The sequence below is a fragment of the Chanodichthys erythropterus genome, chromosome 7 (genome assembly GCF_024489055.1).
Source record: "Chanodichthys erythropterus isolate Z2021 chromosome 7, ASM2448905v1, whole genome shotgun sequence".
Classification (NCBI taxonomy): Eukaryota; Metazoa; Chordata; class Actinopteri; order Cypriniformes; family Xenocyprididae; genus Chanodichthys; species Chanodichthys erythropterus.
In genome coordinates, this window is record NC_090227.1 from 39,954,209 (window position 1) to 40,087,258 (window position 133,050).

At 36.3% G+C, this 133,050-nt stretch overlaps 2 protein-coding genes across 5 annotated transcripts; one reads left to right on the forward strand and one right to left on the reverse strand.

Annotated features, from left to right (window-relative positions):
• The first annotated feature begins 12,264 nt into the window (after positions 1-12,264).
• Positions 12,265-39,231, forward strand: alx4b (ALX homeobox 4b). Of its 2 annotated transcripts, none has more exons than XM_067389423.1 (4): positions 12,265-12,831; positions 23,014-23,327; positions 31,485-31,613; positions 34,111-39,231. In XM_067389423.1, exons 1-4 carry the CDS (start codon positions 12,501-12,503, stop codon positions 34,426-34,428), a joined length of 1,092 nt encoding a protein of 363 aa, XP_067245524.1. In that variant the 5' UTR covers positions 12,265-12,500; the 3' UTR covers positions 34,429-39,231. The 2 variants fall into 2 exon arrangements, with proteins under 2 accessions (XP_067245524.1, XP_067245526.1); XM_067389425.1 differs by having other exon boundaries at positions 31,485-31,547.
• Positions 39,232-49,322: 10,091 nt separating this feature from the next.
• tspan18b (tetraspanin 18b) lies at positions 49,323-108,387 on the reverse strand. 3 transcript variants are annotated; one of them, XM_067389426.1, is made up of 9 exons: positions 108,009-108,387; positions 77,521-77,602; positions 60,671-60,766; positions 53,381-53,575; positions 52,805-52,879; positions 52,616-52,714; positions 52,332-52,508; positions 49,909-49,992; positions 49,323-49,514 (listed from the first exon to the last, which is right to left on the reverse strand). In XM_067389426.1, the coding sequence occupies exons 2-9, from the start codon at positions 77,521-77,523 to the stop codon at positions 49,467-49,469; spliced, it is 777 nt and encodes a 258-aa protein (XP_067245527.1). In that variant the 5' UTR covers positions 77,524-77,602; positions 108,009-108,387; the 3' UTR covers positions 49,323-49,466. The 3 variants fall into 3 exon arrangements, with proteins under 3 accessions (XP_067245527.1, XP_067245529.1, XP_067245528.1); XM_067389428.1 differs by lacking the exon at positions 108,009-108,387 and adding an exon at positions 103,613-103,665; XM_067389427.1 differs by lacking the exon at positions 108,009-108,387 and adding an exon at positions 95,750-95,890.
• Between the last annotated feature and the right edge of the window lie 24,663 nt (positions 108,388-133,050).

A 133,050-nucleotide genomic window follows, 5' to 3' on the forward strand; every position in this document is an offset into this window, starting at 1 on the left:
TAGTGGTAGACATAGATATATCCCCTGAGGCAACTTTCCTCTGCGACAGCAAGCCCCGCTCTCTTTTATATCTCTTCACTGTTGTAAGCTGTAAACCATGATCAAACTTATATTGTTTTCTTTGACAATAACACAATATAGTCTTCATTAATGACCATTAAACCTTCATCAAGATATCCACACATCCACAGAATACTCTTTGCATGAAACTACTGTATGAGAAATTATTAGTTGAGATGCTGATGCAGCTCTACTGTGGAACATAAATCTTCTTCCATTCCATCAATGGCTTTTACACATGTTTCTGAAGTTGTAAGTTATTCCGAAATGCTTCCCATATGTAAGTGTTTCTGGATTGGACTGACCCAACAACTGGAACTTCTTCTGTAAGGCTCTGTCTGATGGTGAAGATTAAAGGTTTTAAAGGCCCACATGAACATTTGAGCCACAGAATTCCTGTTGGACTTAACCTAAGAATTTGAATCTTGGGTGCATCATCTAAAAGGTTTGCATTTAGTGTGATGGCAGATGATCAAAAAAAAAAAAAAAGAAAGAAAGAAAGAAAGAAAGAAAAAAAAAATGAAGAAGAACACTTGGTCTGGAGTCCAGCTGTCTAAAGATTGAAGGCTCTATCAGATCTCAGCTGCTGACTGAAGATACAATACATCTATGGGATAATAATAAAACTAAAGACTAAAATAGTTCTAATCTGATGAGGAACATGAACTTAAAAGTATATCTGGTCTCTACATGTGAATGTGATGTGGATTTCAGTCAGATTCTGGAGATAGACCTAATATATAACATATAAAGCATGAATGTTCTTTTGAAATTTCAAAACTGAGATCAGATCTACATCTAAAGTATAAGATAGCATAGATTGCACTGGTACTCTCTTTAAAAACCCGAAATCTGGAAATCTAGAACATCCACATGTGCATCTGCAGTTCATTATGATCTGACTGTGCTTTGTTCAAAGGTGCTGTCATATCGTCTTTTGAAACTCCATATTGATGTGCCCATTGTGTTCCGTAGATTTGTTATTTGCAGCAATTATTTTTGGCTGGCAACCTCTCGGGTATCATTTATTTACATGTGGATTAGGAAAGAATTTTTTTTTACGTGACTATGAAACGATTTGACAGAGCCTATAATGACAGGGTAAATGTTCTGCGAGAAAACTGGCTCAGGTCAATATGTTTAGAAAAATATGATAAACAGACGGGTGATAAAACATCACTAAACCAAACCCCTTCCAAAACAGGGAAGATATGTTTTTCATTATCTAGGGAATTTTCTACGATCTATTATTTATTCCATCTGCATCTTTCCCTCCAACTTTCTGACTCCACTTTATCTCCATAGCTCATTTCTGTGTGATACCAGAATCTGCATGGATTGTGTTCTTCTGTGCTGTCTTCTAAGCTGCAGAATAAGTAATTGTTTACAGATACATTACAGCTTTCACCCCCTCATCTATGATGATTTACAGTTAACAGACTAGCCCATGATATAAATCTAAACTAAAAGTTGAGAAGTATGTGTCATTTTCAGTGGTGGCTCCGTATTGCTGTGGAAGAGTGAGAAGTGCTCCATTTTGCATTATTGCACACAACTATTTTTAAAAACTATTTATTTGATGCTTCAAAGGTTAAGCATTTCATTTTTTGAAGAAAAAAATGGTAATACTTTACAATAAGATCTCATATGTTAACATTACTTAAAGGCACAATATTTTTGCCGTTAGAGGTCGCTTATTCAAAACAAAGGCATAGCTTGATGATGCATTGATTTCGTGGAATCATGGGAGGTGTTGTCTTCACATCTACAGCCGGTGGAAAAGAATCCAACAGGAATCGGGCAGAAATCATGTTCATGGATGAGATTATTAACATTATTTTAGTATGAAGCAGAGCAGGGCGAGCAGAAACGAGGCCGCTGGAGCGATTGCTAATGAGAGACGAGCGTGACACACGACTCAAGAGCAGCGGAAATTTTTTTATGCCACAGTCGCCACTTCTGCTTCTTCTGGTCAAGCTTATGTGGGGTAACGCAGCACTGTTTATCATATTAGATCAATTTTTGCATTAAAAAGTTGTTATAGTGCTACTCTGCGTTCGCTCGGCGGCTGCTATGAGACTCTTGTTGCACACTGCAGTAAGCTAGATTGATATTAGGCATGGTAAAACATGGTACTCGTGGTAAATAAAAAAAACATAGCGTCTTTGGTGTTTCCATGGTTCTACAAAACCAAGGGTAATGTGGGTATGATGCCATTGATATGTGACGCACAGACACAGTCCATGTCCTGGTAAAACTGCTTATTTCTCTGGATTGAAACATTCTTGGAAACATTTGGGATAATGTAAGTACACAAGTAGACAAAATAAATAACATTGTTCTAGTGGATTTTGGATATTTTAAAAATATATTGTGCCTTTAATGGAATAACATGAACTAACGAGCATTTTTTTTACAGTATTTACTAACCTTTAATGTTAGTTCACAATGCATTAACTAATGTTAAGAGATACAACTTTTTAAAAATATAGTAAATGTAAATCTTGATTAAGTATTGTTGATTGTTAGTTCATGTTAACTAATGTAGTTAACCAGTGTCAACCTTATTGTAAAAAGTGTTACCAAGAAATTAGTAATAAATGTAAACAAAAAGCATCTAACTTATTTGTTTTCTACTACAACACACTGCAAAGATAAGGCTATCTTTAATATATACAGTGGGTACAGAAATTATTCAGACCCCCTTATATTATTCACTCTTTGTTATATTGCAGCCATTTACTAAAATCATTTAAGTTCATGTTTTTTCCTCATTAATGTACACACAGCACCCCATATTGACAGAAAAACAAAGAATTGTTGACATTTTTGCAGATTTATTAAAAAAGAAAAACTGAAATATCACATGGTCCTAAGTATTCAGACCCTTTGCTCAGTATTTAGTAGAAGCACCCTTTTATTCTAATACAGCCATGAGTCTTTTTGGGAAAGATGCAACAAGTTGGGGATCCTCTGCCATTCCTCCTTGCAGATCCTCTCCAGTTCTGTCAGGTTGGATGGTAAACGTCAGAATACTTTCCGTACCCACTGTATATATATAGTAATCATTTTAGATTAAGAAGACTATATTAAAAACTTAAAACGTAAAACTTAAATTAAGTGTGTGTGAAATCGTATTGTTTGCTTTGACTCTGAAAATCCTATTCTAACATGATAGATTCAATGTCTGTCATTCCTTCAAATAAAAGCAGAGATGGATTTAGATCTGTTAGTATTCATAATACAAGTTCCTGGAACAGCCAAAGAGATCTACGGGTTTGAAGCCTGATTTGAAATTGTTCATATTGCTCCACACAATACAAACCCATATAGCTTTGTTAGAAAAGAAGGGATGTTGTACATGTACAGAATATTTTAGAAAAATGAACTGCTATATATCCTTGGTCTTATGGGTTCATGGTAACAACAAGTTCTGCTATATCCCATAATCCTTCTCTCCTAGTTGTGCCACACTTTTGTCTTTTGTAAAAAGGACAGAACCTTCTTTAGACTCTACAGTAAAAGTCTGTAGCTCGTATAATTACATATGATAATTACATTATTGAACTTCTCCCATATACAATAAGCCAGTCACTGTCCTGTACAGTCAAGGCCTGTATGTATCAGACTTAGCAGAGCAGCTGGGAATCAAGACTAAAGTTAGTTCTTATCATCTAAACTGAACTCTAGGCATTTGAGAGCAAAAGCCGTGACTGAAAAACGTTTTCGCTCCATGTGATATCAATTGAAATATTAGCTGTAATTCAATAAGCTGTCAGTGGGCAGGGCGCGTGAGCCTTAGGCGTAAAGTGAAAAAGTGAATGTGAGGGTCTTTTGTCTGCAACACTTAGGTTTAACCAGTAGCCTACCAAAAAACCTGACTTATGTGGCTATACGAGTCATAGACCAAAATGTTTCTTTGTTTTAATAATTATATAATTGTTTGGGCTTTGTTGTTCATTTTAACCTCTAATATTATAGTTATATACCAAATGGGAGGGTTCCTGGTATAGTTTAGATGGGAGATATTTTTTTTCTTAATAAAAGGAAACTCTTTAATCGGTATCGGCAGATATAACTGGCTATAGGTATTAACTGAGAATCTGTGCATCATTAAAATAAACACATAATTCTTACAAACCAATAATATTCTAATGGTTCATTTAATATATATATATATATATATATATATATATATATATATATATATATATATATATATTTATATGTATATATATATATACACACACACACACACAATAAAATCAATATTAATATCAGCATTAATGTAAAAATGTAAAAGTAAAAAAAAAAAAAGTAAAAGTGTCTTAATATAAAAAATAATTCATTGAAAAGTGTATATATAATATAAAAGTATATATATATATATATATATATATATATATATATATATATATATATATATATATATATATATATATATATATAAAAACCTAATGTATAAATAAATTGGACATCATGTGCGGATTAATAGCGAGAGATGGGTGGACCCTATGTGTCACCCTCACTGTCTTACCCTCTTCATCCTCGAATAGTCGAATAGAGACATGGCACTAGTTTAACAAGTGTCCTTTCCATGTTAAGACAGGGAGTATGACTTTCATTAGAGTATGAAAGAGCCTCAGTCTTGTCTCTGTCAGGACATTCCAGATAATTACTGGCTGAGAAGGTCTTCTGTTCCTACTTCAGTATGACCTCAGACCCAGCGGTCAGGGCTGCTGAACCACCTGTAGAAGTGCTGTGAGAAACACAGTGCTTAAAATGATATTATATCAAAAATATGCTTAGAGACAAACCACGCCGAGAAGAACAAACCGGAAAAACTGCACTGGTGTTTTGATATTTGAAATATGATGTTCTTGTAAAACTGTTAGGAACATTTTATATATTAAAGGTGCCCTAGAATTAAAAATTTAATTTACCTCGGCATAGTTGAATAACAAGAGTTCAGTACATGGAAAAGACATACATTGAGTTTCAAACTCCATTGTTTCCTCCTTCTTATATAAATCTAATTTGTTTAAAAGACCTCTGAAGAACAGGCGAATCTCAACATAACACCGACTGTTACGTAAGAGTCGGGATCATTAATATGTATGACCCCAATATTTGCATATGCCAGCCCATGTTCAAGGCATTAGACAAGGGCAGCCAGTATTAACGTCTGGATCTGTGCACAGCTGAATCATCAGACTAGGTAAGCAAGCAATAACAGCAGTGAAAAATGGCAGATGGAGCAATAATAACTGACATGATCCATGATATCATGATATTTTTAGTGATATTTGTAAATTGTCTTTCTAAATGTTTCGTCAGCATGTTGCTAATGTACTGTTAAATGTGGTTAAAGTTACTGTATTCACGGAGAAAAGACTGTCTCTATTTTCATTTTTAAATACTTGCAGTCTGTATAATTCATAAACACAACTTCATTCTTTATAAATCTCTCCAACAGTGCGTAATGTTAGCTTTAGCCACGGAGCACTATCAAACTCATTCAGAATCAAATGTAAACATCCAAATAAATACTATACTCACATGATCTGATCCAGGCATGCAGTATGCATGACGAACATCTTGTAAAGATCCATTTGAGGGTTATATTAGCTGTTTGAACTTTGTAAATACACTGTATTATAGTCGAGAGCTCGGGGCAGGGAGTGCGAAATTTAAAGGGGCCGCAGCCTGAATCGGCGCATAGTTAATGATGCCCTAAAATTGAAAAAATTGATTAAAAAAAATCTATGGGGTATTTTGAGCTGAAACTTCACAGACACATTCAGAGGACACCTTAGACTTATATTACATATTTTGAAAAGACGTTCTACGGCACCTTTAAGTCTACAAAACCATATGGTGTCCCATTTGTAAATTTTAGGCTTCAGAAGGGTGCTCGCGAGGGCCCCCTTTGTGCCCTCGATGCGCACTTTTGCTGAGCCCACACTGGTGCAAACTCTATAGCAGATATCTTCCTGACAGTCAAAGCGGCGTTATGTCACAAAAGTGCGGACTCGTAGGAAGACCACGAGTGTTTAGGGTGCCATTTGGCACAGGGCCATTGGCATCTGACAAATTGATCCACTTTGTCTCGCAGCACAAAGCACTGTATGACAAACAAAGTACAGAAAAACATATATATTGGAGGTCTTCTTTTTAATATGTGGCTTTAGTATAGCTAGAAAAGCATCAAACTGAGCCACTGACATCCTGAAGTAAACTTTGAATCGCTTGGAATAATCCCGCAGTCTCTCTCCTTTTTCTCTACGCAATCTTTTTAACAAGAGAGAAGACAACAAAATCCTCACTGCTTGAAGACTCTTGAAAAGAGAATTTTTTTCGCAACCAATTAATTAATACGTATTGGACTCAGTGTGTAAGGTTTCTGTGCGTGATGAATTTTTGGGATGACGAATATGAAAAAACACATGCGAAAATTTCAGACTCGATGTGCAAAGATAGTCAATGGTTTTATATTGTAATGTTGTTTCTCATTACATAACATTTAATGTTATGTTTCATACATTTATTTTTTTGACCTTATTCAAATAACTGCAGCAGTAAAATGATTCGTAGGACTGTTTTTGATAAAGGTGGATTTAAAAATCACTTTTAGGAAGCAGAAAATTGAGGTTGACCTCTTCACTTGTTGCTGGGGAGGAATATCAGGCAACCCTCTGTCAAACCTAAATTCCATAGTCAATCTTAGTTTGTTTTCAAAATGTTCCACTTTTTACCCAGCTGAAACCTATCCACACCTCATGTAAATAGATATTCCATTGAGGAATCTCTTGAAACAGACTAAGGCCAATCTAAAGAGAGCAATCAGGGGCTCTCTTGAAACACATCATGATGTCATCACTCCTGAAGATAAAGTTAACTAACCAATTCTTGCTGACAGACCCAATCAGCACTGTGTTTGATTCCATATTTCTTGTCTGTGTCTTTGTAATTGAGATCTCCATCATTCTGTGATCTCTAGAGCCAAAGAAAACCACAAAGTGCAGGCAGTGTTATTACATATACTTTTTTGTTTGGCTGTTTTGGTTAGTTTGTGTTATGGTGCCCATCCATCCATCCATTTCATGGCATCAACACATCTCAAAAAAGTTGGGACAAGGCCATGTTTACCACTGTGTGGCATCCCCTCTTCTTTTTATAACAGTCTGCACACGTCTGGGGAATGAGGAGACAAGTTGCTCAACTGTCTTAGGTTTTCTTTGTTGCATCTTCCTCTTTATGATGCACCAAATGTTTTCTATGGGTGAAAGATCTGGACTGCAGGCTGGCCATTTCACTACCCGGATCCTTCTTCTACGCAGCCATGATGTTGTAATTAATGCAGTATGTGGTCTGGCATTGTCATGTTGGAAAATGCAAGGTCTTCCCTGAAAGAGACGATGTCTGGATGGGAGCATATGTTGTTCTAGAACTTGGATATACCTTTCAGCATTGATGATGCCTTTCCAGATGTGTAAGCTGCCCATGCCACACGCACTCATGCAACCCCATACCATCAGAGATGCAGGCTTCTGAACTGAGCGCTGATAACAACTTGGGTTGTCCTTGACCTCTTTACTCCGGATGACATGGCGTCCCAGTTTTCCAAAAAGAACTTCAAATTTTGATTCGTCTGACCACAGAACAGTTTTCCACTTTGCCACAGTCCATTTTAAATGAGCCTTGGCCCAGAGAAAACGCCTGCGCTTCTGGATCATGTTTAGATATGGCTTCTTTTTTGACCTATAGAGTTTTAGTCAGCAACGGTGAATGGCACGGTGGATTGTGTTCACCGACAATGTTTTCTGAAAGTATTCCTGAGCCCATGTTGTGATTTCCATTACAGTAGTATTCCTGTATGTGATGCAGTGCCGTCTAAGGGCCCGAAGATCACAGGAATCCAGTATGGTTTTCCGGCATTGACCCTTACACACAGAGATTGTTCCAGATTCTCTGAATCTTTGGATGATATTATGCACTGTAGATGATGATAACTTCAAACTCTTTGCAATTTTTCTCTGAGAAACTCCTTTCTGATATTGCTCCAGTATTTTTCACCGCAGCATTGGAGGAATTGGTGATCCTCTGCCCATCTTGATTTCTGAGGGCCACTCTGAGAGGCTCTTTTTATACCCAATCATGTTGCGAATTGACCTAATAAGTTGCAAATTGGTCCTCCAGCTGTTCCTTATATGTACATTTAACTTTTCCGGCCTCTTATTGCTACCTGTCCCAACTTTTTTGGAATGAGCAGCTCTCATGAAATCCAAAATGAGCCAATATTTGGCATGACATTTCCAAATGTCTCACTTTCAGCATTTGATATGTTATCTATATTCTATTGTGAATAAAATATAAGTTTATGAGATTTGTAAATTATTGCATTCCTTTTTTATTCACAATTTGTACAGTGTCCCAACTGTTTTTGGAATTGGGTTTGTAGATTCTATTTTTTATTTTGGCGTTCTATTATAAATAGCTATGTTCTACACTGTTCTGTACAGTAGCGAGCAGATATATAATAGGCAAAAACCTTTCAAAGCAAAGAAACCGACTCTATAATACATTCAAGGGTTTGCGGTGGAATGTTTAGATGGAGCGTCAGCATTCAGAAAGTGGAAGAATAGTACCCATTTTTGTCTCTTTTGGTGCTCTTATTCAATTAGAGATCAGTAGAACTACTAGTTCTAGAGCTTAATTGAATCAGCTCATCAGATGACAGAGTTCCTGCCCATCTCATGTGAATTCAATTACAGATCTCAATGAGACTCCCTCTCAGACACCTCCATACTCCTGGACAACATCAGAATGACAAGGATGTATTTTGTAATGTGGCCATTTGTTTACAGCATTATTATAATTCATGTGGATCACTTTAGTGCTATTTTGTACATATGCAAAAATATTCACAGAGAAGTCTTTTAACTTTAACTCTTTTAACTTAAATTTTGACAATTTAATTGCAATACATCTTGTGTGTTGAAGAGCTGAGTAACTGAAATAAGTATAGAAGAGATTGTTCATATCCCTCCTTCCAGAAAAGTGATAGAGGAATAGTGAGAAATTTGGATGGGGTGCAATCTTTGATATTAGCGCAAAATTTAGGTGTTTTTCCCCCCTGTTGCTTTCACAAATTCTTAACATTTCTGTAATTATTGGTTTAGGTTGGCCAGGCTTCTAGGGATGCAGGTCCAAATCTGATCTGGTCTTTTTACATTCCCCCCTGTCACTTCTTGAACTAGACAGGAAGGTCAAAGATGTAATTAGATACACAAAACAAATTTTTGCTGATGGATACTTGGTCATCAAACTGTGACCACTAGGCTAACTTTGGCTTCTCTCCTTGCAAATCATTTTCTAAATGGGGGAGATTTAATGAAATAATCTTTTTTGTTGTGTATTTTATGGTAAACCCAATTCAAAAAGATCTCACTCTTATAATTTTACTATTATAAATGGTCTTGGGACTTGTTTTGCATTTCAGAAACTATCATGAGAGTTGAGTTTGCCAAGAAATTACTCGTCGTTCATATCCCTCCTTCCAAAAAGGAGAGACCACACATATAGCTTCCTTTTTTCTAAAATATGCCACACTTGTCACATATAGCCTATCACTATTATATGTGGCATCAAATATACTGCATTGTATTTTATTGCCAGTGGATATTGTACTATCCATGTGAGAAAATGAAATTGGTAGCTATATGTTTTGCAGAAAAAAACACAGCTCTGTATCGTTTAACTGATGGATGCCGTTATTCAGCTGTAACTGTCAAATATGCATACACTATTGTGTCAGATATTTGGATTCTTGTGATATATATGATTAAAACATATTGATTAAAACATACAAAAACTTGAATAAAAACATGCAAAAAAAAAAAAAATACGGCTGTGACCTCAAGTGGTAGTTATGGATGACAGTGTTTTCACCCATTTGTAATTGGTTAAGCTGATTGTGTCTGAATAGCCGCCAGTAGCCCAGTGAAGATCACAACAGTAATTCAACTGAAGTAGTCAAGTCATCTTTATTTATAGCCCTTTCCACAATATAGATTCAAAGCACAAAACAATAATAAACAGGAACATACTGATCAATGATGCAAATAGTGTCATTATTCAGCTCAAGTCAGTTCACTGTTGATTCAGTTCAATACTGTGTAATGTTCATCAGTTATTAAATTAGTTAAATTCATCTTTAAGCAGCAGCTCTAGTGTCATTATTTAGCTTGAGTCAGTTCAGTGTTGATTCAATTTAGATCAATGACAGTGTTCATATTGCATAAATAGTAAACTTGCATAATTACAAAACATTGGATGTTTTGGTTACACTTTATTGTAAGGTGTCTTTTATGCATTTAAAACATTGAACCACTGTAGTCACATGAACTGTTTTAAATATGTCTTTAGTATCTTTCTGGACACTAAGACTGTAAATTAACTTGCTGGCAATGCAGACCTCACTGAGCCATCAGATTTCATCACAAATATCTTAATTTGTGTTCCGAAGATGAGCGAAGTTCTAACGGGTGTAGAACGACATGAGGGTGAGTAATTAATGACAGAATTTTCATTTTTGGGTGAACCCTTTAAGTACTGAGTAATATTAAGTAACTATGTACTATCGGTTTAGGGTTTGGTTTGGTTTGGTTTATGGTAAGTTGCATGTAATTATGCATAATTTTATTTATAGCCTAGTTATTACTATAATAACTACATGTAACATATGTAACAATGACACTAAAATAACCTAAGTGTTACCTATTGTTTTTTTTTTCTAAATAAGACTTTTTACTTTGGTTTTTATAGGCCTAATAATCTGTTTTCATAGATTATCATTGATTAAACACTATTTACACACTAACATTGTTCAACATCCTTTAATAGAATATTGAACCATTTTGACTGAATAATGATGTTGTTTCCACAAATATTTTCATTTAAAATAGTATGTTTGTGTATGTAAGCCAGGGGCATTTCTTCCAAGGAGACAAGGGAGGCAGTGTATCCTCAAAAAAAAGGTAAATAAATAAATAAAAACTGGATGAGAAAATAATTTGATATTACTAAAATATAGCAACGCAAATATTACAAGATGTGACATAAAAAGTCACTCGTTTTTATAAAGTAACACTGTCCAACAGCGACACCCGCAGGTGAAGTTACAGCAGGAGGCTTGCCTCCTCTGAGCCCATTGACTTATAACAGACCCCCTAAAGCACGCGGTGGGTTTAGTCAACCCGATCTCATGGCAATTCGTACATATTTTATGAGTTGCCATATTTGTATGAATTCCTAAAAATGACCTACCCTTAACCCCGCCCCTAAACCATCCCGTCTCTGGGGTTTAGACAAATTGTACGAATTAGCCACCTTGTAAAATACGTATGAATTGTTTGTGTGATAACGCTGGTTTAGTGGGGGGTAATTGAGAATGAAGGGGGGAAAGTCATGTGAGAGGAGGCAATGCCTCCATCGCACTATTGCATTGGTTTGTGTGATGATTCCTGACTCTTGTTTTCGTTTCACGTTAGCCTGAATAAAGACAATGATGGTGGTAATGGGAAGACTAATTAAAAAGTAGCAACTAAGATATCACTGATTTATGTCATATCAAAATCAAACTTGAAATAGCCAGAAACATGATTACTGTGGGAGTTTTTAGTGAGCAATCGCTTGAGGAAATTATCTTCGTGTCTGTGAACAAGCTTGACTGCAAATAAAAAGCAAATCTGAACATTACTTCACACATAATATATATTGTTTAAATTGTTACTGCCTTTAGTTATTGTAAAAATGCATAAAAACACTATCTTTATGAGATGTATGCTTGGTTTAAAGAGCATTACATAGTGTAAAAATACAAAATAGAGTTGTATTTGGTTTCTCTTTGGTCTGTAATGTTTATTTAACAAGGAAAATTAAGTGTAACATGGACATATTTAAATTTGATATATATAAAATTCGGCATTTGCTCCTCATTTTAAAGCATCACTGATATAGGCCTATGACGTTCGCTTGCTCCATTTGTCCGCTATCCTGTCAGTTTGGTCTTTAATTACATTAATGTCATGCGTTGTGTTTCTCACGTGTTAGTTTGAGGGAAAGGCTCCTGTGCTCCGCGATCTGACCTCTTATCATGACAGGACCACGGACTCTAGTGGACACCAGGACATCATCCTCCGTTCATGCATCTCTCTTTCTCCACTTAACCGTAAAGACGCTTTAGCATTTGCTTTTGCCTAGTCTCTGGAAAACATCTGAATCATTTTAACCAACTCCAGCTGTCGCCCTGGTGTGGGTGTGTGAGAAAGTGCATGGCCGCCTGTGAATGAGAGGAGACTCGAGCAAGGGTGACGTTTAGATTTACCCAAAAAAAAAAAAAAAAGTTAGGATATTTTTGCGTCAGTTTTTTTGTCGGTATGAACGCAGATACGTGCGTCTCATACTGCGATATGACCTCCATGGATTCATATTATTCCCCATCATCAGGGCAAGGAAGAGTCCAGCAGGCCAATCCTTACAGGACGTTCCAGCCGAGCGACGCCAAATACAGTCCCACTTTTCTGCCCGCAAAAGGTCAACCTTACGGGGACAAGCCGAGGAGTCCATTCCACCAGGAGTGTCCGTCACTGGATGATAGCTCACCCGAGAGCGCGTACAGCAAGTACCATCTCTTTATGCAGAGACCCACATGCAAAACTCCCTCTGAAGACAGCAAACTGGAGGACGGCGGGCTCATCTCGTGCTATGGTGAGTGGCATCACGCGTTTGTGTGTTCATTTCTCAGGAGCCTGCATGTCCAGAAAATGTCCACCTTATGTTTAGGATGTCAGTGTATTTTGATAGCTAATTGGTCCGTATCACATATTCAGGTTGAGGCCTTTAATAAGTAGCTTTATAACACTATAATTAACGCATTTCTCACATTGATATTAAAATTAAAGCCACTTTTTACGTGCTTTAAATTTGTAAGTCAAATCAGTCAACGCGAGTTTTTCAGTTACGGACAAATAAAGTTAAGTTGAAACTTTGAATGACTAATATTTTGCAATTGCTTTAGTTATTTAGTTAGAATGTCTGTCAGATAAAATTTTAAAAATCATAGCCTAAACTAAAACTAGCCTATCTGCAAAAATATAAAACGTAAAACTATAGGCCTATTTTTCATATAACCTTTTTTTTTTTTTTTTTTTTTCTGTAAATAGGCTAATATATAGTTGTAAATAGGCTAATAATAATAATAAATATATATAAATAATAATCCACATGATTATTATCTTTGCGCTTATTAAATCGAATAAAAGTTTGTTTTCTTTTTAAATCGGGCTCATAATTGTGTGTTGTGTTTTAGGATTGAAGAAATATATTTTCTGTTTAATGCACTGCAAACGAGGAAGTGTAAATTAACTAAATAAATGTTAAACATAATTAGGCTTGTTTCATTTATTCATTCACGTATAATAGGCTTATTTTGCCTTATAGTATCAACAGAGTGATTTACCGGATCATTACAGCTCGTTCAAGCACTTTCTCAAGGCTGTACCCCATCCATATCCACACACATTCTCGCCTGTTATTTGTCAAATCTAACATTTTTATGTTTACCACACGGACGTTGCCTAAAATTTAAAATGTGTTACTCTTAAAAATAAATATAAAATAAACAATTCCTCTGGTGGTCTCATAAACAATCAAAGCAGAAGGCATGAACAGACCAACAGATGTTGCGATATGAACACAATGAATAAAAAGATTATCGATCTTCTGACTTAAAAACAGTGGCATGAAAATCCATCTTTGTGGTTGTAAATCACGCATGGGCTATTTACGATGTGTTGATCGCGGGCCAGTGAAAATAGACACCGACTGTATCTTCAGTGTGGTTTACATTCATTCACTTAATTCTTTGCTTCAGTTAACCTACTTCATATTTAGATATTTTTTACTATTTAGTATGAACTGTCTGTTTATGAGGACAAAGTTGTGCCAAAATATATATATTAACGGGCTGTTTTGACGCGATTTAATACATAAAAACATAAATAAACATAGTGAAAAGCTGTACCCGTTGACCAATGTTACTTATTTTTGGTTACATTTTAAAAATGCTTTTAAAAGAATTACACTCTATCGAAAATAGTCTTAACATCCAAAGCAAGTCATTGGGAAATTAGCATGCATCCAAATTATTATTAGAAATGCATCTATACTTTAAAAAAATCAATTTAAAGTATTCAAGAGCTCTTTTTACATATATAAAATGTTTATTGTCTTCTGTAATAATAATCAAGAGACAAGAATATACATGGGACAGGCTAAAACACAACTATCAGATCTTTTCTGCGTGTTTTAATGAACGGATTTATTAAAAATAAAGATTTTACATTTGTTTGTAATTAATGCTATCAATCAGGTGATATTTGTAAATGAAAAATATTTTGTAAAGAGATCATTGTGGTCCAACTGGACATATAATACATATTTTCAGAAAATAGTTTGTCAAATAGTCAGCAGGTATGAAGATATGAGATATTAATCACTAAGGATCCCTTTCATGGACGTATTATGATGCACAGGCACAGACAGTGCTGTACTTATAGAGCGTTTTTCCTGTCTGCGGTTTGAAGAGAATGAACACTGTGTGATTCCCACTCCGTTCTCGCAGTGTATTTGTGGTCTGTGTAGATGTCAAGGGTAGATCTAGCCTCAAGGACAGCCTGATTGACCAGTTGGACAATATTTGGAAGCCAAAAATTGCTTTTCATTCACTATTTAACACAGAGAGAAGGGAAGATGTATGTGCTCTGACTCAAGTTAACACTTTTTCAAGTGTGGGTTGTAAACTTGTCATGCGATTAGATCCAAAAATATAACAGGGTGGTTAGCGCTTTCCAGCCAATCAGAATGCTGTAAAACTGCAGAGTCAGTAACAACATAGTTCGTCACCGGTTTGAACTGTTAAAAACAACTTTTTTTAGAACATTTTTAATTGAACCTTGCACTTGACTTGAGTTTCTAGTTATTTAAATTCACCAGTCTAATTGCATTCACATACTATTTCCAAAAAATGGGAATACCAGGGTTAATCCTCAACTAATGCTGTAATCTGACAGTGCATTTAGAATCAATTTAAATTTGGATTGGAAATGTTAATGAATGAAACCTCTCCAAAAAACCTGAGTAATTCATGACTTGCAGCAGAAGGGAGTATAGGGCATTATTCAGAGGCAGATGTGTGGTACAGACTCCCAGAGATATCATTCATGCTTATATGCTCGGCACGATCAGTACTACTGGGAGGCCTAAAATGACAACTCCTGACTGGCTTGCATAACCTTTCTTTACAAAATGACATGTGCAAATAAACCAGCATTCAACAATTGATGGGATATTAAGTCGGCTATTAAGTATTTCCGTAGAGCTTGAATGTTTTACACATATGATTAATTCTGCACATTGTTTCCTGGTTTGGTAGTTAAAAGATAAGTTCACTTCAGAATTAAAATTTCCTGATAATTTCCTCACCCCCATGTCATCCAAGATGTTTGTCTTTCTTTCTTCAGTCGAAAAGAAATTAAGGTTTTTGAGGAAAACATTCCAGGATTTTTCTCCATACAGTGGACTTCAACAGCTACCAACGTGTTGAAGGTGCAAATGTCAGTTTCAGTGCAGCTTCAAAGAGCTCTAAAAAAAAAAATAATAATAAGATATACAGTGGGTACGGAAAGTATTCAGACCCCCTTAAATTTTTCACTCTTTGTTATATTGCAGCCATTTGCTAAAATCATTTAAGTTCATTTTTTTCCTCATTAATGTACACACAGCACCCCATATTGACAGAAAAACACAGAATTGTTGACATTTTTGCAGATTTATTAAAAAAGAAAAACTGAAATATCACGTGGTCCTAAGTATTCAGACCCTTTGCTCAGTATTTAGTAGAAGCACCCTTTTATTCTAATACAGCCATGAGTCTTTTTGGGAAAGATGTCATGTTGTTTTTCACATGTTTTTTGTTTTTTTTTGGATTTGGGGATCCTCTGCCATTCCTCCTTGCAGATCCTCTCCAGTTCTGTCAGGTTGGATGGTGAACGTTGGTGGACAGCCATTTTTAGGTCTCTCCAGAGATGCTCAATTGGGTTTAAGTCAGGGCTCTGGCTGGTCACGGAATTGTTGTGAAGCCACTCCTTCATTATTTTAGCTGTGTGCTTAGGGTCATTGTCTTGTTGGAAGGTAAACCTTCGGCCCAGTCTGAGGTCCTGAGCACTCTGGAGAAGGTATTCGTCCAGGATATCCCTGTACTTGGCCGCATTCATCTTTCCCTCGATTGCAACCAGTCGTCCTGTCCCTGCAGCTGAAAAACACCCCCACAGCATGATGCTGCCACCACCATGCTTCACTGTTGGGACTGTATTGGACAGGTGATGAGCAGTGCCTGGTTTTCTCCACACATACCGCTTAGAATTAAGGCCAAAAAGTTCTATCTTGGTCTCATCAGACCAGAGAATCTTATTTCTCACCATCTTGGCAAACTCCATGCGGGCTTTCATGTGTCTTGCACTGAGGAGAGGCTTCCGTTGGGCCACTCTGCCATAAAGCCCTGACTGGTGGAGGGCTGCAGTGATGGTTGACTTTCTACAACTTTCTCCCATCTCCCGACTGCATCTCTGGAGCTCAGCCACAGTGATCTTTGGGTTCTTCTTTACCTCTCTCACCAAGGCTCTTCTCCCCCGATAGCTCAGTTTGTCCGGACAGCCAGCTCTAGGAAGGGTTCTGGTCATCCCAAACGTCTTCCATTTAAGGATTATGGAGGCCACTGTGCTCTTAGGAACCTTGTGCAGCAGAAATTTTTTTGTAACCTTGGCCAGATCTGTGCCTTACCACAATTCTGTCTCTGAACTCTTCAGGCAGTTCCTTTGACCTCATGATTCTCATTTGCTCTGACATGCACTGTGAGCTGTAATGTCTTAGATATGTGGTTTTATAAATTTTTTTTATTTATTTTATTTTTTTTCCAACTGAAGAAATAAAGACATAAACATCTTGGATGACATGGGGATGAGCAAATTGTCAGGAAATTTTAATTCTGAAGTGACCTAATCCTTTAATATTCAGCCATTTGAATGCACTGACACTATTAGATGAGAATTGAACTGATCTGGATGATGAAATGTTTTCTCCAGAGCTGCTTTATAGATGAATTGAACTCATTCCATAATTGATGATTTTTACTCAGTTATTGAACCAAACTGAATCAACACTGAACTGATTTCAACTGAATTATGACTGTTTACTATTGTCTTTTTAGAGCTGATTTACAGCAGAATTGAATTCTGTTTGCATCATTGAATCATTATTTTCCTGTTTATAAGCTTTTTTGAAACAGTCCATATTGTATAAAGTGCTAGATAAATAAAATCACTTGACTTGACTATCCCTAAGCTAACATGAATTTATTTTTTTTAACTGGTGTTTCCCTTACAAGTTGAGATACATTTTGTGTATTTGGCGATAAAAGGACAACAGCTTTTACTCATAAGACACAAGTCATTTATCATATAAGATAAAAAAAAATAAAAAATCAACATGTACAAAAAACTAATATATTAATTTTTTTTTTAATACCATGGCCTAGCCTCTGTACAAGTTGATGTACAAATTCAGCCAATGTGTAAAATACTCTACTCTTCAATGCATGCAATGAAGAGAATATTTACATCCTCTTCATGAGCTATTTTAAATTATAGTGAGCATATGGGAGTGAAATCTTGGAGACAGAAAACTGGCTCAGTCCTGCAGTATATGGAAGTCATGTGTGAGGTCATTTATCAGGAGCTCAGATTTAACGGAAACACTGTCCTGGTTTCCCACAGAATCCACATTCCTGTGCGGCTTGCAGGCATTGATCTTCTCACAGGAACATCTGGAAGTTTTGCTTCTGCACAGATACCTGTATCTTCAACGTACAGTCGTGTAAATTGGCAATTGTAGGCCAAATGCTAGAACTTAGATTACAACATTTCACTATTAAAAAATAAAGGTTATTTATTGGCATCTATGGTTCCATGAAGAACCTTTCCATTGCACAAAACGCTCTTTACTGTGGAAAAAGTTTCTTTAGATGTTCTTCACATTAAGAAAACAAAACAGTTCTTTTAAGAACTGTTCACTGAAAGGTTTATTGGGGAATCTAGAATGTTTTTTGGCATTATTCATTATTAAATGACATGAATGTCACTGAATGACACTATTTTTGTTGATTTACAGTGTGTCTTATCTGGAGCTGACCCAAGCCATCACATTCTATAAAAGCTAACGGGTGCCCTGCTGCTTTACAGCCAGTTAAATTACACTTTGATGTTTTTCTGCCTGTTTTCTGCAGTGATTAAATAGCCGTTCCTAGTAAGCATCTGACCTCTGCTAATTCAAAGACACAGCCAACTCCTTCAGGATGGAGTCCTCAGTGTTCTCAGGGGAGTGACTGCTTCAAGCATGGACTCCAATTATACATTTTGCCTTGGTGTAAATTGATTTTCAAGAAAGGTATTACTGTCAACAGCGGTTTACAGAAAGGAAAATACCAGAATATGCTACTAGGCTGGAGGGTTTTTGCAATGCCAACATTAGTATTGTAGTACACCTGTATAAAAGATGTGATTTTTACATTATTAGATATCTTTCCAGAGGGGAAATTTGATAGTATTGAGAATCTTTAACAATAAATGTTCTTTATTGGCATATATGGTTCCATGAAGAACGTTTAACATTCATGGATCCTTTCCATTCCACCTCATAGTGGAAAAGGGTTCTTTAGATTTTTAGAAGAAAAAAAAAAAGGTTATTTTCATTGGTAAATTGTCAATGAAAGGTTCTTTGGGGAACCAAATATGGTTCTTCTATTGCATAAACACCTTTTTGGAATCTTTGTTTTTTAAGATTGTATGCTAAAAATAAAGGTTCTTATTGGGATTGATAGTTCTGTGAAGAACCTTTAACAACCATGGAACATTTCCATTGCACAATAGGGAATTCTTTACACTAAAAAAAAAGGTTATTTTAAGAACTGTTGAAAGAAAGGTTCTTTGGGGGACCCAAAATGATAGAAAGTTCTTCTATTGCATCGCTACAAAAACTCCCTTTTGGAACCTTTATTTTGAGTTTATAGTTAGGATGTGAGCATGTAGTTTTGGTAGTAGTTATTCCTGTAGCTTAAATAGCACAGCATGGTGCCAACAAAGCCATGCAAGATCATGGGTTTGATTCCCAGGGAATGCATGAACTTGTTGAATTGTATATCTTAAAGGGCTACTTCACAGCTGGCAAAATGGGCTTTCAATAAAACTTGTCTGCCTATACAGTAGAAAGGTGAAAAAATTGAAATCTAAAAAAAATGGCTGTTGTTTTCCCTTTTGCCTAAAAGGTAAGAAAACTACAACACCCATAATGCACTGGGCATGTTGCCATTCAAGATCACTCCCACCAGTCTGCTATTGGATACGCTTATGAGAGACAAAGAGCGTCTTGCTTTAGTAGGAAATACTTCTTAGCAAACTTTTAGTCATAATGGTGTTGACTTGTATTGTTCTCGGGTGTAAGAATTTAAAGAGTAAACGTTTAGCGGGAGTGAGCTACTTTCAGTTTCCAGTGAAGGATCTAGTGCGTCGTAGGCAGTGGATAAAGGCTGCAAAGAATCATACATATGGAGAGAACGATGTGACAGTCTGAAAAACCTGTGTTTGTAGTCAACATTTCAAACTGGATGACCACGAACACAGTGTTTTCGGCTAAAACGGAGGGGAAAAATTAAAAGAAACAGCTGTTCTGTCAGTTCCGCCCAACCGCTCGTTTCAAAATGCCGTTACGTACAGGTAAAAAAGCTGTTGCCATAGTGTTGCATTTTTACCATAATGCTGTTTAAAGAGTAGATATAGCACGATACAATTTTCAGTGAAACCTACCCTAACAATAACTGTTCTGTTAAAAACCCTCTGTCAATCCGACTCTCCATGGGTGAGGAAAAAAAAAAGCAGAAGCATAATCTGTAGTTTTCACGAAAGCCCTTGCTGTCAAAAAAACCCCCTGACAAATAAACATGAATTTCTCACTCCAGGTAACATGGAGAATGAGTAAACATTGTTTATTTACATATACCACCAACACTGCAACAATACAAGCCGGGTTGAAAATCAGCGAAGTTACACTTTAAATGCAACAAGTTGCTTTGGATAAAAGCATCTGCTAAATGCATAAATGTAAGGTAATAAGTGGATCTGGACTTGATGCTTAAAAAAAGTAACAGGTTGAATCTTCATAGGAGGTGATCATGAACTGTAGTAAGCCCTTGAGCAAAATATTTGATCCCAGGCTACTACAAGTGGACTGTCTCTTACTAAATGTGCTGTAAGTCACTGTGGCTAAAGGCATCTGGTAAATGACGAGTAACCGTTGTGCAATGAAGCTTAGTCATGAGGTGGGGTATTGCGTCAAAAAGTGCTGTTATATATCAAGTGTAAATGGCACAAAATTCTGCAATGTTTCTAGCAGTGCTTTCTTTTTAAGAACTGTATCTGATGAAATTCCGTTGATTAGATTCTGTGTTCTATATGACAAGCAGAAAAAACACAGAGCATTGCTAAAATTGCCAAACATTTGGACAGTTATCAAACCCAGACTATTGCTGTCAATGCAAAAATTGCAGCCAAAACCAAGCAGCTTTGGCTCTAAGATGCAAAACATGCAATGGCACTGTTTAAAAAATTTGGTGGTACGCAGAATCAGCATAACATTGGCTACAAAGCCGAGGAAAGACAGCAGGGTGGGACTGAAAGCGCTCACCGCAGCAATTATGATTATTTCTCTGCCAAACACAGAGACAGAGGAACTGTGTTATCACAAAATATTATTACATTTAAATCAATCTGATATAAACAAAGTTATTGTGTGAAAATTGTTTATATACTTTGTTATACAAATGATAACTACCCTTTAGTTGTGTCACATACACCACAATCAACAATTTTGCCTCTAATAAAGTTCTAGGTTAGAGTTAGAGTGCCTGGTTAACAAGGAGCATGAGATAAAATATTAAACGTGAGAAGAAAATAAAGAAAAGTCAAGGTAAATATCACATGTGAAAAGAATATTTGATCCCACTGACTTTTTTGGTATAGTGTATTTCTTTTGTTCATGATGCATTAAAGATGGGATACAGGTAAGGATAGGGAAAGGTTTCATGGTATGGTGGTTAAAGGGTAGGAAAAGGGTCAGTACTGTAATTATAGATACATAAATTATTACAAATATATGCATGATTATGATTTAAAAATATGTATGGACAAAATAAGTGCATTGTATCTAATTATTAATTTAAATGGTAGTACATATACTCAAAAAAATATATATTTAGAACTATATTTAAGATGTATTTGAATATAAATGATAAAATTTCCATCCATTTGGATTATACCGTTTTAACATAAACTAATAAAACTAATGTGATACATATTTATCAGCCATACATAAATTAAGCATATATTTCTGTAATAGTACTAATAAACTAAAGTGTTTTAAATACACAATAAACAGGTTTATATATTTATCATAAGTAAATCCAGTTTGCTTTTGCTCATTTTAACTGGCTGAATATTGCTTGTCCTATAGCTAACTATATCTTCATTATGCTCATACTTTGTAACTGAATAAATGTAATCATTTTCTCAGGTTTATGCTGATTCTAAGCATTTTGAAAAAATGATTATTCAAATAAAATCAAATAGTTATTTATAAACTATGCCAATGCTTTTTTTGCGTACGGAAATCGTACCCGTTTCATTTTTGTATGACTGACAATATGCATCATTATTTCTTTTATTTTATTATAGTTATAGTTATTTTAAGACTGTGTAATCCTAGATGGAAATTTTATATGCAATTCAAATACATAATTCTTCATTTCATTCCTAATTGTTTAAGACATTTAATATAAAGTAGGTCTGAATGTTTTATTGTGCATCATTTCCAATCAAAATGTCATTTTAAAAAGTGTGAATTATGTTAATTCGGAATACATAAAATACTAGTTATGAAATTAGTCAGCAATGCAAAGGAATCTGCCATTTTATCAAACTTTTTTTATTATTTGTTTTTATAGAATTTCAACATATTTTACTATTAAACATTAGTTGACTTATGAATGAAATCGAAGTCCAGCATCCTGCAAAGTACATCAAGAAATAAAATGCACGAACAATACACTGCTTGTTTGGTTGATTTGCTCAAACATGGGCTGGAAAAAGTTGAGCCCATATCACCCGTGACACCAGTGTTGTGTGCTTTGAACAGGCGTGATTTGATTATTTACTTACAAACTGGGCATGTTTGTGCTTTCATCAATATACTGATTCAGGCATCCAACATAGAAAACATATTTTCAACTAAGATAAAGAAAGGCTTGTACATTAGAGGCCCTTGAAGTGTAAGGTGACAACAGAACCTTCTTTATGTTGAAATAAAGAATATAGGAGTAGAAAATGTATGCTGTGTTTCCTTTGTTTTCCCCTTCATCATTTGTTGCCATGGTTTTTGATTAGTTATTCACCTGTGTCCTGTTAATTATCTTGTTTCACCTGTCTATTTAAGCCTGTGTTTCCAGTTTTGTTAGTCCTCATCTGTGTGAAAGTAGAGTTCCAGAGTGTTTAGTTAAATAGAGACTGTTGAAATTGACATCCTTGCTTCATTTTCCTTGTGTAACTGTGACAATGAGAGTTTTTGTGAATATTAATTTCCCTCCACACTTCATATATGTTACTTGTCTGTACGGACGGTAATGGGTTGAGAAACGGGCCAACATAAACCCTCTTTCTCCTCGATATTTTGCTTATAGAAACGAACACAAAAACCATAATTAATTCATTGAAATATGTCTGTTCCCAGGTAAAGATGGCACTGGACTGACAGACACAGAGATGCCTCAATCTGCTGATCCTACAGGTATGGATGGTAGTTACATCAACTTGAAAGATCCCGGGGTCAAGGGTCAAGCAGAACGCCCTGTCTCTGAACTTGGCAGTCCTCTAGACAAGAGTGAGGCTGAGAGCAATAAAGGCAAGAAGAGACGGAACCGCACCACCTTCACCAGCTATCAGCTTGAGGAGCTGGAGAAGGTTTTCCAGAAGACGCACTACCCTGATGTCTACGCCCGCGAACAACTAGCGCTCAGGACGGATCTCACAGAAGCGAGGGTTCAGGTAGGTCTGGTCATCCCATCTTTGAAATTGAACTTGATAGTTTTGCTGCATAAATTACATTAGAATAGGCCTATATTTGAGATTCATGCACACTTCATAAGAGCTGTGGTAGAGTTTTAAAGGGGTGGTTGATAATGATTTCACTTTTTTAACTTTAGTTAGTGTGTAATGTTGCTTTTAGAGCATAAACAACATCTGCAAAGATACAACGCTCAAAGTTCAATGCAAAGGCTTTATAATGGCTTTATAAGGACTACAACAAATGGCTGGTAGGGACTACAATGAGCTTCTTCCCAGGGTGGTGACATTACTAACCCCAAAATTTAAATAAACCCCACCCCCGGGAACATGCAACCAAGGGGATGAGGCCATGTTGGGCTGCTTTAGAGAAGAGGAAGAGTTGTTGTAGTGGAGTGTTGTGAGAATGTTTACGCCGGACTGCTTCACAAACGAAGGTCAATTCAACACTGGATTTGCACAAAAGATGAACATGACGGCACATGCTAGTAGATGAGTTGAATCAACTCCACAGCAACTACATAAATTTATCCACTAACCATTCAGAAACGTCCAGTTTCATTCTAAAAGTTATAACTTCTTCCTGAGTCTCTCCATCAGTGTCGACTCCGGTTTGAACAGCGTTACTGACAATCCTCATTTTGGCTGCGTGAGATTCTCCAGCTTTGTTGTTGTTGAGCTGTTAAAGCTCCGCTCTCTTCTGGAAAGTGAGCCGGGAGCATCAGCTCATTTGCATTTAAAGGGACACACACAAGCGGCGTGTTTTTGTTCACACCCAAATAGGGGCAAATTTGACAAGCTATAATAAATGATCTGTGGGGTATTTTGAGCTGAAACTTCACAGACACATTCTGGGGACACCAGAGACTTATATTACATCTTGTGAAAGGGACATTATAGGTCCCCTTTAAAATTAATATTATAGGTTATTTAATTTCTATATACAGCATTTGCAGTATATTAACAGTTTTTTTTTTTTAACTTTGGCCTTTCATTTACACAACAACAGCATTTTGGGGGCCTGAAAACACAAACTTTTGAAAACAGATTTCAAAGTACAAGTTTTTGAAAATGATACCGTTAACATCTCCATGTAAACTACAAAAACATGAATTTGTGAAAGCGGTGACTTCATGCTACTTCAGTGTATATGCGTATAATGTTTCTTTACAAAGTGACAGCCACCTACTGGCCTGGCATGAATAATACAGGGTTTTTAGGCATTTTCGCTGACCTGTGAACTGGATCGTTGTTTAGTACATTGTTGTCATGTAAACATACGCTCATTCTTCAGTTTATAAAACAGCAATATTATTATTATTACTATTAATAATAAAAAAAAAATATTATTAATATTATTTGGTATTATTCTCAGTAAATCAATAGCGTGTATTTTCTAGTAGCTCCATTTAATACAGTACAATTGTCAATTTTTAAATCTATTCCTCAGAATTCTACAGGTCCCCCCCCCCACATCTACAGATTCTGCTCTGCTAAAAAGAACAATAGTCTCTGCTGTGCATAACACAGATCTCAATTCTCACATCATGACAGAGAAGTTGGACTCAAACATTTTTTGCAAACTTCTAGTTCATGTTTAATGTACCTCTCTACACCACAGTGTTTAAGGATGTTAAGAAGAGTTAGGGAGGAAAAAACACATGCTCTCTGGCAGTTGAAGAAAACACAGTTTGAGATGCCATAATCAATTTCCACGCAGAGAATGAGGCATCGTCTGGAACCTGGCCATGTTTTTGAAGGTACACTGCAGTAACTGCATTCGTTCCGAGTCCAAACAGAACCAACTATCGCACACACATGAGTCTAATTACCTCGAAGGCTGACAACACAGTGCAGACTCTGTTGAGTGACTACAGGGTTTGACCCGTTTTTCAAAAACATACCTACAGACATACGCAATTGTGATGAGCCCCTCCCGCTTTCCTCCCCAGCGCTGTTGTTTAGTGCTGGCTGTTGCTCTGTCCTGCTCGCTCTCTCTATCAAACAGGACTTTTTCCCTCAACACACTGTAATAGAGGATGTTTTGGATGATATCATAGTTTTAGTCCTCGGGACATACTTGAAACACATTTTGGGATATAATTTGGTATCTTTTCATGCTTAAAATCTTGTTATGTGAGCGCATATGTGTAGTGATGCACTTATGTGTTATAAGTGTCCTTATAGAATGAGAGTACGTGTATGTGTGTGTCTGTGGATCTGCACAAAAGGTCCACTGCTCTAGTCTGTGGGTCTCTGAGAGGTCAGAGGGGGCAGCTCTGGAAAGCCGGGGGCTTAGGCGTCAGGAAATTAAACATGAAATGTAAACAAACTCCAGCCTGAACATTCTCCCCTTTCACTTTCTAACATCCTTATTTCCCTTTAGAATTTGAGTTTGAAGAAAAGAAAGCGCAAAGGAGAACGTTTGTATCAGAGAATGATGAAAAAAAATCCCAGAAAGAAGCAGAAGACATAAACTCGGAATTCTGAGAAAAAAGTTAGAATTGTTAGATGTAAACTCACAGTTCTGAGAAAAAAATGCTTGATTGATATGTTAACTCAAAATTGTAAGATATTGTAAATTGTAATTTGTAAGCCCCTAAAGGGACATGGTGAAGAGAGAAATTTTTTGGCAATGCTTTTGCGTTCTCTCGCAAATGTTTGCATTCCCCTGATAAACTTTGCATTCACTCGCAAAGTACACAAAAGTTTTGTGAGTGAACGTAAAAGTTTTGCCTGGGAATGCAAACATTTTGCGAGAGAACGCAAAAGCATTGCTAAACATTTTTCCTCCCATTTCATATTCCCACCATGTAAGATATAAACTTGTGAATGCAAGAAAAAAATCAGAATTGTGTTATAAAGTCGTGATTGTGGGGAAGTCTGAATCGTGAGATATTAGCTCAAATTTGCAAGAAATAAACTCACAATTGCGAGAAATAGTCAGAACTGTGTTATAAACTCTGAATTGTAAGATGTTAACTCACAGTTGCAATATACAGACATATACACATTTGCAAGAAGTAAAGCTTGAATTGCAAGACGTAAATGCGCAATTTTGAAAAAAAAAAAAAAATCCAAGATATAAACTTGGAATTGTAAAAAATAAAGGCTCAATTGTGAGATAAAAAGTCACAATTACCTTTTTTATTTTTCTATTTTGTGGCAGATCACATCTCTAAGGGAAAAATGTAACTATTTTACAAAGTACTGATTTCATATGAGTTCGTACGATGTGAATTTAGAAAAAAGTAAGTGAGAAGGTCCACCCCTAAACATAACCATCACTGCATGGGGTGTAAGTAGATTGTACGAAAATGTATGATTCATATGATTTAGCCACCAATTCTCCAAAATGTATTGTTATGAATTGCCATGAAATTGTTTTGGGCTTCCATAAGTACTTCTGTCTAAACGTACGTTAACACGACAACAGTGTACTAAAAATGGAAAAGTTTTTACAGATGACACCATTGTCAAAACGATTTCACAAACACCATTTCATAAATTCACGTTTTTGTAGTTTACACATTTTGTAGTTGACAGAGATAATGTTATCGTTTTCAAAAACTTGCAATTTGAAACCTGTTTTCGAAAGTTTGCATTTTTGCAGGCCATCAAAACAACATTGTCGTGTAAATGAATGGACAAAATGCATAAAAAGCCTTACATTTTTAGTTGGTTTAGGCTGGTTTAGATTAGTTGAAAAGAATTAGTTGAAAAGAACTGAATGTTTAACTATTTCCCCGCCATTGACGGAATTTTCCGGCTTTCCGTGTTTTAAGTGTTATACGGTAGGGGGCGCTATTACTCATCTTCTGAAAGAGTACAGAAACTCCTGATCAAAACACATGCAAAAAAGAAGAAACAAGCAATGAAAGCATTGCTTATGAACATTTTACTCTTTGAAATAAAAAATGCAATTTCTCAAAAACACTTTTTGTTCAAAACGTTACTTTTTTTTATGAAACTTGCCCACATTTAAGTATTGAAAAAAAAGAATGCATGAAGTTAGAATGTAAAAGCTAGAAAGAGTTAATGTAAAAAAGCATTCACATTGTACATTGTCCTTCATCTTCAAAACATTTCCACCCTTGTAGGAAAGAGGAACAACATAAACTAAGAATACAGATGCTGCTCAGCTCATTGATCATTGGTCATTATCTCTGATTACTCTTAATTTCGTAGACCAAGGAAAAACAAAATAAATGTCCAAAGAGACAGGGATTAAATTACAAAGATTCTCAAAACAGATGACATGATCATAATGGCACTTGGAGGTCAGGAGCAGACCATGACATCGGCCTGAACGATCATATTACTTTGTATACAGTTGGCCCCTATAGGACAACTTGAGCTAATTCGAGCAATATATTTTGTAACTCAAGTAAAGATAAGTTGAAATGCATTTCTTTTGTACCTTTTATGGTTCCCCATTCATGTGAACTCAGTGTGCCATATTCCGTTACCATTCCATAATATTTCTGGGGTTCCTGGGGGTTATGGAAACTGTAATGTGATTGGACAGGGCTTTACTTCTCACAATCCAAGTTTATCTCAGTGGTATGGGCAGACTGACACTGCACTTTGAAATAGTCAATGAAAGCCTGTGCATTTACAAATGCATAAGAGCTTAAACATGGGAGTCATTTTCCTTCCTAAATTACACACCAGAGACAAATCCATGAGTATTTGTGGTAATGGAAAACACATATTCACTATTAACTATGACTTTTGCCTCAATAAACTCTTAATTTACTGCTTAGTAATAGGTAGTAAGGTAGTTGTTGTAGCATTTAAGTTTAGGTATGTGGTAGGATTTAGGGATGTTGAATATGGTCACCGGTCAATGACGAATAAGGATTTTAAAAGTATAAAAAAAAAACATAATGGAGATATAATTAATTATTTTTATTTTTTTACAAGATGGACAAAATTTGTGACCAAAAAAGTCATTCGGTTTAACCAGAAATATCGGTTTTACCGAATGACACTTTTTGTTATACCGAATGACGATATTTTCAAACAATGCTAACAGGCTCATATCTAGCTAGCTAGCAAAAGGACAATCAAACAATTTATATTTAGTACAAGTTTTTTTAAATATTACAACATTTTCCATGTTTTACAGCGGTTGTACCAAAATACCTGATGTTTCAGGACATGCGTATGATGAGCAAGTGAAAACATTATTTTTTCAAATTGTTAAAAGAGAGATACTTACTTTGCTTCACGAACATGTGGTCCTTTGCATGTGTCTGAATGATGTCACATCATGTCACATGATATTGACCACATGACTTGATCCAAAATGGTCCCTTTATATTGGTTACTCCGAATGACATCAATGAAGTTTTTTTCGGACATTCTTTCTCATAACAAAGCAACGACTTCTACACATAATTTTAATTCCATTTTGCACTACTTTGATATATGATGTTATAAAATCATGCTTGAATAAAAAATATATACTTTCTAAGATATTTTAATCACAAATGAAATGTCTGTATTGGCCTTTAGATGGTTAAACCAAATGACCTTTTGACACTTCAAAATCTTTAAAATATCTTTATGTAGCAAAACATAATTAAAACCTTTTGGAATCAATAAATAGATATCTAGTTGTACTACCTTACATACTTTGGATGACATATCTGTGTTTATTAGGGGCCAAGCACAGAAGGTGCGTAAGCACCTATTGTATCTGTTGGCGTTCTTCTTCTTATTCTGCTTCTTCCTCTCTGGAAGTCTATGGCAGCCCATAGAACCATATGGTAAAAAGTTGTGAAATTTGGCACACAGTTAGAGGACAGTCTAAGCTGTCCACAGCAAATTTGGAGTCTCTAACTCAATCCCTCTAGCACCACCAGCTGTCCAAAGTTGCGCTTATGTTTATGTTAATAACTTTTGAACCGTAAGGGCTAGAAACAAAATTCTTTTTTCCTAGTTACGAGTTGAATGAACCCTATGACGCCATTTTCCGCCATGAAAATTTTCTGCCATTTTGAATTTTCTGAAAAATGTACTTTTTCAAACTCCTCCTAGGCCGTTTCTCCGATTTTCATGAAAATTGAACCAGATCATCTTCAGACCATGCCGACAAAAAGTTATGGAATTCAAGTCGATTCCTCAAATTGTTTTCGAAAAACACGCAAACAAATTTAATGTTACGCTTGCGAAAATAGACCTAAGGCTGTATCTTCGTAACGCTTTATCGTATTCAGACCAAACTTGGTACATGTCACCACAAGCATGACCTGAGGCATCATGCAGTGTTTCGGTGCAGCGCCACCTACTGGTGCGGAGATATGAAAAATGATATTTTTGCTTATAAATTCTGATGGCTTTGTCCAAAAATCATAAATTTGGTCTCGTTAGATTCAGGGCATCATGCCAAGTCAAATGATATCAAATTTTTACATATCAGCCATTTTGGCCGTCGGCCATTTTGAATTTTGTGCTAAAATGCTGTAATTTACAGATGCATTAGCGTATCGTTATGAAACTCTGTATGCGTCTTTGGCACCATATCCTTACAACACTCAAAATGTTTTGGTTCAGCGCCACCTTGTGGTTAAAAGTTATAACAAAATTTACAAAAATGCTAATAACTTTTGACTATATTAAACGATTGCAATGAAACTGGTCTCAGTTGATTCCTTGGGTCATGCTGAGAACATAGATATCAAATTTGACATAGTCGGCTGAACTTCCTGTCCGCCATATTGTTTTTCTTTAAAAACCTACTTTTCGAACTCCTCCTAGACTGTTGCTCCGATTTTCACCAAAATCGAACCATATCATCTCAGACCATGCCGACAAAAAGTTATGGATTTCAAGTTGATATATCAAACGGTTTTCATATACCGGAGCCACGATTTTGAGGCATGATGCAAACACACTCTTGAAGCTGTATCTCTGCAATGCTTTGACATATTGACACCAAACTTTGCAAGTGTCATTGTCCCCTCACTCTGACCATACCACAACAATTTGTACACAACGCCACCTATTGGTCGAAAGTGATGAACCAGTAAATCCTCATTTTTGATAATTTTTCAGCTCGTTTGCCTAGAATGATCTTAATAGGTCTTTAATTGCTCACTGTTGCAGTTGGTCTGATGCTCACAGCTATATTTATTATTATTATTATTATTATTATTAAGGCCTTTGGACAAAAAAATGACGTCCTTGACCCTCACGCAGAGTAAGACATTAATATGTGCTTTATAAGTACTTATAAACAGCCAATATGAAAGCTAATAAGAAACTAGTTAAAAGTGAGAATTGTTCTGAAAAACATGTTTTTTGGGTAGAAAAGAAACAGACCTCTCTCTCTCATATTGTGAAGTGATGGAAATGGCTGAGGAAGAAACTTGACAGAAAAACAAACATCTATAATATAAATACATGGAATCTGAACATGTGCATGTCTGTTGCAGACTTTGCTTTGCAGATTACAAGTCAATAATGAGTAAGTAAATAATGAATGAGATAATTTGAATGTCAAAAAATGACTTTGTTCCACTGAAATATAGTAACCGCAAAATAAAACATTGCATCCGGTAAAATTTGAAAGTAACAAACTGGATTCTAAAACAATTACATGTATTTACAAATCATAAAATATCAAAACATATGTTGAGGTCTGACAGCACGCAGCTGTGGTTCGGGGTTGTTGGTTTGTGTCATGGTGCACTAACAGCAGATCAGAACTGGCCTCATTGTGATTGATGAGGTGGACCTGCTCCAGACATGAGCGAGACTGGACCCGCTGGCTGAGGGGAGACAGACAGAGGAGCAGCTATCAAAGTGTAGAGCTCCAACCTGTGCTGGAGTTCAAATCCATACATAAATAGTTCGGTGCGGACAGCACATTAAAGACATCAGCTGGCAGTGCTTTCATGTGCCTCACGATTTATGACTTCACATGGGCTCAGTTTTTCACTACAGGGAGAAGCCAGTTCTCTGTAGATTTTAGTAGTATTGTTCAGTGTATAAACGGCATCGAGAGTTTGTATTTCTAGTACCAAAATAGAAACAGCATGAAGATTTTACAGAAGAATATACTATATCTGTATTCACTCCAAATCTTGGTAGATATTTCAAATAATCAGATATTTGGTTCATTTCCTGCAGGTGTGGTTTCAGAATCGCCGGGCCAAATGGAGAAAGAGAGAACGCTTTGGTCAGATGCAGCAGGTTCGGACACACTTCTCTACAGCCTATGAGCTTCCTCTTCTTACACGACCAGAAAATTATGCACAGGTAAAAAGAAAAATCTGTACTACCGATCATACTTGTATACCAAGATGCTATTTGGCTAAGTTTAGAAACTACCAGCATCAGTTGCTATTCACAAATCCTCTCCCGTGGCCTCATGGGATAGATAGTAAAGCATCAATTGGATGCGCACTTCAGAATCTCGATGGAAGTTGGGGTACTTTTTGCCTACTGTTTTATGAATACTGTGAATTCAGACATACTACTCATTCTACATACTTTCACACAGTGTTTTTTGCTTACTATATGTGACCTGTGCTGGCAAAATGAGTCAGAATGCGCACAGGCTGATTACGAGCTACAAGCAAAACAAGTCAAAAATTTGTTGGTCAAATTTGAGGTTTTCACAAAAATTAGTTCATTAAGGCCTCATCTAGCAATCCAAATGCTTCAAATAGCAATTTAACATCTAAAATATCTTTATTTGTATGTTTTCTGAGAGGAGTCCCTTTCCTTTGTTCATGAAAAATGCTCACTTCACCACAGCAACTTCCTCAATAGTTTGGTATCGTTTATCTTGTCTGTCGCTTTCAAAGACAAGGCTTAAGCCTAGTCCCGGACTAAACTTTTTTAACTGAAAGCAACTTGCACTGACATATCTTAAAAGACATAGTTTTGTCTCAAGATGCACTCCAGTAATGTTTTTTTCTAAGGCACATTTATAAAAGCTACTTAAATGCCCTAATTGAACTAAGGCCTAATCTTGGCTTAATCTAAGCCCTGTCTGTGAAACCGGGCCTTTATGTATTTAATCTCACTTTATTAACCACTGCCTTTGCTGCTAACCTTTGATGATCCAATTAAAGGTGCTAAAGAGGATCTTTTCGTTGACTGAGAAACCAAAGACTTTGACCAAAGTTTTTGAAATGAGCACATGCATAAGAACAACCCCCCTCCTTCACAGCTCATTTCGATCGAACGCCTCCCAAAACTTGTGCACGAGTATTGGAACACGAGTGTTTACCACCAGCATTCGCTGTGTCGTGTTAGTGGATTCATTATTCATTATTCAACTCATAATCTGCAGTTGTTACTCCTGTCTCCTGACAAAAACATTGCATGCGGCGCCTGTGGAGTGTGGAAAGTTACTGGAGCGCGCAGCAGTGCACGTCTCTCACAAGGAGCGTCACGGCAGTGATTGACAAGCCAGAGGGCCAATCGTTTGTGTGATGATCGCGTAAACAATTGGCTTATGTTTTTAAGGCCCTACCTCGTGCACAGATGATATATATTAATATTATTCCTTTGAATGCACCTAATAAATAGTCTTTTATCAGTTAGTAAAGACAGTTTCAAGTAATATTGCAAAAATGTATAAAACAAAACATCCTCTTTAGCACCTTTAAACCATACTAATAAGTAGGGGCGAGATTAAAATTTGACAAGATTTTTTCGTAGAGGCGAAAAACGGTCTCCTGGTATTGCCATGAGAGTGTGAGGGTGAAATTAGGATTGAATATGAACGTTTACCTCCACTGTTGTTTTGCCTTTTGTAGAAATAAAAAGCATTTAATTCAGTTGGATAATGGTTGCTTCAGTCCCATCCAGCTCATCAAACACATGCTGTAGAGTCATACATAGTGCAGCAGGAATCAGAGTTCACTGATCATGTGACGAGAGTAAGTGACTGACAAGACCATGGTGGAGGATTCATTGGACAACAGAGCCTAAGCATCTGACAAGTGTCTTATCTTGTAGAATGTGTGCTCAGCACCGCTGCTCCCTATTCATAGAGTACGCACGATCGCGAAATAGAAAGCGAAAGTAAAATGCGAGTGCGCATTCAAACGTGATTTCAATACCAGCGGCTCCTTGATGAATGCAAATATCTCCCAATTTGAAAGCTATCTTAGGCTGGGCTGTGTAGTTGTAACCATCTCTTAGCTCTGTATCATGCTTGAAGAAAATAATGGTCTCTTTTTGAATATTGAGAGTATTTTGATTATGATCGCACTTATTGTTTGCACTTAATGGACTAAGAGAAAACTGTTATTAATTTTTATTTATCCCTGTTTTATTTCTATGATCAATTTGTGGAAAGGAGTTCAGTTAGGAGGTCAAAAGGTGTAGAAGCTCATAAATCATGTACAGTAAGGTCTGAAGAGACTCATATTAAGTCATAATAGAGAGAAGCCAGTCAGTTGAGTTTGTGGCAAAACCTTTTACAGTGCTTGAGTATTGTTGTCTTTTATTGCATTTGATAATTCATACTCAGAAAGTAGAACCGAAATACATTCATTACAAGATTATTAGTTAAAACATTTGCGTGCAGACTATTTTTTTATAGCTATATATTTCTTAAAAATACTTTGTAAAAATCTCATCTCGTTAATTTCTGCTGTAATTACATGCATGTATTTTTTAAATATTAATACAATGTAAAACACGTATGCACACAATAAGTTCGTTGTATCAAATGATGAATTTAAATGTTAGTAAAGTTGGATCAGGATTACATGTTTTCTTTTGTATTTTTCTTTAGATTCAGAACCCATCTTGGCTCAGTGGCAGCAGTGCAGCCTCACCAGTGCCTGGCTGTGTGGTACCTTGTGATACTGTGGCTTCCTGCATGACCCCTCACCCCCACTCCGCCAGTGGCATGTCTGATTTCCTCGGTATGCCAAGCCCAGGTGGGAACATGGGACAGACACACATGGGCAGTCTTTTTGGCAACTCTGGAGTGGGCGGAACCATTAATGGTTTTGATCTCAGCGTTGAACCAGATCGCAAATCCTCCAGCATAGCCAGCCTGCGCATGAAGGCGAAGGAGCACAGCGCCGCAATCACATGGGCCACATGATGCCTTCATCTGGGACACAGAAGACCAGACAACCTCAGCCCTAAGCTGTCAGCACTAATGAGGTGAAAGTTTATGCCATCTGGAGCCAATATGAACATGAGAAATGGAGGCTCGAAGCTTTAAAACACTTGGAAATTAAATTTTGAAGTTTTCTAGAGGAAGTGGATTGTGCAGTGGGAGCTTGAATGTGTGGAATCCGATGGGCCAGTTTCAAAATAGAGACTGATTTATTAATATACTGACTTCCCATGTATTAGCATTGAGAGAAAAAATATCAGTATGCACTATTTGTCCTATCAATTATCAGACATGTACATTACCATTCAAAAGTTTGGGGTCGGTAGGATTTTTTATTTTATTTTATTTTATTTTATTTTTTATGTTTATGACCACCAAAAGTGCATTTATTTAATCAAAAATACAGTAAAACAGTAATATTGTGATATATTATTACAATTTAAATTGGTGATGATTGTAATAATTAGAAAATAATTGTTTTCTATTTTAATATATTTTCAAATTAAATTTATTCCTGTGATCAAAGCAGAATTTTCATCATCATTACTCATCTTCAGTGTCACATGATCCTTCGGAAATCATTCTAATTATCAATATTGCAAAGAGTAGTGCTGCTTATTATGCTTATTTTTGTAGAAACCATTATGATATGTAATTTTTTCAGGATTTTTTGATGAATAGAAAATTCAAAAGAACAGCATTTATTTCATTTGTGTGAAACAGAGAAAAGTATTTACTGTCACTTTTAATGGATACTTTTCTTTTGAAAAATCTTACTGACCCCAGAATTTTGAACAAAATTGTTTTTTATAAGAGATTATTATGGATTAAATGCTACCAGTTGTGAATCTTAAAGGTTCAACCAAAAAAACCCAGAATTTTTTTTTCTCATTTTGCTTCAAAGCTGTATTACTTTTTATTCTGTGAAACACACACACGAAAGTCACTAGCTGCGTTTCTATTACCCTTGAAATTGCACAAATTGAATTGAAAATACGCCCAATAGAAACACGCCAATTTCACACAAAAAAACTCCCATATATCACAAAAAAGTTTTTACGCTCACATGAGGTGGCGATTCGAAAAAGGAATATTTCGCAATAGAAACCATTTTTCCGCATTTACAGGTCACCTGGCATTTGTAAAAGTCGATCATTCTTTAAAGATGGACACAAAGACGAGACATAAAAGACAAATTTATGGGAATACTGGATTCTAAACAAAAATGCCACAATTTGTCAAGACCATAAAGCAGATAGTTGGGAGAAACACCCAGAAACACCTCATAAGGGGTTTTCCTTGCCATTAATGCTTGGATAACATGTCTACGTCTCCTTCGATTAAAAATAATGGCTAGTGCAGTGGCTGTGATGAACCTACTAACATCTATTGCCATGTTTTTTGGAATGACTTATTGTGAGAGGAAAAATTTATGTTTTAGTCACATAACAACGGTTATTGGAAACGCTGTTATTTCGCAATAGTTTTTTTATCGACATTTAGAAAATATTGCAAAAGTTTTGCACAAATCTGTAATGGAAACCCGGCTACTTGTTTTGGACCCCACTAACTCTCATTGTATGGGCAAAAAGTTATAATTTTTTGTTTTTCATTGAAGAAAGAAAGTCCTACAGATTTAGAATGACAAGAGAGTGAGTAAATGATGACAGAATTTGTATTTTTCAGTCCCTTTAAGCCTCCTAAATAAGGGGTAAATATCTAAATATGCTTTGTATAATCCAAGCCACAGCAGTAAAACTGCTCCACATATGAAAATATTATTAGATAAAATAACGAAATTGCACTCATCTTCTTGTCTGAATTATTTAAATGAAATACCTGAGCAGGACAAGCTTTTAGTAAGGCTTAAGAAGACATCTCTGGCATCAGTTCATATGCACCAGGCTTAAACAGTTCAGTCAAGATGGAGCAGAATACAGAGGAATAATAAAACATTAGAAGAACGAGTGCTTCCCACCCATCCAATGTGGGACATTTTGCAGGGAGTTGAATTCTTACTCAGCCAAAGGTCTCATCAAATAGATCCAGATAGGGTGAGAGCCATTCTATATTAGCCGATGAAGTACCAGGTTTGGTCTGCTTCATTCTTGATATGTCAAACAGGCAGATTCTGTCCAGCTCAAGCTCCAGAAATACTCCCTTTAATCACAGCCACATTCTCTAAACCAGAGGTAATAGGACATTGTTTCCAGATAAATGGTGGAATGTTGTGTTTGTTTTGTGTTAACGGGACACAGCTCTATCGGTTGGAACATAAGCCTAACTTCATTAATTTCCTGGCTCGATGCAGCATCAGTTCCTTTGCACCAACAAAAGGTCTAGTTTCTCCCGCCGCAGGGTGGGTCATCGCACAAAACCTCTGGTTATCATGAAGTGTGAGAAGAGACTCTAGGATTGGCGCCATTAGGGTTCGTAGTCAATAATGTGCTGCAAACTCAATTATTTTTTTGTCATTTTTGAGAAAGGTAAATTCAAGTTGTAACTAAATTTATGTCTAAACTGATCATCTAAGGCCTGTTCACACAAAACATGAAAACTATAATGATAACGATAAAGATAAAGTTCTAAAAATCGATCTAAATATAAAAATAGCGATAAGGGCGCAGAGAAAGATATCGTTGGAATCACTTTTCCAGTTGGTGAACGATAACTTCCAACGTTGGGTCAAACCGTCGTTCTCTTTGCTTAACCGTTCCACTCCTTGCCGATCCGGTGTGGTGAGAAATCAAGTCCCCCCAGAAATCGAGTCTCCTTTAGGCCCTTATGTGTTCCCATTGGTTCAACAGGCTTTTAATGGGTAGCATTTTTAGCACCCGATTATAATTATAGTGTTTATAGTGTTTAAAATGTGTTACAATGACCATTCATGTCTTTTAAAAGACATGGTTCATATAATAGTATATAACTGAAGCTATAGGTTGTGAAATCAAGCATTTCTCATGCTTACGGTTTATTTTTATTTAGCTTTTTTACTAACATAGCACTACCCGATTAGCCTGCTAGCTTAGCTTATATTATATTAGGTATGATTTTTGCTTCCAATATAGTTCCCAATTACATGTTTCAAATTAATGTTTGTGCGTACTTAGCATGACAATTAATTTATTACAAATGTATTATAGTATTACTGTAACACATTTCTATTATTGTGAACATAGTATGTTGCAACAATCCTTATCCTTATAAAAAAATACATTTTAAGGCATGGTTATGTTTCCAGTTTGCTTTTTATGCAATACACAGGCATTCATTTTATATTTCAAGCCTGTTGTTTGTGCACTTAATGTAATAAACATCATAAATAGTGAAATAGGTTATAATTAGTCAAGGAATCCCAAATGAAAATATATAAAGAATCATTCTTTACCATTCTTAGAATCGTTTGGCCCAACGGTGGAACAGTGCCATTTGACAGCCAATCAGAATCCATCCTGCTTTAAAGAGCTTAAGAATTTAAAGCTGCAGGAGACTATAGTTATAGTTATCGTTCATGGTGTGAACAGGCGTTTAGTCCCATTTTGAGACAATTTTAAACATCTTATTAGAGCTGCATGGTTAAAGTAAATAGATCGCAATCTCGATACAAACACCCACGAGATTTATTAATGACAACGATTTGCCCGTATCTATTAAACCTTTGACAAAATCATACCGGAAAATTTAAATCTGTGTTTGTGCTGCCGTGCTGATCCAGAGAGAGCAGTTTTGAACCACACAGTAGTCATTTCTGTGTTACAAATATTCAAATTATCACAGAAGTATTGAGATAAAAGTTTGAAGTTAGGATATAAACACTGATATTGCGATCAAAATACAGCAAACTACCTTTTGAAACTAACTTGGCACCAAATAATGGTGTTTCAGTTACATCTTACAGCACTAGGTGGCGACAAGTGACTGTTAAAAAATGTGTTTGTCATTGAATCATTCACTCAAAAGATTCATTCAAAAACATTGATTCATCGAGTTATGAAAGTATTTATTAATGAGTCATTCAAACCATTTATTTTATAATTCATTAAAATTAATTAAACATTTTCCCAGCAATTCATATTTTGTTGCATCCTCTAGTAAATTACATGTTATTTTGTTTAGCTTTATATTCAGTATCGTGATCTCTATTTGAAATCAAAAAATCGTGATTTCTCATTTTTTCCAAAATTGTGCAGCTCTACATCTAATAAGATAGCACAGTATATTAAATCGATTATGATTAGAGAAATTTAATTTTGTAAATCAGTGGAAAAAAGCACTTTACAGACTTCCTGATTGAGAATAGCTAGAGCTTCGTTCAATTTCAAGTTCAAAACTCAACTGGTCTTTCCACTTCTGAATGTTGGAGACAGAATGTAACAGAGAGAGGTCATTGTATTTTCTATATTCAGAGAGGGCATAACTGTGTTTTTTTTTTTGCTCCTCTATTACTTCCTCAGTTTAAATACTACTGAGACATGCAGTTAAAATATATTATCATCAGTTCTTTGTGTTTGTACAGAATGCACTTTGAATAATACGGTGATTTACTTACTATGTGTGTTTGGATTTATTGAGTGATATAGTTTTCCTGGTTTGGTTGTTATTCTTGATAACATAACTAATTTTCTTTTGTAAAACTGTCATTAAATTCTGTCCTGAAAATACTGTACAAGTTTGTACTGTATGTGTCTCATGAAATTCAGGCAATAACAAGCTGATGTAAAATACGAACATACCATGCTATTGCTGTATAATAGTGTCTATCTTGAAATAAATTTAAAATGATTAAGGAAACACTTGCAACCAACCTAAACACATTCAAAGCTGTTACAAACATGCCTACTTTATTTTATTCTAGTTATTTTTAACTCAAAAAAGTACTATTGTCAAGTCGAATCACCCCTTTTTGAGCAGTTTGAGCTTATGACTAATTGTTTCTGCATAAAAATACAGACTAGTTAAACATTGGAATATATGGATTTCAATATACAATCATTTCACATAGCAAAAAAAATGGCATTAGTCATCATCTGAACCAGAGAAATGGTGTGAAAAAAGGAAGAATGAATTACATGCAAATTGCTCCTCAGCAAACAAACAGTTCCCAACAACATGTTAAACTGCTTTCCAATAGGATCATATTTTAATCCATTATATTTATATCCATACAGAGGAACTCAAAATTTGTGCCTGCATGTCAAGTAGGTCATCTATTGGCAAGGATTCATACTGAAATTTAAGCATTCAATAGATCTGCAGGCTGTGGTCCCTCATTCCATTCTTAAATGTTGTTAAAAACATGGATAAAATGGATGCACTACATAAAATGAGCATTTCACAGGCTAAATGCCAGAGTTCAGCATATTTCACAGGACCAAAAGGAGCAAACTTTGTCGTCTTCTGAGTTGAGCAATGGTTTTGGTCTGCATCCAGAGCTGTAAGGAGACAGCCAACACAATGCTTGTCACCCAATAAAACCTCCAGTGGGACCTGACAGCCTTCCAGATGAGGCTGGATCTCTCCCAAATGAATCCATCAGGGAAGATGTCTGGCACTTGCACAACCCATTTTTACTTTCTCACTCCCTGAACGGTCCAATCCCTTCGCTCTTCTTACATTTCTGGCAGAGTTTTATTCCTTTGGGCTTTGCTAAACTCTCCCCTTCTCACACGCACAAACAGAAAACCAAACGCAGACAAAGATAAAGGAGTTTGTACGACTTAAGACAAAGTGTAGGGTGATAGAATGCAGAAAATAGGAGAAAAGCACAAAAAACTTTTTTATATGTCAGGGAGGTTCTGTACCTGGAAAATACTGGCACTTTATTGGCAGTTTAATCCACTAGATCACATTATTTAAATCTTCCTTGCACACACAGTAAAAAAAAAAGAAGTCTATTAGGCCATGAAACGCTGCCCTTTTCTTATATTTCAAGATGTTGCAAAAGATTTAATATGTATTTTTCTTTTTTACGCAATACTATTAACTTTCATATGAGCTGCCTTCATTGTGTGTGTGTGAAATTAAAGGGATAGTTCCCCCAAAAATAGACAAATAGAAACCTTTGCTTTCATGGAAAATGATGCAGAATTTCCATGAGATCCATGAGCCATGATCTCTCAGAAGACATCCAAAGTGATATATTTTCCATTTCTAACAATCTGCAGAAGTATGATCATATTACAGGAATATTATTTTATTTTATTTTATAAGACTTTGCTAACTGCAATTACCTTTTTAACGGTGGTGTGAAATAATTGTGCTTCATCTCACAGCCACATGAGGGCAGCAGACATCTCATTTACAGGTAATATAAAAACAAAGAATTCACAAAAGCAACAAACCTGGGCTGTATCTACACAGAATATTATTAGAATTCTACTGAAGTTGTAACCACGTTCTTTGTACTCGTTTGCCACAGCCTAGCATAGAAGATATTGTTTTGTTTTTTTCTGTCTCAGAAAAATCTGTCATATTTCAGAAACATGCACAGCACAAGCTTAATGCAAGAACAACAGCAAGTTTTGAGTTACTGATTAGCTGCTACGTGTGATCAGTTTTGTACAAAGAGTTTTGAAAATATACCACTTACCTGTGAAAATTAGCAGTTAAAAGAACTGTAACTTAGTCCTCACATATAGTTGTTTCTATATAAATGTCAAAATGGCTAGAAACATTCAAACACTCCTACTCTAGGCCAAATCCTATCACTCACTCCAACACTGAAATACCGATGACATTTGTCTTAATGTGGTCTGTTGTTAACTTCATTAAATCAGGTATGGGTTTCCTATAAGTACTCTAGTCTAGAGGAACAAAGGCATGCAGGTCAGGTGAATTTATATAGAGGCAGGCTTTAATGGCACAAATGTGCCTTATAAGCTCACTTTAGACATTTCACATTTGCAGTTAGATCAAGTTATTTATTGCTGAATGTGTATGTCAAAACCTGAATGTTTAGATCTATTAAATACCCACTTTGGGAAAAAAAAAAACATGAAAGACGTGGTGTGGGCTCAGTAGAGTCACGACCTTTTCTGAAATAATTACCTGCTTCCAGGTGAGCTGCATGCTTCTTCTCTGAGGGTAAATGTTTAAAATCCCAGACAAAAATGATTTAATTGAGCATTAGTAATACTGTTGTTATAGAAACAATCATTCAGTTAATGCATATCATCTGTTTATTTACAATAGAGCCCAGTGCAGGCTTGGGGTGGCAGAGACAGGGAGCCCTGGAACTGTGACAGCCAGGACAGCAACCAGGATCTCTGAAAGGAAGAAGCTATGATTGGACCTTTTGGGATCAGGATGGCCCAAGAGAGAGTGCGGGAGTGAGTGTCACCTCTGGGACAAGGTGGCAAAGAAAGGGAACTCTGGGGCAGTTGAGGCAACAACTCAGGGACCATTCATACTCTGATGATGCCCCAGATGTTAATGCCACTGCTGTCTATTTGGTGGCAGTGGCATAAGCATCTAGAGAGGCCAGATGGATCCTTTGGGATCTGGATGGCAAGAGAAAGAGAGAGCTTTTGGACTGGCTAATTTAGGACTGGAGCTTTGAGACCAGGAGACTGAAAGAGGGAGCTCTGAGTATGGTGCAGCTGAGACGGCAACTCAGGGAGCAAGCACACTATGACAAAAAACTCTGAAGTTGCCCTAGATGTTAATGCCACTGCTGTCTCTTTGGGGCAGGCGGCACTGATATCTGGGGAGGGCATCGTGAGGGATCTAGATGGCCTGAAAGAGAGAGAGAGCTCTTGGACTGGGGCGGTCTTGAGCACTGGGTAGTTTATCTGGGACTGGAGCTCTGGGACAAGGTGGCAAAGAAAGGGAACTCTGGGGCAGTTGAGGCGACAACTCAGGGACCATTCATATTCTGATGATACCCCAGATGTTAATGCCACTGCTGTCTATTTGGCGACAGTGGCATTAACATCTGGAGAGGCCAGATGGATCCTTTGGGATCTGGATGTCAAGAGAAAGAGAGAGCTTTTGGACTGGAGTGGTGTTCAGCACTGGCTAATTTCTCTAGGACTTGAGCTTTGAGACTGGGAGACTGAAAGAGGGAGCTCTGGGGATGGTGCAGCTGAGATGGCAACTCAGGGAGCAAGCAGACTGTGACAAAGAACTCCCTTTGGGGGCAGTAGCATTAACATCTGGGGAGGCTATCATGAGGGATCTGGACTGGGGTGGTCTTGGGCACTGGTTAGGTTGCAGCCATTAAAGGGAGCTCTAGGCCTGGGGCAGCCAAGACAACAGATGGGACAGGGTGCAGGGTGCTCTGGAAGAGAGTTGTACGTTGGTGTACTGGCTTTGACAAGAACATCTGGGGCAGCTGTGAAAGGAGCAGCCTGAGAGGTTCCTGTCATTTTAATGAACCTATTTACAGTGTCTCCTCCACATCTGTGACCTGAAACAAAGTTTACTCTGTTAATATAACACAATTAGAACAGATTTGAATGGGCAACTTTAGCTTTCACAATAGATAAAGTTTTAATACCTTAAGCCAGTCGTGAAGGAGGATCTTGTCTAACTGAATCCGCTGCTCAGGATTATATTGCAGGAGACAACCAATCAAATGGCAGCATTCTGTATAAAAGATTATTACCTTAAACTTCACTTCTTTTCTCTTTGATAAAGTTATTCTCAGTGATGAAAGATTTTGATTCAGAATTACAATTGGCCATTTAGCTGTGATAAAATGCTCACCTTTTGATAAGCCAGATTTGGACCAGAGATTTGCATTGATGACATCCAGGTCAGTGTCAGATGGATAATCCCCACACACCAATGAAAACAATAGTACACCAAGCGACCACACTGTCGCTGGCTCACCATGGTACTGTCCCTCTATTGTATACTCAGGCGGGCAGTACAGATCTGTGCCTGAATCAAAGAAATTTAGTCTGACGTGCAAGTGTGCATTACCAAAAAAAAAGAAAAAAGATTTGATGCTCCTGACTTGACACAATAGATTGAGAATCTGAAGGATAATACGTACCTATAAACAAATTATATGGTGAGTTCACAAGGAGATCACCGCACCCGAAGTCGATCAGCTTTACTTCAAAGGTGTCCTTGTTAAACAGCAGATTCTCGAGTTTGATGTCGCCATGTAGCACGCCACGTTGGCAGCACATGAGTGCAGCGTGGGTTGCCTGCCTCATGACAACCTGTGCTAACTCCTCATTGATGAAGCCTCCGTGGCGCTCTGCGACACCAAACAAGTCCTCACAAGGTGAGGGCCGCTCTAAGACCATGATGTAATCGTCGGGTCGATCCTTCCAGTCCAGGAGTTCGATGATCTCAGAAACTCTGGGACCTTCATTGGCAAGAATCAACAGAGCGACCTCTACTGGGAGGGGTTTGGGATGCCCCGGCTAGGAGACAGAACATTTTTTGGTACATGGAGGTGGTTTCCCAAATAGGGAATCTGTAGACAATTTGTCTATGTAGTTTATATTAATATAAGAGGTGTGAAACTGAAAACAGTAACTGAGAAAAAACAGAGCATAGCCTACTTACAATGTTGATATAAACCACATTCTCTGTCTTTGTAACAAATTTCACTGCTACCTGTAGAACAAAAAACAAACCAAAAGTTTCACAAATTTAAATTCCATGCATGATTTTAAAATTATGTAGAGCATGTTTTGTTAGTCTGACTAGTTTTACAGGTGCTCTTATCAGTGGACATATGATACACTAAGAGGCTTTGTAAAGGATAGAGTGAGATATCACAAGGATGAGGATAAGACTAAATTATTTTCTAACTAAATATTGTTAGTACAAAAAAGAGGAAACCTTGACGCCATCTTCCAAACGACTCCCTTCATATACTGCTCCGAAACCTCCTTTGCCCAGCAAATTGCCAATTTTGTAGTGTTGAGAATTGATTACTGTTAAAATATAAACAAGCAGTGACATTTCATCAGGACAAGAAAGACAATGTCCAAAAGAAGACATAAAATGGTGGTAATATTTGCATATATTATATCAAAAATGTGTGTGGTGCCAGTAAACTGACCCTCAATTCTTGTCGCCACTTTCCCATCATTCTCCAAAGACACAATGTCCTCTGTTGTACTGATTGATGTTTGCAGAACATCAACACTCCAGTCTGACACAGATCGGGGTGGAGCTTGAAGTATGTTGACACTCCAGTCAGATGCAGTAGGCGCTGATGTCTGTAAAATATTGATGCTCCAATCAGATGGAGAGCGGACAGAAACAGAGTGGACAGGAGCAGGGAGATTGTCAGTGCTTGAATCACATGGAGAGCTGAGAGGAGTGGAAAGGATTTTGACACTCAAATCTGGCGCAGAGAAAACTGGAGTGGGTTCGACATCGGCGCTCCAGTCAGATGCAGAGCTGTCAGGAGTGGGAAAGATGTCAGCACTCCAATCAGGCATGGAGTGATATGGAGTGGGTTGGACATCAGCACTCCAATAGGATGCAGAGCAGACTGGAGCGGGGAGGACATCGAGACTCCAGTCAGACCCAGAGTAGACAGGAGCGGGGAAAATGTTGGAGCTCCATTCAGATGGAGAGCGGACAGAAGCAGTGAAGACATCAGTGCTCCAGTCAGGCACAGAGTGGTCAGGAGTGGGGAGAATGTTGGAGCTCCATTCAGATGGAGAGCGGACAGAAGCAGTGAAGACATCAGTGCTCCAGTCAGGCACAGAGTGGTCAGGAGTGGGGAGAATGTTGGAGCTCCATTCAGATGGAGAGCGGACAGAAGCAGTGAAGACATCAGTGCTCCAGTCAGGCACAGAGTGGTCAGGAGTGGGGAGAATGTTGGAGCTCCATTCAGATGGAGAGCGGACAGAAGCAGTGAAGACATCAGTGCTCCAGTCAGGCACAGAGTGGTCAGGAGTGGGGAGAATGTTGGAGCTCCATTCAGATGGAGAGCGGACAGAAGCAGTGAAGACATCAGTGCTCCAGTCAGGCACAGAGTGGTCAGGAGCGGGGAGAATGTCAGTGCTTGAATCAGACTGAGAGCTGAGAGGAGTGGGAAAGATATTAACACTCAAATCTGGCGCAGAGCAAACTGGAGTGGGTTCGACATTGACGCTCCAGTCAGATGCAGAGCTGTCAGGAGCGGGAAAGATGTCAGCGCTCCAATCAGGCGTGGAGTGAAGTGGAGTGGGTTGGACATCAGCACTCCAATCAGATGCAGAGCAGACTGGAGCGGGGAGGACATCAGTGCTCCAGTCAAAAGCAGAGTGGATTGGAGTGGGGAGGATGTTGTCGCTCCATTCGGGAACAGTAAGATGGAGGCAATTATCATCAGCCTCAGGCTGGCCAGTGGGAAGGACTTTAGGATTACTGGTAAAAAGATCTTGACGATCATGGTTCTCTACAGTTAGGATGACATGCTGGAGAGAAATATGATCTAAATATAGGAGAATGATACCAAAAGTTAAATATTGGATACTGATCACTGCAACTAAGATACTTATTGTAATTAATGAAAAGCTTTCATTAAATATTTCATATCGACACATTCAGAATTTCATATTAAAATAATTGAAATATTTCTATTTGTTAAAGACTTGTGTAAAATAAATGTCATGTTCTGAATATCAGAATTCTGATAAACAACTGTTATTTTTCAGTGTGTAAGTTACAGATTCTCATAACATAGTCATGTTATTTACCATCAGAACTTCTTGCAGATGGACCGTCTGATGGTGTTTCGGCTGCCTCAGTATCCTGGTTTTCCTCACTACCCTTGCCTGGGGTGGTCTTGAGGTATTTTTTGCCACCTCTTCGATGAGAAAAGGCCCACTTCAAAAACCTTCTCTTCTTTTTAAAAGCATCCTCCTTCCTTTCTCTCTCCGTTTTACCATCTACAATTGGATGTGGATGGTTTTCCACTTTACTTGTGGAAGATTGTGCTGGTGTACAGTGATGGTATTTGTACACACTATCACAATCCTTTATTGCTGGCTTACAACATGAATTGAGTTGTCCCATATTCGCTGTTGTGAGTGAGCTGCAGGATGAGCAAAGTAAGGCTTGTAGTTTTTGCCCAAATGCTTACACATACATTATGATGACATTATAGAACTCTGTAGCCAGTTCATGAACGTGTGTTTCTATGCTAATTTCGACAGTACTAAAGCCAGTACCCTATTGGTTCGAAACACTACGTGGGCGTGGCTTCTCCTCAGCGCTAATTCACAGTGCAAATGTGTTACTGTAGCTACTTTTTGAAGGAGAGAGAGCGATTCTTGAACTTTTGCGTGAAAAACGCGAAGAAATATTTGGGGATTCATCATGCCACGCCCTGTTTGATGAATAAACGATTTGTGATTCAATTTTTGTCGCTTCAAATCGGTTGCATGTAAGTGTTCTCATACTTGCATCATTCAAACTGTAAATAACGTCGCCAGCTTATTCTTGTATTAAAACACAAAACCATAATTCATTACTTAACACATGAAATATAAGTATCTAATCAGTCTTCTAACGCTTTTGTCATTTCAAAAGTGTTACAACCTTGTTTCGAGCGCTGTGATTATGTCTGGCTTGTACTTTAATCGAGGACCGTTTACAAAACACATAACGTTAGGCTACTTTAACCAGTAACTGTCAATTTATAAAAGTTGGTATTGTACTGTCCTAGTTATTTTGAATAACTAGGTTCACTGAAGTGGTTGCCAGTGCGTTATCGCATTGTTTTTAAGATTCTCGTACTTGTTTTTAAGGCCATTCACAATTTAGCGCCTATTTACCTGTCTAGGATGGTGATAGTGTAACGTTTACTCCGCCCAGATCCTTGAGATCTGAAAACAAATATCTGCTTGCCGTTACTAAGATACAAACACAAAGGTGATCGAGTCGCTATTAGATCCATCAAATCTTTACCTGTTTTTAAAGATATGTTAAAATCACATTTGCTTAAGTCTGAATGCAAATTCTAATTATGGAAAGTGATGTTTAATGTGTGTTATGTGTGTTTTACATAGTTTTATTTGATTTTATTTATACTTTTGTTTGCTCTTGGCACTGTGAAGCACTTTGGACAACAAATTGGTGCTATATAAATAAAATACAAAATACTGCCAACCACTTCGACACATCTAAATCCGTCGAGATGTATTGATAGACATACAATACGGTAATAATATTAAAATGTATTAAAGAATGTATGAGATGACAAATGGTTACTTTTGCATGTCATAACAGTAAACCAAATACTTAAGCCACACTTAAAACTGTATGAATGTCTTTCTACAAAATAAACACCTATTGCATAAAAAGAATATTCCACAAACACACTTGTCAATCAAAACAATTAACAACAACAACAAAAGCTTTTTTGAGTTTCAAAAAATGGGACATATTAATAATGTGGACACTTGTTAAAAGTTGTAGGACTAGGAAAAGTTGTACACTAATACTATATAAATATATATATTAAGGCCTACAAAATTCTAAAACTTGTATATAAATACACTGATACACTAATACTATATATAATATATATATATATATATATATATATATATATATATATATATATATATATATATATATATATATATATATATATATATATAAAGGCAAATACATGAAGGTGAAAAATAAAAGATTAATGTCATCTTGTTGGTCTGCTTTGGCAGGTCAAAAAACACGCATCCATGCAGACCTATAATATTTCATGATGTATGTACAGCCACATTTTTATTTATGTTTTGGTTGTGGAAACCATTAAACTAAACCTTGGACTCCTAAAGACATGATTTATTTAGAGACACAAAACAAAAGGGTTCATCAGAGATTCCTTTAATGTTAGTCTTATCTTCAATACAAATGCATACACATCAATTTCAGCTAAAATCACATAGAATTACTATTGCAATAAACATCACAATACGAAAAAGAAAAAAAAATGCTGGTCTTCAAGCAGGAAAGAGGTACATTCATCCTACACACACACACACACACACACACACACACACACACACACACACACACACACACACACACACACACACACACACACACACACACACACACACACACACACACACACACATCCTTGTTTATACTACTTTGTGGGGTCCAAATGACCCCACTAAGATAGTAAGATGAGGAATTTATGACATTGTGGGGTCCTTTAGTTAAAAGTCATATATAAGAATGTTTGACAAAATCTTAAAAGTCACTATAGTATGGCCCATCCCTGCACTATATCTAAACCTACCCGTTACAGGAACCTAACGTAATTTTAACATTCTTATATATATATATATATATATATATATATATATATATATATATATATATATATATATATATATATATATATATATATATATTCTTATAACATATATATATATATAAGAATGTTTCAACATTTTAAAAATGTGTCTTAAGTTACTTACAAAGTCAAACATTCTGTATCTTTCGTACTTTGTTGGGTCTTCTGGACCCCACAAAGTAATAAATACAAGTACAAACACACAGGAATAGATAAAAATGTAAATTCACATGACTATACAACACTAATATAATGTGCTTGTGAAAGCTTGCATTCAATGACTGTGGTAATGTATTGGTGAGAGGAAAGTGGTTTGGTGTGTTGTTGTTTTTTTTTTCTTTTTTACTAAAAGCACAAAAGCCTATACAAACAAGCCAGCATTACTCAGTATAAATATTCTTCATCCAAAATCAGTGCAGCACCTTCTTCATCTGTTTTTCAGGCTTTATCTGGTCTATTTAACACCTGGTCGAAATTACGCATGGACTTTCTGACAAAAAGCCCATTAAATCTTCTTAGTATTCAAAGAATGTTCTTTTTTTTCGTCAATGTTTTATTTTTGTTACCTTGTACCTCAAAGGTCCAGCTGTGAAGTACAGGTCAATGATTCTTTTTTTTTTTCTTTTCTTTTTTTTTGTTGTTCCTTAATCGTTTTAGAGATATAAAATGGAGTAAAACATTCTTTGAAAAGTGGTTCAGTTTTCTTTTGAGGTGTTTTCCTTTTTTGAAAAAGTCTTTCGGTGAACTTGATCTATTGGATTCCCCTGAACAGACACATGGCAAACACCATGGCAAAAAGCTGTTGAGAAAAGAAACACAAACCTTTTAATGTTCAATCATAGGAAAGTAAACAAACAATTCTGAATCATTTAAACAGTTTTGTGTCACAGATCTTAAGATCTTCAGTTTGATTCTTTGGGCCTTTGCATGTTAAAAAAAGCTTTATTCAGCTTTTCTGCTAAATTAATATGGTTGTTTTAAATTTGTATTGTACACAGCATGATTATTTCAAGTCGATTCAGCTGTCTGCCTCCAGCACATTACCACATGAGGGCAGCAGCGATTCAAAGAAAAGGTCTGTCTCTCTTCTGTTAAAACTCAAACTAGTGTATCTGTGGCCATTTCTTCAAGATCTGTCTCATGTCAATTCTCTGAGATAATATCAATGAAACGGACATAATGTAATACTGTACCTCAATCGTGAGCACAACAATAGCCAGGGCACCAGCAACATAGATGTACATCTCAAAGTAGTCTACAACCGCTGAATAGCAGCCCTGCAGATCCAAACAGAGACATAAGAAAAACATTTTAGTTTATACAGTTTTGTTAAATTATGCCATTATCTACTCACCTACATGTTGTCTTGAAAGCTAAATAATAATAATTATAATACATAAAAAAAAACACACCCTCATATGACTTGTGCACTATATTCGACCATTTGGTGCTTAGTTATCATCAATTATTATTGGTGCTTAAATATTATCAGTTATTATTGGTGCTCAATTATTAATGGTTCTTATTATATCAATGTTGAAAACAGTTTTTGCTGCTCAACATTTTTGTAGAAACCATGATGCATTTTTTTAAGATTCTTTGATGAATAGTATTGATTATTTATTCATGCATTTATTTGAAATAGATATTGTTTGTAACATTATAAATGTATTTACTGTCACTTTTAAACAATTTAATGTATCCTTGTTGAAGTAAAATATTAATTTAATTTTTAAAAAAATCGTACCCTAAAATTTTGAATGGCAGTTTATCACGCCTTCCATAAAAATTAAAAACTGTTTTAAATAGTATTAAGAAATCATTCTTGAGCAGCAAATCAGCATATTAGAATGATTTCTGAAGGATCATGTGACACTGAAGACTGGAGTAATGATGCTGAAAATTCAGCTTTGCCCTCACAAGAAATTAAAAAACTTTTTAAAATGCATTCAAAAAGAAAACAGTTCTCTTAAATTGTAATAATATTTCACAATATTGTTTTTACTGAATTTTCCATTAAATAAATGCAACCTTGGTGAGCAGAAGTGTGTCACAGTGTGACAACACCATAAATACAATACAGCTAGATCTGGAAGATCACTTGTATCATCTTTATATTTTGGCATATTGCAAAGCCGTAAAACATGGTAACTCACAAAGGTATCATAGACATTATAGGCATTGATCTGCTTTGAAACAATGTCTATTGTGAAATGAGCTATACAAATATATTTGACTTGAGACTTGGAAGATTTGAACTGGACTGGATGATTTAATAAAGAATCAAATTGACTCACTGATCTGTGGCCGGTTGCATAAACTGCTTAAACTAGTCTAACTGTTTCTTCAAGACAGGGCATAACTTTTTAAAATCAGTTACATAAAAAAAAAAAAGATCGGTTGGTCAAACTAGTTTTCAAAACAGTCTTATCATAACTATGTTTTCATCCAATGTTACAAAACTTAACTTTTGCGCAAAATTGGAATATCGCATAAAACATTTGCCAATAAAGCAGCGTTTCCATACAAAATTGTCGCTTCCTGGGAAATTGGCACATAATAATAAAGGAAAGTTCCTGCAAGAAACTGCGGCTCTTTTGTCCACCATCATAAATGACTGTCGTCTCAGAGAACACGGATGAAACGCAACAAACGCCGTCATGTTCTCTTGCGTTCGGATGCTGGTGTTTGTGAACGCAATCATGTGAGACGCTTCTGGGAGGGAATTAAACCAAATCATTCTGATGACAGACTTTCTGCATTTCAGAATAACTAAAACAACATTTGAGATGCTGTGCGATGTGATTAGTCAGTCAAGTTATCCAAATACATCCTCTGTTGATGCAGTCACATGAGTTTTTTGTTGCAGAATTTATTTGGTAAATGTGTTTCCATCATAGTTTATGCACATGTCTTCTTATCGGATATAAAATTATCCGACTCAATTGAGCACATACGTTTTTTATGCACATTTTTTAAATTTATGTGTATCTTGGCTTTTCCATCCAGCATTTTTTTATGCGATATCCCAAAATGCGCATAAAAATGGGTGGATGGAAACATGGCTAGCGTGGATAGTTATGCAACTGGCAGCCGGCTCTCCACACAACGACTCCAGATGACTTGGAATATAGCACAAAAATCATATGGACTCTTTTATAGTGTCATTTTTTCTTGATTTTTTAAAGCTAAGCACTATGAACTGTCTGAAGAGTCTTCAAATATCTAATTATGTATTTCATAGATGCTGCTCATATGGGTTTGGAATACATGGAAGTGAGCAAATGACCAAATTTGCATTGTTTGATGAGTCCACAATACAAGAATCAGAACATGAGAAAATGTTCAGCTGAAAGCCCAATTGTAACTTTTTAGTACAGATCTGCATGACTATTACTCAAGTTTTACTGCCCCGGCTCGCTTTCACAGAACTCTCTCACACGCTCACATTCCCCAGACACTGAGAACATGGAAAAGCACTAGTCAGCATTGAGAGAGCTGAAGCTGAGTGGTAACACTATTCCCCTCTTCCTGTTTTTCTGCTCTAGTTACATTTGAGCTAGAGCTTTAGACCAGGCCAGAGGGATGTGACGTATACAGTAGTATGAGAACCCACCTTGTTGTTCCGGTACAGCATGCTGCCTAACAGGCATTCATCCCTGTTACTGAAGCCGACTTCTCCGTGATGATTATTCCTACGGCAGCAGGCCTCGGGCACCACTTCACCGGGGTTTATGAACCTAAAGATGCTGTCCTCGAAGTCTTCGGGGCTGTTCACTCCACAGCAGTCAAACTAGAGGGATGCACAGACGAGTTAAGATGAACAAGTGTCGATGAACAGGTACCTAAGTTTGGTAAATGCTGATCTACAGTAGTTTAGGGAACAAAAACGAGACATACTGTGTTCATAATGGCGTTCCACGTTGATGTGAAGACATCGGTGTTATTGTAGCCTTGGTAGTGCCTCTTCAGTTCCTTAGTAAAGTATTCTCTGGTCAGCTGTACACACATACACCAATAAGAAATATTAGAGATATTAGCAGCACACCGACACTGAAAACATAAATCCGTCTCAACATGGTCACTCACATGTTCCCGGAAGACGAAGGCGAGAATGGCTGCCGCCAACTCTGCCAGGAATATAATGAGGATCAGCATGAAGAACTGCAGAGAGAGGAGGATTTTGTCACACAGTCAGTGTTTGGGTCTGACAACCGTATTCCCAGCTAACAAAAATTAGCAGATTTCATCAAAATGGGTTTTTTAAGGTCTGGACAGCCAAAAAACACAAGAAATCTGATTTTTTTTTGGAGGTGGTTTCAATAAGATTTGCTAAATCGTGCGTATGATTTACTATTTCGTTCCCTCCATTTGCTAAATCGTGTGGCCAGTTTCTTTGATATCACGATATTACTTTGGTCACTGTCGCTTTAAGGTTAGTGATAAGAGAATATGGGTTTGACTCCCGTTGCATGTTCATACAGACAGTTTTTGAGTTGCTGTTTGAACGGGACATTAAAACTGAAAGTGTGAACTGAAGATGAATGTGTTTAGCACTATAAAACAGGACTGGCAACCGGATTCTGCAACTGTATTTCAACCTGCAGTAAGTGGCACCAACTTTACTGGTTACGTGTTTTTGAAACATATTGTACTGTGACTTACAAAAAGCAGCAGACACTTGTTTTCTCGTATGGCTCCGCAGCAGCCCAGGAACCCCAGCAGGAAAAGCATGCCCCCCATGGCCAGGATGATGTAGACGCCTGTGAAGAGAAGGGGGTTGGCTGCCACTATCTCCCTAAAACCTGTGGGGTCCACCACTACCCACACCCCAACACCGAGGAGGAAGGAGCCGCCCAGCTGAGGAGATGGAGAGAGAAAGAAAAAACAGCCATTTAAGAGTTTGTGTCCTTTTTTACTACATAACACAAAACACTTCTCATTTGCATGATAAGTAAAATTCCATTTTCATTAAACTTAATCAGTAAAATAAGGAAAGTTTTCTCAGGATAGATAAAAGGGTAAAGTAATACAGCAACATTTGTCACCATATGCAAATAGTTTGACCTATCAAAACATTTTAGGAGTAACATTTAAAGGCAAATTTCACACAAAAATTGTCATTATTTACACACCCTCGTGTAGTTCTAAACCTGTACGTTTTTTTCTTCTGTGGAATGTTAAAAATATTTTGAAAAATGTCTCAAAATGTTTTTTTGTCCAATACAATGGAACAGTAACCAAAACTGTTTGGTTACCAACATTCTTCAAAAGTACCTTCTTTTGTGTTCCACAGAAGAAAGAAAGTCATACAGGTTTGGAATGATTAAATGGCAACAGTTTTATTGTGTGTGTGTGTGTGTGTGTGTGTGTGTGTGTGTGTGTGTGTGTGTGTGTGCTTTTGTTTATATTACATTGTGGGGACCAAATGTCCCCATGATGTAATATAAACCTGAGTTCACCTACATCGTGGGGACCAGCCAGCGGTCCCCACAATGTAAATGGGTTTATAAATCATATAGAATGAGTTTTTGTGAAAAAGTAAAAGTTTGCACAGTTTCCTGTGAGGGTTAGGTTTAGGGGTAGGGGCAGGGTAGGGGGATAGAATGTACAGTTTGTTCAGTGTAAAATGCATTGAAGTCTATGGAAAGTCCCCACAATTCACAAAAACAAACATGTGTGTGTGTGTGTGTGTGTGTGTGTGTGTGTGTGTGTGTGTGTGTGTGTGTGTGTGTGTGTGTGTGTGTGTGTGTGTGTGTGCTTTTGTTTATATTACATTGTGGGGACCAAATGTCCCCATGATGTAATATAAACCTGAGTTCACCTACATCGTGGGGACCAGCCAGCGGTCCCCACAATGTAAATGGGTTTATAAATCATATAGAATGAGTTTTTGTGAAAAAGTAAAAGTTTGCACAGTTTCCTGTGAGGGTTAGGTTTAGGGGTAGGGGCAGGGTAGGGGGATAGAATGTACAGTTTGTTCAGTGTAAAATGCATTGAAGTCTATGGAAAGTCCCCACAATTCACAAAAACAAACATGTGTGTGTGTGTGTGTGTGTGTGTGTGTGTGTGTGTGTGTGTGTGAAGCATCCCTTTAGCTTTAGGTAAACACTTAATAACTAATTCAATAAATAATGCTACAAATATTGATCCAGGCAATCTAAAATAAATCTTCATTATGATTGGAGCAGTTAACATAGGGCCTCTTCACACACCCTTCACATTACAATCAATTCCCTACAAATTACAGAAAACAATTTGTTAAATTTCAGACATTCTGCATCTTCCCCACTTGCCAGCCAATTGTTATGGTGCTGTTTATGGCCATAGTAGGCCTTTTCAAGGGGGCTTGAGCCTTTTCAAAGAGGGTTTTGTTTATTTTTATTTTTTTTTACCTCAAAATAGATTTCTAGTATACTCAAAATAATGTAATTTCAAGATTTTGTAACATTCTAATTATACTTTTTATTCATTTTAATTTTCACAGTATTATTTTTAGTGCAACTTAAAGGTGCCGTAGAATGTCTTTTCAAACGATTTAATATAAGTCTAAGGTGCCCCCTGAATGTGTCTGAAGTTTCAGCTCAAAATACCCCATAGATTTTTTTTTATTATTTTTTTTAACTGCCTATTTTGGGGCATCATTAAATATGAGCCGATTTAGGCTGCGGCCCCTTTAAATTCTCGTTGGTAATCCCCGGAGCTCGCGCTTGTCTTAAACAGCATAAACAAAGTTCACACAGCTAATATAACCCTCAAAATGGATCTTTACAAAGTGTTCGTCATGCAGCATTGTCTAATCACGCAAGTATAGTATTTATTTGGATGTTTATATTTGATTCTGAATGAGTTTTCATTCATTACACACTGTTGGAGAGATTTATAAAGAATGAAGTTGTGTTTATGAATTATACAGACTGCAAGTGTTTAAAAAATGAAAATAACGACAGTCTTGTCTCCGTGAATACAGTAAGAAACGATGGTAACTTTAACCTCATTTAACAGTACATTTGCAACATGCTAACAAAACATTTATAAAGACAGTTTACAAATATCACAAAAAATATGATGATATCATGGATCATGTCAGTTATTATTGCTCCATTTGCCATTTTTCGCTGTTGTCCTTGCTTGCTTACCTAGTCTGATGATTCAGCTGTGCACAGATCCAGACGTTAATACTGGCTTCCCTTGTCTAATGCCTTGAACATGGGCTGGCATATGCAAATATTGGGGCCGTACATATTAATGATCCCGACTGTTACGTAACAGTCGGTGTTATGTTGAGATTCGCCTGTTCTTCGGAGGTCTTTTAAACAAATCAAATTTACACAAGAAGGAGGAAACAATGGAGTTTGAGACTCACTGTATGTCATTTCCATGTACTGAACTCTTGTTATTCAACTATGCCAAGGTAAATTCAATTTTTAATTCTAGGGCACCTTTAAAGGGATAGTTCCCCTAAAAATGAAAATATTGTCATCATTTACTCACCCTCATGTTGTTCCAAACTTGTATGAGTTTTTTTCTAATGCTGAATACAAAAGAAGATATTTTGCAGAATGTCGGTAACCAGACAGTTAATGGTAACCATTGACGTCCATAGTATTTATTTTCCTACTATGGAAGTCAATGGCTACTACTAATGGCTACTAATGTCAACTATTCGATTACCAACATTCTTCAAAATATCTTCAGAAAAAAGAAACTCATGCAGGTTTGGAACAACTTGAGGTTGAGTAAATGATGACAGAATTAAATTTTTTGGGTGAACTATCCCTTTAAAGGCCAATACACACGCTGCAGTGACAGATGGCGACCAATGCAGACAATCACCAGATTACAGTATGTCATGTCACGACCCGCCAAATGCCAACTCAACATGTTCATGCGCCGACCAACAGCAACAGATGCCGACAGCGCAGCGGTAACACAGTCGGCACAAAATCAAACTTGATTCTATTTACTTTGTGCATTTTATTAGTAGACTGGGTAAACCCAGCCTGATCTGCCGGTGATTTGATTTCGCCCGGCAACTCAGTCTGGAAACCCGTACATTAATTTCTACTGCTTCTGTTACACTTTTGCGAGAACCAATCACAGACTGGCTTATCCACCTTGCTCGCTATTGGCGGGTATAACACAATGACGATAGAGAAGCGACGGCAACCACGACCGTCAATCTGATTCCCTTTAACCTCTCGATGATGCTGAATGACTTCTTTAGTTTAGCAAACAAATCGCTCGGGTGGGTGTAAATACCACTCACTTTCAGGTTTTTTTTTTTGCACAACCTGCAATGCTACAAACTAATACAAACTAAACCTGTCTGGAGTTTTTGCGTCGCTCTGCAAAGTACGTCACCCGGATCGTTGATCTGATTGGTTTAAGGACTATCCAATTGCGTGAATAATGCTCGTTGACCACGCCTCTTGTGCAGTAGAAAATACATAGCAGACTCTCCAGTGTTCAATGTTCAATTTTAAATTGAGCTTGGTCTGGTGATAGCCAGACAACTTTATTAGTCTTTTGGTGAACAATTCATCCATGCAAGCTGAGATTCACAAAAACATTTTTTGTCTTTGTAATCTTTTAAATCTGAAAATGTAGTTCCTCTCTAAAATGGCCTTCCTTCATCAGTTTTGAATAGAACATCCTCTTCAACTGTCAGTTTGCTGCGAGCTTTTGACAGCGAACAGAACGGAACGCCCACTTTTCTAGATCCAATCAATTCCCAGCGGGAAAAAACAAGCCACGCCCTCTATTTTTCTCATTCAAAATTCTGTTTCATATGGAAAATACACCACAATACTGAAGTAAACTTGGTCGCAACTTCCAGTTCACAATGACTTTAATGTTTCATAAGGAAAAAAAAAATCATAAAAGCCCTTTTGCTTTCTTGTTATTATCATATTCATGTTCCATACTTTTTACATGATACCTATACATGATACACAATACTTTGGTATGTGTCCAGAAAAACATGTTTTGCCTTTGGTATTTGTTTTTTAGTGAATGCTTAAAACAGCTTAAAAAAAAAAGGAAAACAAAACAAAATACACTCTTATATTCAAGACACATTTTCTGAAAGCAATGTCCAATAATATCCACTTTATGTCCTCATATCAAAAAACATACTTTTTTTTTTTTTAAACTGGAAAACAAATAATGATGATTGCTGATTCTTTTGCAGTGCAGGATTAATGATCCTGATAAACATGAAAAATTATTGTGCACCACAAATTGCTGAGTTGTTCGCACATTACTTGGTAAAGTGAACACAAAGGTTAACGTGCCACGAGCAGAGAGAATACTAATGGGCTCTACTGCTGAAAATAAATCATTTTTGAGTAAACGGCTACTGAAAGTGAACGCTTCCAGGGAGGAGGGGGAAGGTGAACGGATAGAGGAGCACAAGGAGTTTTAACAGGCGGGTCAAAGACAGCCGAGTGGGGGCTGGGAAATGCTGCTGTTTCTTTTGCAGCTTCCCACAATCCTCTACCTGTCAAAGTGATACCCTTCCACCATCCCATTGCTCACAAACACACACACACACACACACACACACAGATGAAGGCAGACACCAGACTGGTGATTAAGCAGCATGTGTGTGTGTGTGTGGGTTTGTATGGTGGGTTTTAAGATAAGAGCCTCACACAAAAACATGCTCCTCAGTCTCTCTCTCCTGTGAGCCAAACCTGGAATTCTTTTCATGGATGGCATTAGCAATGAGTCTGTCAAGCGGAGTCCTGTCACAGCAGCTATTTCTGTCATAAACAGATTCAATAAACAGCTTGACAGTATCACTAAATAGATGTTTTAATAGTTTTTATGGTTGAATAAATATGAGCAGCTGTTTTTAGCTCATTAAATGGATTTCAGAGAATTATATTAGCATTTATTTTAAAAAAAAAAAACGGAAAAAAAAACAAAACAAGCTACTTTATTGTTGGCATTGAACATGTGTACATCACATTATTCTCGCTGTTAGGAGGTAATTAATTCAGTCAAACGAAATGAGTTCAAATCTTTCTCTGTCTGTGTCAATCCCACAGTGGGCATTTTTGTCGTCAACCTAGATAGATGATCAAAGAAGCACTTTCTGTCTCTTCCCCTTTCTCTCTCTGTCTCTTCCCCTATTTTGTTTTTAAATGTTTAAACAAGTAGTTGTTCTGCTATAAATCTGTGAATCATAACAGTGTGCAAGGTGAATGTATAACGGATATGATATTTCAAGCCACAAGCTGAATTTTCAGCATCATTACTCCAGTCTTCAGTGTCACATGGTCCTTCAGAAATCATTCTAATATGCTGATTTGCTGCTCTTGAAAACAGCTGTGCTACTGAATTTTTTGTGGAAACTGTGATACAATTTTTTCTGGAATCTTTGATAGATAGAATGTTTTTTATTTAAAATAGACATTTTGTGACATAAAAATCTATTTAATGCATCCTTTTTGAATAAAAGAATGTCTTTAAAAATAAAATTGACCCCAAACTTTTGAAAGGTCAGAGCTCGAACATAAAAAACAATAGTCAGTCTTAATAGTCTGACTTTTTAAGCTTAAACTACACTCTAAAAAAATAATGTTTCAGCAAAATAAATTAATGCAACAGTTTGCAACAACAACTTACAGTGCAACTCAAGTTGGGTTGAAAATGGACAAACCCAGTGGTTGGGTTAAATGTTTGCTGGGCAGTTTTATTTAACTCAACTATTGTTTAATAATTACTATATGGCTGGCTTAAAATGAACCCAAGATAGGTTGGAAATTAAAAATCAGACACATAATTACTAGATGCAACAATAATAATCAAAAGGTGAACATTTATTAATAACCAATTTAATAAAATGTTTATTGTTTAATTATTATTCATTAAACATTAATAAACATTAATTTATTAAACATATTAATAAATGTTAGTTTCAAACATACTTTGGGTTCATTTTAACCAAGATATACAGTCATTTTTAAACAATAGTAGAGTTAAATAAAACGACCCAAACCTGGGTTTGTCCATTTTCAGCCCAACTTGTGTTGTTTTTAACCCAGCATTTTTTAGAGTGTACATTCAACCAACAAGCTGCACTGAGTTAGAGGAACTTAATAATTTGTAGCATAAACACAAATTTTTAAGTTAATTACTCAAACAAATTGTAGTTGTAGCCCTGGAACCAATTAATCTTACAAATCAACACATGCTAACATAACTCATTTAACGTGTATATTTAATGGACAAGTAAGATATTATTTATCACTGGCATTAGCGCAATCATTGCTTATAGAGTCAATAGTGTTTACCTTCATGTACTCTTCAGCACAATGGTAACCACAAAAACTTCAACATTACAGAAACTGTTTTAATTGTATTAAACACTAACAGGTCTTTCCCTCCACTTAAAAAACACATAAAATAACATTTAATTTCAACATTTATTCTCCAGTCCTATGTAAAGCATGCTGGGAACTAGAAATCCACTGCCTAATTTACAAAATTATCAAGACAATTTCATTATGTTACTACAACTTAATATTGTCTGTAATTTAAACTCAAATTTCTGCGTTAATTGCCTTTTAAAAAAATTAAGTTGATGTAATGATCAACTTAACATAACTCAACAAAATAATGTTTACAACTTAAAACATACAATTAAAACAATAAATTAGAATTTTTAACTTGCAACCATGCATTTATTTAAGTTGTGTTAACATGTCCCCTGAATTACTTTTTAGAGTGTAATTGGCCATCTTGGTAACACTCACAAGCACTTACTTGTCTAGGAAATATGCATTCTAGAGAAAACAAACATCAAAAAGGTGACAGGCTGTTTAACTTGAGTTCCATTCTTTTCTCACATTCATTTTTCTATGAGTAGTCTGTCTCTTTCCCTTTATGCTTCTCTGGTAGATCAAATGAGAAGTGTATGTCAAAGGCGGGCAGATAAATACTCACAAAGATAAGGAAGTTGAAGACAAACATGAGGTACTTGATGCAGCTGAGGCAGTCTCCTTCCATGCTCGTCCCCCGCGCTGAAGCCTCCCCGAGCCCCTTGGAAGAAAAACAAACATAGCGTCATCTCTGAACTTAATCAGAAACATTCACAATCGAGCCTTTCATCCACATATTGACACTCGGCACACAAACATTCGTACGAAAGCGCTCTCTTAAAACTTAAAAGGTTCACAGTTTTTATTGCACTGAAAGAAGAAATATTAGCATCAAAAGGGGCTTTTCAACAAAATCCTGTTTTTAAAGTGCATTCAAACTAAATAAATTCAAGGTTCCCATGTGCATACTAAAATGGCCATACTTTTTTTTTTAAAGGCACAGCCTCCCTTTTAGTGTAATTAATGATGAGAGGCTCTTGTGTTTCAGCAGACCATCCCGCTACCTGAAAAAGCACTCTCTAGGATGAAGGCCTATTATGGCGCCACTTTCCTTAAATGAAACGGGGCCTTTTTCATTAGTTCTAGGAGAGTGCTAACAGCCAGCACTAGCAGAAATACCCTACCATTACTCAGACAGCACAGAGAGGGTGCATTACATGAGGGTGTCATCCTTAAATATATGTTTGAGCACAACCTTATCTCGATGTGCAGTGCTAATAACACAAGTCTTACTGCAAACAACAATACATGATGGATCACAAGTATTATTAACAGATATAGTAATCATAGCAGTGAGAAATCTGTGGAGGAGAAAGGCTGGGAAAAATCACTTGTGCGTTGACTTGGAGCCAGAAATAGAATGTGGCTTGATGACAAGTACACTAACCATGACCTTTCTTTTTATTTTGTTTTTTCCCCTTCTTTCATGTTTTCTTTGTATTTTCCTATCTTGTCAGATGCAATCCTGTTATTTTTTGGCGGAAAGTTTTAAAAGACTTTTTTTGGCTCACCCTGTGTTGTTTTTTGGCTCACACAGTATCACCCAAAGTGGTTTCCGAGTGCTTTACAGATGGGTCTATGTCTGCCAAAAATGGTCATCTAGAGCAGGTGATTAGATTCAAATTGGTGATTAGAGGGGAATCTGAGAAAAATTGAGAAATGTACATTTTTACAAATATACAGCTATGGAAAAAATTAAGAGACCACTTAACATTGAGTTCTGAACTTGGAGTGGTCTCTTAATTTTTTCCATAGCTGTATATACATGCACTACTTGTCAGGTTTATGTTTGGTTTAGTTGTCTTTTTGTTTCTGTGTTTCTGTTTCTTCATTGCACCATAGTTTCTTTGTTTACTTATGAGGTACTATGGTTACCTATGATTTACACCTGTGTCTTGTTTAATTGTTTGTGTTTGTATATATAGCCCAGTGTTTTTAGTTGTCTTTTGTCGGTTATTGTCTTAGTGTGACTATACAACTAATTTGTTCCCTCGATTTGCTAAATCATGCACACTATTTACTTTTTCGTTCCCTTGATTCGCTAAATCGTGTGCACGATTTACTATTTAATTCCCTTGATTCACTAAATCATGCACACAATTTACTAATTCATTCCCTTGATTTGCTAAACCATGTGCGCGATTTACTATTTAGTTCCCTTGTTTTGCTAAATTGTGCACACAATTTACTAATTCGTTCCCTCGATTTGCTAAACGCTGAGCACAATTTACTAATTTGTTGCCTTGATTTGCTAAATTGTGCACAAAAATGTATTAAATCGTGAGCACATTGTGTGCGCAATGTACTATTTCGTTGCCTCGATTTGCTAAATCGTGCGCACAATTTACTAATTCGTTCCCTCGATTTGCTAAATTGTGCACGTGATTTACTAATTTGTTCCCTTGATTTGTTAAATCGTGCGCACAATTTACTAATTCGTTCCCTCGATTTGCTAAATTGTGCGTGCAATTTACTAATTCATTGCCTCGATTTGCTAAATTGTGCACGTGATTTACTAATTTGTTCCCTTGATTTGTTAAATCGTGCGCACAATTTACTATTTCATTCCCTTGATTTGCTAAATTGTGTGCGCAATTTACTAATTCGTTCCCTCGATTTGCTAAATTGTGCACGTGATTTACTAATTTGTTCCCTTGATTTGTTATATCGTGCGCACAATTACTAATTCGTTCCCTCGATTTGCTAAATCGTGCGTGCAATTTACTAATTCGTTCCCTCGATTTGCTAAATTGTGCACGTGATTTACTAATTTGTTCCTTCGATTTGTTAAATCGTGCGCACAATTTACTAATTCGTTCCCTCGATTTGCTAAATTGTGCACGTGATTTACTAATTTGTTCCCTTGATTTGTTAAATCGTGCGCACAATTTACTAATTCGTTCCCTCGATTTGCTAAATCGTGCGTGCAATTTACTAATTCGTTCCCTCGATTTGATAAATTGTGCACGTGATTTACTAATTTGTTCCTTCGATTTGTTAAATCGTGCGCACAATTTACTAATTCGTTCCCTCGATTTGCTAAATTGTGCACGTGATTTACTAATTTGTTCCTTCGATTTGTTAAACTGTGCGCACAATTTACTAATTCGATCCCTCGATTTGTTAAACCGTGTGCACGATTTACTACTTTGTTGCCTTGATTTGCTAAATTGTGTGCGCAATTTACTATTTCATTCCCTTGATTTGCTAAATTGTGCACATGATTTACTAATTTGTTCCCTCGATTTGTTAAACTGTGCGCACAATTTACTAATTCGATCCCTCGATTTGTTAAATCTTCTGCATGATTTATTATTTCGTTCCCGATTTGCTAAATCGTGCGCATGATTTACTAATTCGTTCCCTACATACAGTTAAAATAGGTCTTCAAACATTAAAAAATACATAGTTTTTATTGTATTTTGGGGTCCTTAGCATCAAATATAAAAAAAAAAAAAAAACTGATCTAGAGATTGTTTAATGGTTAATTAATTAATAATGATTTTTGTCTTGCAATCCTTCACTGGCCAAATAAATACACAGAGCTGCAGCCTGTGTTTAATGGTTTCTTTCAATTAAACTGAGGGCCCTAGTATCAAACGTGTCAGAAATGTGCTTATAGCACCCTCAGGGCAATTAATGTTTTAATTACCCTCATTCTTAATAAAGGCCAAACCAGGGTTTTAATTAGGGTTTGCATAGATTAAAGCTTTCATTAGTAACATCTGATGACCCCTCTTGCATAATTTGATATGTTCTTTGCAGGTCGGCACAGCCATTAGCAGCTGGACGTGGGAGCGTGGGCCGAGAACGGCATAAAAGCTTTAAAAATGTGGGTCTGCAAAATTTGGATCCACATCTAAGAAGCCGTTTTTCTGGTTATGTGTAAAAACGTGCTTGCTGAGTGTGAGAGACCAACACACTCCCAGTTGGAGCGCACTGGTGTAAAGCATCTTGGATCCCAGTATAAATCAAACTGCCTGCGGATCGGGGCTGACTCTGGAGAAAGTGCAGAATAAACAGGGAATTTTCCCAAGACTCCCACAGCACTGCAGTCATCATCAATCAAACATACATAGCTACATATAACAGGAAGGTCTGCAGTGAAACTACATGCTTGTTGCAGCACATTTATGTCCAAAGAGCTTCAGTGGTGATACACACAAAACCAACAACATGATCAAGACTGATTTGAGTTCAGCTCATTATCCCAAAGCCTGGGGTCTCTGATTATGAGACCAAAAGCACAGTGTGGCTGTTTAGGTTCCAAGACTCATCTTTGTAGTCTCTCTCACACAGGGAACACAGAAACACATCTATCAAATGTGCAGAAATATCTAAAGCAAAGCAAAAGTGCACAAGACCAGATCAACAGCATGTGTGTATATGAAAAGAGACAGTTTCTTGTTCTCTCATAGACATTAGTTGACACGTACACAGTCAACATCCACAGAAAGACAGTTTCACATGACAGTAAGCCCATACAACACTCTTCATGTGATACACTGACTGCTATACAACCGCTAACATTACAAAATCTTCTATTTTAGTTTTACTGACCTACAATCTAGAGCAAAAATAATTCCTGTTAATAACATTTCACAATTGCATAATGACTTTTTCAGACTGCGAAAAACCGCAGACATACCAGCTCAAATTAACAGCAAAAAATGTGGATAAGAAGCTAACATTTGGATGGGAAATTTTCCATAAATGTGTTTCAGATTCACAACCTTAATAATGATGCCTTCACTGCAGGGTTTCTATCCAGGAAATGTGGTAGTTACAGTAATGATTCACAAATAGAGGTCAGTTGTGAGGCGCTCATTAGTGCAATTGTTTTCCATCTGTGCAAACTTTGCATTTCTGCAATACAGAGATTTAATGCTTATGCAAATCAGTTTATATGCATTAAGAACATTTCATTCTGTGCAAACTTTGCATTTCTGCAATACAGAGATTGAATACTTATGCAAACCAGTTGTTCTATTCCTGCTAAGAATATTTTCTAAAATAAAACAGTGGTGCATTACAATACTTTCAAGGTTTAATATTTAAATATACACTGCCTGGCCAATAAAAAAAGTTGCTGTTTGCAATTAAATAGGCAAATTCTTAAGAGTCTATGATTGGATCATTATTGCAGTGATTATTATGTTTCTAGCATGTTATATGTTTGGCACCAGTTCTTCTAACCCTAATTGATGGAGTGTTTAGATTTTCATTTCTCAAATAACCATATATGAAGACACATCATGGCTCAAATTGTGAAAGAATGGCTGGGAGGGAACATGAAGAATCATTTTCACACATGAACTGGCAACTCTGAGTCCAGACCTTGAATTCACTGAAAGTCTTTGGGATGTGCTGGAGGAGACTTTACAGAGTGCTTGACTCTTGCATTGTCAATACAAGATCTTGACCAAAAATTTGATGCACCTAATTTTTGGTCCAAAATATGGCCATGAATTCTACATGGTTGTTTAAGAAATGAAAAGCTAACAATCTGACAACAACTGCCTCATTTATTTTGTTTCTAACCGCTCGAATTATGACAAAAACACAATTTTTCAGGCTGGATCGAGCATGAGCAGTCCAAAGTGTGCATCACTATAGGAAGCACACTTCTAACTGTTTCTATAGGAACCAGAGCTTCTAACGGCCGCTGCAGTGACGCAATTGGCTCTTCTTTAGAAGGCAAGACTTATTCCGTCATATTGCATGTTGCACTTTCTCCCATTCACAATAATATAAGTGCACCATCTTTCTATACTATATAAAGTCTGCAGGTATGGGCCAGTAATCCTAGCAATGGTCTAGAAACTAGAGACCTTGCATCATTGCTGAGAGTTCTGCAAAGGTAATTACCACTCACATATCCTTCAGAAAAAAAAGAAAAAAAAATCACTTATTCTCTTTTAGGTGTTCTTTTTAAAAACCATACTTTTTCAAACAACTTGATTAATCCACTGTCTGCTTTAGTCATACTTACCCTGCTAACTGGGACAAGATCATTAGCTCAAGGACAAGGACACTGTGTGCTGGTCAGCCTTCCCCCATCAGCCATGAGCTTGCATACATAAAGAGCAATACAGCATAAAACACAGGATTCACAAGAACACTGAACTTCTTCACCCTGAATGAATAAGATGACTCCTAATTGTTCTATTCAATGCACAGCTTGAACAGCTAGTCACAAATACACTATGTCTATGTGAGTGTGTGTGTACATCAATAGTGCACCATTTGAGGGAATTTAGCAAATCTAATTTTCCACATAGGCATTTTTATAATACATGCAGAACTGGAAAACATGCTAGCTGGGACTGAATGCAGTGCCGGGGAAGGGGTATGACAGCATGGTCAACCCAGCAGGCATATATAGTACCTTAATGAACCTCCAATTAGGGCAGAATAAGTCACATGCTTCGCAGCTTTGAAGTCTGCAAAAGCCAATATGTTTATGAAGAGAGCAGTTACCTCACATATATAAGGGGACATAGTAATGACTAACTGCCATATTCAGCTATATAATTAATAAAAACTGTAGTTTATAATGAGCCTAAAGCTTTTAGTGGGTCATCAGTGATCATTCGGATAGGACAAGTGATAATAACCAATGGATTTCTTGTCCTTTGAAGGAGAATTTTAAAGTTGAATTGGGCACAAAATGCCTGCAGTGCCAAAGCTCATTCACCAGACCAGCTGACTCATAAACAATGACCTGATTTAGATTTAGAGAGAGCCTCCAGTAAAACAGAAATATGACTTTTTGATGAGATTCAGAAAAACAGCACAACCGCCAGTGTAATGTTACTTTTATACAAAGAAATTAAATAAAAATAAGTGGTTAATATTGTGTAAGTTAAAGTTTAAGCACAATATTGCCATGTACTTGGTTTTTGCTCAGCCAACGCAAATCCAAACAGAGCACCTCCAAGCAACACACAGTTCCTGAATGAATTGGCTGAATGAATGATTCAATGACTCACTCATAAAGAGTGAGTGGCTGCTTCTAAAATCGCATACTCAATAAGTAGGTCATTTGAGTTGTTTCACTGTCATGTTTCACTGTTTTCACTGTCATTCACTGTCGTTCTACCATGGCCACATGGGACAGTAAACTGTCCATTTGATGCACACTTCAGAATCTCGCCAAAAGTAGTTGGTTATCCGCGTACCTACAGTTTTATGAATACTGTGATTTTGGACATACTACTCTTTTCACATAAGCCCTAATGTTTTTCACCCACTACATAGAAGGAAAGTATGCAATTTGAATGCAGCCTGTCACCCAGCCTGTTTCTGAACTACTCAGCTTTTTTTTTTAACTAATTATTCAATGAATGAACTAGGGGTGTTGCGATATACTGGTATTGATGATAATTGTGATATTTAAAATGAATAGTACACATATGATAATACAACAAGTAAATAATCCAGCGCCAATATCTGGCACTATTGAACCTTAAAGGGTTAGTTCACCCAAAAATGAAATTTCTGTCTTTAATTACTCATCCTCATGTGGTTCCACACCCGCAAGACCTTCGTTCATCTTTGTAACATAAATTATAAGATATTTTTGATGAAATCCGAGAGGTTTTTATCTTCCATAGAAAGCAATGAAATTACCTCATTCAAGGTTCAGAGAAGTAGTCAAGACATTTTAATAGTCAACGTGACTACAGTGGTTCAACCTTAATGTTATGAAGCGACAAGACAAAAACAAAACAAAAATAACTACAAACATGATTCCAAAAAAGTTGGGACACTGTACAAATTGTGAATAAAAAGGAATGCAATAATTCACAAATCTCAAACTTTATTCACAATATACAGATAACATATGAAATGTTGAAAGTGAGACATTTTGAAATGTCATGCCAAATACTGGCTCATTTTGGATTTCATGAGAGCTACACATCCCAAAAACGTTGGGACAGGTAGCAATAAGAGGCTTGAAAAGTTAAATGTACATATAAGGAACAGCTGGAGGACCAATTTGCAACTTATTAGGTCAATTGGCGACATGATTGGGTATAAAAAGAGCGTCTCAGAGTGGCAGTGTCTCTCAGAAGTCAAGATGGGCAGAGGATCACCAATTCCCCCAATGCTGCAGCGAAAAATAGTGGAGCAATATCAGAAAGGAGTTTCCCAGAGAAAAATTGCAAAGAGTTTGAAGTTATCATCATCTACAGTGCATAATATCATCCAAAGATTCAGAGAATCTGGAACAATCTCTGTGCGTAAGGGTCAAGGCCGGAAAACCATACTGGATGCCCGTGATCTTCGGGCCCTTAGACGGCACTGGATCACATACAGGAATGCTACTGTAATGGAAATCACAACATGGGCTCAGGAATACTAAGGGACACAATCCACCGTGCCATTCGCCGTTGTCGGCTAAAACTCTATAGGTTAAAAAAGAAGCCATTTCTAAACATCTCTGGGCCAAGGCTCATTTAAAAATGGACTGTGGCAAAGTGGAAAACTGTTCTGTGGTCAGACGAATCAAAATTTGAAGTTCTTTTTGGAAAACTGGGACGCCATGTCATCCGGACTAAAGAGGACAAGGACAACCCAAGTTGTTATCAGCGCTCAGTTCAGAAGCCTGCATCTCTGATGGTATGGGGTTGCATGAGTGCGTGTGGCATGGGCAGCTTACACATCTGGAAAGGCACCATCAATGCTGAAAGGTATATCCAAGTTCTAGAACAACATATGCTCCCATCCAGACGTCGTCTCTTTCAGGGAAGACCTTGCATTTTCCAACATGACAATGCCAGACCACATACTGCATTAATTACAACATCATGGCTGCGTAGAAGAAGGATCCGGGTACTGAAATGGCCAGCCTGCAGTCCAGACCTTTCACCCATAGAAAACATTTGGTGCATCATAAAGAGGAAGATGCGACAAAGAAGACTTAAGACAGTTGAGCAACTAGAAGCCTGTATTATACAAGAATGGGACAACATTCCTATTCCTAAACTTGAGCAACTTGTCTCCTCAGTTATAAGACTGTTATAAAAAGAAGAGGGGATGCCACACAGTGGTAAACATGGCCTTGTCCCAACTTTTTTGAGATGTGTTGATGCCATGAAATTTAAAATCAACTTATTTTTCCCTTAAAATTATACATTTTCTCAGTTTAAACATTTGATATGTAATCTATGTTGTATTCTGAATAAAATATTGAAATTTGAAACTTCCACATCATTGCATTCTGTTTTTATTCACAATTTGTACAGTGTCTCAACTTTTTTGGAATCGGATTTGTACTTTATTAAACAATTTTTCCTCTTCCCTTTCAGTCTAAATAAAGTCATTATTTTTGCGCACAAAAAGTATTCTCGTCGCTTCATAAAATTAAGGTTGAACCACTGTAGTCGCATGGACTATTTTAAATATGTCTTTAATACCTTTCAAGACACTCTACCTCTCTTTGTTTCATTTATACTTGACACTGGAGGGTGCCCTTATGCAGAAAGTCCACAAGTGAGACTCATAGGAGTAATAAAACGTATGACATTCCAGGAAATCGCTAATATGGGTGAAGACATCCAGCTATTGCTGTAGTAGCTGAATAAAATGCAGATATATTTTGACTGATTAAATATGAAGAGAATTAACACACCATTGTGACAGTATATGGTTTATCTGTGTTCACCTATACTAAATGCAATGTGCAGAAAGAGTCAATGAACAATTCCCACCAATATAGCTACAGACTGGTAGTCTTGTCTGGAACGCACAAACACTAACAAGTGTGAAAAGTCCCTGTGCTGTTAGACTGATTCATGACTGTTTTATAACAATAATTATTATTCCAGTGAACTACATTTACAGTTATACTGGTTATTGAACATCTCATGTGAGATTTTGTGTAATAAGCTTTCTGAAATGTTCTGTAGTGAGAAATGGAGTTCATTACAGAGATCATTGTTAAGAAGCAGGTGCAGGTTTCAGATGAATAAAGCCACTTCATCTTTGTCAGCAGGTCAGTGAATGCTGCATTCAATGAGGAGAGAAACCCTGTGGACTTGGGAAATGGTCAGTGCCGACCAAGTGAAGAAAATGAAATAGGAAATCTATAGAAAATTGCCAACCAGCAACTTCCTCTATGAATTATGAAGGCCCAGCAATTCAATATTATGAATTTACTACTCAAATGCTGAATGAGGTCGATACAAAATGTAACTTCACATACATACTAAATGAGAAAAATTCTTTGTTGTTAAATATAAAAACATGGATTTAATGCTTCTGTAATCCATAGTTGTTAATCCCAGATGGAAGAAGATCATTATCTCAGCAAGATCGATAAGACATTGATCTGTTGAAGTCCTTGTCCTTTGTCTTCAGAGCCTCTTTCTGTCTTTCAACAGTGTGGATTCCTCATCCCACAGTGAGTGTGATCACATCAACACTAGTTCATTAGTACAGTAGGTACTTCCCATGGCACTGGACTTTCCCTTTTTATTAAATTAAACAAGTCACTTGTACCGTGAAATTGGTTATTTAGCTAACACTTTCTTACGATTTCTTATTAAATGTGCCAAGTTGTGTACTTTTAAAATGTTTATTTTTTGTTCTAACACGTGTTACCCTTTAAGTATAACGTCATATTTTTGGTCTTGAAAGGGAAGTTGCTTAGTAAATCAAAAACATCCCACAGTGCATAAAAATTTGACATAAGCTCAACAATGAATGTCCAAAAGTGAATGAATTTCCTTTTAGGGAATGTTCCCAGGAACTTTAAACCTCAGAATCTCAAATAAAATGGAAGACATAATTTTCCTCAACTAAAATCACATTACAATGGATCTCTGTCTTCATCAACCGGCTAAAGAAACAGCATGTTTACTGGCACATGGAATAGAGAACATTTCACTGACTGCCAAGTTTGGTGACATGAACAAAAGCAATTGTTGGTGCCGAAAAAAGTTGATTTTAACAACATGCAAATGAGCAGCAATGTGTGGGAATGCAGACAGTGATTTGCCACATTACACCACAACCAATTATAAACGGTTGCCAGCAACCAGCAGTACAGACTTGGCGACTTCCAGCTATTTAATCGCTGTTAGTGTGAAAGGGTACCCATGATTTAGTGTAGGTCAGTTTGTTTCCTACAAACATTGACGGTCGAGCTGACCTGACCTAGAGAGTAAGGTTGGTATTAGTGCTGAAGTGTTATGTGAAGGGAGAAACACATATGGACAGTTTGACCACAAACACAGTGTTTGGAATGTCAACACAAAATAATCAAAAGTCCACAAGATTTCCTAGAGGGCAAATATCTTCTCCCCTCCTTCTCACCTCTTTTCAAACATCACACAAACTCAAGAACGTAAAGTTCAAACAGTCCACTCCCCCACACGTGAGCTCTAATGTTCATATCTTACATCTTGGCTGATTTTGGAAGCAGGGAATATGTGTATTTTTGCCACAAAGCTAAAGAGAAATAAGTGCTCCAAATATGTTCTAAGAACATTATTTAAATGTTCCCATTAAATTATAAAAAAGTAATTTGTGAATGTTCGCTGAAATGTTCAAAACATCCATTTTTTTTAATAATGTTAAAAATGTGTTTTCTTGGTTGTTAAAATGGACCTAAAATGCCCCTTTTACAAGATGTAATATAAGTTTCTGGTGTCCCCAGAGTCTGTGAAGTTTCAGCTCAAAATACCCCACAGATCATTTATTATAGCTTGTCAAATTTGCCCCATTTTGGTGTGAGCAAAACACACATTTTTGTGTGTGTCCCTTTAAATACAAATGAGCTGCTGCTCCCACCCCCTTTCCAGAGCTTTAACAGCTCACCAACAACAAAGCTGGAGAATCTCACGCAGCCAAAATGAGGATTGTCAGTAACGGTGTTCAGCCTTACATTGTTCAAACCGGAGTCGACACTGATGGAGAGACTCAGGAAGAAGTTACAACTTTTAGACGTTTCTGAATGGTTAGTGGATACATTTATGTAGTTGCTGTGGAGTTGATTCAACTCATCGACTAGCGTGTGCCGTCATGTTCATCTTTTTTGCAAATGCAATGTTGAATTGACCCTCGTTTGTGAAGCAGTCCGGCGTAAAATGTTGTTGCATGTTCCCGGGGGCAGGGTTTATGTAAATGTTAAGGTTTGTGATGTCACCAACCCGGGAAGAAGTTTTCTGTAGTCCTTAAAAAGCGAGTTCTGTAAAAGTAAATATCTCTCTTTGCATTGAATTTGAGCGTCGTAACTTTGCAGATGTTGTTTATGCTCAAACAGCAACATTACACACTAACTAAAGTTAAAAAAAGTGAAATCATAATCAACCACCCCTTTAATGGAATATTCCATTTTATCATTTTGCAAACATTTTTACTTTGTAATGTTCTCTAAACATTCTAAAACAAGCAATAACATTTAAAATGTTAGATGTACGTCCAACTAAAACATTTTAGAAAAAAAAAAAAAGTTCCATGAACAATGAATAATGTTTTTGTGCTAATGTTTTGAAAACAGATCATTTTTCAATGAACATTCAATTAACGTTACTGGAAGAGTGTTTGTTCGTAACTTTGAAAGAACCTTAACTGAAAGTTCTGAGAAAATTACCTGTTAGCTGGGACATAAATCTGAATAAATATGACTTCAAACAAGGAGGCATTTCAACACAGTTTTATGATAGATTCCCCAGTCTAGGTTAAAATGGTGGGGGTTGGGATAGGTGGACAGCCCTTTGTTTCTAGACGGGTGTCTGGTGTACCCACTTAACACCAGTTCCTGTCAGAGCAAACACGGAAAGCAGCAGCCTTCTGCAGATGGAGCACAGCTTGGACTAGCATTTGTCTAATGAGTGATCACTCACAGGCCTGTCAAACATGCCATCTGGAGGAAGACCTCTGGTCTGCCGTGAAATATGGAGTTTGTTGACGCTCCGTGTTGAATCAGTCCCTTAGTGCATATGTTTGGTGATGACAGCCATAAACATAATTGCAGACAGAAGATGACAGTGATATAGTTATTAGAAAATACAGGGGAATTTAGTCTTGGTATGCATTACGGTTTGGAGTATGGTAATGTACAATTACTTTATTAGGAGGAAGCATTCCTTTAAGAAGCATTACATTTTTTGAAGCATTTGTGCCACAGTAAACATATTAACTCAAATCATGTGCTTCTCCAGTGACAAAGAGCTCACAGAAAAGACTGTTCATTTCTCTATCAGACTTACTGTATCATGAAAGATGTCCTTAATAGGAAAAAGCTCCCAGAATCTCCAGAGTACACTCATTACACACCAAAAAGGGTAAAAATGTCTTGTTCGGTTCTTAATCCACTGACCTCATCTAAGCAATGTGGGAGAAGACGGGGCAAGATATTCCCTCCACATTTAAAGGGGTCCTTGATTATGAATTCACTTTTTTTACTTTAGTTAGTGTGTAATGTTGCTGTTTGATCATAAACAACACCTGCAAAGTTACAATGCTCAAAACTCAAAGGGAGATATTTTCTTTTACAACAGAAATCTGTAAAAATTATTTTACAAGAAATCGCTTTTTAAGGTCTACAACAAGCGGCTGGTAGGGATTCTTCCTGGGTTGGTGACATCACAAACCCCAAAATTTACATAAACCCCGCCCCCGAGAACACGCAACAAAGGGGGTGAGGCCATGTTGGTGTCTGACTTTGATTTGAACAATGTAAGGCTGAACACCGTTACTGACAATCCTCATTTTGGCTGCGTGAGATTCTCCAGCTTTGTTGTTGTTGAGCTGTTAAAGCTCCGCCCTCTTCTGGAAAGGGGGCCGGGAGCAACAGCTGATTTGCATTTAAAGGGTCATGGGCGTGTTTTTGCTCACACCCAAAAAGGGGCAAATTTGACAAGCTATAATAAATGATCCGTGGGGTATTCTGAGCTGAAACTTCACAGACACATTCTGGGGACACCAGAGACTTATATTACATCTTGTAAAAGTGGCATTATAGGTCCCCTTTAAATATATAAACACTTATAACAGGCTAACCATAGTGAATCAGGGTAAGACAAAAACATGTTTTGGAAGAAGGATTGATAATGTATTGACTCATTATTAAAATTTTGTTAATTTCATACAAAAAAAAATTACATAGTGTACCTTTAAGAAAATGTCTTCTACAACTTCCCATTGCTTTTCACCTGATACATATGTCAGAGAATCATAAATGAACTGGAAATTAACAGAATTAAATGTGTTTTGAGCTCCTTCAGTATAATGTATAAAGGGAACAAGTCCCACATGATTAATGTGAAAATATTGATGCGCAAATTCAGAAATTACAGGCGCCATTACGCAGCATCAGACTGTGTTTGAAGTGGCCACTTGAGAGATCCAATCTCCAGTAAGCATTGTTATAGATGGATGGCATGCAGATGATTATTATGGAGAGTTACCATCTGTTATAAAGCACCATCAGTTTAACTTGAGAAACATGGCATCTACAAATGAGAGGAAGCACAGGATAGCTGATTTTCATTTCCATCTTTGGAGATGCTTTCTTTACCAAAGCAACTTAAAAGGCACAAAGGGCACAAATAAAAGTCAAACCACACATCTTCATCAACATTTTGCTTATTTGGCATTTGAGGGTCGGCTTTCATAGGGTGAACGGAGCGGTTGATGCATCTCTGTCAGCGAGACCTTTAACTTTGAGCACCGCGTATGTGTATTGCTGGTATGTGTGTGGAATTTTAATGCACTGAATTTTAATGCAAATCAGTTCCCCACAAAGACCGGCTCCCAGCCATGACAGAGAGAAATAATAGATGCTGCTGCAGTATAAGACAATCACCTCCCTGCTGTTGACAGTGTCACAATGGCTTTGTGCACCAACAGCCTTCCGCCAACCAAACAATGCTGTCAACAAGATGATTTCACTGCGTTTCCACTCACTTCATTTTTGCAAAGCATTTCTTTTTTAATGAAGCTATCTGCTGGATACGCTGCAAGAAAAGTGTACTGTGTGGAAGAGGCTGCAAATGACTTACATGTGCAGAGACTGGATTAATGTAGTATTGACTGATGGATTTAAAAAGCAATTAATATGTATGGCAAAATCTCATCTACAAAGGTAATATCAAATGCCAGATGTATCGATTGTGATTGTCATAGCTGTGAAGAAAAAGGCATTCTTAAGCCGAGGACACTCTTAACGATCGTAAGGCCGATTATGAACGGAAATTGATACAGTCAGTGCGTTCAGTCGGCATTTACAGTCGGTGTTCAAATCCCGTGTTGTAAGTATTTAAATCTGCTTCAGTCGCAGGAAACAATCGCTGTGTGTTGAGCACAGTCTTAGAATGTTTTAGCTAGTCGTTAAATGTGTGCCCGGCTTTAAACACAAAGAGAGGATGTACATAATGCAGAAAACACACACTACATTTGTATTTGGAGGCACTGTTTAAAACGAATAGTTAAAGGGACATTAAAGGAATCATTATTGAAGAAAAATTTTCTATACAATTTGGCCATATCTGTCAAAATCCAAAAATGATGAAAAACGAGTGAGTGAAAAAATGAGTGAAAAACGAAACAACATAAAAGCACCATAAATTAAGTTCATACGAGTATTTTGAAGTGACATTTGTGCCAAGAACAAGTTGTTATTCACTTAAAATGTGTCCTTCAAATACGTAGAGTGAAATCTAAGAGTTGTGGAGAACTGGAAATATTTTCAGTGAATCATAAGCTAAATTTTTGTCTTTTCTTCACACAGAGCTATGGAATGATTTCAGATGACTTGCATTTATAGACATTTATGCGTGTTCTTGTATACAGTATATGGTTTATGAGGACACAAATGCGTATAATGACATGGGTATTACAACGTAAGCATGGTTTATGAGAAAACTCCCTGTGTCCCTGTAAACCAAATGGCTTAAAAAACATATTAATGGTGTTTTTTGAAATTTAAAAAATGCAGAAAGTTTTTTTGTGATGGGTAGGTTTAGGGGTAGGGTGTGTTTGTTTAACAATGAATGGCAAAGAGCAGGGTAAAGATTCTTCAAAATGTATCTTTTTGTTTCAAATTTACCATAGTTTGATCAACTTTTGTGGGCAAAATCCAGTCATTTCATTAGGAATCCACATGATCAGGAATTTTGCATGAGCAAGAGATTTGCATGAACAAAAGGTTGTTAATGTTGATCACGTGGATTTGCTGTCTTGAACTTCATAAAGCTGCTTGGTTTGAAATTGACTTAATAGATTGTTACACTATTGACAATAGACAATTGTCCTTTTTTGCCCACACAATTTTGCAGAATTTTAAATGTGAGCACACTTTACATTGAAAAAATATGAAGCTACTTAAACTGGTAAATAGTAGTAGATACTGTTTGAACCATGTATAAATAGCCAACTGTTGTTAAAGGGTTAGTTCACCCAAAAATGAAAATTCTGTCATTAATTACTCACACTCATGTCATTCCACACCCATAAGACCTTTGTTCATCTTCAAAACACAAATTAAGATATTTTTGATGAAATCTGAGGTTTCTGTCCCTCCATAGACAGCAATTTAACCGACACTTTCAAGGTCCAGAAAGGTACTAAAGACATCGTTAAAACAGTTGACTTGACTGCAGTGGTTCAACCTTAAATTTATGAAGTGACAAAAATACTTTTTGTGCGCAAAAACAAAACAAAAATAACGACTTTATTCAAAAATATCCTCTCTTCTGTGTCATTCTCCTACGCAGTTTACATTCAGCACTTCCAAGTTCTACATCAGAACGGTGACTCATTATTGGCTGGCTCCTGCGTCAGCATCACATGATCAGTGTTTGGCCAATACTGAGCCAGTGTTCTGATGTAGAACCTGGAAGTGCTGAATGTAAACTGTGTAGGAGAATGACACAGAAGAGAGGATATTGTTGAATAAAGTCATTATTTTTGTTTTGCTTTCGTACACAAAAAATATTCTCATCATGTCATAAAATTAAGGTTTAACCACTGCAGTCACATGGACTGCCGACGTCTTTAGTACCTTTCTGGACCTTGAAAGTTAAATTGCTGTTTATGGAGGAGTTTGACAGCTCTCGGATTTCATCAAAAATATCTTAATTTGTGTTCTGAAGATGAATGAAGGTCTTACAGGTGTGGAACGACATGAGGGTGAGTAATTAATGACAGAAATTTCATTTTTGGGTGAACTAACCCTTTAAATGCAATTCACACAAAGTGTAATAAGTAACATTCTAAAGGTAAAACTTTAGTGGGCAGAGTAAGTGAAATTTGCTCTTCTCAAACAAAGATGGACAAAAAAGTAACAATATATGGGTTTAGAACCTAATGAGTGTGAGTAAATAAAAACAGGATTTTCATTTTAGTTGAACTATCCCTTTAAGAACACACAGATTGTTTATGTAAATCAGCAAATGCACCTACCATGAGTTCTTTGATGTAGTTCAGGATTCAGGTCAAAGGATGCTGCGTCTCTCTACACTCTCTTTCCGTCTGTTTTTATTAGCTGTGAAAAGAAACACAACCAGAGGTCATGCCGCATATTTAAACACACCAAACAAACAGCTAAGCAAATTCATATCCACAAAATCACAATAAAACATGTACGACGGAGGAAAAGCAGCACTCCTCCACACTGAAGACTCAGAGGAGAGCTTGGCACAGGCCATGCTGTAAGTACGACTCTTGGAGTGCGACGAGATTGAGGATTCATTATTGATGACATTCCCTGTGGTGCACTACTCTGAAACAGCATGTGCGTGAATTTTTCACTTTGCAGCTTGCGTTAAGAAATGAACTGGGACAGAATGAGCATCGCACTAGCTTTAATCAAACTAAACCCACTATTGAAGCAGGTGAAATATTAATGGCTGCCGTTACTTATCAGATTCGTTTCTTGGTTAATTGCTCTTTATTGTTCGACGCCAAACTGATTGCATTTCGCCTGTTATGCTCGGTGCTACTAATCTTGATTAGTGTCGGAGGTCATGAATAATTTATTAGAAACAGCATTCCTAACTAATTACCTGTAGCTGATTCTCGCTGTTGGAGAAAATCTCCAACTGTGTGTAGATAACAAGCCTAAATGCTTTAACTTTCTGCTATTCGTTTTGTTTTGCCACAAGTGTCTCCCAGTTGCAATAAGCTACTAGCCAATTAAAATTGTGATGTTCCTGGCATAGCCACAAAAGCATTATTCATGGTTGCACTGAACGCTTTGCAAAAACTGCAGCACATTACTCTTAAATAAGGATAGATGAATGTAGGGAGAAGGATAACATAAAAGAGGCATAGTAAAATCCAGGATGTTCATGTTTTATCTCAAATAAACAAGGCAAGTGTTTTGTAGACAAATTCTGTGTGGATCCACTATGACCTGGTAGACCAGAATTCCCTTGTTCTCCAAATACAACTAACAGCCTCCCTAAAAATGATCATGTTTAGAATATCTTTAGTTCATACAACAATTGTTGCGGTAAGGACATCCATTACTGTTCTGTTTCTATAGACACACATGCAGCAGGAGAAAGTAAGGCCATAAAACAACGCAACAGCCACAGTGTTTCACATTAATTACCTATACTGTGGAGGATCGCCATAGTCTAGTCTGCTGCCACAGTTTCATAATGAACCGAAAATATTTTAAAACTTCTCATAATAACATAAAAGGTGTTTAACGTTGTTTTTCGCCATTGCTTTAGCAAAGTATCTGTCAAATGAACTAAAATCGAAAGCACAATATGGATTTGTAACCTTATCAAATCGCAAAAGACTGTAATTTAATTAAATAACTAATTCCAAGTATAGCCCTATTCCAAAAGTTTTCAACATTGATAATGACAAGAAACACCAAATCAGCATATTAGAATGATTTCTGAAGGATCATGTGACACTAAAGACTGGAGTAATGATGCTGAAAATTCATCTTTGCATCACAAGAATTTTAAAATATATTAAAATAAAAAAGTACGGAGCCCTTCACATGACATGCACTAATTCATTCCTTCGATTTGCTAATTCATGTGCATGATTTATATTGAGGGAACGAATTGGTAAATCGTGCGCATGATTTAGCAAATCAAGGGAATGAAATAGTAAATTGTGTGCACGATTTAGCAAATCGAGGGAATGAAAGTAAATCGTGCCGACGATTTAGTAAATCAAGGGAATGAAATAGTAAAATTGTGCACGCGATTTAAAAAATCAATTAAGGGAATGATATAGTAAATTGTGCACGTGATTTAGCAAATCAAGGTAACAAAATAGTAAATCGTGCGCACGATTTAGTAAATCAATGGAATGAAATAGTAAATTATGCGCATGATTTAGCAAATCGAGGGAATGAAAGTAAATCGTGCCGACGATTTAGTAAATCAAGGGAATGAAATAGTAAATTGTGCATGTGATTTAGCAAATCATGGTAACAAAATAGTAAATCGTGTGCATGATTTAGTAAATCAAGGGAATGAAATAGTAAAATTGTGCACGCGATTTAGCAAATCATGGTAACAAAATTGTAAATCATGCGCATGATTTAGTAAATCAAGGGAATGAAATAGTAAATCGTGTGCATGATTTAGTAAAACAAGGGAATGAAATAGTAAAATTGTGCACGGGATTTAGCAAATTAAGGTAACAAAATAGTAAATCGTGCTCACGATTTAAAAAATCAATTAAGGGAATGATATAGTAAATTGTGCATGTGATTTAGCAAATTAAGGTAACAAAATAGTAAATCGTGCTCACGATTTAAAAAATAAAGTAAGGGAATGATATAGTAAATTGTGCATGTGATTTAGCAAATCAAGGTAACGAAATAGTAAATCGTGTGCATGATTTAGTAAAACAAGGGAATGAAATAGTAAAATTGTGCACGCGATTTAGCAAATCATGGTAACAAAATAGTAAATCGTGCACATGATTTAGTAAATCAAGGGAATGAAATAGTAAATTGTGCACGTGATTTAGCAAATCAAGGTTACGAAATAGTAAATCGTGTGCATGATTTAGTAAAACAAGGGAATGAAATAGTAAAATTGTGCACGCGATTTAGCAAATCATGGTAACAAAATAGTAAATCGTGCACATGATTTAGTAAATCAAGGGAATGAAATAGTAAATTGTGCACGTGATTTAGCAAATCAAGGTTACGAAATAGTAAATCGTGTGCATGATTTAGAAAAACAAGGGAATGAAATAGTAAAATTGTGCACGCGATTTAGCAAATCATGGTAACAAAATAGTAAATCGTGCACGTGATTTAGTAAATCAAGGGAATGAAATAGTAAATTGTGCAGGTGATTTAGCAAATCAAGGTTACGAAATAGTAAATCGTGCTCACGATTTAAAAAATCAATTAAGGGAATGATATAGTAAATTGTGCATGTGATTTAGCAAATCAAGGGAATGAAATAGTAAATTGTGCATGTGATTTAGCAAATCAAGGTAACGAAATAGTAAATCGTGCGCATGATTTAGAAAAACAAGGGAATGAAATAGTAAAATTGTGCACGCGATTTAGCAAATCATGGTAACAAAAGAGTAAATCGTGCGCACGATTTAGTAAATCAAGGGAATTAAATAGTAAATTATGTGCATGATTTAGCAAATCAAGGTAACGAAATAGTAAATCGTGCGCATGATTTAGTAAAACAAGGGAATGAAATAATAAAATTGTGCACGCAATTTAGCAAATCATGGTAACAAAATAGTAAATCGTGCACATGATTTAGTAAATCAAGGGAATGAAATAGTAAATTATGCGCATGATTTAGCAAATCAAGGTAACGAAATAGTAAATTGTATGCACAATTTAGTAAATCAAGGGAACTAAATAGTAAATTGTGCACGCGATTTAGCAAATCAAGGTAACGAAATAGTAAATTGTATGCACGATTTAGTAAATCAAGGGAACTAAATAGTAAATTGTGCACGCGATTTAGCAAATCAAGGTAACGAAATAGTAAATTGTATGCACGATTTAGCAAATCAAGGTAACAAAATAGTAAATCGTACGCACGATTTAGCAAATCAAGGTAACGAAATAGTAAATTGTATGCACGATTTAGTAAATCAAGGGAACTAAATAGTAAATTGTGCACGCGATTTAGCAAATCAAGGTAACGAAATAGTAAATCGTGCGAATGATTTAGTAAAACAAGGGAATGAAATAGTAAAATTGTGCACGCAATTTAGCAAATCATGGTAACAAAATAGTAAATCGTGCACGTGATTTAGTAAATCAAGGGAATGAAATAGTAAATTATGCGCACGATTTAGTAAATCAAGGGAACGAAATAGTAAATTGTGCACGCGATTTAGCAAATGAAGGAAACTAAATAGTAAATCGTACGCACGATTTAGTAAATCAAGGGAACTTTTTTCCTGCATGTCGTGCGAGGCTCCGTAAAAAACAGAACTTGAAATAATATTTCACAATATTACTGTTTTACTGTATCAAATGCAGTCTTTGTGAGTATATAAGAATCAGTCCTTCATCACCCTCAAGCAACTTTTATTCTGGTATATATTTGAATATTCTGTAATACACTTCTAATTCATCATCTTTTTATACTTCTATAATGAATTATACTTAATATTTCTAGATTCTCGTGTTGTTGCTTATTCGATTATGTCATTCTCAGTGCTTCATGAAAGGAGTAGTTTCCTCTTGAAAATGTCTTGCACCTCTGTCTTTCTTTCTGGAAAAAATGTATGTGAAAAATACTTCAAAAACAATGCATATCATTTGCATCTACTCTAGAGGCTTTCTTTACATAAACCTCTTTTACTCCCAAATCAATGGCATTCAATGGCATTTAATATCGACCACAGAGTACACCGATTGGTCATTCCCTGGTAAATTGATCTGTTTCTTCTGACCTTAAAGTCTGAGGGGACCGTTGTCTCTTTAATTGTGTTCTCTACACTTGCAAACATTGTTTCCTTCATCTAGAATCAACAAGGGGTTTAAACAATAGATCTCAAAGGGCATCTACATCATGCTTATCTGCCTCCAAGCTAAAGGTCCCTTTTCAGTCTGCAATACATTTGAACAATGCAGGATGACTTAAAGTTCAATGCTAATAGATGATCATAGAGGGGTGGGCAATATAAAGGATGAGCTTGTTGTTATTTGTCATTATACACTTTCACTGCCCTACCTCTTCCCCTCTCGGTTCATGATCATGCTATGTTATTCACATACACGATAAGTGACACATCCTACAGGACATCTGTCCCGCTGGAAGGATGTGATGTCCAGTCATTGGAGGCATATGCTGCTTTTTCTCTCATTCTTCCTCTAATTGAGGTGTGTCCAACTCATCAGAATTAAAAATTATTAAAAATAACACTATGTTTTTATGTCTGTTAGTTGCCCATTAAGTTAATTTTGAGCTGTAATTATGTTCAATGTTTAAAATTAAAGCAATACCCAAAACACTACCGTTCAAAAGTTTGAGGGAAGGTTTTTGAAGGCTGCATTTATTTAATTAAAAATATAGTAAAAACAGTAATATTGTGAAATATTATTACAAAATGTAAAATAACTTTACTATGGAAGCTTGTTTCCACCACTAAATAAAAAAATAAAAAAGGTAATTGTGACTTTTTATCTCACAATTCTGACTTCTTTTCTCAGAATTGTGAGATTTAAACTCGCAATTGAGGTCAGAATTGTCCGAAAAGTGAGAATTGCGTGTTATAAAGTCAGAATTGAGAGATATGAAGTCACAATTCTGACTTTTTTTCCTGCAATTGCGAATTTTTATCATGCAATTCTGACTTTATATCTCACAATTCTGACTTTTTTCACAGAATTGCGAGATTTAAACACAATTGTGTTATAATGTCAGAATTGTGAGATATAGACTCGCAGTTCTGAGAAAAAAACGTCCTTTTCCCTCACAGTTGCACATAAAATGCAATTGCAATATCAAGCAATTCTGATTTTATATCACGCAATTCTGACTTTATAACTCACAATTCTCACTTTATAACTCGCAATTCTGACTTTATATCTCGCAATTCTGAGAAAAAATGTCCTTTTCCCTCACAGTTGCACATAAAATGCAATTGCAAGTTAATATCAAGCAATTCTGATTTTATATCACGCAATTCTGACTTTATAACTCACAATTCTCACTTTATAACTCACAATTCTGACTTTATAACTCGCAATTCTGACTTTATAACTCGCAATTCTCACTTTATAACTCGCAATTCTGACTTTATAACTCGCAATTCTGAGAAAAAATGTCCTTTTCCCTCACAGTTGCACTTAACACGCAATTGCAAGTTAATATCAAGCAATTCTGACTTTATCACACAATTCTGACTTTATAACTCGAAATTCTGACTTTAAAACACAATTCTGACTTTAAAACACACAATTCTGACTTTATATCTCACAATTCTGACTTTATATCACACAATCCTGACTTTATAACACAATTCTGACTTTATAACTCGCAAGTTAGTTTCTCTCCATCCAAATGTTACAGTGCCAAACATTTGCCATAAACTTGACTAATGTCTCTCAGAAGCACTATTTGTACTTATAAACAAACCTAAAAACACATGGGAAGTCACAAACAACACTGTTGTGAGTGTAAAGTGTGCATTGGACTATGAAAAGCTGAAAGGGTAAAAAAAAAACTATATTGTTTAACAAATACACATGCGATTTGTGATTTTTGGCAATGCCTGAGGCTGAGACCAAAGTTATGGGGTCTTTTTAGGTTTAGCTTCAGTAATACTGAGAGATTTACTACATAAACAATGACACACCACAGATGTAATGTAAACTTATTCAAGTGTATTCCATTATTTCATCAAACAATAGGCATTCACAGATGTCTGAACTGAGCCTCGAATAATCTGAATCATACTGATAAAACACAATCAGGTGTCAACTCAACACAGATTTAACCTACTTCTTTGCTTCAGACAATTGATCAATACGTTTGATTGAAATGTTGCATCCAGGTGTCCGCTGACCTTGCGGCATGTGTCTGACAGGGTAAGCGTGATCCCTTGAGAAAAAGGAGGCTGTCAAAGCGTTGAGAGAGTCATATGGCACAACACTCAGTGCTGTGATAGTGAACAGCTCTGTACACACTTTCTTAGTGTTTTCTCTACGCAGTCTGTTCTTGTCTTTCATTAAAACTTCCCTCTCCCTTTCCAGGCCCCAAGGCCAAGCAGAACTCGGTCTCTGGGGAGAGACGAGGTTCAGGGCATCAAAACAAGCCTTTGAAGCCGAGCGATTAAGAGGGGGGAGACCTGTTGGAATGGGCCAAAAGGACTTAAAGGTGTGGGGGAGTCAGGTTCTCCAATTAGGCACAAGAAAGGTTAACATGAGTCATGAACCTCTGTTTTCACTCAGAAAGGGTTACGCAAACAGCATGGAGACAGGATAAATGATCTGATCATGTCAGTAAAGAGTTAATGATTGATGACACTCACTCAAGATCAAATTGACTTAGATTAAAAATAACCATGAGGGAATTGATGCACTGTTACAAATTGAGCTATACTACTCATTTCCAACATCAACTGTAATAAAATTAATATCATAGCTGGAATTCCGGATTTAGGCTCCTTTTAAGCCAGACATATAGGAATTTTTAAACAATAGTTGGGTTAAATAAAACTGCACAGCACATTGGGCAAACATTTAACCCAACCACTGGGTTTGTCCATTTTCAACCCAACCTGGGTTGTTTTTAGTGTATGCAATAAAAATCCATCATAAAAAATAAAAAAATAAAAAACTGTTGTGCAATTCCATACAATTACAGCCAAACATATTTTTTGATGTTTATTGTCCAGCTACATAGAAGGATTTTGGGCTTCTCCTTTTTGTGAAATCTGTGAATGAGAAATCAGGCAGAGAAACCAAGCAATTAACAATCTTGATCCTCGTATCTGGACATGTAATTACCTTTTAGTACATTATTTTTGAGTAAATCTGGTTTCAATACAAGTCTTTATGGAACAATGTAACTACACTGGGGGGAAAAATTACAACCGAAAAATGTTTTACCAAAAACAACAAAATTGTAAATGGTTTAATGTTGCATCATATGTAATTTTACTGTAAAATAATGTGAAATTTGAGATTTGGAAGTGCCATATAATTTACACCGACATTAAAGGAACATTCCTAGAAATTCATGCAAAACACTTCACATATGATTATATTTTAGTTAAATAAGTTTTGTTTCTTCTTATTTTTTTATTATCTGTAATGTACACCAGGATGTTAAAGGGATAGTTACTCACCCTCAGGCCATCTAAAATGAGACTTTTTTCTTCAATAGAACAGTAAAGAAGATTTTTTACTGAAACCGTTTTATGCGACATAAAGCTTCTCGTGAAAGCATGCAGGACTGCCAAGGCTGTGGATTAGAGGTAAAAATGTTGTAAATAATGTTCAGTTTCTTCCATAGACCAATCGTTTTGCTTCTTTAGACCTCACTGTAACGTCAGGAGCCATGGATATTCATTTTGTTTTGTCTGCATGTGTTTTTTTTTAATCTCAAAGTGACAGCACTCATTAACTTCCATTATATGAATCACCGAGGACCAAGGTTTCACCTAAAAATCTTCTTTACTGTTCTACTGAAGAAAAAAAAAAAGTCACCTACATCTTGGATGACCTGAGGGTGAGTAAATTAACAGCAAATTACTGAACTATCTCTTTAAGTGTGCTCTTAAATTCAGTGTGTTTCCTGAGAATTGGATTTTAACATTGCTTATTTTTCAAACAACGTTACTCTTGTCGATCTCCATAGTGGCCACTTTACAGTGGAAGCCAAAATTACTTTCACTGTGACATGAGCTAATATAAGTGAGCTGGATTTACTAAAGCTGGATGGTCTTGGACGGTCCTTGGCCAATGAAAGCTGCTATGGTGTCTAAATTCTGCCATCCGTTTGAAGTTTACGTGAGACTAGTCAACAACACAGGCTAACCAAGAAACAATCCAATTTCAATTACTTATTGATTACCTATGACCTTTTATCATCAAATAAGCTCCTGCCTCATACGAACATCTTCAATCATTCAATCCTGAACTACTGCCTGTTCAAATATTTTAATCACTGTCCGCCACATTTATTCAGCTCTGCGTCAGTCAAGCTTCTTAAGAATGTGCATACATCTGTTGTAAATTTCAGGTCCTCATTAAAAGATGTGACAAAGATTATAGTGGATGTTGCATCTACTGTACCTTTATTCCACCTTGTTTCCCCTTACGGAACAAAAATATATGGAAATATACTGCAAAATATAATGCGATATATTACATAATACATTTCCATTTATGGGAAACTAGTGCTTATACAGTGGCATGAAAAAGTATGTGAACCCCTTGCAGAATCTGTGAAAATGAGAATTATTTTAATAAAATAAGAGGGATAATAAAAAATGCATGCTATGTTTTGTTTAGTACTGTCCTGAGTAAGATATTTTACATAAAAGATGTTTGCATTTAGTTCACAAGACAAAACAATAGTTGAATTTATTAAAATAACCCCATTCATAAGTATGTGAAGCATTGATTCTCAATACTGTGTGTGGTTACCTGATGATCTATGACTGTTTTTATGTTTTGTGATGGTTGTTCATGAGTCTCTTGTTTGTCCTGAGCAGTTAAACTGAGCTCTGTTCTTCAGAAAAATCCTCCAGCTCCTGCAGATTCATCAGTTTTCAAGCATTTTTGCATATTCGAACCCTTTCCAGCAGTGGCTGTATGATTTTGAGATTCATCTTTTCACACTGAGGACAACTGAGGGACTCAAACTCAACTATTAAAAAAGGTTCAAACATTCACTGATGCTCCAGAAGGAAACATGATGCATTAAGAGTCGGGGTGTGAAAACTTTTGAATTCAAATATCAAGGTAAATTGTACTTAATTTTTCTGCCGGGAAACATGCAAGTACCTTCTGTTGGTTTCCGAAGGGCAGTACTAAATGAAAAACAATGATATTTAAACAAAATAAGAAAAATTGTGACATCTTCATCTTGTTCAAAAGTTTTCATCCCCCGACTCTTAATGCATCATGTTTCCTTCTGGAGCATCAGTGAATGTTTGAACCTTTTTTAATAGTTGTGTTTGAGTCCCTCAATTGTCCTCAGTGTGAAAACACAGATCTCAAAATCATTCAGCCACTGCTGGAAAGGGTTCGAATATGCAAAAATGCTTGAAAACTGAAATTTCAGGATTATTCTGAAGAACAGAGCTCAGTTTAACTGCTCAGGACAAACAAGAGACTCATGAACAACCATCACAAAACATAAAAACAGTCGTGGATCATCAGGTAACCACACACAGTATTGAGAATCAATGCTTCACATACTTAGGAATGGGGTTATTTTAATAAATTCAGCTATTGTTTTGTCTTGTGAACTAAATGCAAACTGTAAAATGTAAAATATCTTACTCAGGACAGTACTAAACAAAAAATAACATGCATTTTTTTATTATCCCTCTTATTTTAATAAAATAATTCTCATTTTCACAGATTCTGCAAGGGGTTCACATACTTTTTCATGCCACTGTATTTTTCAATATACTGCTATATATGCATTGACTATGTATGGCTATATATAAAATATGTATAAATAAAGACAAAAATAGCATTACATTCATCAAGTTTTATCCTTTATTATGTACATATATTGCACATACATGTTCCCATGTAAATGTGAATGTATTGTACACACATATATACACACATTCATGGAATGAGTAACAATCAGTGGTTACAACAGACTTCTAGTTCCCAGCATGCTTTGCTTCTGACTGTTAAAGGAAAGTAAATGTTAAGTGCTATTTCATGTGTTTTGCTCAATATTGATATAGGGGGAGATCTGTTAGTGTTTAAAGTTGTATTATTTTGGAATTTAAAAGGTTTTCTGGTATGTGTGAGTTTTTGGGGTTACCATTGTGCTGAAAAGTAGAGCCTGCGGTTAGGTTGATGATCGGCTGAACAACATTAAGACTATAATAACTTTATTTAAAAAACAGCATCTGTGCACTCTATAGCACAGTGATAGTCTTTGGTAGAAACTTTAGTACATGCAGGTGTGCTTTTGTTAACTAACTTGAAAATATTAAACATTTAAAATGTAAATTATTATAAAATATTAGAAAAGTGTTACATTATATATTTTAACATTTATGTGTTTACACTGCATGAGTAAATATATCTGCAATATATTATGCATGCAGTACCATATCTGATCACTATATATTATGAAGTATATTACTGAATATAAAATTACGTACATTATGATATCTTAGTAAATATATTATCACATATTTTTCAATATATGAAAAGCGGCAATTCCTTATGTATTATTCAATATATTGTAATATATTTACGCAATATATATTTTTCTGTATATTTTCAAATATACTTAAAATAATGTAATATATTGATCATTCATATATAGGGAAATATATCTTCTTTCCATAAGGGTCATTATAAGTTACATGTTCATAGTCAAAAGCAGCAGTATGTGACTTTGGTGAGAAGATGTTTCTTTTTGCTGACAAAACCTGTCGTAAAAATTCAAAGCACAATCTGTCGGACAGGAAGCACTTGGTTCCCTGAGTCTTTCTTAATTAAAACCAGAGGAAGAACTATTAGCTCCTTACACAAATACAAGACTTTCCTCTAGTCCGTTCATATTCCCAGAGCAATTGGTCTAAAAAATTTCAGCAGATTTTGCTGTTTGGTCTCAGGAACAGCAGGGGATTTGGAGGACTAACCAAGCTGCATGCTGTGTCAACACCAAACATTCTCTGCTGTCAGTGTAATCCCATTCACCATGGGAAAACAGCACAGCACTTCACGACAACAGAATGAGAGCGGGATCTGGCCAAAAAGGGGCAATCATTTTAAATCATGGGTTGAGGGTTCCCTTTGTAACTTGATTTAAAATAGACAGATTTTAGTTCAATTAATCAATTTAAAGGTACGAGTGAATTTAGGCATCAAGCATTAGAATGTGCAGTTTGAAAGATGGATATTCATGTTGAGATTGGCTGAAGATTACATTTAACATCATTAACTGTTTTTCACTGTAACTTATAAGGTGGCACCCATTTTAACCATATATAGTGTTACTATATAAAGATAAAGATTACTGTATTTCTTGCTTAAAATGAACCCAAAGTATTTTGGAAATTATCATTTATTAATATGCTTAAGAAACTAACATTTATGAATATGTTTAATGAATAATAATTAAACAGTAAACTTTTATAATAAGTTCACCTTTTGATTATTATTGTTGCCTCTAGTAATTATGTGTCTGATTTTTAATTTCCAACCCATTTTGGTTTATTTTAAGCCAGCCATATAGTCATTTTTAAACAATAGTTGGGTTTAATAAAACAGCCCAGCATAATAGGTAATATTAAAAGGTAAATATAAAAAAAAATATATAAAAAGGTAATTTTCGAAGAATAGAAAGTTCAAAAGAACAGAATTTATGTTAAAATCTTTACTGTCTAAATGCATCTTTTCTGATTTTATACAAAAAGTTTGAATGGTAGAGTATCTATCTATATCTACAGTCTCTATTTGTTCACCTCAACATACCCCAAAAAAATGACAAAAACACCAGACCGCAATCCCCTCTCCGCCCACACCCTCCTCTCAAGACACCTAATCAGTGGATTCCACGTGTATGAATATGACATTTTGATACATGCAAATAAAACCGCAGCATCTGTCAGACAGAGATTTGGAAGAGAAGCTGGATGTTATAATTGATCTAAACTGAGATTTGACATAGCTGGAGGCTTGAATGTTAATGCTGCACTGCGCTGATTTCACGGGCACGACCGGAGAGCAGAAGCCATGCTGGGGTAGAAGCACATCAACCCCTAAAACAGGATCATTTTCCTCATCAGGCAGAAGCTCAACAGTAGGACTTCCTTGTAAACAGGCACATTTTGTTTATCCCCTACACCTCTGTTTGGTTTTCTAAAGCTATGGCTGCATCCGAAAGCTGATAAAGACCTAGCATTATCTTTATAATAAATCTGGTTTTCAAAATTCAAGACATTAATTAGCACTGAAATTGTAATTGTTAAAATTTCCAAGGATCAGCATTCTCCCCTAAAAGTGATCGGGCAGACCAAACCGTAAGTCGTAGAGACTTGAAACTTTGAGGGCTGGTAGTACACCATCTCCAACGTCACCAAGGCTCACCCTGATTGGCCTGATGGGGGCGCTACAGCGGTCAAAAGTACGAAATGGATCGTAACTCCTAAACCGTTAGGCGTACGCTCAAGTGTCTTATGTTGTCGGAATCCTTGGCTCAAGATGGACAAATTCCTTGGTGAAAATTTCAGGTATTATAGATTTAGCAAGAGCTCATTCTGTGGTTGTGCGAAAAAAGACGTACCGACTGGCCACTTGGTGGTGCTATAACAGCAAAAAAATACATGAAAACAGCTATAACTACTTCAACGTTAGTCCGATTGACTTGAAAATTGGCATGCAGTGTCTTTGTCCGAAGTGCCATGACTGTCTATGAGGACATTGACGTATCTCAAAAAACATGGCCGCCACTGCAGCTATCAGACAAGGTTAATGAAGGCCAATCGGAGCAAAACTCGCCAGGCCTGTTTGACTTGCCTTCGCGTTTTCTATGTGTGTAAAAGATCTCCTCAATCTCAGCAAGAACCGCCTCTGTCTATCGAATCATTCGTTAAATATTGAAGATTATTTCAAAAACCAACTTTGCCGAACTAATTCTAGGTTTTTGGTTCAACCTCGATTACTGTTAAACAGCTTTAAAAACCATATATTTCTTATGGTAAATTGCCTGTTTTGGCTGTAAATGGTCTTTTCCATCTATGATCGAGATGGTTACTTGCTAATTAAAACATATCACTTTTTTATACATGTGCTTGAAGACCTTAAAGTGCTTGAACCACGATAACTGCTGCTCGCAGCTATCTTTCAATTACATTTTGCTTTAATTGCACAGAAAATGACATATTTAGCGGTTCAAAGCAAAGCCTTTGAAACGAGATGATGAATTAAGGGCTAAATAGAATTCACTGGGGTCCTTTAAACATCAATAAGACTTGTATTTTTCTGATAATATGTTCATAAAATGTTTATGCTTTGCAATTTCCCAAAATCCCATTACCCTCAACATGTAAAGTACAAGACATCCTAGGGTAGATATCCTGCTTTTTACAGGATCTCAGGAGGAGACTATCCGGGAGGGGTAGGTGGCAAAACGACCAGACATTTTTCCACAGTAAGGTCTCGTAAAAATCTCTCAGTGCTTTTAGGAACATTCCTCCCCCTGGCCATGGGAGCACAAGCGCAGAGACGTCAGGAAGGATCACGCTCAACACAAACACAAATACTCTCAGAAAATCGGATGGAATCTTCAGGCCCAAATGCAAATGCCAGAGATTTGAAGATTCTCAAATGGGTTCAGTCTTATTCGCCTGGATAAACACTGCAAAAACAGTCCATAACCTTAAAGACCCCAGGCGGGATAAATGGAAATTTCAGAAATCTGCACATCTGAGGAATATGAGAGGTCAAAGCGGTCATTTCTGCTCTGGGATGTAAAACCTGAGGTTAACTGGTCACTACGCAACACTCTCTCGGAGAACAAGCACTTCATCTCACCAGCTGTGGGAACGGCAGTGTGAAAGATTACATCACGATGATTTATGGCACATGAGGAGGAGCGAGAGAAACTATGGAACATGAGATCATTTGGAGGGCATCCAATAAGAGGTCTCAATAGGAACACAAGTCAATTGGTTTCCACCACAAGAGATGATGGATCAGCAGAGGGACAACAAATGAATGTTCTGAGAAAGTGAAGAGAACACATCCCAAACTCACACATACTGTATCACAACACACATGCTTTTTCACAACTCTGCTTTTTTAAGGAAATGGCATCCATAAATCCCAAATATTGGTGTATGTATTTGGAAGGGTATCAAATTAATAAATAGAACTTTATATAGATGAAATAGGACTGTATAGTTTTACATTGAAACCAACATAACATATAACAAAGTAAATTAATTCATAATCTTATTTTTGTCTGCATTTAACATGCAAATGATCACTTGGATTTTCTTTAAAGCTGGTTTTCTATTGTAGTGTAATTCTGGGTGTTACGCTGCTGCAGTTGTTCATTACATGAAAGGTAAAAATTGGTGTTTACAACTGATCTTGTAGGCTGATGCTTGCTCCATATGTCTTCAATTGCCACTGAAAGCCTCTAGCCAATTCTTGAAATTCAGTTTCTGCCCTCCAAAAGCGTAAAAAGGGCCACACAGATTATATGACTCATTTTTGGACTCTTTTTAGACTGCTTTCTGCTGACTGACACTTCTCATAGAGCTCAATGATCTGCTTGGTGGGAAAAAGAAAAGAACAACAAATCTTTCTTGTTTCCTACTCTCCAAATTTCACATAATTATACAAATTGTATAAAAACTATGATAAAAGCTCAAGCATAAAATCATAAAGAGGCAATTACCCTAAAAATTAAAGATCTGTCATCATTTACTCATCTAAATGTTTTTTCAAAGCTTTGGAGTGTGGACAAAGGATTAAAATTTCCAGATAATTTACTTACCCCCATGTCATCCAAGATGTTTTTGTCTTTCTTTCTTCAGTCGAAAAGAAATTAAGGTTTTTGATGAAAACATTCCAGGATTTTTCTCCATATAGTGGACTTCACTGGGGTTCAATGGTTTGAAGGTCCAAACTACAGTTTCAGTGCAGGGCTTTAAAAGATACCAGACGAGGAATAAGCATCTTATCTAGCGAAACGATCGGTCAATTTCTAGAAAAAACAAAAATGTATATACTTTTTAACCACAAATGCTCATCTTGCACTGCTCTGTGATCTGCCACGCATTATGTAATCACATTGGAAAGGTCATGTGTGACCTTTAGTAGGGCAAAAAACTCCATCTCATTTCAATCAAAATCGTCCGTCATCATTGTTTTAGCTTTTTCTTTGGTAAAGGGCATTTGACTTTAGTCTTTGCACGTTTGCTTTGTAGACACTGGATCGGTACTTCCGCCTACGTCACGCGTGACCTTTCCAACGTGATTACGTAATACGCTGCACATTGCAGAGCAGTGCAAGATGAGCATTTGTGGTTAAAAAGTGTCAAATTTTTTATTAGAAAATGACCAATCGTTCTGCTAGATAAGACCCTTATTCCTCGTCTGGGATCGTTTAGAATGCTTTGAAGCTGCACTGAAACTGTAATTTGAACCTTCAACCCGTTGAACCCCAGTGAAATCCATTATTTGGAGAAAAATCCTGGAATGTTTCCCTCAAAAACCTTGATCTCTTTTCGACTGAAGAAAGAAAGACATAAACATCTTGGATGACATGGGGGTGAGTAAATTATCAGGGAATTTTAATTCTGAAGTGAATTAATCCTTTAATGAAAATTAATAGGGACCATAAAAGTATCATAAAGGTATGAAACTACATGTCAACTTAGAGTATTAGTAGACTGAAGTAGACTGCTAGTACTGTAAGGTTAGGGTTAGGTGTGGGGTTCGGGTTAGCTGAATAAGTTGACATGCAGTTGAAAAGATTCTTCCAGTCAGTAAAGTGTCTGTTGGGAGCATCAAAATAAAGTGTTAGTAGATATTAAGCAGACAGTCTAATAATACTCTAATGAGAGATAGTTGACATGTAGTTGCAAAGTGACCTGGGTCAGTGGCGACGTGCATATTTTTGTGTCCAAGTGCATTATTTCCTTTTAAAATAATCTGATAAATTCATGACATATATCACTTTATTCTATAAAACCTATTTAGTTTGAATTTATTTTTTAGTACATTTAAATAATACATATTATTTTTATTATTATTTTTCAGGTGGTGCAACTGTCCGAACAAATGAACAGACTAAGAAACTATTTAAAATAATGTCTTAATAATAAAAATGGCATCATTTTAGGTTTGTAACCTTTCATATAAACACATTTTGTAAGCATGAGTAGGTTGGTTAGTTCACTTTCTATGCCAGGCGGTACAACTACAGTATACATACATACAACATGGTTGTACCGCCTGACATAAAAACATTCAAAAAATGAATTTAAACACTTTGAAATGTTATTTAACAACTGAAACTTGTTTAAACACATTGTTCGTGACTCAAAAATATACATTACATCAGTTTTTAAAAAACACCCTTTTTTTAAGCTTTATTTGTCAATGACCCACTTATAGTTAAAGTTACACTGACAGTAGGATGTCTAAAGTGGGCGATCAAAATAAAGTGTTACTGGATATTCTTCACAATGAGTTTGCACAGGCATAAAAGATGACAGGATTTGCATTTTTGGGTTAACTGCACTTTTAAATGCTGCAAGTCACATTTCATAAGGTATTTAAAAAGACAGAATCTATTAAATCTTCAAAGGCAAGGTAAGTTATTCAGGCACAGTATTTAAGGCTTATGGGACAGAACTGAAAAGGGGTTTTATCATTCCATCAAATTCAAACTATAAAACTGAGCTTTGATCCGTGTGGTGTGACAAAGATGAGTGAAAAATGAGTGAACCGTTTTATGCATGTGCTCAGGACTATAGTGTTTATCACACACTAAAAAATAAATTATTTAAATACAATTTTGATGGATGTGATCATTAGGGTCATACAAGGATAGGTTCTAATATGGAAGAAAACCGTGTATAAAGAAAGAAATTAAGTATGAGAATAAAAATGTAGTAGGGGGCGTCTGACGAAACCATATTCTAGGTTTAGGCCCATAATGTCTTAACATGCATTGAATAAGAAAGACAATATTTGAGTGAAAGAAAAGTATTAAATGCTTTTCAGTTCAATAAAGAAAAGTTTCTGTTTCGTTCACAGCTAAACAAGCAGACAATTCTTCAAGACTAATGATGGATGCATTTTTCCACAAAGAAATCAACCATTTAGCAAACAGCAAACAGAAATCGTTTACTTTCCCAATTATTAATTACAACTCTTTATTTCCTCTTCATTTTTCCAAATGTTAGACAAACAATGAAGCCATTTCTATTGTTCTATGTTAATGGAGCTTATTTGAGGCCAGAATATTTCTGAGGGCACATCTCATATTCAACTCCAAGAGATGTTGGCAGGCAAAGTCTCTAAAAGCCCAACACTGAAATATCCTTTTTCGGTTGATTTACACCATCTCAGATGCCATGGTCTCACAGGACCCAAGAAAAACATTACAACTTGCCAATCACAAGATTATCCCAAAAGCACAAACAGCTGGAGACTTTCCTCAACTGCCGGGTCTGATGTTTTCAGTCTTTACCGTCTCAAGCAGGTGGTTGTAATTAAGTCAGCGTAATGTGGCCACTAGCTGGCAGAAGAACATGTGACTAATTATTGGGACACATGCCCAGGTTTATCATTTCCTGAAGCTCCCTGTCTTTGACCTGCATGAGGATTTTAGTTGCCAATCATAGCCCAAAAAAGCAGCACTAATTCAAAATAAGCACCTTGTAACCCTCAGTCTCGAACGATCCTGTTCAAAAACGCAAGCTGGCACATTCAATTTATGTTAAAATAATCAGTAACATGCAAATGATGCTCACACAAAGCATTTACTACCTTTGAAGAGTGCTCAGTCTTTTTCTTCCGGCAGTTTCCAAACACGAGCAGAGATTAGGAAAGGAAGAGATTAGACTTCATGGTCTATTTCATCCATTCTCCAGCCTAATCAGTGGGGAATGATATCATTGCCCTAAATATCTCCTCAGCAGCTTGAATGTAGAAACGTGCAGTTTCCTCATTATTGACCACACAATGTGACAATACACCATCTTTCTGTGATCATGTTATCACATGATTAAGAAGACTGTTTTCGTCATGGTCCTGCATTGAACTGAGGAAGATGACTGACAACTGATGATGCCTGGGGCTTCACAACACGGCCCTGAAAGCCACAAGGTGACTTTAACTTTAGTGACCCACCAAGCCACATACAAGTAAAGAAGCCCGGCTGAAAAATTTATAGCAGCTCATAAAAAAATCACGAGGAGCAAAACTAAAAAGTACAGAACATGTCAACTTAATCTGCTGTTAAACACCAGGCATAAAATGGCATCTGATGTGGCAGACTTGGAGGAGGAAGTTGTCAAATACATTACGAGGAGACTGGGGAAATGTTCTTGAGGATCGGGCATGTATTTTGTAACTGACATGAACAGTGACATACAAATGTGTTTGTCAATTCAACTGTGGTTTTGTCAGTTTAACTGAAAGCATAGTGGTTCTTAGTCTAACTGACGGGAATGTTTGTTTACACACTACTAGTAACAAATCATTTTAGCTGGCGTTTTCCGTTGACAGTAGCGACAGTGACTGTTGGCGACAGGATGTAGGCGTGTACAGTGACAAAGTTGAGATATGCTTAACTTTATGCAAATGAAGAGCAACTTTCGGGAGCGACACCCAATCGGAGTGAAGTCAGTGGAGAGCAAGTGAACGCGCACAGAAAGACATGTTCCAGTGTCGAGTTGTCTTTCACGCTTGAACAAACAATAACACACAGAATTATGCCAAAATACTTGTTTTGTGGAGTTTATCTTATAAGAGCAGTCTTAAATGAGTTAAATAACGTTTTAAGTGAACTTAACGAGTTCTGAGAAAATGAACTGCGTGTCAGATCCGCGTCATGTTCGGCAACGGCAGGTCTTAAAGTGACAGCAGCCTAATAACCAGTTGTGATGTCTGTCATTAATGTTTATCAAAGAACAAAAGTAACAGAGAAAATTGTAGCTTTAATAAGTATTAATCTATATTTAATTTATAATTTATGCAGGGAAGACTGTAAAGTGTTTGATAACTTTATTCAATTTCTATATATTTCCTACTTGTTAGACAGGTAAATATGACATTTATTATAATGGGTTTATGTGAAGATTGTTTTAAGTTCACTTAAATCAAAACATGTTATTTTTTTTAAAGCCTAATAAATGTTGAAATGAATAGCTTTCAGTTATACTGTAATGTTGAATGTCTAATATTAATGTTTAAAAAAATCAGTACCAGTATTAGTATCACTGATACTGGCCTTCACTCACAAAAAGATGTCATTAAACAAACATTTAAAATCTTTAAATTGTTTCTATATTAATTTGGAGAGTAACTGTGAAGTTATTACAATATAAAAATATTAAAAACTAAAAAATGTGTGATTAATTCATTATTTTTTTAATGGATTGACAGCACTAAACTAATCTAAATATAAGAAAGAATGATTTGATTGGTGATGTGTACATGTACAGTGGGTACGGAAAGTATTCAGACCCCCTTTAATTTTTTTTTTTTTTTTTTTATAAAATGCACTCGTCAGTTTTACACTTTTCTATTAGGCTTGTATTGTTAGCTGTTTTTTTTTTTTTTCATCAACCTAATGATTTGTGAAATTACAGGAAAACATGAATAAAAATGAATACATTCTAATGCAGAAATGATGCACTAATGCATAATGCATAAAAGTGGTGATAATATCTAGGGGAATACAGCATATAACCCATTTATGTCTAAAAGATTCATACTATAGCACTCTTCATCATGTTTGTATTGTAAGGTGAGCTTATCTCAGCATATTGAGGGGGAAAAAACTTGATTTTAGTGCTTATGCAAGTTCTTCTATGAAAGGGATAGTTCACCCAAAAATGAAAATTTGATGTTTATCAGCTTACCCCCAGTGCATCCAAGATGTAGGTGACTTTGTTTCTTCAGTCGAACGCAAATTATGATTTTTAACTGCAACCACTGCTGTCTGTCAGTCAAATAATAGCAGTGGATGGGAACTTCAACTATAACAGTAAATAAAACTTGCTTAGACAAATCCAAATTAAACCCTGCAGCTCGTGACGACACATTAATGTCCTAAGACACGAAACGATCGGTTTGTGCGAGAAACCAAACATTATTTATATAATTTTTTACCTCTAATACACCACTAAGTCCAACTTCGTTCAGCATCCTGTTAGTGAGGTCAAAAAACGCGTTCTGAAGACGGAAGTGATGTCTCGCCCATATACTTCAATGAGAGCTAGACATCACTTCCGTTGTCAGAGCGCGATCAGACCTCACTAACCGGAAGTTAAACGAAGTTGGACATAGTGGTGTATTAGAGGTAAAAAATGCTATAAATACTGTTCGGTTTCTCGCACAAACCAATTGTTTCGTGTCTTAGGACATCATTGTGCCGTCACGAGCCGCAGAGTTTAATTTGGATTTGTCTATGGAAGTTTTTTCGACTCTTATTGTTCAAGTTCCCAATCACTGCTATTATTTGACTGACAGTTAACGGTTGCAGTTAAAAATCATAATTTGCGTTCAACTGAAGAAAAAAAGTCACCTACATCTTGGATGCCCTGGGGGTAAGCAGATGAACATCAAATTTTCATTTTTGGGTGAACTATCCCTTTAAACCAGCCACACTTCAGAGAAACTGTACGCTTTATTCAGCTTGAGGTAAATAAATTACAGATCATTAGTACAATGTCCAGAATTCAAGCCAGATACTAAACAGAACAGCCTTTAATTAATATAGTAACAGAGAGCAAAGACCTTCAACACACTAAGCCGATGGACTCGATGCAGCTGTGCTCATTCCACGCTGATGTGAGTGTGTGTTTGTGTGAACGCATGCTAATGTCCTTGTATGTGTGGGTGGTATTCAAAGACAAAACGTTCTTCATCATCTCGAAAGAATACAAAACTGTAGTGAGCATCTAAACACCTCTGAACACAGAGACTTACTAAAACCTACTACCACAAAGGAATGTCTGTCTGTAGAGTAATGGCTTCTGAGTTTGCTATGTGCACTTGAATACACAGGAGCGACCGCAGAACTGTTACCAAAACCAAAAACCCAGAGGAGGGGAAACAGAGGTGGGGAGTACAGGGAAAAAACTGGGGAATAAACTTCTGCTGGAATGAGAAAAAAAAAAGAAGCACACCAAATATGCCTGAGTCAGGAATAGTGAGGAGTTTAACTGTGTCAAAGGGAGAAACAGAAATCAGGCCTTTGCTACACAGACAATGTGAGTCCATACAGAGAGACACAACTGTCTCTGTTTAAGCCACAGAAATGCCATAAAAAGAGCAACTCGAATCAACAGAGCCCTTTTACTCAATAGTTCAGGGTACACAAGGGTAACTGTGTGTGCCGCTATTATAAACACTCCACGGTTTTGAGAAATCTAACCGAAACCTTAATTATCAGCAAAATGCAGTGTTATTATGACAGTGCTATTATGAAAAATGTTCATCATTTTAATGCAATTTTTTAAAATGCTACAGTAAAAACTGGTAATCAGTTAACTGTAAATTCCCGTAACATATACAGTGAAAAATTAAATTACATTTAACAGAAGAGCCATACATGTAATTTTACTGTAACAGTGTAAAAATTGTTTTGTAAGTTTGAATTACAGTACAATTTATAGTAAAAATCTATATTAATATATTCAACAAAACAATACAATTGTGCTTTTTTTTTTTAAGTTGTCACAATACTAAAATTTCAGTCTGTTGCAATACCAGTAAAATGTCACAGTTCTCGGTACAAAACTATTTGAACTATTAAACTAATAAATAAAATTATTAGTTAATTTATTTAACTTATAAATAAAAACAAAATTTTTAAAAAATATATATTTTAACATGATTTTGGTTGTCCAAACATCAGTTATAGCAATTTAAAGGTGCTCTAGAATCAAAAATTGAATTCACCTCAGCATAGTTGAATAACAAGAGTTCAGTACATGGAAAAGACATACATTGAGTTTCAAACTCCATTGTTTCCTCCTTCTTATGTAAATCTCATTTGTTTAAAACACCTCAGAAGAACAGGCGAATCTCAACATAAGTCAATATTTGCATATGCCAGCTCATGTTCAAGGCATTACACAAGGGCAGCCAGTATTAACGTCTGGATCTGTGCACAGCTGAATCATCAGACTAGGTAAGCAAGCAAGAACAATAGCAAAAAATGGCAGATGGAGCGATAATAACTGACATGATCCATGATATCATGATATTTTTAGTGATATTTGTAAATTGTCTTTCTAAATGTTTCGTTAGCATGTTGCTAATGTACTGTTAAATGTGGTTAAAGTTACCATCGTTTCTTACTGTATTCACGGAGACAAGAGCCGTCGCTATTTTCATTTTTAAACACTTGCAGAATGTATAATTCATAAACACAACTTCATTCTTTATAAATCTCTCCAACAGTGTGTAATGTTAGCTTTAGCCACGGAGCACTATCAAACTCATTCAGAATCAAATGTAAACATCCAAATAAATACTACATTCACATGATCCGATCCATGCATGCAGTATGCATGACAAACATCTTGTAAAGATCCATTTGAGGGTTATATTAGCTGTGTGAACTTTGTTTATGCACTGTATTATAGTCGAGAGCTCAGGGGGGCAGGGAGCGTGAGATTTAAAGGGGCCGCAGCCTGAATTGGTGCATAGTTAATGATGCCCCAAAATAGGCAGTTAAAAAAAATGTATAAAAAAAATCTATGGGGTGTTTTGAGCTGAAACTTCAAAGACACATTCAGGGGACACCTTAGACTTATATTACATCTTATGAAAGAACGTTCTATGGCACCTTTAAGATTCAATTACACATTTCAATATAGTTGTCACTCCCGAAACTTGCAGTGTACTTTTTAACCACAAATGCTTATCTTGCACTGCTCTGGGATGTGCCATGCGTTACATTATCATGTTGGAAAGGTTACGCGTGAAGTAGGCAGAAGTACCATGTTAGGGCGAAAAACTCCATCTCGTTTTCTCCAACTTCAAAATCGTCCGACATCATTGTTACCTTTTTTTGTAAAGGACGTTCGACTTAGGCTTTGCATGTTCTCTTTGTAAACACTGGATCTGTACTTCCGCCTAAGTCTCAAGTGACCTTTCCAACTTGATTACGTAATGTGTGGTGCATCGCAGAGTAGTGCAAGATTAGCATTTGTGGTTAAAAAGTATATAAAGTTTTATTTTTTTTTTTAAGAAAATGACAGATCGTTTCACTAGATAAGACCCTTAATCCTCGTCTGGGATCATGTAGAGCTCTTTGAAGCTGCACCGAACCTGAAATTTGGACCTTCAACCCGTTGAACCCCAGTGAAGTCCACTATATGGAGAAAAATCCTGGAATGTTTTATTTCTTTTCGACTGAAGACAAAAAGACAAACATCTTGGATGACATGGGGGTGAGTAAATTATCAGGAAATTTTAATTCTAGAGTGAACTAATACTTTAATAGCTTTTCATTAAACTCACAAACCCCCTACAGTTCCTTCACGAACCCCAGTCTGGGAAACCCTGACATAATGTAATATTTAATGTTGTTGATAACAAAGAATGGAATATATTTTCTTTCTCTTTGTATTTTTCTATCAATATAGTACAAGATTATCCTATTGAAATCAATGTGATAAATGAGTTAGGTCAAAAGTAATCTAAAAGTAGTCAGATTACATTACCTTAAATGTGTAATGTAATGGATTACGTTACTAACTACAATTTTTGTCATATAATTTGTAATCAGTAACTGACTACAATTTGCAAGTAATCAAGCCAGCACTGTATATATTGCCTGAACAATATATAGACCATAGGTGTCAAAACGACATCCCATAATGGCCAATACGCTGTCACCAGTTGATTCTTTACAGTGAGCTGCTAGTTTTTACAGTAAAGTTAACAGGATTTCTGCTGAATTATCCGCAAGCATTAACAGCGAGTAAGCATGCAAGTTGTTCTTTGTGAGCTGAATAAAGATGTCCTTCCTCAATCCTCTCAAATACTCAAACCAAAAATTAAGCCCGCTACCAACGTCTACAGCTCTAACTACATTGCAGACTCTTCAAATGAAAGTAAGCCACATTAATCACTAAATTTAATAAGCAGCTTAAGGAGATTTTGACTCCAAACTTTCCTATTCCTATTATTCATTTCCTGCTTAATCATTGTAAGTTTTATATCTGTAACTAAAATGCAGATATTTAGTGAGGATTACATTTTAAATAGACACACCAGCAACACGGGCTCCTTCTATAAATCCTACACTTCAAGAAGTGTGAAGAGTGTGAAGAGTGTGGAGAAATCAAGCTCATCATACATCCAAAAAATCTGCATTTTACTGTGGAAAAAGATTAAATAATGACTGTGAGACCCTCAGCTATCTGTACAACCCAGCTTGTTATATGCATACTTTCACCTCATTATATCCCTGGCACACTAATATTGAAGGAAATTGCCTAAAACATAGATAAGCATTAGTCCTCCTTATGCCTAGCACAAACAAGCAGTCTGTTTCCTCTTGATAAAGAGGTCCTGTTATTTACCAGGGTCACTGAACATCCCTGTCTTGAATGAACTTTGGAGGCCTTCAGCTGCATCCTAGTTTCTCAAAGCCGTCTAGGACAAAGAAAAAGATCTATGCATTTATAATTGTTCTTGTTCAAAGTTCTGCAGCGGCACGTCATACTTGACAAGCCTCTCATTTTTCGAAGAATCTATGACCAAAGAACACATATTCTTCATGGTAATTAATCCACACAGCTCCTTTGCAAATTTCATATGTCTCAGAGGCAACAAGGCCCCAGAACCCATTACCGGGTGAAGCACCCCATGTCACACGCATTAGATGAGAGTCCTCCAGCAAATGGTGGGGAAAAGCAATTTTCTTTTCAGGGCAATAGATAGTCTATCTCATTCCAGATCCTCTGCAGACTACAAACTGCCAGCTTGTGTAGCTCTGATGCCTGAAACTTGGAAGAAAGTGATGACTTGACCTCTTTTTCTCCCAGGGCCTTAGCTCTGCTGTCAATAAGGGCATTGCACTGCAGGCTGGATAAGAGCTCAGGGTGGAATGAATCACCTGCACCGATTAGAGATCTAGCAACTGCGGTTGAGATCAAACCAGCCCTGACGACCAGTTCATTTGCCGCCATGTCAACTGATATTAATATTACAGCCTAGAGACGAGCCTCTTGCTCTCAACAGGGACTTCCCAACACGAAGAGCCAAAGATTCATTTCCAGTAGCTTAATGCTTTAGTGACTGAACGATTCTGTGTCTGCTCAAGCAGAAAAAAACAGACTCCCTCTTCTATATTTGCATCAGTCAACCACTCACTACACAACTACATTAAAAAAGTATGTTTTACAAGAAAATACTATTTAATTTCGCAGGAATTTCACGTCTACACTTCTTCCGGTCATGAGTATATGTGTGGTAACGCAGCGCTGTTTTATCATATTAGATACATTTGTGTTTTAAAAGTTGTTATAGTGTTATTCTGCGTTCACTCGGCGACTGCTATGAGACACTTAATGCACAATGCAGTAAGCTAGATTGATATTAGGCATGGTAAAACATGGTACTCGCAGTAAATCGAGAAAACAAGATTTAAACAATAGGACTTACTGTGTTAAGCTGTATAATAATGATTAGTTTTCTGTCGATGAATGTTTCCAAACAGTTGCTCACCTGTCTAATAAAACACATAATATATTAAAGCGTCTTTGGTGTTTCCACACTGTAAAAAATGACTGTGATTTTAACAGTAAAAGACTGTAAAAATGCTGCGGTGAAAAACTATTGATTGGTTTACAGAAAGTTTCCGTACTATATACGGTGAATAACTGTAATAGATCTAATGGTACATTTAATGTAATTTTACGCCAAAAAATTCACAGTTTTTGGAAGTGAAAAATAACAATTCATTGTAAAATTTACAGTGAAAAACCGTATATTGACATTCCCACAATTCCCTGCGTGATACTTATTTGATATATTTTTGTTGAAATAACTCTGTTTCTTCTTAGTTTTTCTAATTTTTTTTCTAATCAGTTATGTACATTAGGGTTTTATGTTAATCTAATGTTGTTAAATCAATGTTTATTGCATTTTTAAAATTTCATGCATGTTACCATGATGGTGTTTAGTGTGTGTGTGAATGACACTGTGTGCACCTTCTATATATTAGTATTGTCCTCCTCAGCTTGTGATGAACTTTGATTCATCATGTGACTCTTATCACCACTGTGTTTGGTGACTGTCAGTGTATTATAAAGGTACAAAACAGATATTAGTACTTCATTAGGTTGGTAAATTAACATTATATCAGTTAATGAAATACGTTATTTTACCGTAAATTTAACAGATTTAAAATGTAAAATTCACATGTAACTCCGTAAGTATGTTTACGGTTTGATGTCATTTTTACAGTATTGTTCTGGTAACCACAGCTGCCGGTATTTTTCCGTAGAAACAACAGGATTTTTTTTACAGTGCATGGTTTATCCACGGAAATTGAGGGTAACGCGGGTATGATGCCATTGATAGGTGACGCACAGACACGTGTCCTGGTTAAAATTGCTTATTTCTCTGGATTTCAAAATTTTTGGAAACATTTGGGATAATGTAAGTACACAAGTCAACAAAATATATAACAATGTTCTAGTGGTTTTTGGATATTTTTGGTGGCCAAAGTGTTTTTAGCCAGCTAATTTTACTGATAGTTTGTTTCTGTACTGTTTTATACATGTTGATACAATGTAAAGTATACAATATATAATGTATACAAAAGAATTGGAAAAATACACTAGCCTGTAGTGAAAAACGCTTTGGTGGACACATTTAGCCAGCTGAAAATGCTTTTTAGCCAGCTGAAAACATGAAACTGAAAGCATTTGTTTTTTTTTTTCAGCTGAGAAGCTTTGTTGCTATGATATGGAATATCCGCGGCACTGTTACTTGTGATTTCGCAGATAATTTGTTTCAGACTAAAAATGTCGACACAATGTAGAGTACTTGCTATGTATGTTTGGAGACCAGCAATATTAATTTCTCATCCATTTTGTTCCTTTCCTGTACAGCAAGAATGTTGTGACAGTTGGTCGGTGTTGTATTTGTCCCGCCCCTCCTCCACTCTGATTGGACGGCTGGCTAAAAAGTGACAGTGACGAGTGCAGCGTTTTACTCAAAGTTGAACATTCTTTAACTCAAGGCAACCGATAAAAAAATGCCAAACAGTCAGCACTTGAGCGTGAAAAAGACACTCAGCACCTCGTTACACTCCTGGCGTTTAAAAAATGAGGCGCTCCCATTGAAAACAATTGGAAATGTATGCTAGCAGCTGGAAAAAAATGCTTTGGCGGACACACGGCCTTAATCCAAAAATCTTACATATTGTGCCTTTAATCTAAAAAATAAATAATGTATCCAAAAATAAATAGTTGTTATTCATTTCTTTACCAATACACCAGAAAATGTATCAAAGAGTATTTAAAAAGTGGGCAAAGGTGCTGCATTGATTGGTCATTTTTTCCATTGGACTTTTCATTTCTAGGCATCCGATATCCAGATTTTAAGGGCTTTTTTCTCAAATACCTTGCAATTGCTCAGAGGAATGTAAAGATTAAGGCTCTAGTCTTACCTCTGAGCCTGTGTTGAGTTGTGTGAGTGAAGTCTTTGAGTTCTGACATCAGCATTTAGCTAAACTACAAAGCCACCAGAGGCCGGCATTAATGGATCCCTCAGAGCCAATATCTTCACGCACAAGTGCTTGACTAATTGAAAACTGGTCTAAGTCTGCGTTGTGCAGCAGAACAAGTGCAGCAAACCTTTATGTCAGACTACAAAAATAGGGTCCAGAAATAGGTGGATAAATTCACTGAAACTCTCTAATGGATATATAGTTACAGCGCGCATGAAGTTAGACAGTCGGAATGTAAGATTTAAGGCCTTGCAAAACTTGCACTTGAGAATATATGGCACGGCTTTGTTTGAAATAATATGCTCTATCTCAAAGAGATCCTGAATTACGTGGTTTCAAGAACAAGAATGTATTTAAAAGGTTTTCAAGACTCGTTATTAGATAAGATCTGACTGCATTGCACATCACCATATTTGATTTGATGTAGTTTGTGAAGTCCTGTCTTTAAAAACAAGATAGAAATAAAAGCATGTGGGCTGTAAAAACAATCTTATGAAGGTATGGTAAAAATTAACATTAGTGGTTAAAGCGATAGTTCACCCAAAAATGAAAATTATTCCATGATTTACTCACCCTCAAGCCGCATCCTAGGTGATATATCTTCTTTCCGAAGAACACAATCGACAGCCATATGCATTCGACATACGTCCAAAAAGCGTTAACTTCCGCAACGCTCTACACTACTCCATGACGTACTACACGTCATGTTATTGTGTACTACATTGCAGAAGTTAATGCTTTTTGGACGTACGTCGAATGCATATGGCTGTCGCGCCGGAAGCTCATATTTAATTTATAGGCCCGGTTTCACAGACAGGGCTTAGCCTAATCCAGGATTATACCTTAGATCAATTAGGATATTTAAGTAGCTCTTATTAACGTACACTTGAAAAAAACATTACTGGTGATCATATTGAGTCAAAACAATGTTTTTAAGATGTATCAGTACAAGTTGCTTTAAATTCAAACAGCTCAAACATGCATTTTAGTCTGGGACTATCTTAAGCCTTGTCTGTGGAACCGGGGGATAAAGTTTTAAATAAATGCATCGATTCGCTTCAGAAGGCCTTTATTAACCCCTGGAGTCGTATGGATTCATTTTTTTTATGAAGCATTTGTTTGTCTTCAAAATTTGGGCAGCCATTCACAACCATTATAAACCTTGGAGGACTAAGGATATTTTTAAATATGAAATAAAATGCCCAAGATAGTCATATACACCTCGGATGGCTTTAGGGTGTAATCATGGAATAATTATAATTTTTTGATAAACTATCCCTTTCAAGTGCATTTAAAGATTAAAAGAATTCAGCTCTATGGTGCATTAACCAAACACAACAATGGTTTTGTTACTTCTGGAAAATGGCCAAAGATAATACTCATACATGGCTTTAGTTTACAGGAAAATACCCATAATTCATGTCTAACGGGCAGCATTGTTTCAAAGCCTGGGGAATTTTGTTTAAAGGAATGTTAAGAGTTAAATTATTAGGAAATATCTGAGCAGTTGAACTGATAGATAGATAGATAGATAGATAGATAGATAGATAGATAGATAGATAGATAGATAGATAGATAGATAGATAGATAGATAGATAGATAGATAGATAGATAGATAGATAGATAGATCATTTTATCTCACACACACACTGGAACAGAGCCTTGTGATAAGATGCGCGGTTTGATTGATTTAAACTGGCACTGAACTCATGCCCGTCGGCAGGGCTCCGTCCATCTGCTGACCTGGGCGTCTGGGGGAATAAACTACAGTTATGACGGGACCTCCTGGACAACACACACTGCCTGCTGTCACACCCCGTGGGAAAACCGCCAGCTTGATGCCTCCTCATCCCACCCAGACTTTCCCCGAGCTTTACTCAACTAATTAGATTTAACAGAAACCGCCGGATGGTGACACGCGCCGTCATCGGTGAAATACGAGCGAGCAACGCGATGAAACTGTATGTTTCGGGGGAAATACATTTTCTTTTTTTAATTCTGAGTGTTTTTCCGCCTTCAAACCTCTCAAAACAGTTGTTTGGCTACACTAAAATAAAAATTTACACCGCGTAAAAAGCGAGTGAACCATCGCGCCTCAATAAGGATTTAATCATCGCTAAATGTCAAAATAAAACATATATTTAAGCGTTTATTTGTGTGGTTCTGCCCTTCTTAAGAGATAACCATATATGGCACAGTTTTTAAATGAAACACGCTGTTGATTTTAATGCAATGAGTCTATAAAGAGAGCTTCGTATCGCAATGACCATAAGTTTGCATTCATGTAAACACCAGCTGAGTTCAGTTTACTGAGAATCTCACCTCAAAATCCAAACAACACGCGTCCTTCTTCGCTGTCCCGAGCTCCAGAGGTGAAACGAGGTAAAATATGAAGTCTGCGTGAATGAATGCCTACTTGAAATACTGTCGGACCTGTAGATCTGCTCCGAATCCAGGAGAAAAACAACGAGCTTCAAGCGTCAGCTAATAAATTCCAGAGACCCCCAAACTGCTGCCCTAATCTCGCGTCCCTCTCGCGCAACGCTGGTAGCGCAGACCCTCTACAGTTCAGCTTGGAGGGAGGGACACTCTCTGCTACAACTTCAACGCCCAGTTTACTTCTTTCACTCTATTTGCGTTCTGTTCTGCTGCTGTTAATCAATAGATATGCTATTAGAAATGATATATTACGTTGGTTCATTCAAGGATTCTCTCCAACTCCTCCCAGAACACCAATTTAGCGCTTTCAACTCGTGGGCGGAGATTTAATGGTCAAATTGTTTTCACTTCCCTGGCCCCCCTCAACACCACCACAGATGGCGAGTCAGATAAGAAAAGTATCACGATCCCTTTGTCTACATGCCCTCAAAGGTCATGACACTGACATTCCCAGTGGCATACATGATATCCCACCGCAATTCACATCTAGACCACAAGCTCTGTCATAACAGAACCCTCTAAATCATACACATGCCATGAGGAAAGGCTCTAAGGAATATATAGAAAAAAAAAAAAAAAAAAAAAAAATATATATATATATATATATAGATATATATATATATATATATATATATATATATATATATATATATTTATATACATGGGGGGCAAGTTGTCACACGTTTTAAAGGGATAGTTCACCCAACAATGAAAGTTACGTAATTATTTATGTAGTAGTTCCGAACTTGTAAGACTTTCATTCATCTTCGGAACACAAATTTTTATAATTTTTAATGAAATTTGAGACATTTTTTTGTCCCTCCATTAACAGTCTATGCAACTACCACTTTGATGCTTCAAAAAGTTAAAGTACACATGAAATCAAAATTGACCTTATTTACTTTGTTAGTGCATATTACTAGTCTTGTGGTGAACAATTAATCCGTGCAAGTTAAAACACAGAAAAAAATTGTTTGTCGTTGTAATCTTTAATCAAAATCTGAAAAGTTACTTCCGGTCTGGAATGGCGTTCCTTCTCTGATGACGGCTTGGGTTGAAAACGTGTAAACCACTCCTCTGCAACCGTTAGTCTGCTATGAGCGAGAAATGGAGAGGAGGGGCGCTAAAATAAGACTCTGCCCTCTATTCAATATTCCGTTTCACTTGGAAATACGTCACAACACTGGAGAAAAGTCGTTTGCAATTTCCAGTTCACACGGACTTTAATAAAGAGATCATAAAACTAGGCTAATCCATATAAATCGGGCTATTTAGTCCTAATTTTCTGAAGAGAGCCAATCACTTTATATAATAAATAGATTGAATATAAGTTTTTTTCTTTCTTCTTTGTTTTGCTTCATAATTGTTGAAAAAATATAGCTTGTTTCATGTCATGTTCCAACTTGCCCCACTATTGAGTCATGTTGTCACAAAAGGTCAGCGTATGTTAAAGGATTAGTTCACTTTCAAATGAAAATTAAGCTTTACTGACCCTCAAGCCATCCTAGGTGTATATGACTTTTTTCTTTCAGATGAACACAATGGGAGAAATATTAATAAATATCCTGATGCATCCAACTTTATAACGGCAGTGAGCGGGAACAACGAGTATGAGCTGAAGAAAGTGTTTCTATCCACATCCATCCATCATAAACGTACTCCATACGGCTCTGGGGTGTTAATAAAGGCCTTTTGAAGCAAAGCGATGTGTTTGTGTAAGAAAAATATCCATATTTAACAAATTATAAAGTAAAATATCTCGCTTCTGCCAGATCGCCTTCCATATTCAACTTATAAATAAAGTGTAACGCCTCTCACAGTTCAAAACGCTTATGCTACATTCTGCGCCTTCCCTATTCAACTGGCTGAAGCTATTTTACTTCATAACTTGTTACATATAGATATTGTTCTTATACAAATGCATCGCTTCACTTGAGAAGGCCTTTATTGACCCTTTATTAATCTTAGGGTAATTTTCATTTTAAAGTGAACTAATCCTTTAATTTACCTGGATATTTTTTTCTGGGACAATAATGGTGAAATGTTCAATAGCTTTTTTTTTTTTTTTTTTTGTAGATGCAGCTTTAAGGAATGTGCACTTAAAAATAGAGGTTTCCATTGCACAACAGGTTCTTTATAGTGGAAAAAGATCTTTAGATTAGATTGACATGTGCTTCACACTTTAAGGGGAAAAATGGTTCACGATTAAGCTGAAGTAGCAACAGATATTTTTCGCTGGAAGATCCAGTTATTCAATTTTGATTAAATTTAGATTAAGAAGTAAAAAATAATTAAACTGTTACATTTAGACATGCATTTAAAAAATAGACAGGATGAATTTCCATTTAATGCCAACTTTAAGAACTGTTAACTGAAGGTTCTTTGGGGAACCCTAAATGGGTCTTCAATCTTTTGGAACTTTTATTTTTTACGAAATTGACTTTTGAATTCTGAATTAATTGGAGTTTAAAAAAAAAAAAAAAAAGTGTGACAACTAGACCTGGCCTAACCTATGAGTAATCTGTCAATCGCTGGAACAGTGTGTAAGTTGGCACACACTCACAATTCCTTCAAAGTGATGCTGCCTTTTAAAGTCTGCATGTTTAACTATATTGGTCCTGTGACATGTGACAGTCCATCTCTGAGACATCTCTGAGCATGAGGAGACGCCTCTTTGTGTGTGTGCATGTGTCGTCTGCATGTAATTGAAATGTCAGCTCTCTCCTAGTGTTGTGATTTCAGCAGCTCAAGTAGGGAGGAGGTCTAGCATGGCTGGTGGGGGTGGGCAGTAAGGGTACTTCAGGGTCATTTGTGATTTCTCAGGAAAAGACATGAGACACTCCACCACACAGCCATCCCTAAAAAGGGATAATTTACCTCAACATGAAGATGAGTAAATGATGACTTCTTCATGTGGTTCCATACCTGAATGACTTCTGTGGAAGACAAAAGACGAATTTTTGAATATCCTGGTCACTCGTTTCAGAAAGTGAATCAGTACTGAGGCTGTCAAGCTCAAACCATAAACAAATTACTGAAGTGGTCCATATGACTCATAATCTATAATCCATGTCTTCTGGAGCAACACGATAATGACTGTGTGAGGAACAAACTAAAATTAAATTATTATTGGTTGGAAATCTTTCAGTAGCACTAGGAACGTACTTGGAGAGAAAAACGAATGAGTTAGTTCTTTTTCAGTGAATCAGTTGATCCAGTTCACAAACCAGTCTGAATGATTCATTCACAATCATCGACTACTTTGATGATTTTAATGTTTAAAAAAGCTGCTCCAAGCACATTACAGAAAATGTCTCCTTTTGTTTTCCATAGAAGAATGAAAGTCAAATTGAACAAACTAAGAGCAGAACTATTTTATATGCATAATTATTATTCACAGCTAAAAGATCCCATCTGTCACCACCCTATTGCATGCTAGGACAAAACAATGTCCAACATGGTCACGACGTACAAACTGACAGGAAACCAGACCCCCCCTCCAGCCCACCCCATACTCCATACTCTCTCCTCACTCCAGGCAGCCTCATTCTGTCAGGGGCCATCAGACAGTGTACAAGGACAAGCACCATGCATCATGCTTTGTTGTCCCAAAATGCCTAACAATGGATGTACAACACAAAAAGAGATTTTTTTTTTTTTTTACACAACAACAAAATGTGTTTATGAATGTTTTCTTAAGGAAGAGATGCCCCGTTCAGCTGCCCCGTTCAGAATATTTGTATGCAGAGTCGACTTGAAAATAGAATTGACCTTTTTATTTGCTTAATGCATGCTGTTGGACTTATTGTAAACTATTCAGTGGTGCATGTTATTCCAAATGAAAGAAATGTGTACTTCAATCAGAATTTAAATACTCTCTCTATCACTGAAAGGACAGAATTTCCTCATGCATTCCTTTTTCTTTGAATTCTTGCACTTTGAAGAAGGAAGAATGTTGGAGAGGTTGCAGTTGTTTAAGGAATTTTATTCCTGAATGCTTCCAGAGCATTTGAGAAAACATGAGGTTCATTGCATTTTTTGTGCGTTCAAATATTTGAGTAAAAACTACACTTCCAGAATGGGGTTTCCCCAATAATTTCACACAGAATGAATGTTTTAATTGTTCCTATAACTATTGGCATCACAATTCTGGATGAAATGAGAATCAAGATTTTTTTATTTCAAATAGAGATCATGATTCTACCATGATTCTGAATATAAGCTAAACAAAATAACATGTAATTTACTAGAGGTTGTAACAAAATATGAATTGCTGGACTCTTAATTGCTGGAAATATGTTAAATTAATTTGAATTAACTATATAAAATATGGTTTGAAAGAATTCAATGACTTAATAAATGTGGCTATTTGCACTAAGTGACAATAACAATATATTCTATTTACACTAAGTGAAAATAGAAACATTTTCTTAACGATATGCTATTTACACCAGGTCTATTTACACTATCAGTTCTTTGCAATAAGTGTGAACAGTAATTAGATGCTATCCATTCTTTATTTTGGCAGATACTATGTGCACCTCAGTATTTTTGTACATTAACAGGATGCAATAATATCATAAAGTGTAAATGATTATATTTATTAAAATGATTAAATGGATGCTGCCTTATTGGGAGAGAATAAAAACCCTCTTCCCCTAACCCTACACAATAAACATTTTTAATATTATTAAAGGTACAATATGTAAAATTTTTGCAGTAAAATATCCAAAAACCACTAGCCTAGTGTTATATATTTTGTTATATATCCAGCTGATTACAAACAATATCTCTAATGTTTTCAACTACTTGTAAATCATGAGAAAATTCCCATTCTAAACAGTGACACGGGGCAGTGCAGTCGCCTGTCAATGACGTCAGTTACCTTTGTTACCTGTTACCGCCTTTACTGACGTAGAAACCACATGACAACAGTGCCGTGGACAAATGCGGAAGTAGTGTCTAGCGTCCAGCAAAGTCTATGCCAGCAAACCACTAGCTTGCTTCAAGCAGTTCCTTATTTAATTCTTGCACGTTTTATGGTGGATTGTGTTACTTTTTTATGGAACATAATTACTGTTTACCATCTGCCGCTGGTTCTGTTGACAAGGACAGCTCCTGTAAACTCATGACCGGAAAAGCGGAAGCGGCGCCGGCGACTGCGTCATAATAAAAGTCCCGCTGCTCGTGAGACGTGTGTTGATCAATCGCTCCAGCTCCTCGTTTAGCTCCCGCAACACTCTGTCCTGCTGTGCTTCATACTACAGTAACGTTAATAATCGCATCCACGAACATGAGTTCTTCCAGACTCCAATCCCTATGCTTTCGCACCGTCCGTTGAGATGAAGACCACATGTCCCAAGTTTCCACTCTAAAACTTGGCGTCATCAAACTACGCCTTTGTTTTGAATAGGCTTCTAGCGACCTCTAGCGGAAAAAAATATCACAAATTGTACCTTTAAACAATCGTTCACAGTTTATTTCCACTTTTAGAACATTATTTTCATTTTATTGAAAATAAAGTTGACCTCGGCAAAAGGCAGATTCGAACCCACATCGTTCACGTTAAAAGCCAGATCTAAAACTTGAGTGGCACAACCAAACATTGGTGAGCGGAACTAGTGTAAATAGCATTTGCCAACAAGGCACTTAGTGTAAATAGACACACTTTTAATAAATACTTGTTTCATTACTGGATGAATCAGTGTTTTTGAATGAATCTTTTGAGTGAATGATTCAATGACAAACACATTTTTTAACAGTCACTTGTCGCCACCTAGTGCTGTAAGATGTAATTGAAACCGTTATTTGAAGCGCCAAGTTAGTTTCAAAAGGTAGTTTGCTCTATTTTGATCGCTATCATAGACATCAGTGTTTATATCCTAACTTTAATCTTTTATCTCAGTACTTCTGAATATTTGTAATACAGAAATAACTAATGTGTGGTTCAAAACTGCTCTCTCTGGCTCAGCGGGGCAGCACAAACACAGATTTGAATGCTCAGGTATGATTTTGTCAAGGTTTAATAGATACGGGCGAATTGTCATTAATAAAATAAGATTGCGTGGGTGTTTAAATGATCGTGAAGCTCTAGTTTGCACCACATGAACTGAGAATGATTTTAGTTATATGAACACCTTTTGGGGGGACAAAATTAGCTCCTACTTTAGAGTAGGGTCTACATCACAATAGAAACTACCAGTGATGTAAGCGTAAGTTGATTGGACAAACATGCCATTTTAAAAAGCTGTGTAAAAACAGTTTACATATTACAGTGTCCAACGAATGCTAAAATTGTAAGCTGTCAAGGAAGCAAGAGTGAGAATTAATCAATTTACAATTATACAAGAAACATAGACATCATCTATATTGCATGGGCTACATTATACAGATTTTCTAATTAGCTATTGAACAAAATTATTATGAGACAACCTAACTGTACCTCTCACATAATAATCACTAATGCTCTCAAATAACTGTATCCAACATTTGTTTAATAGTAGAGCTAGCTTCGCCCGTCTGATTGAGATGGATGTGCCCACTGTTGATGATTGCTGCTTGAAGAGCACTACAAATAACTACTCTTCTTTTGGAGCTGAGTACTTGTGTTTACCTGTTTCTTAGCAACCGTGTTCAGAACAGCATGGGAAATGAGACTGGTTGTTGGAAAGAATCATATTTTTGTTATTGTTAATAAAAAAGTTGATTATGGTTGGAGTGTTTATATTTACTATAGCCTATTATTTGGTCACAGGCATGATGTGTGTGTAGTTGTATATAGATAGAAAATTGCTGCTTAGAAAAAAACACACTTCTGGTCTAGGATCAGTTTTTCTATGCCAAACACAAACTTTAATTTCAGTGAGATGGGAGAATATATCAATAATAACCATCCATATCCACATATCTAGGGGTTGTCCACCGAAAAATGAAAATTCTGTCATCATTTACTCAAAACATGTATGAATTTCTTTCTTCTGTGGAACATTAAAAAAGATATTTTGAAGAATGTTGGTGACCAGTTTGTATTCCCATTGACTTCCACTGTATAGTTTGTCCATATAATGGAAGTCAATGAGGACCAAAACTGTTGGTTACCAACATTCTTCAAAATATCTTCTTTTATGTTTTGCAGAAAGAAATGTTGGAGCAAATTATGACAGAATTTTCACTTTTGGGTGGCCTATCCATTGAAATCAATACACAATATAAAATCAAACTCAAAACTAGCTTGCACTAAGGTGACTTGGTGAAAGTAAACTCAACATTTACAAGTACTATCAACTGGATTTCATAATTTTCAAAAGCTTTTCAGTGCTAACTATGATTATGCATACAATGACAGGTTTCAATGCATTTTGCAGCAATTAGTATCAATAAAAGGAAAATCATGCATTCTGAAATCTTGGCTTGAGATCCATTTCTGACCCTGCTTTTTACAGTACAATCAAAAAAGTACTGTTATGTGAGTGTCTAATAGAAAATATTTGCCTTCAGTCTGGTGTGAAATGTGTGCACAAGGTGTGACCTGCAACTTGACCTTCTGTATAGAATGCATGACGCTATATAACAGAAAATCTATCCTGAATGTGTTTTTTATAGAAACAAATCTCTATAATGTATGGAGGAGGAACACCACCAACACCTCCTAGACTAACTTTACCCTGCAGTTGCTTCATCCTTCATTTTTAACCTATGATTCATCAGCTTATTAGCACTGATGGATAAGATTGATTTGACAATAAAGCTTCTAACATGTCTCATGCTATTAATTTCATCTATTCTTACTGTCTACCAGCCCACAGTTTGGGTGAGTAATGGCAGTTTGAGACAAAGTGGGATTGAATGAGCCAGGCTGCATATCAGTTGGATGCAGACCGGAGCCTGCAGACACATCGTAATTGACTGCACTGGGATCTGAGAGTCCCATAGGGAATAGAGAGCAGAATACCCACAGGACAATAGACTTCAGCATACTGCAACTTATGACAAATACTGCCTGCTATCAGCTTGTACCATGATGAACATATTTTCATCACAGCGATTACTGCATCTTCTAAGAGTTGACAAGAATAAAGAGATGAGTATTGAATTTGATATGATCTTTTTGTAGTACATTGGGGAAGAAGAATGATCAGTTACGACTTTTAAAAGTGGTAGAATGAAAATTATGTCATTTTTATGACTTTCTTTCATTTGTGGAACACAAGAGAAGAGATTTTGAAGATTATTTTAACCCATGTATTAGGTTGAAAATCTAATTATATTTATGAGGAGTGTCAAACTAACCCTAATTGGATTAAATACGGTCCACCAAAATGTACACTATGAAAAACAAACAAAAAATGGTAACATGTTCTCATACATTTAAAAATTATATATAAAAAATATTTTAAAGGATTAGTTCAATTCAGAATTAAAATTTCCTGATAATTTACTCACCCCCATGTCATCCAAGATGTTAATGTCTTTCTTTCTTTCTTCAGTGAAAAAATAAATTAAGGTTTTTGAGGAAAACATTCCAGGATTTTTCTCCATTTAGTGGACTTCAACAGGTTGAAGGTCCAAATGTCAGTTTCAGTGCAGCTTCAAAGAGCTCTACACGATCCCAGATGAGGAATACGAGTCTTATCTAGTGAAACAATTGGTCATGTTATAAATGTATATACTTTTTAACCACAAATGCTCGTCTTGCACTGCTCTGCGATGCGCCACACATTGTGCAATCACAAGGTTGCGTGACGTAGATGGAAGTCTTTAATTTGGAATGGAGTGTTCTAAATTAGAAGAAGTCATAAAATTTCAATAAAAACAACTCAAAATCAAAATAGGTCAAACTGAACAGCCACATAATACAAGTGTTGTTGTCTATAATGAAAGTCAATGGGGTCCAAAACAACACTGAATCCCACTGACTTCCACTGTATGGACAAAAAACACTGAGACATGAATGTTATTTTTGAGAAACATTAGCAGCTTATAGGAAAAGTTTCAAACTTTTAAAACCTCCACTATCCCAGTTTGTACTCTTACATTGACTACAGCACAGATACCTCATCTCAGCACTTTCGGGTGCTTGCCTTTAGCTCACCAACCGAACTGTCACAATATGCAGTCAGTTGCTGACAAAAGTACTTTCAGATAGACAAGTGACAGACATGCACATCATTCAGACAATGACAGTTACAGAGACATGATGGGCGTAGGACAGTGGGGGAAAGTGTGAAGGGAAACTGAATAAGAAAAGCATCTCATTTAACAATGTAACCACCCCTCCCTTTTCGGATGTCTGCATTGTGCTTCACCCTCTGTGACAAGCCAAGCGTGCCAGAAAGGCTCTATATACCTCCAGTGTTCAGTTCACAAGGGCTGCCTGGATGGTGATAGGAGAAAAGTAGGGCACGACTAGCATGGCTCGTCCCCTTCTTAAGGGCAAGTCCGCTGATTCACTGCAAGGCAACTATCAATTATTTCTGTCAGAGCAAATTCATTTTGCTTGCTTCGTCTCTATGCTTGCATTGCATTTCTATTTTTAATCCATTCGTCATAGATTTCAAGTTCAATTAAATGAACTTTCCAGACTTTTATGTGTGGTTTACTTCTCAATGTTGCCAGATGTAATGAGAATATGAGCAATTCGTCCACTTTAACTCTGATTTACACCCTGTAGTTTGCATTTAGGGCTAGGCAAGACAAAAAAGGACCAATTATTTTTTGTATTTTTCTAGTGTATACTGTAATGTTTTTGAAAATGTCATGATTTTTTGGGAGTAAGGAGTATTTCTTTTCATGTTTGTCTTGTGTGTCTGTTCACACAGAGTGGCTTCAGAAGACTTTATACACAGAAAATGTTTTGTCAGAAATCATTCTAATATGCTGATTTGGTGCACAAGAAACATTTATTATTATTATCAATGCTGATTTTTTTTGTGTTTTGTGGGAACTGTGATACAATACCATTCAAACGTTCGGTAAGATTATGAAAAAAAACATCAAGATGTTCTTTTGACCTTTCTATTCATCAATGAATCCTAATTTAATAACAAAAAACAAATCAGGATATTAGAATGATTTACATAAACCCCGCCCCTGAGAACATGCAACAAAGCGGATGAGGCCATGATGGGCTGCTTTAGAGAAGAGGAAGAGTTGTTGTAGTAGAGTGTTGTTATCATGCCGTCATTTTACACCGGACTGCTTCACAAACAAGGGTCAATTCAACACTGGATTTGCACAAAAGATGAACATGACGGCACATGCTAGTCGATGAGTTGAATCAACTCCACAGCAACTACATAAATTTATCCACTAACCATTCAGAAACGTCCAGTTTCATTCTAAAAGATGTAACTTCTTCCTGAGTCTCTCCATCAGTGTTGACTCCGGTTTGAACAATGTAAGGCTGAACACCGTTACTGACAATCCTCGTTTTGGCTGCGTGAGATTCTCCAGCTTTGTTGTTGTTGAGCAACCAAAGAATGAGCAGTTAAAGCTCCACCCTCTTCTGGAAAGCGGCCGGGAGCAGCAGCTCATTTACATTTAAAGGGACACACACGAAAATGGCGTGTTTTTGCTCACACTCAAATAGGGGCAAATTTGACAAGCTATAATAAATGATCTGTGGGGTATTTTGAGCTGAAACTTCACAGACACATTCTGGGGACACCAGAGACTTATATTACATCCTGTAAAAGGGGCATTATAGGTCCCCTTTTGTTTAGTTTAAAGCACTTTTACATCTTAATAAAGCTCCATAAAGAAGACTGCACCACCTCATCACTTTTACTGTAAAGAGAATACCTGATTATGTCTTTACTCACACCTAGTTAAAGGAACAAAATATGTTGAGGATGTTATCTTGCTGTTTAATTCTTAGATACTAGCACTTCCATAGCAACAACATTGCCAGCGGCTACATCTGGTAGAGGTGTGCACAGTTGGCTACAGCTGTCAGTGGAGGAGAGCTGTCTCACTTTTCATTACAACTCTGCACTCCTGAGCTCATCTGGGATGCACTACCTGTCTGCACCTTCAGTCAATCAAGCATAAAGAAAATACATGCTACCATATGGCCAAATGTACATGGACACCCCATTTTAATTAAGGGGTTTGTCTTTTTCAGCAAAACCTGTAAATAAAATCAAACATAAGGACATGCAATCTCATTAGACACACATTTTCAGTAGAAAGAGGTTTACCTAAGTCTAAACAGAAGTCGCAATAGTCTTTTCTTCCCAATTGTGATGTATATGTGAGTGAAACGGCTTATCAAACAAGAAAAAAATGTAGGGCGGGATTTGATTTTGTCCATCAGGAACTGATTGGATGATTGTGGTTTGCTATATCTCGATCAGTTACAAGTTGTTCCACCCCTCACGCTAGCAAAGCCCCTTTAAGACAAGTTATTTTACCCAGCGGCCATCTTTGAAATGCCTCTCGGGCATGCAAGTGCAGCTCCTATCTCTCTGAATGGGGAAACATCAAATTCTCCAAAGCTGTTCACCAAGTTTTTGAAAAAATGTCATATTTGAAATCACCAATGAAATCTGACAAAAACTGTCTCATAAATTTTGTTTCTAATGCTTGAATCATGACAAAAAAAAAAACAGCATTTTTGCGCAGTCCCAAGTGCAAGTCTCTATAGGAAGCGCATGTCTGTTTCTCTAGAAACCGGAGCTTCTAACGGCAGCTGCAGTGACACGTGACTTTACCAATTGGTGACTGGCTCTTATTTAGAAGGCGGGACTTATTATGCCATATTGGGTGTTGTCCTTTCTCCCATTCATAATAATACGTGTGCACCATTTTTCTATATATAAAGTCTTTGACGTCAGTAAAAGTTCTTCTCATCATCAGAGAAGAAAAAAGATGGCATATAATAAATACTGCAATATTCAATAAAAAAAATAAGAAAAAAAAAGAATTGTCGATTTTGATTTCATGGTGACTTGGTGACATGTTCGACAACAACATATACACTAATTAAAAAGATTGGTGATTTACTTCAAAAGTAGTTCCACTCAGAAATCGATACTAAATTTTACATTTAAATACAAAGAAAGTAGTGCACTGGAATGGAAAAACGTGTTCATGGTAAAGCCCCTTATAAAACCCAATAAGTTCAGAATATTCAAAACATTTGATGAAACTTATTACCTCAAAACATTTAAGTAAACTAACTCATTTTTTTAAAGTTGGTAGAACTTAAAATTTCCCAACTCATCATAATGTTAATTACATACAGTTAATTTACATAAACATCACATTCAGATCTTGGTTAAATGTTACATAGCAAATAATACATGCTATTATAACTATCAGAGAGTCATTACATACTTGCATATATGTAATCAAACAACATATGTGGTCAAAACAAATGTTTTGCAGCTCATCCTCAACCTAACCACAGGCTCTACTCTTCACCACAGTGGTAACCCTACAAAACTACCATAACAGAACCCCCCTGAATCCCAGCATAACACAACATTAAACATTAACTTATATCTCCACATGTTAATCTTAAACAAAATAACACTTAATTTCAACAGTTATTTATATGGTCTGACGCAAAGCATGCTGGGAATTAGAAATCTGCTGCAGCTCAACTCAATCATATTAAGTTCAGCTTACTACAATGAAATTTTGAGTTCATGCAACTTTTTCCTATTAAGTACAATGGACTTTCATTATTATTTGAGTGGAACAAACTCATTTAATTTAATTAATTTCGCTGTTCGGTTTTACAGTGTACTGTGTACTTTTTGGCCATGTAGTATAATTTTGCCTCAAGGTTTTTGAGAATGTGGATGTTAGTATAAGCAACCTGGAAAACACAAGACAACAGCAGTTAATATCAGCAAAAGACAATGGTGACAGAATGAAAACGATCCATAAAAGTACATAAACACATGTTCGTGTTTTTTGAGATAATTCTTGCCTGCGCTGAGCTCGGAGAGCACTTGGACATGTTTCTTCTTTCCTGTTCAGACACAGCTCCAGCATTGTTGGACTGGGTTTCAGCTCAACCCTCTTTGGCAGGCTGAAACTGATACGAGTCATTATAATAATAACAGCCTCTAAGGGGAATGCCCAAACAACATTTGTCATGCACCCAGCCAAAATAAAATTGCGAAATTTTTTGTAATATGATTCATTATGGCAGCTCCTGTGTTTGTGGGATGTATGTGTGAGTGTGTTAGGAGAGACAGAGACAGCTCTCCACAGACTCCTGCTTATCTACATAGACGACTCAGGCTTACGGTAAATTGCAAAGACAACGATCAATAGTTTGGAGCCAAACAAATAATTTTTTCAAGACAAAAGATATATTGATTTTTATAAAAGAGTAGGTGAGTCATTTCATTCCTGTGCTTGCAAGCTGCCTGCCTTTCTTACCATTCAACAACAGAAAAATACATTATATTTAATTTTGTAAACAGTGATGCTGTCTTAGGCCCTGTTTACACCTGGTATTAAGATGCGTTTTGGTCGATCGGATCACATGTAGATGTGGGAGACACATTCCTGTTTACACCTGGTGTTTTACTCTGTCTCTTTTGCTCACTTTCAACCACTTCTGTACTGATTTCTTCGAGGGGAGGGTCTATGGGCGGGTTTTTCAGATCTTTCCATCTAATGGACGAAATAAGCTCACGCGATTTACATATGAACGCGCCTGGAGACAACGGAAAAAGCAGCAGCTTTTGTTTCTGCTCTGACAGTCACAAGACCATGGCAAACACTGTGAGTGCGTGTTGGAAATCAGGAATGGTGAGAGAACATTGTGCTTGGTACATTTTTCACCTTCAAACCAAACTCGACAAAGTTTAAATCCCATCTGGTTAGCTCGCTTCCCATAATGTTCACGCGTTAGGTCAGTAGGTGGAGAGTAAGAGGTCTTTTGTGGCTGTTCAAATGCATTTGACCACATGAGCGTTTACACTACAATACCAATCCTGTTCAATGCGTTTTCTAACTACATCTGGAAGTGCTTGAAAGTGAACAAGCTCAAAACGTTTTAGACCTCGTTTACACCTATATTTAGCATCGTCCACTTGTGATCCGATCAACAAAAACACATCTTAAAGGGTTAGTTCACCCAAAAATAAAATTTCTGTCATTAATTACTCACCCTCATGTCGTTCCACACCTGTAAGACCATCATTCATCTTCAGAACACAAATTCAAGGTTTTTTTATCCTCAATTGAAAGCAATAAAATTACCATATTCAAGATCCAGAAAAGCAGTAAAAACATCGTTAAAATAGTCCACATGAATACAGTGGTTCAACCTTAATATTATGAAGCGACGATAATACATTTTGTGCGCAAAAACAAAACAAAAATAATGGCTTTATTCAACAAATTAGTCTCTCCCATGTCCTACTGCTACACTATTTACATTGCAGAGCTTCTGTGTTTATGTCCGAACGGCGGTTCAATATTGGCCGGCTAATACTGAGAGACAAATTTGTTGAGTCATTTTTAATGATGTTTTTACTCCCTTCTGGACCTTGAATGATGGTAATTTCATTGCTTTTAATAGAGGATAAAAAAACCTCTTGGATTTAATAAAAAATATCTTAATTTGTGTTCCGAAGATGAACGAAGGTCTTACGGGTGTGGAAGGACATGAGGGTGAGTAATTGACCCTTCACCGGGAGTTTGATTGACAAGCGATCTAACCAATCATAACGCAGAATCCGGAGTTAGAAGATTAACCTCAGTGGACTTGACCTTGAAAAATGGTGTGTACTGACGTCTTTCCGACTTTGAAACAACTTTCCTTCTCATGTTCATTCATGTTTATTTGATGCTATAAATTAAGTAGTAGAAAGAGATGATCGGTTCACGAGCCACGAGCTGAGGCGCTACAGCAATCTGTGACGACACATTGAAGAGCCACAAAATTGTTTCTTAAAAAAATACACAGTTTGAAAGCTGGGACTTTGTTTAATATCATAAGTAACCTGCTCTGTCTTGTCTGCCGATGTGTTGTCAGTATCCTCTTTGCTCCGCGATGTATTTTTCTCTCTGTGTGGCGTGACAGCGCCATGGCTTGTTGGACAAAACAACTAACTAAGGGGGGTGGGTCTTTGCGAAGGGTCAGTAGAGTGCTCCAGGGATGACGCGTTTTTGTAGGCAAAACCCGTAAGCGAGTTAGCATTTTAGGACTTCAAGTTCCAACGCCGTAAAGTCTATGGGTTTTTTGAATGTTTTTTTGCTAAATCGCCTGAAATAAGGTCTGTGGTTAACAAAGCCTCTAAATATTTTCACGTTTTGATCTATGACATAAAACACACCAGTTATAACCCACTTGTGATTTTTTAAACTTTTACTCTGTCTTAAAATCGGCGGTTGCTAACAAATTGCTAAAAGGGACTACTTCCTTTGGGGGGGACTTTAGACGTCATCATTAAAAACGGGACATTTGGACAGCATTTCTCATGAAAAAGTGGACAAGTATTCATAAACAGCGCAGATCACAATCAGTGAGCAAGTTTTTAAATAGAGTTGTTTTCTAAATAAAGTTTTAGGACGCTTGGTGGTGACGACGTTGATCCGTGACCATGGTGTGCTGTAGTCCGTTTATAGCCTACTGTTAGCCTTTTATATCTGACGACTTTATTTAGGCTTCAAAATCTATAAATGTTGTGTTAACTTGTAAAGATTATCTTGATAGACAAAACGTGTAAGTGTCATAACCCTTTGTTAAACACAGAGCTTATTTTCTGCGATTTTCCAAAAGTCAATGGGAAAAATGAATTGGCTTTCAGCCGAGGGAACCCGTGCGCCGCTAACTTCCGGGTTGGCCTACAAAAACGCGTCATCCCTGGGGCACTCTATTAATGACAGAAATTTCATTTTTGGGTGAACTAACCCTTTAATACCAGATGTTAACAGGGTCTCAGAAGCCAGCTCCCTATATAGTAAGTAGGCAGTTAATGCATGGAGTTAATACGATAATTGCAGTCCGCAGATCTCTAAAAGACTGCTGTAGACAGGAGCTCATTTTAACAGCTTTATGAAGAGGGCATCTGTAAATGAACCCGTACCTCACATCTCTAATCCGACACTCCCGTTGAGACTTCCTTCCTATTATTAAGCTGTTTACACCGAAGAAAACACGTTGTTAATTACTGCTAGCACTATGGACACTACTGCCACAGGGCCCTGCTTAATAATTGAGGCACATTTCCCGCTGACAAAACACTCAAGGCTGAAAACGGGAACAAATCATGGTACATTCTTAGAACTCTGACGTACAAATGACACCAGGTGAGCATCAGGGGACGAGTATAGAAATAATGAGAACCCACTAATGAGGGTTGACTGACGTGTATTTGTTTTATGTTGATTTTTTTGTTGTTTTGTTCAGGCAGTTAGACATTCTTCTTCCACTGCAGCTCAAGATGCTTTTTGGATCATTTCAAATCATGTTAGAGAGTATGATAGGATTTGACAAACTTGTGGACGGAGTTCAGTGCAGTTTGAGTGCTTCTGCCGTTAATGTAAAAAGGAGACAAACCAATCAATGTAAGAAATATTACTACAATTCAAAATAACTTTTTGTTTCAATATATTTAAATATGCAATTTATTCCTTTGATGGCAAAGCTGAATTTTCAGCATCATTATTCCAGTCTTCAGTAGGGATGCATGATATATCGGCCACCATATCAGTATATCGGCCATATCAGTATGCTATTAATGGATTGTTTCCTTCAGCTGAGACACTTCAGATACACAATGTTCACCATTATGGTTTTGAATTGCTTTAAATATGATTGGAATCACTTCAAAAAGGAAAATACAGTTAAGTACAGCACAAGTCTGTCATATATACTACATAATATTATAATGAGAACATTATAATTTTGTGCTTTGGGACATGGCTTTTAATGGTGAAACTTTTGTTTTTGTAATCAGCAGGCTCTCAAAAATTATATAAAAATTTTGATTTTGATTTTGATTTAGATTTATCGGCCAATATATCGGTTATCGGCTTTCAAATATAAAGAATTATCGGTTATCGGTATCGGACAAAATTTTCATATCAGTGCATTCCTATCTTCAGTGTCACATGATCCTTCAGAAATTATTCTAATATGCTGATTTGCTGCTCAAGAAAACTGTTATTTTTATGATTTTTTTTTGTATCAAATCAAAACATTTGTAATGAAACATTTCATAATAAAATAAGTATTTTCACTTGTGTTATCCCACTGTGTTAAACATTTTTGCACATATTTGCTTTTGAACCAAGAAATTACAGATTCTGTCTGCTGTGAACATCTTGTGATCACATGACAAGTACTACTTTATTTCTTAATAACTACTTTAATTCATGACAGTTATAGATTATAAAGTCCACTTAAAGCAGCAATTACTTAAAATGGAAAGTCAGGCTGCTTAACTTCTAAAAAAATCCTCCTATTCAAATTCATAATAGTCAATTTAAGAGGGGCGCAACTGAGGAAGAGCCTATTTTTTGTACTATCCTATTATATAATGTGACACACTTTAAGTATTACGGGAGAACTAAATGAAGAAAGAGAAAGGAGGAGAACAGGTGAAGATGAAGTGGAAATACTGGGACAAACAAGGCAATAAGACTTAAATGTACAAGTTTTTATTCATGCAAGACAGAAATGTGTCTAGAAACATTGGATATTCATTCAGGATTGTTGGACTGAAATAGCAAGACGTTTATTTACAGCTCTGTGGTGAGCAGATAAAGAAAAAACCCAGAAACAGAAAAGGTTAAAGAGGTTTCAGTGTAATCATGTGTTCTGGATTGCGGACCAGAGAATCAATGCGCAGAACATCATCACCGCATTCAAAGTGACAAAGGCTTCACTAGAGTGGGTGTTTCTGGAAGACTAGATACAAATAAAAGGGGTTAACAATCTCTTTAAAATATGCACACATGCTTCATCTTTCATGCATCCATACACATTGAAATACTTGAAGTGCAGAACAAAATAAAACGATATCAGCTATGAAAACCATATTAATATTTACAGTCACGGTTTCTATACTCATAAAGATACAGCAGTACTGTGAGCTTGTGTTTAAGAGCTATACATGTTACTGTGTCTTGTCGCCATGACAACAGAGAGTTCACAGTCAGAGCGGGGCTATATGGCTCCTGAAGCAGAGCGTTCTGCTAACAAAGGAAGCAAAAATTCCATACCACCAACACGGGTATCTGATCAAACACATGCAAGGCATTCATATTTATGATGAAATACAAACATTTGTCGCAGACTGCAATAATAACTGTTGTAAATTATTAATAAGAGTAAAATGTTTGTACATATAATCAAATACAATTATACTTTGTATTTTAACACTATGCATATTTCATCAAGTTAGTGTTTTCTCGCATTTCTACATTTATTCCAAAATAATAACTAAAGGCAGTGACAATTTAAATAATACACATGTATATAATTTGTGAACTAATGTCAAAGACTATAGAATAGATATAGAAAGACGGTTCACTTATATTACTTATAATTGGGAGAAACTGCAACACACAAAATGGCGGAATATGTCCCGCCTTCTAAATATAAGAGCCAATTACTGATTGATGAAGTCATTGCGTCACTGCAGCTGTCATTAGAAGATCCGGTTCCCATAGAAACTCGAGACTTGTGTTTAGGACTGCACATGCGCATTGGCTCGTCTAGCCTTAAAGGGTTAGTTCACCCAAAAATGAAAATTATGTCATTAATGACTCACCCTCATGTCGTTCCAAACCTGTAAGACCTCCGTTCATCTTCAGAACACAGTTTAAGATATTTTAGATTTAGTCCGAAAGCTTTCTGTCCCTCCATTGAAAATGTATGTACGGTATACTGTCCATGTCCATCATCAAAGTAGTCCATGTGACATCAGTGGGTTAGCTAGAATTTGTTGAAGCATCGAAAATACATTTTGGTCCAAAAATAACAAAAACTACGACTTTATTCAGCATTGTATTCTCTTCCGGAATCCTTTCCATTGAATTGATTCCATTGAATTGATTCCATTGAACTGATTCCATTGAATTGATTCCATTGAATCCTTTCATCTGTCGGTGTTGGTAATGCACTTTTACGTCGCCGGGGTTGTTTTTGGCGATTAGGACATCCGCGACATGCACACTTACGCACCATTTTAAAAAATATAGCAATACCAAAATACAAACCATGTAGAATAGCTTGATTACAGCGTGCGTCTCCCTCAGACTGTAAACGAAGCTCTGGTGCACCGGATAACACGTCAGCAGCGTCTTACATCAGCAGCGTCACTGCGGAGTCGTGAACCACACTCCGGAGCAGAAGGGGGCGGTAATGCTGTAAAACAGGAAAGAAGAAGAAGAAGAAGCGGAGTCATGAACACGGATTGACAACAGACCCAGAAGAGAAGACAATGCTGAATAAAGTCGTAATTTTTGTTATTTTTGCACCAAAATGTATTTTCGATGCTTCAAAATGTCGCGGATGTTCTAATCACCAAAAATAACCACGGCGACGTAAAAGTGCATTACCAACGCTGACAGATGAAAGAATTCAATGGAATCAGTTCAGTTGGATCAATTCAATGGAAAGGATTCCTGAAGAGAAGACAAAGTTTTTGTTATTTTTGGACCAAAATGTATTTTCGATGCTTCAACATCTTCTAACTGACCCACTGATGTCACATGGACTACTTTGATGATGTTTTTATTACCTTTCTGGACATGGACAGTATACCGTACATACATTTTCAATGGAGGGACAGAAAGCTCTCGGACTAAATCTAAAATATCTTTAACTGTGTTCCGAAGATGAACGGAGGTCTTACGGGTACGAGTCATTAATGACATAATTTTCATTTTTGGGTGAACTAACCCTTTAAAAATACAAATATTTAACACTATTTGAGCATAAGAAACAACATTTTTGGGACCGTTAATGTCAGATTTTGTTGCTGATTTGAAATATGCTATTTAATTGTGAGTTCGCCAAGTAGTTTTTGAGATTTTGCATTAGAAAAATTGGGAATGTTGGACAATAAAAGTATAACAGAATATAACAGCTTGACAGTAAACAGTTTTTGCAGTGTTGTCTTATATTAATGTCGGTTAAAGCAAGACTATGCAAACACAGCCACTGTGTCCAAAAGTGGCAATTAGGGGATAACAGACACAGCAATGCATCATTGTGATCCAGGGGATTAAAAAAAACTCTATATATTTCAGAGTAATTTGCTATTAGCCTACTATCACTCCACTAGGTCTGAAATATATATTGTACGTTTTAATCCCCTGGATCACGCTACACACATGGTGATCTTAGCTTTATTAATTATTAATAAAGTAGGTTACTTTACCTCAGATGTCTAATGGTTGGATTCCACAACTGATAACATAAAACATATATAGGCTAAGACGATACAGCATTTACCTTAGGTGTCATAAAATTTACTGAATTTGAGAAATGTTCTATTGCGTTTCTGATTTGATTTAAGAGATACAAATCCTCTCATCTCACTAAAATATACAATCTCTGTTGTCCAGAAAAGCATCAGAGTTTCGCTTCTTAAAACGAATGACTTTTACACTTTTTAATGTCACATTTTGTAATGTTTGCATTGTTTTTTTGTAATATCGATTATTTTCTCATCCAGTTTTTTTTTTTTTTGACACCTCAGAGGAAATGCCCCTGATATATATATATATATATATATATATATATATATATATATATATATATATATATATATATATATGTTACTGAAAGGTAAAAAAAACAAACATTGAAAAATATTGGGCTGTTGCTGGATTCTTAAAAGCTATATGTGGCATATTTACTTTTATCAAACATGTAGAGATGAAAAGATTTTGACAAGGAGACATGTAAACACACACACACATATACACACAGAGTGATTGCATACTGAGATAAGGCTGCCAGTACTGACATTTTTGAGCAGAAACATGATTTCTCTTTGCTTTTGACATTTCCCAAGGGGAGACGGTAAAAGCAAGTAGGAAAAAGAAAAAGAGCAAAGGAAAGAGAGAGTGGGGGAAGACGAGATGCCCGAGGACAAGCGTTGAGTATTATTAATGACTGGTAGCACAGCACAGCTCTGCTCAGGAGAAGTCACTCGAGTTACTCCAGACAGTGACAATTACGAAACCCTCTCTGATAGAAATCCATTTCTCAAACACACACAGCAGACCTGCAGGAGAAAGATAACCTCTTTAATGCAGGAAAAGACTGACGAGACCAATTAAAAATGAGAAGAATATTTCATTTTTCCCTCACAATCTTTAATCAAGCAAAATGTGTTTGCTTATTTTCTACTGAATGAAGACTTCCAGAGCAGCTCCCCCTTTCCACGACTCTCCTCTAATTAAAAGGTTTTCTGTCTCTTTCACACACTTCTTACTGAGAGACTGCGAACAGGAAATCGGCACAATAATGAGAGGATTTAAAATCTGAAGTCTTGCTCTTTTTACACACATTCACACTCTGCAAGGCTTAAAGAGCTTAATTCATATTTAATTAGATAGGAAGGGACGTCAACCTATAAGAGCAGTGGGATCAAATCAGACATTAGTGATGAGGATTAGTTAAACATGCAGAAAAACGGCTTCATTCACGAGTGCTTCTTCAAGCTTGGGCTCATTTTTATGAAAACAAACAGATTTCAATCTATCAATCAATCAATCAATCAATCAATCAATCAATCAATCAATCAATCAATCAATCAATCAATCAATCAATCAATCAATCAGTCTATCTATCTATCTATCTATCTTTTTATTTTTATCGATCTATCTATCTTTTTATTTTTATCTATCTATCTATCTATCTATCTATCTATCTATCTATCTATCTATCTTTTTATTTTTATCGATCTATCTATCTTTTTATTTTTATCTATCTATCTATCTATCTATCTATCTATCTATCTATCTATCTATCTATCTATCTATCTATCTATCTATCTATCTATCTATCTATCTATCTATCTTTATTTGTATCTCTCTCTCTCTATCTATCTATCTATCTTTATTTGTATCTCTCTCTCTCTATCTATTTCTATCCATCTATCTATCTATCTATATTTGTATCTCTCTCTCTCTATCTATTTTTATCTATCTCTCTATCTCTCTATCTCTCTCTCTATCTCTCTATCTCTCTATCTATCTATCTATCTATCATCTATCTATCATCTCTCTATCTATCTATCTATCTATCTATCTATCTATCTATCTTTCTTTCTTTCTTTCTTCCTTTTTATCTATCTATCTATCTATCTTTATTTGTATCTCTCTCTCTATCTATTTCTATCTATCTATCTATCTATCTATCTATCTATCTATCTATCTATCTATCTATCTATCTATCTATCTTTATTTGTATCTCTCTCTCTCTCTCTCTCTCTCTCTCTCTCTCTCTCTATCTATTTCTATCTATCTATCTATCTATCTATCTATCTATCTATCTATCTATCTATCTATCTATCTATCTATCTATCTATCTATCTATCTATCTATCTATCTATCTATCTATCTATCTATCTATCTTTCTTTCTTCCTTCCTTTTTATCTATCTATCTATCTATCTATCTATCTATCTATCTATCTATCTATCTATCTATCTATCTATCTATCTATCTATCTATCTATCTGTCTTTATTTGTATCTCTCTCTCTATATCTATCTATCTATCTATCTATCTATATTTGTATCTCTCTCTATCTATTTTTATCTATCTCTCTATCTCTCTATCTCTCTCTCTCTATCTATCTATCTATCTATCTATCTATCTATCTATCTATCTATCTATCTATCTATCTATCTATCTATCTATCTATCTATCTATCTATCTATCTTTCTTTCTTTCTTTCTTTCTTTCTTTCTTTCTTTCTTTCTTTCTTTCTTCCTTCCTTTTTATCTATCTATCTATCTATCTATCTATCTATCTATCTATCTATCTATCTATCTATCTATCTATCTATCTATCTATCTATCTATCTATCTATCTATCTATCTATCTATCTATCTATCTATCTATCTATCTATCTATCTATCTATCTATCTATCTATCTATCTATCTATCTATCTATCTATCTATCATCTTCCTGTTATGGAAATGCTCATGCAAGCCCTTCAGAAAAAAATAAAAATTCTCAACACACTGTTGAACATTGCAGATAAATTATATAAACTAGTCCAAGAGTGAAAGTACAGGCCAAAAACACAGTATCCAAACAGTAGTTTGGACCTCCATACACTATAAAACAAACAAAAGATGATGGCTCAGAGAGAAATGCAGGAACTTAAAGGCATAGGCTTGAAACTGATTCATTATTAAACATGACACTTCCAGCACAGAGAGTTGTGGAAAAGCTGTTAAAATGTATTTCTCATGCAGAACCCACTTCCAGACAAGAGCAAGAGTGGAATATCTGGACGGGCTGTTCATGAAGACTGTGAAGACACACATGTGCAAACAGACACACACGTGCTGAGAGATTCATATAGCGCTTGGAGTTCAGTAAGAACCAGGGCAAGGATTAAAAACTCTTTTTCACACACACACAGAGACATCACTCAACTCATCCAGTCTTGCTCGTCTAGGTCACCAATTAAGCCTGACCCACAAAAGCTGTTGGCTTGGCAACAGTCCTGCATAAGAAGCTCGCCTAACCAAAACTGGCTTGAGTTTAACTGTCACTCATGACACATGCACACCATGAGAGCTGTAAAAAAGCCGGAGCCTTTGCAGTCACATTTGCATTACTAATTATTGGAGTGAATTTCAGAAGGTGCTGAACGTGAACAATTATTTCATGGAACCAGATTTATTTATTTAATTTCAAATATTTTTACTAACACAGCATAATATTTTTAAATATTACATGGCTATTCATCAAATAAATAAATACCAGAACATTAAATTTGTATAATCTTAACTAGCCTAGCAACACAACGAACAAAGTATTAACATTACAGTAGGATTAACGCTGAAGTCCTTTGAGGTCCTCCATAACTGAAAGTTGCACCAGTTTCAGTTACCTGGGTTGTTATGCAGCACTGTCAAAGAAGATAAATCAAAATTATGACATAATTACGACTTTTTATCTCAATTTATCTCATAATTATGACAATTTTGAATATTAAAAAAAATCATAATTATGACATCACAATTTAAATAAAATAGAGATTTAAAGAAAATTATAAAAGTTTTGACTTGTCATCATTAATGTTTGGCATATGTATTACTTTTTATCTCATAATTTTCAAATAAAATATTTTGTCATAAATGTAAAGGTTTCAAATTTTGTCATAATTATTAATGTTTGACATATTTATTACGTTTTATCTCATAATTTTAAAAATAATGAGATTTAAATTATTGCTTTTTGCTCCCAATTATGCGATATAAAGTCATAATTATACAAGTTTTTCATAATTTTTCATAATTATTCATATATAATATATTTATACTGTTATAATTATGAGATAAAAAGTCAAAATGATGAGATAAGTCATAACTTAACATTTCAACTTGTCAGTTAGACTTTTTGTCAATTTTGACTGACTTATCTTGAAATTATGGCTTAGTATCTCATAATTTTGATTTTTTTTTAAATCTCATAATCTTCATTTATCAAAGCATGTACAAGTATAGGAAATGAGCTGAGAATGAGTTGGAATTATTTATTGGGAATTAGTTCTCAGAAAGAACTCAATTAGAGCAGAAACCCTTTTGAAATGCCCTTAGCATTCTGCCCTCTTTCTATCTCTCTTTCACTATCCTTTTCTTCTCATTCTGTCTATAATCTCTGAAACATCCATCTTGAAATGATTTATGGGGAGCGTGCAGATTTGGATGAGCTGGGAGAAATTTCCACTCACCCTGGTGCCGTGGCATGAGTGC

Bases quoted from the DNA above. Each gene is read 5' to 3' on its own strand.
- alx4b (XM_067389423.1), top strand. From the start codon at position 12,501: ATGAACGCAGATACGTGCGTCTCATACTGCGATATGACCTCCATGGAT. The intron at 12,832-23,013 runs GTGAGTGGCATC...GTCTGTTCCCAG, and splicing joins CGGGCTCATCTCGTGCTATG to GTAAAGATGGCACTGGACTG. The intron at 31,614-34,110 runs GTAAAAAGAAAA...ATTTTTCTTTAG, and splicing joins GACCAGAAAATTATGCACAG to ATTCAGAACCCATCTTGGCT.
- tspan18b (XM_067389426.1), bottom strand. The intron at 53,576-60,670 runs GTGAGTATTTAT...CCATCTCCTCAG, and splicing joins TCTTCAACTTCCTTATCTTT to CTGGGCGGCTCCTTCCTCCT. The intron at 52,509-52,615 runs GTATGTCTCGTT...GCATCCCTCTAG, and splicing joins GGAACGCCATTATGAACACA to TTTGACTGCTGTGGAGTGAA.